This window comes from Zalophus californianus, chromosome 2 (assembly GCF_009762305.2).
Source record: "Zalophus californianus isolate mZalCal1 chromosome 2, mZalCal1.pri.v2, whole genome shotgun sequence".
Lineage (NCBI taxonomy): Eukaryota > Metazoa > Chordata > Mammalia > Carnivora > Otariidae > Zalophus > Zalophus californianus.
The window spans coordinates 636,547-777,295 of record NC_045596.1 but is presented as its reverse complement, the minus strand read 5'-3'; the positions used below and the strand labels follow the sequence as shown (position 1 = coordinate 777,295).

Below are 140,749 nucleotides of genomic sequence, written 5' to 3'. Positions count from 1 at the left end.
CAGACCTCTGGAGGAGCAAGGATTTGTGTGGCAGGTGGACAACAGGCCGCGCCCCCATGGCTGCCCACAGCTGGTGACCACAGGTCACTCAGCCTCGGTGAATGTCCGTTTCCCTCACTCAGGGCATGAAGGTGAGTCACAGAGGCGAGCTCCCTGAGACCACTGGGGGCTGTGGACCAGCAAGTAGGGGTGGGTAATGTCGTCCCAGCGCCCAGCCATCCTGGTCAGTGGGGAGGGTGTCCACCAGGCCGGCGACCACGACAGACGGGAAGGCCTTGCACAGATCCTGCCACACATCCCGTGAGGCACCCGCTGGCTGCGTGCCCCTGGCGCTCTCTACGTGGCTGGACGGGGACTTGCCCTGGCCACTAAGGGGAGGGCCCCAGGCTCCCTGGTGGTGGTTGGCAGGGGAGCCCCCAGGCTGACCCCCCACGACAGCCGCAGGCAATTCGCTGGGAGCCACACCGTCCAGACCCCAGCTCGGGTACCCGCGTGCCGGGAGTGAGTAAGTTCATTACCTTCTACAGCATGATAAGCCCCGTTCTGATTGCTGCATTAAGGGACAGAACTGTAAGATCATAAATTACAGGGATGTGCTCACGTGTCTGTCTCTCCAGGGCCAGGCAGGAGAAGTTAATTATTTTTATAGGTCCAGATAGGGCCCAGCTGATCAGGATGCCCGGTCCAGGGTCCGAGGCAGCAGGACGCAGGGCCCTGCCCACCCCTGTCAGGGGCGCCCTGTGCCCAGCCCCCCCTTGCGGCCTCCCAGGCCCTCGGCCTCCCGTGGAGGAACAGGTTAATGGGTGTCTGCAGTTTCTTATTATTCCTGCCCGTGGAGAGGAGTGAGCCGGGCCCAGCTCTGTGAGTGGCCGGCGGGACCATCAGTATCCCTGAAGGATACTCAGCAATCTTTTTTTTCTCCCAATTGCCCACCACAGCCTATATTACAAATACATAAATCATAATGTTTCAACAAAAGCAAAATTTAATTTTCTCCTTTCAGCCGTTATCTGGGCCGGGTGGTATATGGCAGGCTGCGCCTGGCTCATTTATTACACCCACTGAATGGATAATGGCAGGCCCGGTCGATTGTCGCCCGCTTTGTTAGGGCTCTGAATGTGCCGCGCGGCCTGTGGTGGCCCAATCTCTCCACATCTGTAATAGATACACAGGACTCTATTATTCCTTGCCAGAGCAAAATTAAATAGTTGTGTGTGTGTGCCGGGGCGGGGGCCAGGCTCCTGGGAGGCGGAGGGAGCGCTCCGTAAGCAGGCATGTTGGCCCACCCGGCACCCACCCCCCACCCCTCACCATCCCAGCCCTGAGCCCAGGCAGGAGCCGCCGGGTTTCTGGGGAAACCTGCCACAGCCAGGTGGGAGTAGGCTTGGGGTGGGGGTGGCAGGAGCTGCCCCTCTTGAACGACAGATGCAGCTTGGAGAGGCTGGGGCTCAGCCGTCAGGAACTGCCTCCCCAACCTCCATGGCCTTATGATCTACCCACACCCATCATTTGTACGACGGACCCATTTCACGGGCCCAGGAAACTGAGGCCCTTGAGGCTGAGACCAGCCTGGGCTAGGGCAGCATCCAGCCCTGATCCTGTCGGCGACCCCTCCTCAGGCTCTGGTTTTCCTGGAAGAGTTGTCTGCTGGGACTGGGGTGTCAGAGGCTCCAAGGCCTCAGCCCATGGTGAAGCCCTGCAGATCCCAGGGCTCAGATCCCAGGAGCCTCACCTTGGGCTTGCAGAGCGAGGGAGCTCATGCCCCCACCACTCATGATCAGCCCTCGCCCCTTCCTGTCCAGCGGAGCCCCCTCCACCACACAGGTGGCAAGCACAGGCACGCCCCCTGCAGGCACATACCCCCTTGCTGACATCCATCGGGTCGCTGAGTGCCAGGGGTCAGGAACGTGCTCACTTCCCAGGTGAGCAGAGCAGGGCCCCTGGCCCCATTCCCTAGTGAGGAGACTGGGGCTGGCACCTTGCTCCATGAGCCAGTACGGCCAGGGTCCAGGGCCCCCTGCAACCCTGGGGCCCAACTCCTCCCTGCAAGTCCCTGGGGCCCTCAGAGGGGAGGGATTCCCAGGACCCTCTCCCTGAACAGACTGCTGTGGCCCTGGGACCCGGGGCTGCTGGGACCCAGTGGGGCCACGGGAGGAGAGCCCTGCAGCTGGACAGCCGCCCCATTCAGCTCCTGGGGATCTGTCCTGGGGTGGTGGGAGGCGGGAGGGAAGTGTGGACGCTCTGATGCGCGTGCCGAAGGTTACTTCCTGCCGTGTTTCTTCGTGTGTATCTGCAAACACGCTCTGACAAAACGGAGATGAAGCGTCAGTGAGGCCGCAGCCCATCCTTCATTTAACCTTTTCAAGCACCTTCCTCCTGTCGTCAGAAGCTTTCTGAGGAGGCTGCCCAGCCCTCCACCCACGGAGGCGCCCGGCTTGTGTCTCCAGCTCCCCACAGAAACGGGAGCCCGACGACCCCGGGCTCCCGGGGCACAGCCAACTTGACCTGGTACCCGGGACTCCACGGCTGAGGGCCCCCCACGCCACGCGAGGTCTTGGCCTCTGCTGTCACGGTGCTGCCCTCACTGTGACACCCAGCTGACCACCAGCTCTGGCCAAGGCCACATGGAGAGCAAGGCAGCCAGGGGTCCTCACGTGCCAGGGGGCCCACCCATCCCAGGAGCCTCCATTCGTGGCGGCTGCCCCATGCCCAGGCCCGGCAGGTGCTGAGGGTCCACGGCCAAGTCCCAGGTTGAAAGGTAATGATGTGGGGCCCCCGTGGTTGCAGTTGGAGCTGCTGCGGCCCCAAGGTCAGGCAGAGGAAGGTGTGCTTGTGGGTGTGGGGGGCGGGGACATAGGGCAAATGTGCTTTTTTCCTGGTCACTGCCCAAAACTGGTCTGTCCCTTAATGACTCTCCAGTGGATTTCTTAAGTTTCCGGTCACATTTGGCTGTTTAAAAGTCTGGTCTACAACTTTAATCACAAACCCGATTCTGGTTGGTCTCCCCCACCCCACAAGAGCAGACTTGGAAAAGGCTGAGGTTGCTCAGACCAGCGCTCGGACGCTCCACTTTGTCTCTCCTCAGCACCCAGCGAACATTCCCTGAGCACCTACCGCAGGCCAGGCCCCGTGCTGGACGCAGAGGACACGGCAGGGAGGCCGAGGTGAGGGCCCCTGCCCTCGGGCTGGCGTCCCGGGGACAGAGACCCCCAGCAAACACGCTGACCCAGTGTTGGAGCTGCTATGGGAGTTAAAGGCTGGCAGGGGTGGTGGAGGGGCACTGGCTGCTTTCAGCAGGGCGTCAGGGTGAGTGATGGTGAAGGAGGAGGTGAGGGAGGGATGGTCCTGCCAAGGACCTGAGGCCAGACCTTTCTGACCTGCTCAGGGCAGCAAGGAGGCCGCAGTGGCCAGCAGGGGGCGGAAGGGGCGAGGCCCAAGCACAGGGAGCAGTGCACAACTCACTCCTCCAGGAAGGAAGGCATGACAAGGCTTGAGAGGACGCATGTTTTAAATGACACGCCCAGCAGCGGGTGGAGAAGACCCCAGGTCACAGCTGCACAGGGACATGGGCGGAAGCCCCTCACCCGGCTGAGAGGTGGTGGGGGGCTGGCCTGGGAGCGGCAGGAGGGCCAGACTCAGGAGGTATTTCGAAAGTAGGGCCAATGGGACTTGTGAGGGGACTGTCCGGTGGGCGAGTGAAAGCGGGGAGTCAGAGGCGAGCCAAGGTTTTGACCTGAGCAGCCGCCCTCACCTGAGACAGGGGACAGAAGGGGGCTGGCACTGGACACGTCGAGGCTGACGTCTGTCCAAGCGGAGATGCTGAGTAGTGGTCGGATTGTGGCTGGCCAGCTGGAAGTAGAACATGGGCGTCGCTGTGGACCGATGGGCATGTGACCCAGCAAGACGGTGTCAGAGGAGAGGGACGGGGCTCAGCCTGAGCCCTGGGCACGCCGTCCCTAAGGGGTCGGGGGGGGCAGAGGCAGCAGAGGGGATGGAGAAGAAATGATGGGAGAGACAGGAGGGAAGCCAGGGTGAGAATCATCCGGAAGCCAAGCCACAGGACGGAAGCGTCCCCGGGAAGAGGGAGGAGCGGTGGGGGGCAGGGCGCATAGGGTGGGACCAGAACAGTCCACCCGGTTTTAACACGCGGAGGCCTCTGGTGACCCTAATGAGAGCAAAAAAGCCTGACCAAGTAGATTTAAAAAGAACGAGGGAGCTCCATTTATGGGCAAGATGGAGTAAGACCTGTGTTTACCCTCCCACATGAAACAACTAGAAACCTCGAAAAGATATGCGGCTTCACGGCTTTGAAGACACTGGACACGAGGCAAAGACAGGCAGTGACGGTGGAGACCCAGAGCACAAAGCAGGTGAGCCCTGGATCCCCCGTGTTGCCGCCTTAGGAAGCGTCCAGGCCATGGTGCAGGGGGAGGTTCAGAGGAGCAGTGCGGCATCAAGCAAATACGCTGACTGGAGCTCCCAAACGGGGAGGCAAAGACAGGAAGAATACTTCAACAGTGATTGAAACCTCCAGTTTTGACGAAAACTATAAATCCACAGGTCCAAGAAGCTCAACAAACCCCAAGCACAATTCATTAAAACCAGTGATAACGGAAAAGTCTTCCAAGTAGCCACAGAGAGAAGGCACATTATGTGCGAGGACACAAGCACAGGGTGACAACAGATTTCTCACCGGAAAAAGTGTGAGCCGGGAGATGACAGAGCATCTGTGAAGGAAGAGGGATATACAAGTGCCAGCCTAGAATTCTCCACACGATGAAAGTATCTTTCAAACTCAAAGGCAGAATAAAGACTTTTTCAGACATTAAAAAAAGCTGAAAGAATTCATCACTGGGAGAACCACATGATACAGAATGTTAAAGGACATTCTTCAAGCAGAAGGAAAATAATGCCAGATGGAAACCTGTATTTACACAAAAGAATAAAGAGCACCAGAAACGGTAACTGTAGTAATTGTCTGGAGCAAAAAAATAAAACATAATGTGTTGCGACATTTATAACGTGTGTAGAAGCAAAATGGACGACAACAGCTTCCCAGAGACCAAAAGAGAAGGCAACAGGGGAGGGTTCTGGGTAAGGTCCACACCAACACCCCAGTCGCCGGCACCACGCGACGGCAGACCGAGACAAATTAAAGAGGCAAGCTACAAACCGAAAAGCAGCCCTCAAAATAACAAACCGAAAAATTATAGCTCATAAGCCAACAAAAGAGATAAAGTCATAAGAAATACTCAATCCAAAAGAACACCAAAAAAGAGGGGAAAGGGGACAAAGGACAGATGGGACAATGACAGACATATAGCCCACATGGTAATGTCACGGTCCATGCGGCTGCCCAGATACACCATCTAAAGGCGGAGGTTGTCTGATTGGGTGAAAGCATCAAGACCCGTCTTGCTACCTGCAAGAAACCCACTGTAAATATAAAAACAAAATAGAGGAAAAGTAAAAGGGTGGGGAAAAAGATAAATTATGCTAACACTCATTAGAAGAGAGCTGGAGTGTCTATAATACAACAAAATAGATTTCGGGGCCAAAGTATTACCAGGAATAAAGAGGGTCATTTCATGATGACCGAGGGTTAATTCATCAAGAGGGTACGACAATCCTGAAGGGCGCCCGGGTGGCTCAGACGGTTAAGCGTCTGACTCTTGATCTCAGCTCAGGTCTTGATCTCAGGGTCCTAAGTACAAGCCCCGTGTTGGGCTCCATACTAGGCATGGAGCCTACTTGAAAAAAAGAAAAGAAGACACAAAAATTCTAAATGTTTGTGTACCTAACAACAGAACTTCAAAATACAGGAAGCAAAAACTGAGAAAAACACAAGAAAGCAGAGACAAATCCACCGTTATAATCGGAGATTGCGACACCCCACTCTCAATGCTGATGGGCTAAGTAGAGAAGACATCAGCAAGACTGCAGAAGACCACCAACCAAGCCGACCTACCTGATGCATAGAACTCTGCCCAGAACAGCATACTTCGTATTCTCAAGTGCACAAGGAACACCTACCAAGAAAGTGCACATATTGGTCCAGAAAGCAGGTCTCAGGGAATCTGAAAGTATTTAAGTCATACAAAGTATGTTCTCTGACCACATTAAACTAGAAATCAGTGACAGAAAAGTAGCTGGAAAATCCCTAAATATTTGGAAGCTAAAAAACACACCTCTAGGGCGCCTGGGTGGCTCAGTTGTTTGCGCGACTGCGTTCGGCTCAGGTCGTGGTCCTGGAGTCCTGGGATCGAGTCCCGCATCGGGCTCCCTGCTCGGCGGGGAGTCTGCTTCTCCCTCTGACCCTCTTCCCTCTTGTGCTCTCTGTCTCTCATTCTCTCTTTCTCAAATAAATAAATAAAATCTTTAAAAATAAAAACACACCTCTAAATAACCTGGAGGTCAAAGAAATCAAAAGGGAAATGAGAGAATATTTTGAATTGAATGAAAATGAAAATACAGTGTATCAAAAAATCTGAGATGCAGCTAACACAGAACAGTACTGGGAGGGACATCACAGCACTAAGCATCTACATTGGAAAAAAAAACAATGAAGACCCTAAATCAATGGCTTCAACTTCCACCTTAAGAAATTAGGAAACAAGAGCAAATAAAACACAAACTAAACAAAAGAAAGAAAATAAAAAGCATCAGAGTGAAAACCGATGAACTAGAAAATAGGAAAACAATAGAGAAAATCAATGAAACCAAAAGCTCGTTCTGTGAGAAGATGAGTAAGACTGAGAAGCCACGTCAACCAGGAAAAAAAGAAAGAAGATATAAATTACTCATTCCAACAATGGGAAAGCTGACAACTCTACAGACTCCGCAGAGGTTGAAGGGATAATACGGGAATACCGAACACAGTTTATGCCCGTGCATTGGACAAAAGACACGAACTATCAGAACCCATTCAGGAAGAAATAGAAAACCTGCACAATCCTATAACTACTAAAGATTAAATGTGTAGTTAAAAGTCTTCTCAAAAAGAAAACTCAAAGCCTAAATAGGTTGTAAAGAAAAAAATAATATCAATTCTACATAAACCCTTCCAGAAAACTGAAGAGAAGGGGCACTTTCCAACTCATCCTATGAGCCAAACATTATTACCCTGACACCAAAACCAGGCAATGAGATTAAATACAAGCACAGACCAATATCCATTATGACCCTACATGCAAAAATTCTTCACATCTAGCAAATAGAGTCCAACAATATTTTGAAAAGATTATGACCAAGTGATTTATCTAAGGAATGCAAGTTTGGTTTAACTTTCAAAAATAAAAAAAAAAATGTAACTTACTACAGTAACAGATTAGAAAAGAAAAATCTTATGATTATTTTAAATAGATACAGAAAAATCATTTGACAAAATCCAACAGTTGTTTCCGATTAAACACCCTCAGCAAACTAGAAAAGAACTTCTTCATCACGAGAAAGGACATGTCTGGAAAACCGGCACCTGGCGTCACAATTAATGGTGGAGGGGACTGAGTACTTTCCCTCTAAGATTAGGTGTCTGTTCCCAACCTTCGTGTTCAACATTGCACCGGGCATTCTAGCCAGTGCAATCAGGCAAAACTTAAAAGCACCCAGCATGGAAAGAAAGAAGTAAAACTTTATTCCTAGACGGTATGATTATGAAATCCACAAAAAGGCTAACAGAGCATCTACTTCCAAGCAACTTTAGCAAGGTTGCAGGATACAAGATCCGACTACAAAAGTCAGTTCTATTTCTGGATACTAGCAACAAACGATTAAAAATTTAAAACGGTATTTGCAATGCCATAAAAATATAAATACACAGGGATAAATCTGCAAAATATGTGCAAGACTTGTACACTGAAGAATACAAAACATCACTGAGAAATTAAAGCAGCACTAAATAGGGAGAGATACACCATATCCATGGCCAGAAGATGAGACATTGTTACAGTGTCTGTATTAGAGCCCACCGAGTGTCCTACCTGCCTGGGTCCATCCAGGAACAAGACTGAGAGGTCCAGCCCAGAGAGTGGGGGCCACCAGGGAAGACATGTGATGAGCAGATGTGACATAAATAACTCTGAAGGTGAAGAGATCGCTAACAAGGGAAAACATGGTGGTCAAAGAAAGCCTCCGACCAGGATGCCAACTTGTCCAAGGGTCAGAGAGGACCCTGCCTTTGCCTCCCTGGGCTGACACCATCACTCGCTGACCAGATGGACCGGCTGTAGCCCCGAGTCCCCGCGTGGTGGGCTGTCACTATGTCTGAAGCTGGCCCGAACTCCCAGGCCCAGGAAAACCCCTATTCAGGGCGCTTCTGAGCTGCCCACTGCAGGAGGAGCGACCCCCCCCAGTAGCTCCAGGCTGGAAGCTGGCTGGGACACTTTCCAACTCATCCTATGAGCCAGATGGAGCACTGCTTTGGGAGAGGACGGACCCTATCCTTTGGGGATGTGGGAAATTTGCTGTTTGCAGCCTGTTGACTCACCTCTGCTGTCTAGCACACGGACGGTGATCACCTCTGCAGATGCTGGTGGGGAGAAGAGAAGGAAGGCTGTGCCTAGCTCCGGGTCTGACGGTACAAGCCACATGAGCAGTCATGAGTTAGCCTACCCCTGCCCACTTGGAGGGAGCCAGAAGTGGGGCTGGTGCCAGGGCCTCACCTGTGGACAGGGAGTCGCAGCCTGGAAAGTCAGGGCAGAGAGGCCTCGGGGTGGACCGGCCAGCAGGCTGGGTCAGAACCAGTCCCCAGCACCACCTCTGCTTTGGGCCCCTCTAGGGTTCTCTGCATCCCCTGCTATTTAGGGGTGGTCTCTGCCTGTCTGCACTGCCCTCTCCGGGCCTGGTAGCTGAGCTCACTGGGCGGTCTTTGGTGCCAGGTATAGAACAGGTGCCCATGGGTACAGGAGGCAGGATTTACGGTGGGAGGGCATCAGAACGGGGTAGAAGAGAGGGACAAGCCCCCAGCTCAGCTGTCCCCACCCACGGGAACCTGCAGTGTATGCACTCCCTCCTCAGGGTGCCCCCATGTTATGTGTCACCCACACACATCTTTGGTCCCCTGCCGCCCCCCCCGCCCCCGCATTGAACCTCCCTACCTGTCTCTTGAGAAGAGTTCCTTAGACTCTGGCTAAGCCCCGCCCTACACTCTCCTCAGAACCAGCTGGAGCTTGAGGGAAGGTGAGCAGACCTGTTTGCCCCTGGGCACACGCCAAGATGCCTGAGTGCGGCAGGGGCCTCCCTCTGTGGCCTGGAAGCCCCTGGAAGAGTGGGCGAATGGCGGGGGTGGGTCCTGGTGTCATGGATGTTACCTTGCCTTCGTGGTGCTCATTCCCCCTCAGACCCTTCCCCTTGTTGCACCATTTCCCTTCTTCCGGGAGACTGAGGGCACGGCACCCAGGGATTTGAATTCATACTATTGTGTAAAGGACTACCCTCCCAGCCTTCCCTGGAGAAGCAATCAGAAGAGGAAGGCAGGTGGCCAAGATCAGTGCAAAGTGCTCACACAGCTTCTGCACGGCGTGGGCTGTCTCCCAGCTTGGAGGGTGGGCGCTCCCTGTGGCCGCGAGCCCATAGACTTACATCAAATGGGGCAAGGGATTTTGGAGAGCACAGAGCCCAGCCCCTTGAGCCTTGTTGGCTGCACTTGGCAAAGAAGGGGGGGAGGAAGTGGGAAATGGGGGTGGAGTGGAAAGGGTATCTAGAGGGAGGGTAGGCCCTCTGTGTTTCCCAGCCAATCAAGGTGCTTGGCTTTGAGGTGGGGAGTCCACTGCACTGTCGTCCCATTTGTGCCCTAGTTCTGGGTCGTGGCCGTGCCCTCAACATGCATGCAGCAGTGGGGCGCCTGGGTGGCTCAGTCGTTAAGCGTCTGCCTTCAGCTCAGGTCATGATCCCAGGGTCTTGGGATCGAGCCCCGCATCGGGCTCCCTGCTCAGCGGGAAGCCTGCTTCTCCCTCTCCCACTCCTCCTGCTTGTGTTCCCTCTCTCACTGTGTCTCTCTCTGTCAAATAAATAAATAAAATCTTAAAAAAACAAACAAACAAACATGCATGCAGCAGTGATGAGCTTCCTAGTGCAAAGGCAGAGTGCCATGAGTCCCTAGCTTAGACCCCGGGGCCAGGGCACCCCTGGCCACTGTGTGACTGCATCCAACAGCAACCACCGTCCAGCACCCCCCGGTGCCTGCTCGGCGCAGGGCGCTTGGCCTCGTAGCTGTCCTGACACTTTGGCGCCAGGTACAGAGCAGGTGCCCGTGAGTGAATGAAATGCACAGATAGATGTAGACCCACAGCCATAGGCACCTTCAGGGGACACAGGAGGCAGGGGGACCCATCTGAAACCGAAGGATCCCTGGAGTTCACTCAGCCATGAGCCACAGGAACAGCATCTGTGTGGAGGGAACAGCATGAACAAAAGCAGTGTGCTAAGAGGTTGCTGTGAAAACCTGGATTGGACAGGGCCAGCTTGGCTGGGAGGCAGAGAGTCGGGGGCCCTGGTTCAGGGGGTCAGGCAGTGGCAACCCAGACTCTGAGGACCCTGGTGAGATGAGGCTGTGACTTCATCCTAGGGGCACAGACGGTGTCTGAGTCCAGGCTGAGACGGTGTGACAGTGGATGGGGAAGAGAAGGGGAGCTGAGACCCTTAGGAGGCCTGGAGGGCAGTGAGGACACCCAGGTGGCAGGTCCATGCCCCAGTCAGGTGCCCCAGAGGAGAAAGGGCACTCAGTGTCGGATGACTTATGTTGCTGTCTCCGCGCTTCTGGCAGGAGCCAGGTCCTTCTGTGGCCTTGGGGCCAAGTTGGGCTCCCCAAAGTGGGTAACCTGAGAAGGCATCCCTTTCCCTGCCTGGACATCCTGCCGGCCCCCAGGGATGGAGGAGGCCGCTGGTCCCCCCCCCACCCCCACCCCCTGGCCTGGCAGGGAAAACAAAGGCCGGGAGCAGGATCATCCTAAAGCAATAAGGAAAGGTAGCATGGAGCCGCACTTTTAATTTGTGACTAATTTGTTGCACAGTGAGGTTGCAATTTTCTAATTGTGATTGCCAGTTTAATTTTACTCATGGCTGTGCAACCAACAGTGTATAGTCTAGTAATTAAAATTAATTGTACCTCCACCTGCATATTTCTATTAGGCTGTTAGATTTAGTCTGCAAGCTCAATGATTTTGTTCCCTGAAAGAGGCCGAATTCAATTCTGCCACACTTGGTGACTCCCTCCGCTCACGACGGCCTTGCCCTCCGAGGGGGCGGGGGCCTGCCTCTGCCCCAGCTCCTCAGGGCCGCAGGGCTAGGAGAGCAGAGCCCCCAGGGGCTTTCATGGAGCTTATGAGCCTATTATTTAATGAATTACTGAGGAGTTATTAGACTCCCAAATTGTATGTGGGGATTTCATGAATAATCTTGGAAAACCCAAATGGGCTTTCTCCACCAAATTAAGTCCATGAATGGCTCCCACAGTGCATGCTGGACATGGTTTTCCCAGCCTGCGCGCCCTGTTGGCCTTGGGCGGGAGGAGAGGAGGCCTGCCTCTGAATTCCAGGTTCCAGACCTCGGAAGAAGGCATCGAACATCAGGTCCAGAGAGCCCTCAGACCTGGCCTGGGTCACTGCCTTCCCAGAAACCCTCCAGGGTGCCTGGGAAAGCTCTTCTCCCGTGCTGGGGGAGAGCGATTCCAGGAGGCCTTGAGGACAGGCCCTGAAGCCCCTCCCAGGACCTCAAGCCCACATGTCACCTTGAAACATGGAAGACATGGGTCCCACGGCATCAGCAGCTGGGCAGTGGGGTTGGCAGGACAGACGGCCCCTGAGGGGGCGCCAGGGGCTCCAGCCCATCCAAGCCCACTGCCCACCACTAAAGTTAGCTGGAGTTGGTTTCCGTGGTTTGTGACCAGGAACCCTCTGGATTTGGTCATGATCTGGTTTACAGAGGGGCAAGCTAAGGCCTAGGCAGGGGTGTGGGGGGCTTGGCTCGGGGTCCTGGTTCCATGTCCTCCCCACCAAGCTATGGACAGGGCAGTTGTGACAGAGTTGAAGGCTTTGAATCTAACTGAGCCAGGAGACTCCCACCTCACTGTCACCTCTTCCCTGAGGCCAGCCTACAGTGTGTCCAGAGAGGGGTTAGCTGTGATTGTCCTTCCTCTTCACTGAGGAAAAGCTGGCTCCCGATTGGGCAGGAAGCATGACCACTGGCACCTGCTCAGAGCTCAGGGAGCCTAGGAGCAGGTGCACCTCCACATACTCATCCATTCACCCAACCATCCAACCGTCTGTCCGTCCATTATCCAACCCCCATCCCCCAAGCATCCTCCATCGCCCCATCCATGCATCATCTCTCCTCCATCCCCCATCCCCTGAGCCCCCATTCCCTCACCCATCCACCATCCATTCCCCCATCCAGCGTCCATCCATCCCCCTAGCCACTTAGTAAGGTGCACTGGGTGCCTGCCATGGGTCAGCCCTGGACACAGACCAGGAGCAGTTTGAATAGGACTGCTTGAACCCTCAGGTTTTTCACAACCTCAGGTGTGATTAGCACACAAGACAGATAATAAACAATAAATTTGGAAAACAGAATGTTCTGCTGATACGCATGAGGTGAAAACTTGTACAAGGAAGGGGGTGGGGTGCTGGGAGTCAGTGGGAGGCAGGAGGGCTCCCCAGGGAGGAGCATGTGAGCAAAGGCCAGAGGAGGCATGACTCTCCATTCGGCGGATTTCTCCAGTAGGGGGTGCCCCTGGCTGACCCCCACCCCCTCTCCCTCCACCCACCACTCGGGGACCCTAAACGGTCAGTGAGACCAGTCACCCTGCTCGACGGCAGAGGGCTCTTATCACCCACAGGAGCAAGGCCAGCCTCTTAGCGTGGGCTTTGGGGCCCCAACAGCCCCGGCCTTGTCGTTCACGCCCTGCACCCCACCACCGCCATTTGGCTCTCCTCGAACCCGCCTTTACCCGCCCTGTCCTTGCCCCAGACACCCTCCCCGCAGGCCCTGCCCTTGTGGGCCTCGACCCCCAGGAAGCCCTCTCTGAGCACTCAGGCAGGGGTAGGAGACCTCCAGCCAGTGAGCACAAGCCCCGTGTGCGCTCACCTCGGTGGGAAACCCTGCCCGTCTCTCCCCCACAGGATGCAGCCCCAAGGCTCTGTCCCGGGCCCCAGGGGGCCCATTTCAGCTCTTCAGCCTCTCCGGCCTCCCCTGCCTGCCCCACTCCCCCACCTGCTCAGACCAGAGTGCCTGTACTGCTCCTCGGGCTCAGGCCACAAGCTGGGGGTCCTCCTGGACCCCTCCCTCATCCTGGCCCCATTCGGGCCACAGCCAGTGTCACGGCTCTCCTGTTAAACAGCCCTTTGACCTGCACACCCTGCCAGGCCCCCAGCTCTGGCTTGGATCCATGTCCTCCCCGCCTTCCCAGCCCACAGATGGGCGGTCCAGCCCCTTCCCCTCGGCACCGCGGGCTCCAGGGCCCTCCTGTCCCACCCCCACCCACCCCCGTGCTGGCAGGCGAAGCACCCTCTGCCCCCCCCCCACTGCCTCCCTGTTCAGTGTTGCACAGGGCTCCCAGGCAGTGGCGGGGGGGGGGGGTCTTTGCTGCTCCCACTGGACTCCCAGCAGCCAGAATTCAGAGCCAGCCGCCGAATGAATGAAGAACCAACATCTGTCCAGCAGCTGATCCCTGAGACCGGCAGTTCCCTAGCTTTCACGTCCTCAAGTTTGTAACAGCAGAGGCCAAATGCAACCACACATTCTAAGCCCCGTTAGAGCCGACACCGCAGTGCCGGTGAAGGTGGACGGAGGGGTTCAGCCTCAGCAGTCAAGCCCTGTGCAGCCCACGGCCCCCACCTGCCCCTGCAGCTTGCTTAGGCCCAGAGTGGCCGGTGAGCAGGCGAGGAAGGGCCAGGCCACGAAAGGGGGTCACGGGGAGGGATGGAGGTTGGCAAGAGCATGAGTGTGGCGATCCGGGGCAAGGGTGAGGTGGGCTGCAGGGCTGGCGAAGCACGTCAGGGAGCCCAGAGTCCAGGCCCCAGGAGCAGCCATTTAGAGACCAGTATCCCATCCTCACCTGGCCTAGGAGCCCCTTGAGGGTGGGCCCAGAACCCCCAGCAGAGTATTTGGGTCAGAGGGCATCCTCCCTGACCTGGGTCTGTCAGAGGCTCCCTCCCCAGCACCCCCGGCTGGTCAGGGTGGCTCCTGGCCTTCTTCTGGGCCTGCGTGCCTCAGGTCCAGGACCTCTGGGTGGGTTCCTATTCAGGGGCCAGTGCTCCTGGGGGGTGGTGGGGGGACCCGGGGCATAAGCAGAGCTCAAGTGTCAGTGCTTACTGAGCACCTACTACGTCCTGACCCAGCTCTGGTAGTGAGGACCAAAACAGACTAGAGGGGGGACTGATGAAGGGCCCCCTCCGCAGGCATACCAGTGGCTGCCGGCACAGAGAGAGAGCTGCTGGGGGAGCGTCCCACGTGCCAACAGCGGTGGGAAGGCCTCCTTGCCCAGGGAGGAGAGGAAGGGCTTTGAGCTGGGATACCTGGCGAAGGTCACAGGGGCACAAGCAAGGACAGCACCAGGGGGCCTGGGGTCAGGAGAGAGGGTTAGAGGAGAGGGCGTGGGGCAGCTAGGGCTGGGGATGCGCCTGACTCAGGGGGAGGGGAGTCCTTGTTGCTGCTCAGCAGATGAGGGCGCACGCTGAGCAGGCCCTTTGGCTTTTTTGCAGAGAATAGAGTGTGAGGTCAAGGGCAAAGGGGGCATCGTAACAGGCCACTGCCCAGAGAGCAAGAGTCTGTCTGGGCGGTGGAGGGTCAGCTCTGGAGAGATTCTGGAGAAGGAGCCAACACTGTGGGCAAGAGGTGAGTGGCCAGGGGTGGCCCCCAGGTTCACCTGTTGGGAGTGATGAGGGGTGAAGCCCAGAGCTAGCTAAAGCTCGGTGGAGTAGAGATGCCCCAGGACTTGGGGAAGTCCCGGCCATTGGATTTAGGAGTCCGGAGTTCAAGGAGACGTTCAAAAGGTCAGGAGCATTCGCCCCTGCCCTGGGCTCAGAGCGGGGTGTGAGGTCCTGAGGCAAGGGACGGGGGGGGGGACCGGCGGTGGGGGGGGGTCCCCGGCACTGCGGGGCGGGGGCAGGTGAGCGGCTGGAGGGCGGGGGGCCTGCTGCTCAGCAGAGGAAGCTCTATCCCACCCCCCGCCCCTCAACCCCCGCAGGCCCCGCCCCCTCCAGCCCCGCCCCCTCCCCCCCAGCGCACGGCGTGCGGCGGCCGGGCCGGACACGGGGACACGCGCGGGCGCCGCTGACACCCGTCAGGCCCGATAACGGGTACGGCGGCGCTGACGCCGCGAGCGCATTAATCTTCCCCAAATTAAAATCTGCAGCGCGGCGTTTAAGATTGAGGCCACCACGGTTCAGCGCGGTGTGACCGCCAATTTTGATAAAAGTGTTTTAAGAGAGGGGAGACGGAGATAAATTGCCCGCGCTGCGGCGCCGCCGGGTGAGAGCGCGCGGACAGCGGTCGCCCCCGCCGGCCCTTCGGCGCGTGGTGACATCCGGCCCGCGCCTGGGGGGGGGCCCGTGCGTCACGGCGCCTCAAGCTCGCTCCCCCGCCCGGCTACCTGGCAGCGGCCCCGGGGCGGCATGCGGGGTGGAGGAACGCGCGCAGACGCCGTGCGGCCGCTGGACATGCCCCGGTTCGGCAGACATTTCTCCAGCGCTTGCCAGGCCCCCCGGGGCGCGCCCGGGGTGGGGGGGGCCCTGGGGGATCGCCCCACCCTGTGCGAAGCTGGTGGCTGCGCTCAGCAGCCTCGGTCCAGGCCCAGGACCACGCCGGGCTTTGCAGCCCCCACGAGGTCTGGGGGATGGTGGGCTGGGGGCCCGGTCGAGTGGGGGCAGAGGCCTGGGGGAGGGGCACAGTGAGCAGGCTTTCCCTGACCACTTTTCCGCCTCGCCCCCAAGCTGGCTTTGCCCTCACCTCAAGGTCAGGGTCAAAGACCCTCCTCATGGCATCCCTCCTCAAGCCCATCACCTACTGTCTGACCTTATTGCCACCCCCATCACTGCCCCTCACCGTCCTGCATCTGTTTGGGGGGCAGGGCCCCCTCTGACCCCTACCCACCCCAGCACTGGTCCCGGCCCCACCCCATTCCACAGACCCTCCCAGACACCACCACACCCCCTCCAGCTTCTCAGCGCCAAGACCTGGCTGGCTAGAGCTGCTTCAAGTACAGGAGGGGCCTGGGAGAGGGACCTGGGGGGTGAGGGACAGGTGGAAGGTGGGCAGACCCAGTCTCTGGAAGAAGGTAGAAGCCCTGGTCTGGAGCCCTAGACAGAACCAGGCCAATGGTCTGAGAAGGAGCTCTCCTGAGGGCTTCCTGGAGGAGGGGGCTTCTCAGTCAGCCTGAGGAAGGAGCAGGAGGGACTGGCAAGGACAAGGTACAGGACTCCCAAGTAGGGATTGGGGGAGAGAGGGAGGGGCTGACTGCACTGCGGTCATGGGGACAGGGCGGGCCCAGGATGGGACCGCAGGACCCTGGTGCACATCTTGGAAGAGCCCAGAGGAGGTAGGCTGGCATCTGCTCAGCTGCACGCATCCCTGACGGCTTCCTCTTTTCCTTACAAAGTTCGAGCCAGCAAGAAACACACAGTTTGCAGTGGGCATCACCTGCCTATTTCTCTCCCGCCCTGAGCAGCCATGAAATTGATATTTAAAACTAATTGTACAGCACCCTCGGGGCAGCCGGCCAAACCCCGGCCGGCAGCGCAGTGCTCATTCCATCTCGCCTCCGGCTCTGTCCATGACCCCAGCCTGGGGATTAGGGGGCTGAGGATGAGGGCCTTATCTCCAGCAGACAGTAGCTGCTCCACCCCCACCTGCCAGGCGCAGCCCCCTCCCCCACCTGCCTGGCGGCCACCGAGCCACCCCCTCCTCACAGAGTGGCCCTCCGGTCTCATAACATCCAATTACTGCCCCGACTGCTGTCTGGGGCTCAGATCAAATCGCTCAGCTGCAGTGAGCCCCAAACAGGTCAATCTCAGCCGGTTAGACACGGTGTCCAACGCCAGGCCGCGTGCAGCCCCCCTCAGAAACCAGAGGCAGCAGGCAGGACCTGGGGGGATCGAAGTGGCCACCAGCTCCTCGTGGAGGCTGGCTCTCACTGTGGTTCAAGGCCGGGTCAGAGAACACCATTGGAGAGTGCGGGGCCCGGGCAGGGGTGCATGGGAGGGCAGTGGCCTCTAAAAGGTCACCAGTAACTGACCGCCAGGCTTCCTGGCGTGGATGCGGTCCGTGCAGTAGCAGACCTCCCTCCAAAATCTCTCTCCACCCAGACTGAGTGTGGCTGACTCATGCATGTAGGGTCTTTGCAAATGTAATTAGTTCGGAGGAGCTCACGCTGGAGGTGGCTGGGCCCTTAATAGGAGGGTAAGTGCAATTAGAAGAAGAAACACACACAGGCGGGAGCCAGCCAGAAGGCCCAGGCAGAGACGGAAGGAGCCGCAAGGACCGCCCAGGAGTTGGGAGAGGCAGGAAGGACACTTTCCCAGAGCCTCCAGAGGGAGCACAGCCCTGCCCGCACCTCAGGCCAGGCATCGGGCCTCCAGACTAAATGTTCTTTAACCCACCCAGCTTGTGGTATTTGTTGTGGCGAGCAAGAAACGAATACACCCAGTACGCTGGTGGAAACCCCTGGCCTCCAGCCCCAGCTTCTGCCTCTCCCCCCGCCCACCTTCCCCTCCCAAGGCCCCCATTTGTCCTGTAGCCTCTCACCTCCCTCACCTGCTGTCCCAGGGCCCCATCTACACCCGCCTCCCGGCATGGCCACCCTCAGAATGCACCCAGAACCCTTAGCAGCTGCTGTCAGTCCCAACCAAGTCTCCAAATGGGGGCCTGCCAGTCTCCTGTGACCCCACCCCACCCCAGTGGCCTCCACAAAGCTCACTTAACACAGCCATTCACCCCCAGCAGGTCCTCAGCAGACACTCTCCTATGCCCCTTGGGGTTGGCGCCCATGCAGGGACCCCTCCAGAACGCCAACCTTCAGCCTGTACTGGAAGGTGCCACCAGTGCATGTGGCCTGCTCTCCCCCTGCAGCCTGGCCTCAAACGTTGGTCGTTCACTGCCCTCCTGCCACAGGCTCTGATGTTCACCCATGGCCTTCCAGAAATCATTGGCTCCCATGTGATAAACAGTCTCTTGACTTGTGTGCTCCACCAAGTTGTTAAAAACCCAGTATCCCATTCAATGTAATGGCAATAGTGTGAAGTCCGCAAAGAAGGTTCATTCTCATAATCACCCAAACATTATTGCCTATATTCACCAATAATCACCACTATCACCGTCATCATTTGTCACCACCATCATCATCATCACCACCATCACTACCATCATCACCACCATCACCATCATCCTTCGTCACCACCACCATCACCACCGTCATCACCACCATCACCACCATCACCATCATCATTCATCACCACCACCACCACCACCACCATTGTCAACACCATCACCATCACCATCTTCATCATCACGATCACCATCACCACCATCACCACCATCACCATCAACAGCATCACCACCATCATCACCACCATCACCGTCATCATTCATCACCACCACCACCACCGTTGTCAATACCATCACCATCGTCATCACCACCATCACCACCATCATCACCACCATCACCACCATCACCATCATCATTCATCACCACCACCACCACCACCATTGTCAACACCATCACCATCTTCATCATCACCATCACCATAACCACCATCACCACCATCAGCATCACCACCATCATCACCACCATCACCATCATCATTCATCACCACCACCACCACCGTTGTCAATACCATCACCATCGTCATCACCACCATCACCACCATCACCACCATCACCATCATCATTCATCACCACCACCACCACCACCATTGTCAACACCATCACCATCACCATCTTCATCATCACCATCACCATCACCACCATCACCACCATCACCATCATCAGCATCACCACCATCATCACCACCATCACCGTCATCATTCATCACCACCACCACCACCGTTGTCAATACCATCACTATCATCATCCAAAATCAATTTTCAGCTGTAGTCAAAGACCAGAACATTGGACAACTCGCCCAAGGCCACATAACCAGTTATAGAAGAGCAAGGACTCAAACATTCAAACACCTTCCATCCTAGTCCCAAGAGAAATGCTACCTAAGCAGCCGCCATGTTGGCCCCACCCTCTTGCCTCTGGAAGACTTGCTGATTTTCTGGCCTGTGCCACAATCAGTTTTGCTTGAGGCACCTGTACCCTGCTCACTCCCTCAGTCATGCTCTGTCTCTATAAGACTAGGGAATCCTTTTCCATAATACCCAATAAATAACCAGGATTTAATTGAATTAATATCGACAGCATGTAATTGCTCCTTGTTGCTCAAGCCTGCCTAGGAGGGGCGGTGAGGGGGCGGAGCAGCGAGGTTATTGCTTTTAAAAAATGCCCTCAGCCCTGAGCAGCGTTTTGGCCTTATTATTATAGTAATAATGAGGGCAGCTGATTTGATCTCTCCTTCCACAATAGCGCAGCACAGCCAGCTACATAAACAGCCAAAGTCCTTTGTCCCTGTGGGCTGTTTGTGGGTAATTAAAATCAATAGGGTCTTCCTCACAGATCTCCTTAGCCTCCTCAAAGCTCTGCGCTCAGGGCTGCCAGGTGTCAGACAAGCAAATGAACTCGGCCCAGCAGAGGGCCCTCCTGTGCCCTTCCCCGCCCCGCTCCAGGGCCCTTCCCCGTCCTGGGACTTCAGGTAGCAGTTACAGTCCCCGAGGGGGTGGGTATTATGGGGCATTGGCTGTGAGGTCAGGGTCTGAGGGCACAGCCCCAGAGCCAACAAGGAGGAGCCCCAGTGACATTCGCTGTCAGGACACCCAAGTGGGGGGCTTCCCCAGGCTTGGGGTCTATGAGAAGGAGGATCAGAAAGGGCTCTCTCTGCCCCCGTCTGGGGACCTCTCACTCTCCCTACAATTTTATGGACCCATGAGCTCCCTTGCAGGCTGCTGCGTTCTGGGGCCAGAGCTCAGGGGTGCACACATAGACACACAGCTGTGCACGCACCCTCACACTCATGCTCACACCACCCTCCCCAAGGCTGCTCCCAGAGCCCCCACTGGCCAAGCATCACAGCACGAGTCTCTGGTCTGAGGTTGAAGGAGCCACACATCCAAAGAGGCCTCGCATGGAAGCAGCCTCCCCCACGCCCCGCTCTCCTGCGGCAGTGGCCTGATTGTCCGCTGGAGACAGGACCCGCTCCTGGTGCAGGTGTCACAAGAGTCTCTGTCTCCTGAGTGGACCTCAGCTCTCTCTGTAGCAAGTCAGGAGAAACCACTCCCTGGTCCAGCTTTAGTTAGGCCCCTTGGACTGGGCAGAAATGAGGCTTTCACTGTCAGTGAACCGCCTGGCCGCTCCCTCTCTGGGCTGAGAGGAGGCTACCACCTCATTCTGGAGGTAGAGGAGGGGCGCATGTGCTGGGAGCTCCAACAGGGATGGCCGGGGCAGCCCCTGGGCAAGGATGGGCGGATGCCCCGGGGGGTTCAGACTGCCTGGTTTGGGGAAGAGCTGTCTTCATACTGTCCACCTCACCTCCCCAGCCCTGGGAAGCCTTCAGGTCAGGCGGGCTCAAGGGTACCATCCTGCCTGTGAGCGCGCTGTGGTTGGGCTCCTTGGCCCCAACTCAAAACCTTCTGTCCACCAAGTGTGGCTCTTGTGGGAGGAGGGGATTGGACATGCAGGGAGCACAGATGAAGACCCTCGGAGGAGAGTCGATCTGGACAGCGAGTATGGGAGCCCTGGTAGGCAGCTGCTGTGGGAGGCACCCAGGAAGGACCCCAGCCTGGCCTCCAGACATTTGCCTTAGGGCTAGACCCCGTCCCCCCAACTCTCTTCAGACTCTGTCCTGCCTTCCACCTCTCTGCCCGTCTGCTTACCCTACAACAGGGGAGAAGGGCGGTGAGCACCTCCCAGGGCCTCCAGGGCAGGTGGTCAGCCAGGTGGTCTCCTTATCCTCACTTCCACCACAGCTATAAGGGGCTGTTCGTCCCAAGGCCCTAGCTCTGCCCCTGCCCATGCTGGGCTCAGCAGAGATTTATCCAGGTCCCCTGGAGCCTGAACACCTGACCAGGTGACCATTTCCCCACGTGGCCTAAAGGTTCACGCAGAGCCCATAGACGTCTGCCTTTGAGGCTCACTGATCAGCTGGCTGAGGGCCGGGGAAGAGCTTAACTCTGTACTAAAAGGGGGTGTCAGCCGGACAATCTGTGAGCCCTCCTCCTTCACCAAACGTACGCTGAAAGAGCCGGCTTTCGGTGAGTGTGGGGGAGGCAGTACTGAGCGGCCGCAGGGCCCCTCTTCCTGCTGGGCAAGGCGGGCAGCCCGCACAGGATGGTCCGTGGGCCAGTGTCTCCCCAGCCCCAGCCTGGTGCCTGCCTGCCTTGGAGCGCTCAGTAGCGGTCCCTCCCCAGCCGTGAGCACCCAGAAGGGGGCGCGTGTGTCCTTTCCCTCTGAAGCTCTGGGGCCCACCCGAATCCCGGGTCCCCTCCAGCCCCTTGACAGTAATTTCCGCGGATCTCACGAGGAGTCTGGCCTGCTGCCAAGGCTGCCACAGGAGTCAAGGGGCGTTGCGGGAGGAGGGCAGGGGCTGGGGCCACCGTGCTAGTGTGAGCCAAGGTCCTGCTGCCCGAAGCCCTGCCTGCCCCCAGGGGTATCACCGGCAAGGACACCTCCCGCTTAGGGACACAGGGTGGTGAACCATACCCCCAACCCGCCCTCAGTCCAGGGGCTACCCGTCTGGGTGAGGGGCCTGGAGGCCACCCCGCTGGATCAGTTACACAGTGAATGTGTCCTGCGCTTCCAGAAACTTCCTCCCGCAAAGCCCGCCTGGATTTGAACGCAGGCCCAGACGAGGCTGGTAGCCCCACCGCTTTATCCATTCCGCAAAGTTGTTCTGAGCAGCTCCCCAGGACAGCTGTGTGCAGAAGTCTGGTGGGGAGAGAGAAGTGCTAACAAGCAGCGGCAGTCTCTGTCAGGCAGGACTGGTCAGCAGGCCTGGGCCGGTGGGGGGGCGCTGAGCTGAGGCTGAGGCAGGGAGCTTCATGCCGTGTGGGGGGCTCCTGCAAAGGCCCTGAGGCAGAGGACCAGTGGAGGTGAGCACGTGACACAAGGTGGGAGGAGAAAGGGCAGACGGGTCGGGGGAGTGGGAGATGCTATGAATGTGGAGAGAGGGGGTCCAGTCTGGGGGAGGCTCTGCAAGGCCAGACAACCGCCTGCGCCCTGTGGCCTCTCTGAGGCCAGGGGAACCGGCCACACTGGGCAGGCCTGACCAACGGCCCCCCGAGGGGTGATCTCAGAGCCCTACCAGCAGTCACTGCCCCGAGATCCAGCTTGCTCCTGGGACCCCCATGCGTAAGCAGGTGTGGGCCCCACACAAGGGCTTTTGTGACTAGAAGGGAGACAAGGGTGGGCAGTCCCCCACAACACACGTGCTCCTGACCAGCAGTGTACATTCGTCAAGACCCACAGAGACACACCCACCCCCACACACTCACCTCCACACGACCTACACCAACAAAGCGCAGGTCACCAGCCACGAACCGCCACCCCTGAAGTGCTCAGAGGCTTCCTCGTGCGTGCACACACACGCGCACACGCACGTGCACACTCACGCATACACGTGCACGCACACCGCTCACACTCAGCCCACCACCACCCTGTGGTTGGCGTGCAGGGCCCACACTTGGGCCACCTGGCCACCCAGCAGATGCGTGCTTCCTTGCTGACCCTCCAGCAGCAACGGGAGGCTGGGCGCACACCCGAAAGGCGGGGCGGCTCCGCGGGCTGGGAACGTGGGTTGTGCGGGAGATGCTGGGTGGCCACAGTGAGCCATGGGGGATCAGCTGCCTCGCTGAGCCCCTCTCTGGAAGCTGTCTCCCACACTGCCCTCTCTAAAGCTGAAAATGTAGGCCTTGTCCTGGGCAAACAGTGGGGTAATTCTGCACGTTCCGGCAAAATGCCGCCGCTGCCCCTCACTGAGGAGGCTGGGCTGGGCTGCTTCTATCTGCAGGGGCCACTCTGGGCTCAAGGGATGGCCCCCGGGAAGGCTGGGACCAGGGCTGCTCCCCAGTCTGCCCAGCACAGCCGAGCCGCCGTCCCAGGGGCTGTCCTAAGATGCTTTTGGAGCAGGTTCCACGTGCCAGGCGCTGGGCCAGGTGGTCTTCAGGCATCTGCCCTCTGGGTGAGGGGCACCCTCCCCCCTCCCAGCCATCCCCCGCCCCCAGCACCCCATCCAGCCACTGCTCTGTGGGGACGCTTTCCCAAGCCCCCTCCTCTTCTCCTCCACCCCCCCCCCAGGGCTGAAACAATGGGCCCTCTAGCCCCCTTGCTCCATTTATGGTGCTCTCCAGCGCTTCCTGTCCTCCTGACCGAAGCCCTTTCCCGCCTCCCCCTGAGGGAGGCTTTCCCAGGAAGGAGGGGGCGTGGGCATCTGTGGCCCCCAGAGCCGGCTGTGTGGGGCCCCCTGAGTGCGGCCTCCCTAGAGGGCAAATCTCACTGTTGCTTAATCCGCGCGCAGCGTCTCAGCCCCCTTCTCTGCAGCTCAGGGTGGGGGGTGGAGGGGGCAGCCTCCACCGTCGACCCTGGAGCCCCTCAGGCACATAACCAAGGCCAGTCACCCTGCCTGTGCTCCAGGAGACGCCGGCGGAAAGCAGGCGGCCCCAGAGCCTACGGCTCAGCCGCCAGGTTTGGTCTGCAGGGCGGGGAGGCAGGGAGGGAGGCCTGGGGAGAAGCTGACCACCCGGAGCCGAGCCGTCGGAGCCCCCGCCGAGGTTCAGGAGCCCAGGGGACAGATGCGTCCTCTTGCTCAGCACAGCAGCAAGAGGGGGAGGCCACCGCCTTCATGCTTTATTCTCTGACAGTATCCATCTTTCCAAATTGATTTTTGATATCCATAGTGACCTGGAAGGGAGACGCGGCGATAACTCTCGGAAAGTGGAAAACAATATTATCGCCACAAATATGAATTACTGGCCGCCAGGTTAAATCTACTGTGCAATGAATTATGTGACCCTGGCGCTCCTATAATTCTTGGGAATTTTATAGAGTCAGGAGAGGCCTGTGGGCGCTGACAAGCACTTAACAGCCAGAACCGGTCCCAACAACTCTCGGGGCCATTTGATTTAGCCGCCCGGGCGCCGCGGGCCACTCCGTTCTGCCTTGGGAGCGAGAGATGATGGGCCGTCACTTCTGGAGTTACGGACCTCATTTGTCGACTCGACTCTCGTTGTCATTCCCGGGCTTTCTCCCGCCAGGAGCCAAGAACCGCAGAGCAGCCCGAAAGCAGGGGCCGCCCCCCAGGGGCCGTGGGCTCCGGGGAGCTCCGGGGCCTCAGTGCGCACCTGCCCTTTGGACCCTGGAGACCCATGTGGTGCTTGCGGAGCGACTTGTCATCGTCCTGGGAGAGGGCCCCTGGGGCGCACCTCATCCCACCAGAGAGGGTCGCACAGCGGGAGGCCAGGAGTCAGGGCCAGCAGGAGCGTCCTTCTCCCAGCTCCTCCCAACCCCCCACGGCCAGGACCCTGGGCCTCACTTGGGGTCAACTGGGCAGGAGGCTAGATGACCCTGTGGAGAGGCAGGTGTTCCTGGAGGCTAGGCTCCCCCTCAAGGCAGGCAGCACGGTGGGGGTGGGTGCAGGTGCTTTAAGCCCTGTGAGCAGCTACCACCCTCTGGTTGAGCAAAGGCAGAAAGCAGAGAATGACTGAAGGGTGGGTGGATGCTTAGTGAGAGAGGGACAGAGCAGAGCCCATGCTGCCCCTGGGAGCCCAGTGTCCAAGCCAGGGAGCGCCCTGGGGTGCAGAGGAGGGGCAGGCCTGAGCCCCATTCTGCATGCTCCCAAACCCCACCTCATCAGAAGGGAACATGGGGGGTTGGGGAAGAGGGATGGTCAGTCTGGGCCCTGGCTTGAGCTAAACTCCTCGAGGGTACCCCCACTGCCCCCAGTAGGGACGTTGGGGCCGCTGCTGGGTGCTCTGGGGCCGGGCACAGGGATGCCTGAGGAGGGGCCAGGGGAAGTAATGGGCAGTGCATGGGAGGGGGCAGCAGGCTGGGAGGGGCGGGGGTTGCTGGATGCAGGGCTGAGGGAGGTCTCCCTTGGGCCTGTACTCAGGGTCCTATGCTCTAGGGGCTGCCAGAGGACAGCAGGAGGACAGCTCAGCAGGGACAGTGAGGTGAAGCCATCTGGTGTTGCCTTCTCCCAGGCACAGGGCCCTAGCAGGACGCTGAGCAGGGGGTCCTGGCTGGGGGTTGAGGGAGAAGCCCCTTGACCTATGCAGCCCAGCCCTTGTCCAGTCAGGTCCCTCGTGAGGGGGAATAGGCCCCCAGCTCCAGGCCAAATGCCCTTGGATCCCCGCCCCCAACAAGGGGAGGGTGACTTCCAGGACTGTCAGAGAGGACTTGGTGAGGAGGACCCCCAGGCTGGGGCTGCCAGAATCCCCGGCCAGGGGGAGGTGCCTCTCCAAGGTCTGGCTTGGCCAGGAGAAGGTCACTGCCATCCTGAGGGGATGTCTCAGTGCATTTCCCCAGGGAAGGGCAGGGAGACAGGACACTGGCCCTGCAGGGAACAGAGCTCACGGGTGGCTCCATTAGAGAGGGGCTTAGATGTCGGGTGCCAGCATTTGTCGGGGGTGGGGCTCTCCAGGCTCCACTGATCCCAGGGAACTTGTGGAAGCTGAGAGCAGGGCTAAGGTCACCTCTGCAGACCCTGGAACTGTCAGTCCCTGTTCTCAGGATGCCTAGAGGTCTCCCCCAGTCCTGGGCTTGGGACCCTTGCTGCCCAACGGTGGTGGGAAATCCTACCACCCTTCCCACACCAGCTGTCCTGGGCTGCCATACGGCGCGGGGACCCAGCCCAGGGAGGTCTTCGGTTGGGCGATCGGCCTAGGGCTCTGCTCCCCTCCCCCTACAGTTCCCACTCCACCAGCCACTGCCAGGCTCAGGAAAGGACTTCCAACCTGGGCTCAACTAACTCCCACAGAGCTGAGGCTGAAGCAACACAAATGTCATTTAATTTACATGACAAAGTGGTGCCATTATTGCAAGCTGACAGAATGCCGCTCAGGGCAATTTCCGAAAATTATTTAAACAATGTAATGAGTTAAATGTCAGAGCTGGCTAATTATGTTTATGCTAATTGTTAATTAGCCCTATAATGGAGACAGTCTTAATTAACAATAGTTATGAGTGTGGGAGGTGGGCTCACTGTGGGTGACACCGGCCGGCCTAGGCTGTCAGCTGTCTTTGGCTGCAGCCCAGCTGTCCCTTGGGCCCAGGTCAGGGGTCCTGCCAGCCAGCCCAGGGGTGCGAGCCCACCCCTGCTCCTGCCGCTGCCGCCCTGCCCCTGCCCCACTCTGTCGGACGTAGCCCGCGCCCACCCTTGGTCTGTCCACGCAGGTGGTCAAGAGGGCCCGGCATCCTCCCTCCCTCCCCCCTTCCTTCCCCCATCCCTCTGAGCCACCACATCCAGAGCACTAATGGGTCCCAGGGGTCACACATGGCAGCAGGGGGTGCTGCGGCCAACAGGGGTCCTGCATGAGCCCCTCCTGTGGGACAGAGAACGGGATGCACCTGCACCCTTGACCAGGCACGTTGGGGTGGGTAGTGCCCAGCTCCATTCGTTCTCTACTTCCCAAGGCCCTAGGCAGGGGCAGCCTTGAAAGGAAGTCCTGCCCGAGGGCACCCCCTTTTCTCCAAACTCCCTTCTGCTTGGGAAAGGGGTTCTACCACACAGTCTGTTACTCTGGGGGGAGCCTCTCCCCAGGCAGGAACTGGGCCCTGGGCTGCGGGATCGGCAGGGCTGTCCCAAGAACAGAGCCAACTGTGCATCCACAGGCTGGCCCAGGGCCCGGGTCAGGGATGTGGAGAGAACAGCCCGGGTGTGCTCCTGGAGGGGCCAAGGCTGAGACTGGACCTGAAGCAGAGAGGGTAGAGGAGCCGGCTGAAGGCCTGGGCCTTCAGGATGGGCAGGATCTGCTCAGCTGGGGTCCAGGCCACCGGCTGCCAGGCACGGGTGGGGGGGCGGGAGGAGGGCCGAGGGGAAGGTGGGGGTGTAGGCGAGGACAAGCTCGGGGGGAATGAGGAGGGGAGACTCAGGGACTGTGAGGGCAGTGGGGGGGGCCGGAGAGGGCAGACAGGGTGGGAGAGGGACGGGGGGCTGGGGTTGCCGAGGGGGGGCGCGAGGACAGACGGGTTGGAGGGCGAAGGGAGATAAGCGCGCAGGGGGGGCGACGAGGGCAGACGGGGCAGGGAGACGGCGGGGGTTACCGGGGCGCGGAGGCCGTAGACTGGGGGCGGGGAGAAGGGGGGCGGGTCGCGGGGCGGGGGCGAAGAGGGCAGATGGGGGGGTACGGAGAGGGCGGAGAGGGTTGGAGGGTGGGGGGCAGAAAGGGCAGATGGCCGGGGGCGGGAGCCGCGGAGAGAGCGGCGGGGGGTAGGGCGGAGAGGGCAGACGGGCGGGGCGAGGAGAGGGCAGAGGGGGAGACGATGGGAGGGGTGGAGAGGGCGCGGGCGGGGCAGACGCGGGGACACTGAGAGCGAACTCTGGGAGCAGCCCTCGTCCCGGGAGATGCAGGCTCTGACGGCATGAAGAAGCCGGTTCGGCGAGTGTGGGCAGCAATGGCTTCAGCTGCCCCCAGAAGGGTTACCCCCTGAAGAGCTCCCCCCTGGGTTTGGAGGTAATGTTTTCATCTTGGGGGAACTGCGGGCTTGAACTTCTGACCCGCGAGCGACAAGGAACCGCGGACGCCGGAGTGGCCGGCGCAGGGGGTCAGCCGGGCAGGTGGCCATCCAGTGCGGCGGGTCGGAAAGGTGCCGCACCTCCCGCGGACCCCTGCCCGGCGACAGGCTCGGCGCGCACGCGGCCCCTGGTGGCCTCTGGCTCCCGCGCGTCGCCAACGTCTTTCCCACCCGAGGGTCCTCACTCGGCAACTCAGAGGTGGTCCGGGTCGGGGTCTCCGCTCCAGTCCGCCGCGTGTCCCTCTGCAAGGTCCCTTTGGACCTAGTCACCTCCCTGTGACTCTAGGCCCTTCTCGCTGCTGCTCAGGCCACAGGCTCCCCAGAAGCAAGACCCCACCTCCTCGGTGCGCAGACCTCCACCCGTCTGCGAAGCCTCTTCTCCCTGCCGCTTCCTGAGCCCGGTGCTTCGTGGGGCAGCGCGCAGGATCGTCGCCAGAACTGGCCCCAAACTCTACTTCCTGGCCTTCCCCCACCGCCACCGCCACCGCCACCCCCATCCCCACCCCCAGGAGAGACCTCCGTGGGGGCGGGGCCTTCGTGCGGAGCGGTCTCCGCAGGGGTGGGGCCTTTGTGGGGGAGGAGTCTCTGCGGGGGGAGCAGGGGCAGCGGCAGGGGGCCTGGCACTTCCTCCTTGGAGCCTTGTAGGTCTGGAGCCTCAGCCCAAGTGTTCAATTCCTTGGGAGACCCCAGCCCAGCATTCTCACTGGCGTCCTGTGACCTGCACTGTGTTCATCTGTCCCTGAGCCTGGGAATGCCGATGTCCATGTGGAAGGACACGGCTCAGGCCACAGGCTGGGGGGCCAGGGGCCTTGGACACAGCTTCCCGGAGCCTGAGGAACTCCGCAGTCAGCAGCGGTATCTGCACCAGACGGGCCCGCACGGCGGCCGCCAAGGGTCACTGGCCTCCTCCTGGAGAGCGCTGGGGTCCGTGGTGGCTGTGCGCTCCGGTGAGGGCGAAATGGCAGGTAAGCAGCGTCTGCTGGCCCCATAAGGGTCCACACTTACTTCGCACACACACACATGCGTTTCCTTGCATGCCCTGCTTCAGGTCCCTAACCCCTTATACACCCTGCAGCATGTGTGTGCGCACACACACACACACATACACACACACCATCACCCCAGCCTCACTTGGGGTCACGCCAGAGGAAGGGCTTCTTGGAGGCTCCTCCCTCCCATGGCGGACCTCCAGCCTCAGCCCCCAGGCCCACTGCCTCCAGATCTGGGGAGTCCCCCCACTCAGAGCTGAGTGGCAGTAACCAGGGTGCCTGAGACTCTAGCCCCAAACGCAGGCCAGCATGAGACAGAGACAGAGAGAGAAGGGGAGAAGAAAGAAAAGTAAAAGAATACTTACAGGAACATTTTGCTGCAGAAGAGATAAAAATTTGACCAAACACAGACGACACGGCCTTCCTGAGATGGATGAATGGAGAGTTCAAAACAGAAAAACAAAACCCCAAGAAAGAAAGAAGACAATGCGAGGAAATGACAATGAGCTCACAGATCTCAGGAAAGAAGAGAAGGATGAAAGCTCAACTTTCACATGCGCCAGCCCTGAACCTGTTCATTCCAAGGAGGGCTCAGGGGAAGGGGCAGGAAGGGGCAGGCAGGGGCAGGAAGGGGCAGGCAGGGGCGGGAAGGGGCGGGCAGGGGCAGGCAGGGGCAGGCAGGGGCAGGCCCGGCCAGGCAGGATGCACACCAGCTCCCGGAAAACCACATGAAACGCAATGGAAGAAAGCAAAGGGATTCTTGGGGTGGCTGGGGGGGTGGGGATGGGCAGCTAGGGAAGGCAGGCAAAGCACACCCAACATGTACCCAACCGGTGCTGCTGAGAGCGTGAACAAAACACAACAAAATTTAAATTCCAATATATATACATTTTTAAAGATTTTATTTATTTATTTGAGGGAGAGAGAATACTAGCAGTGGAAGCGGCAGAGGGAGAGGGAGAAGCAGGCTCCCCGCGGAGCAGGGAGCCCGATGCAGGGCTTGATCCCAGGGTTCCCAAGTCATGACCTGAGCCGAAGGCACACGCTTAACCGACTGAGCCACCCAGGTGCCCCTCCAATATATTTTTTAAATGAGAGAAAATGTTACTGGATGAGGAAAGGTTTGAAAGGACATACTGTTTTCCCAGGGGGGAACTGACACAGTTCAATCAACAGTGAAACTTGAAAAATCAAGGTCCTGTGGACATCCAAGCCAAGAAGGGAAAAAAAGTGATCAAGTCACAGAAGGGAAGAGGCCGGCATCAGAGAAGCAATCCAGTGGCTCAGACGATGGAGGAACTGTCTAAAGATGCTTCAGGGAAAAAAGTATACGCAGAAATGACCCAGATCAGACAGACACTTTCCCATGTGTGGTTCGGAGCTCCTGGGGCGTGGTCCCTGGGAGTCGTCCTTGATGGGACCACTAAACCCAAACTGGAACCACGGGGAAAGGAGTGGTGGTACACTAGTTTCATCAAGCAGAAAATAGTAAAACCAGCTCAACACGATGGTTGCAGAACAGAACAGATGGTATAAATCACAGCAGCATGGAGCGCAGTGACTCAGGGGCCCGAGGGAGCAGAGGAGAGAAGTAGGCGGGTGGCCTGCCATCACCTGTGGCGCGGTTGGGGGCGGAGAGGGTCCGGTGACTGCAGGCCTGTGGCCCCCTCACCCAGACCGCTGCCACACGGGGAAGGCAGGAGAAGAGAGAGCACCCATCCATACTCATAACTTTCCAATCACAACAACCCCACCCTCCAGTAAACAAGGCCCAGCTGACACCTTACATCTCAGTCTGACCAATCAGGTTACCTAGAGTCCCCCATGGGGAAGGGTCAGAGGTACAGGACTTCTCTCCCCTTTCTGTCTGTCCCCAGGGAGTCACTCACCCCTGCCGGATCCCTGAAAGGGGCCCCTACCTCTGCATCCCCCACTGCTCTCCGCACATTGGCGTCCCCCACTCCAGCCTCTCCGTAGTCTGGGGAGGGTGACATAGGCCATGGCACATGATGATGACTGCAGGATGGAGGGTTGGGAAGGGTACAGTGGGGGCACCTGCCCCAGACTGGGACAGAAGGCCAAAGAAGCTATGCCCTTTGGTCATGGGAAAATGTTCCAAAATCAGACAGATATGAATGCAAATTCTAATTCCTCCACTTAAAAACTCTGTGACCTTGAATAATCTTTTTTATCTACCTAAAGACAGTGGGGGGGGGCGCCTGGGTGGCTCAGTCATTAAACGTCTGCCTTCGGCTCAGGTCATGATCCCAGAGTCCTAGGATTGAGTCCCACATCGGGCTCCCTGCTCCGCGGGAAGCCTGCTTCTCCCTCTGCCTCTGCCGCTCCCCCTGCTTGTGTTCCCTCTCTCTCTCTCTCTTGCTCTCTGACAAATAAAATCTTTTAAAGACAGTGCAGATAGTTTCAAGTGGGAATAGTAACACCTCTTTGGCTGGGTTGTTTTACAGTGAGGAATAAAATGTGCAAAGCATCTAGCATGCAGTAGACATGAGAAAAAACATAACAGAAATACAGAAAGTGATGGTGGTGATGGTGGTGATGGTAATGATGGTGGTGATGATGGTGATGATGATGGTGACAATGATGATGGTGGTGGTGATGGTGATGGTGGTGATGATAATGATGGTGGTGATGGTGGTGATGATGGTGGTGATGGTGATGATGATGGTGGTGGTGATGATGATGGTGGTGATGGTGATGGTGGTGATGGTGGTGGTGATGATGGTGATGATGGTGGTGATGATAATGATGGTGGTGATGGTGGTGATAATGATGGTGGTGATGGTGGTGATGATGATGGTGGTGATGGTGATGATGATGGTGACAATGATGGTGGTGGTGATGGTGATGGTGGTGATGATAATGATGGTGGTGGTGGTGGTGATGGTGATGATGGTGGCTCAGTGCAGAGCCACAGGGACGGTGGGTCTAGCACCAGCAATGGTGTGTGCCATTGGACACACAATTCCGAGCTATGGATCAAACTTGCACCCAGTGCCAGATAAGCCATGGTCAAATGTGGGCAAGGGTGTAAAGGAAATGTGAGATAATGAACTGCAGATGCTCAGAGCCAAAACAGTGACATTTGATTAAGCACCACTTACACTGAAACAGTAACTTTTCATTCATGCATTCAGCGAATATTTCTTGAGCAGCTACTGTGCTGGCATGTCCCCATCACTGCCTAAGCAGTGGAAACAAGATGCACCCAAAACTCGTGGAGAAAACAAAGCAGCCCTGGTTTCCTGAGCACCCACACTTCCACTGCACTTCACACCCACCCTGTGCTCACACCTGTCCTGTGTTCACCCTCACCTGTGTTCACCGCCACCCTGTGTTCACACCTGTCCTGTATTCACCCCTGCCTGTGTTCTTACCTGTCCTGTATTCACCCCCACCTCTGCTCACACCTGCCCTGTGTTCACCCTCACCTGTGTTCACCTCCGCCCTGTGTTCACACCCGTCCTGTATTCACCCCTGCCTGTGCTCATACTTGTCCTGTGTTCACATCTGTCCTGTATTCACGCCCGCCTGTGTTCACACCTGCTGCTTCATCTGGTCCTCCTGGCAATTGCTGTCTGCTAGGAGCCTCTCTCTCCCCACCCTGAGCTTTGAGGAGGAATCCAGGGCAACAGTCATTTTGTGACCTGCCCACTTTTGGCCAGCACCTCCTTTTCCAATGAGGAGGCATGTGGGGGTGTTGCATGTGCCCAGGTCTCAGAGCGAGGGGCAGGTGGGGTTCGAGCCATGCCATTCAGGCTCCTAACCAGTACCTTGCCCTCATGCCTGTCAGCTGCAGGGAGCCCACAAAGCTTGAACTGTCTCAAGAGCCCAAACCAGGTAGTCAGTGATGCCCAGAAACTCCTTTCTGTCCCCACCTCAAGCCAGTGGAAGCCTGGTCCACACCCAGGCTCACCTGCAGTATGGGCACAGGACAGCTTGATGGAGAAAGAAATGGTCCCAGGAGATCAGCTGAGCCCAGGTCCACACCTAGAGGCATACAGGGCTACCTTCACAAAGGGCATCTGGAGAGTCGAGGGGAGGCCACACCAGCATAAGGCCTCTGGATCCCTGGGACAGAAATGTAACTCAGGCTGGTGAGGCCAACAGGAATGCTGGGGTGAGGCTGGGCTTAGGGAGACCAGGTCCCCTGCTCTCTGATGTCTCCACTCCCTGCTCCCTCCCTTTTTCTCTCCCCACCCCACCCCATCCCTGCCTCTCTCTGCAGTTTGGCTGTTTCTCCATCTGTTGTCAACCCAGTCAGCAAATCACAGAGAATCTGCCACCATGAGAGATGACCTCTCCCATGGGTGCCACTGGGGCAGGTCTAGCCAGGACTCAAACCGCGACCACCCAAACTCTAGAGCCCCCTCTCTGGCTTCGCCCTCCTGTCTCCTTCCATATGATCCAGGCACTCTGGCGGGGGGTGGGGGGTTGCACGGAGCTGTGCCTGCCCTAGGACAATGGCAGGGACATTCCTCCCCAGGGGTGGCCTGCCCCAGTCACACCCGAAGTCCCTGCCGTCCTGGGATCAGAACCCCACACCAAGATGCTATGGTCCCAAAACCCCCTCTGTGGCCCCATCCTAGGATTTCAGCTCAGAGACCCGACTATAGCCCAGAAAGTGAGAGGTCATGAGACTCCCCCTTCCTGGGGGCATAGAGGCTAAGTCTCCATGGACCCCCACTCCCTGCTCTCAGGGGTGAGCTCAGGGTCCCGGGCTCCGATCCTGCCCCTGGACAGCTGGGCTACCTGTCTGTGGGCCAGTCTGTCACATTGAGTGGCAGTTTATGAATATGTAAAGCACATCACAGCACCCAGCCCCGGGGTCAGGGGGGGAGATGGAGCCTAGAGCAGGTGGAGAGCAGCAGGTGGGACCCCTGCTCAGCCTAGGTGCTCCTGACCGCCCCCACCCACCCACCTTTCCAGGCCGGAAGCTCGGGCACAGCTTGGGGCCACCCCCACCCCACCCCCCACCGCCCTGGCAGGAGGGAGGGAGGCCTAAGACAGGCTCAGAGGTCTGGGATGCTGAGGCCTGCCCAGCTCAGCCTGCAAGAGGTAGCAGCAGGCTGTATTTTTCCCTTAATGTGACAGACACTTAAAGCAGAGAAGGGGACTCACAGCCCCTATAAAACAGTGGCCCCGTCTCCCAGGCCCTATTTTATTCATGGCAACAGAAATAAAAGTGCCCTTTATGGGGCCTCCTGTTCCTGGCTTCCCAACTGCACAAAGACATCATTTACAAGGAAGCTAACTAATGCCCTTATTAGGCTCCCATGGGGGGATGCCCACATGGGCCCTGGCTCCACCCCAACCACGGTGTGGGGCTTCTACAGGTAAGCAGAGCAGGCTCTCATGACCCCAAACAACCCAAGGATGGTGGTAAAGGTCCCAGCAGCCACCCCCTGGCCAGGGCATTCCCAGGCACCTCGGTCATACCCACCAAGCAGAGATGACCTTCGTCCTGCCCCAGCCATGGTGGAGGGTGTGGGGGCGCACTGGCCACAGTGAGCGAGGCCATCTCGTTGGACCCCCCCAGGTCGCATTCCCAGGCAGGCAGAACAGGGGTGCCAGTGGGCTCTCCTCATCTGACCTGGACATAGAATGGCCGAGTTGTTCCGTCATTCGTTAGCCCATCTACTGTGCACGGTTACTGACCCGGGTGCTGGGGCACCTGCTGCTGGGACAGACCCGCCCCACCCCCAACACACGGCACCTGATCCTGAGTGTCCTTGCAGGGGGAGGTGCCATGGAGAGGAGGCGGCCTCTACCAGGGGGAGTGTCAGGGACTGCAGAACTTCACACCGTCCCTTTGGGGGGTGCAGGTGACCATGGGGACAGGTTGGGGGCTGCGCTAGGCATGGAGACCACAGCAGGGCAGCGTGGACGCCGGAAGGGGCATGACTTAAGCACAGGGTGAAGAGGACTGGATCAGAGCTTGGGGTCTTCAGGGGGCCGGGATGGCATGGTGGGGGGCACCCAGGGAAGGGTCTTTGCAGGCAGTATCCGGAAGCTTGAGAGCACGAGTGCTGGTCAGACATGGAGGTGAGGAGGGAAAGGTGATGCCCATCCAGGGGCAGGCAGGGGCCACAGGAGGCCCAGGAGACGTGTGGTCGGAAAAGGGGTTCTGAGCTGCAGGAAGGACACCCGGAGGGGCCTGTCCAGTGGGCGGTGGGTGGACAGGAGCCCAGGAGAAAGACTTGCCCTGCAAAGGATGCAGGTGGAGGCCAGAGACTAGGAAGGGGTGTGGGGCCCGGGGGCTCTGAGGCAAAAGTACAAAAGCCAAACAGCCAGCAGTCAGTGCGCAGGGGGCGGGCGGTGTCCCGAGGCAGGAGGAGAGCCCACAGAGCGAGGTGTCAGTGAGGGAGGGGCCTCGTGCCAGCCCGTCGACTGGGAGTCCGAGCGTGGGCCTGTTGAGTGTGAGTCAGTGTGAGCCCGTCTAGTGTGCAGGCCCATCTGAGTGGGCACATTCAGGCCTGGCCTGCTGCCGGACAGCAGGTTAGGGCCCGATGACCTTGGCTTTGACATGGAGCCCGCATTTTGCTACAAAAGGAAGGAAATGCGGTCTACAGGCTGTGGTCTACTCACTGCAGAGAACTGATGAATCGGAATCGACTCATGGTAGCTTATCCATCAACGGGAGGCTTTGCCCTCACTCTCCTGTCCCACTTACTGTCCTTCCTGTAACTTCAGCGTCAGTGTGGACACAAGCCCCTCCCCTGTCACACACCTCTCACCAGTTCCCAGGACAAGGCCCGTGTGCTCTTTGAAACACCAGCGACAGGCTCTCCAGATGGCAGGCTTCTGCCGGGGATGGAGGCTGTTGCCCGGGAGGACTCTGTGGTCACTTGGCCTGTTGACCCTCGGGCCCCTGTCCGGTCTGGGGCAGACCCTCCAGCACCCGCTGGTGTTACCGCCATGTGCCCTGGACCAGGTGTCAGCCAGGCTCTCCAGAAACAGAGACCAGTGGAATATATCTGTGGACCCAGAGGTTCATTCCACAGAATTGGCTTGCATGCCGCGGGGTCAGCTGGATAGCTGGGGATCCACAGGGCAGGTGGCAGGCTGGGGTCTCCAAGGGGAGCCCCCTCCTCCTGAGGGGCCTCCGTTTTGCTCTGCAGACCTTTTACTGCTTAGAGGAAGCCCTACTTTGCTGGGGGCCACCTCCTTTATTTCAGGTCCACTGATGGTAGACATGACCTGCACCTGCTAAAGACCCACCCGGCAAAACCTGAGCAGGTGTGTGATCACACCTGTGCTTCACCAAGGCCGACTGCCATCGCTGTCAGAGCCTATGCAGGGCAGGGTCTGGCCTACCTGCTCCGTGCGGCCCAGAGGGTCACTGCAGAGATCGGGTCCGACAGGGAGTCCCCAGGCCCAGTGCAGACTGCAAAGAGCAGCCACCAACGGAAGCCACAAGGGCCCAGGGCAGGGAGCAGGTGAGTGTCCAAGGCCATCGGGCCTCCTCCCCAGCACAGCCCCCAAGCCATCAGCAGGCTTTGGTGTCCCCTACCACCCACCAGGACCTTCCAGGGTCATCAGTGACTCTCCTCCCCAGACCCAGCCCCAGGCACCTTCTTCCCTGGGTTCCAGAACCTTCCCTTCCTGGGAGCCCTGCAAGCTCAGCAGCTGCCGCCTCAAATCTGGGTCTGCAGCAGAAAGACAGTGAGGAAGCATTTGGTATGCCACCGGGCCCCCTGGATGCTGCACGGATGCACGTGGCGAGCTCACAGTGAGTGTGTCACGGGAGCAGTCAGGCCTGGCCCAGCAGCCGGCAGGACCCGCCCTTCCTTGGCCCCCTGCGCCTGCCACCTCAGGGTTCACTCCTCCCATAGCCCTGTGACACCCCACTGCTATCTCAGCCTGCACCCTCCCCCAGTCCAGGCCCCTAAATCCAACAGCTTGCTCAGTGAGGCCTCTGGCCGTGGAAGGAAGCACATGTGACAGAATCCAACTGTCCATCCACCCTTGTCCCCTCCCCACTTCCCTATCCCAGGAAGAGGCCTGGGCCACCATGGGTTCTCACCCAGGCTCAGACAGGGACCGTCCCCTAGGCCAAGCCCTGTAGGGGGCTTTGCAAACAACTGAAAGCGAGACATGAGGAGAGGCCAGACACAGCCTTGCCTCCTGCACTCCCACCCGGCAGGCCCGCCCTGCCCCAGGCCACCGGCTGCACCAGCCCTACCACCCATGGCCATCCAGACTGCCTGCCTCCCCAGGCATGTCCCCCTGGTCCACACAGGCTCAGGCCACTGGCTCCAAGGCCAGTCAATGGACACTGAGGTCCCGCCCCATGTGTGCACATGGGACCCCACAGATGGACAGCCTGGGACTTGCCAGACCCCTGACTACCCAGCAGGACGGCAAGCCCCCCAGTCACAGCCATTAACACCTGCTCTGTAGCCAGGTCCACACCCTCCTCCTGCAACTGTCTGCTAGGTCTCCAGCCCAATGCCCGTGGGCACCCTGGTCTTGACCTCACTGGAATGTGCTCCTTGCCTTCCAAAGCACTGTGGTTAGCCTGATGGAGCGGAGAAGAGGCTACCAGGCCCATCAGAAATGAAGGTCATAAGCACTTCCAGAAAACCCGCCAGAGCTGCCCTTTAATTCTGCAACAGCCCAGCAAAGGGGTTGCATCATCCCGATTTTCAGATTGGCAAATTGATTATCACAGGTCCCACTCATTAGAAACCTAGCTGGTTCCAGCCAACTCCACAAGAAGAAACACTTCAAAGACCAGGCAGAAACATCCAAATGGATCCAGAACCCTGACCCCACCCTGCGGGTAGCCAAGCATCCTGCAGCCAAGCGGCTTGGTCAGAGCGGAACTGCCCAGAGATGGAAGCTCCTTGTTTTCCAGGCCTCTACCCACCCTCTACCCACCTCTATCCTCCAGAAATCCTGCACAGCCTCAAGGCCCCAGGGCCACGAGAGGAGACACCGGAGGAGGGAGAGGTGGGCTGTCAGACTACCCATCCCATGCCCCCCTCCCCGTGTCCCCCTCTGCTGCCTTCCTTTGAGCCCCCCAGAGTCTGCTTTCCAGCTGAAGCCTGACCTGCTGAGATTGAACACAAGGACAGCTAGTCATTTCTGTGCACCCAGAGTTCAGAACGTTTGTCAAGTGAATGAATGAGTGGCCTGAAACACTGCCTTGAAGATAAATCTCTGATGCAGGAAACTTCCCAAGAGCTGTAGAGTGATGTGCATGGAGGGAGTCAGCCCTGCCCAGTGCCAAGTGTCAGCCCTGCACACCAGGTGGTGGTGGTGGTTACTACGGTAGTATTATCATCACTATTATTATTTTCTAGTGGCTCACCTATTTTAAGGACCCAGACAGTAGCCTTCAAATGTGGGCCTATTACAGGAGGAATGAGCCTGAGGGGTCATTTAAAAGCCAAACATGGGGTCACTCTCCCATTGACCCTGGGGGAGCCTGTTAAGCAGGTGCCAGGCCCAGGAAGGGAAGCTGTGGGGAGAGAGAGGGTGTGAGGGTGAACAACTGCATGTGACACAGGTCGATGCAGAATAGGGCAGAGGGGCTGAGATAAAAGGAAGACGTCTGTGAAGGTACTTTGTCATATAATTGCGGCACTGGAGCTATGGAAAGGCTTTACACAATAAAAAAATTTATATAAAAAAGGGAAAATCAACCCACAAAAGTTTAAAGCAAACTGGAACTAATGAACTTACCACACAGAAAAAAGAATTACATTAAGTGACTGTAATGCACAGTATTTCTTATATGTATGCCCAGTGAGACTTATTCTAAAGACAAACAAAAAAACTGTATAGAGAAATCTTAAACTGCACTTGGAGATCCTCTTGCTAATAGAAACATTGGCACCGGGGCGCCTGGGTGGCTCAGTCGTTAAGCGTCTCCTTCAGCTCAGGTCATGATCCCAGGGTCCTGGGATCGAGCCCCACATCGGGCTCCCTGCTCAGCGGGAAGCCTGCTTCTCCCTCTCCCACTCCCCCTGCTTGTGTTCCCTCTCTTGCTGTTTCTCTCTGTCAAATAAATAAAATCTTAAAAGAAAACATTGGCATTACTATTCTGAAATTATTATAGATATATCATAGGATGAAGCATGTAAGTAATTATAGTAAGGTCATTAGGAAACAAGATTTTTAGCATTAGAGAAAAAAAAGAGATGAAATTGCAAATCAAAGAAATGAAGTTTAAAACTGTAATCTGAATAAACCATCTGAAAATAAAATTAAGAAAACAATTCCATTTACAATGGCATCAAAAAGAATAAAATACTTAGGAATAAATTTAACCAAAGAGGTGAAACACTGGTACACTGAACACTACAAAATATTTGCTGAAATTAAAGGAGACCTAAATAAATGGTAAAATATCCTGTATTCATGGAGTCAAAGACCAAATATTGTTTTAAGATGATAATACTCCCCAAATTGATCTTCAGCTTCAATGCAATCCTTCTCAGAATCCAAGCTGGCTTCTTTTTACAAATTGACAAGCTGATTCTAAATTTCTTATGGAATTGCAAGAGACCCAGAATAGCCAAAACAATCCTGAAAAAGAATAATAAAATTTCAAAACTTACTACAAAGCAATGGTGATCAAGACTGTGCAGTCGTTTCACAAGGATAGACAGAGATCAACAGACTGAGACAGAGTCCAGAAATAGAACATGTGTCCATGGTCAACTGACTTTTTTTTTTTTTTAAGATTTTATTTATTTATTTGACAGAGAGAGACAGCGAGAGCAGGAACACAAGCAGGGGGAGTGGGAGAGGGAGAAGCAGGCCTCCCGCCGAGCAGGGAGCCCGATGTGGGACTCGATCCCGGGACCCTGGGATCATGACCTGAGCCGAAGGCAGACGCTTAACGACTGAGCCACCCAGGCGCCCTAACTTTTGACAAGCGTACCAAGACCATTCAGTGGGTGAAAGACAGTCATTTGAACAAATGATGCTGGGAAAACAGGATATCCACATGTAAAAGAATGAAGAACGAACCTCACTCCACACCACATACAAAAATTAACTCAAAATGGATCAAAGACCACGTAAGAACCAAAACTATAAAACTCTTAGAAAAAAAACACAGGAGTAAATTTTCATGGCCTCAGGTTTGGCAGTGGTTTCTTAGTATGATACCAAAAACAACAGCAATAAAAAAAAAAAAAAAAAACCCAGACATATTTGCCTTCATCAAAGCTAACAACATTTGTGCTTCAAAGGACCCCATTAAATAAGTGAAAAGACAACCCAGAGAATGGAAGAAGATATTTTCAAGTCCTAAACTGATTAGGACTTTGTATCTCAAATATATAAAGAACCCTTAAAATTCAATAATAAAAGACCAAACAACTTTATTTAAAAATGGGCAGATGATCTGAATAGACTTTCTCTAAGGAGCATATACAAATGGCCAGTAAACACATGAAAAGATGCTCAACATCATTAGTCATCAGGGAAATAAAATCAAAGCCACAATGAGATATTGCACACCCACTAGGATGGCTAAATCAAAAAGCCAGATAACAAGTCTTTACAAGGATGTGGAGCAGTTGAAACTCTTAAACAGTGCTGGTGGAAATGTAAAATGATGCTGTCATTTTCATAAACAATTTGGTAGTTCCTCAAATTATTAAACATAGTTACTGCATGATCCAGCACTTCTTCACTTCTAAATATATATCCAAGGGAAATGAAAACATCTGTCCACATAAAACTTGTACACAGATGTTCATCGTAGCATTATTTATAATATCAAAAGATGGAAACAACTCAAATGTCTGCCAACAGATGAATGGATAAACAAAGTGTGGTGTATCCACACAATGGAATATTATCGGGCAATAAAAAGGAACGAAGTCCTGAGATGTGCCACTACATGGAGACCCAGAAAGAAAGGAGGAAGTGCAGAAAAAAATACTTGAAGAAATCGTGGTCCCAAACTTCCAAAATCTGATAAAAGACGTAAATTTATAGATTCAAGCAGCTCAGTGAACTCTAAAAAGGATAAACTCAAAGAAATCCATGCCCAGAAATATAATCAAACTATTGAAAACCAAAGACAGTGAAAAAAACCTTTAAAGCAGCCATTAAAAAAATGATAAATTACATACAAGGGAAACAATGACTGGAAAGACTATGGATTTCTCATCAGAGACCATGAAAACAAGAAGCCGGTGGAACAACATTTTTTTTTCATGCATTGTTTTTGTTTTTGTTTTTAAGTAAGCTCCATGCTGGGTGTGGAGCCCAATGTGGGGTTTAAACTCATGTCCCTGAGATCAAGATCTGAGCTGAGACCAAGAGGCCAGTGCTCAACTGACTGAGCCCCCAGGTGCCCCAGGAACAACATTTTTAAAGTACTGACAGAAACGAACTGTCAATCAAAACTTCTATATCTATCAAAAATCCTTCAGAAATTAAGGCAAAATAAAGACACTCTCCAATGAAGGGAAACAAAGAGAATTTGTCACCAGCAGACCTGCTCTAAAAGAAATTCTAAAAGGGGTTCTCCAGGCAAAATGAAAATGGCACCAGAAAAGAACTTTAGGGACAAAGTGAAAGAAATCATAAATCTCTACATGAAATGCTGGTTTTAGTTCTTACTTCTTTAACATATACATGAAAGCTGAAACAGAAGTTATAACAGGGTCTGGGGAATTTTCCATGTATGCAGATGTAATAATGAGACAACCCCAACTATAAAAGGGAGGATAAAGGTGGTTTGATGACCAAGTTTTCTGCATTCCACTGGAAGTGGCAAAATATTCACTTGAAACAGACTGTGACAAGCTCAGTGTCTGTACTATAATCCCCAGAGCAATTGCTAAAAACATAATTATACAAGGAAACATAGTAAAAAAAAAAAAAAAACCCACCCAGTAAAGTGAAATACTAGAAAGAAAGAGAGAGAGAGGGAAAGAAAGAAAAGAAAGAACGAAAGAAAGAAAGAAAGAAAGAAAGAAAGAAAGAAAGAAAGAAAGAAAGAAAGAAAGAAAAAGAGGGGAAGAATCATAAAGAAGGCATGGAAGAGAAAAGAGAAGAGGTATGAGATGAACTGGCAAAAACAGTACAGTATTAGACCTGAATCCAAACACATAAATAATTATATTAAATGTCAATGGTCAAAACCACCAATTAAAGGACAGAGATCGTTACACTGGACTGAGAAAAACCCAACGTGCTGTCTATACAAATCCACTTTAAATATAACTATATAGGTAAATTAAAAGTTAAAGGGTGCAAAAGGATAGATTGTGGAAACACTAATCAAAAGAGAGCTCTATTCATATACTCTATGGGCACATATATACTAATACCAGATGAAGGAAAATTGCCAGGAGTAAATGGAGACATCACATAATCATAAAAGGATCAATTTCAAGTAGATATAAAATCCTAAGTGTGCATTCAGCAAACAGACTTTCACAATACATGAAGCAAAAACTGATAGAACTGCAAGTTGAAATAACAAATTCACATTGATGGCTCTGTGACCTCAACCGGTCTCCCTCTGTGTCAGCAGAACACGCCGCTAATCAGCAAGGAGGTAGAACTGAGCACCACAACCACCTGCTCCTAAAGGGCATTACCGAACACTCCATCCAACAACAGCAGAATACACATCTTTTTCAAGTGCGCATGGAACATTCTCCAGAAAGATCAGATCCTGGGTTATAAAACCAACCTAACAGATTTAAAAGAATTCAACATACACCAAGTATATGCTTGACTACAATGGAATTAAAGTAGAAATCAATATAGAAAGGTGTTTTGAAAACCCCAGAGGCTCAGAAGTTAAGGCACTTGTAAATAATTCATGGATCAAGAACACGCCTCAGGGGAAACTGGAAAACATTTGAACTAAAGGAAAAGAAAGTTTTCAGTATCAAAATTATTTGTGGGATGCAGTTAAAACAGGGCTTAGAGGGAAATTTACAGTATTAAATGTTTATATGGAAAAAGAAGAATCCAAGCTTCCTCCTTAGTAAACCAGAGAAAGAAGAGCAGAAGAAAACCAAAACAACCAGAAGAAAGGAAATAAGAAAGATGAAACCTAAATCGGTAAAATTAAAAACAGAAAAATTTTAGGTAAGATCAATGAAGTAAGAACTGGTTCTTTGGAAAAGACTATTGCATGATAAACCTCCAGCCAGACTGACAAAGAAGTGAGACGAGACACAAATAACCAATAGCAGGAGTAAAGAAGAGGTCATTGCTAGGGGACCCACGAACATGAGAAGGAAGAATAGGGTCTGCTCCACGGACACAGACTCCGATTCAGCAATCTGGATGGATGGACCAAGTTCCTGAAATCCACAAACTATTAAAACTTAGCCAAGAAGAACTCACAACTCGAATACCCTCTGTCTACTAAAACAAGTGAGTTCATAGTTCATAGCCTTTCAAAGAAGAAAACTCCAAACTCAGGCGATTTCACTAGCAAATTCTACAAAATAGTTAAAAATTAAAATAAAAGGGGGGGGCGCCTGGGTGGCTCAGTCGTTAAGCGTCTGCCTTCAGCTCAGGTCATGATCCCAAGGTCCTGGGATCCAGCCCCACGTCCGGCTCTCTGCTCTGCGGGAAGCCTGCTTCTCCCTCCCCCACTCCCCCTGCTTGTGCTCCCTCTCTCGCTGTGTCTCTCTCTGCCAGATAAATAAATAAAATCTTTTTAAAAAATAATAAATAAAAATAAAATAATAAAGCTCTTCATAATCTCTTCAAGAGAATAGAGGAGATAATTCTCGCCCATTTTATGAGGGCTGCATCCCCCAGTCCCAACAGGAGACAGGAGAAGACAAGATAAGAAGCTACAGAACCATGAACATCTCTGCAAAATCTTCAGTAAAATATTAGCAAGTTGAATCCAGCAACATACAGAAAGAATAAAAACATTGTGACCAAGTGGGGTTCATCCCCAGAATGCAAGAGTGGATCAGCCCCAATCACCAATCACCACAGTGACAGACAAAACCACAGGGCACTCTGTACATGCAGAGAAAACATTTGATAAAACCATGTGTTCATGATAAAAACTCTCAGAAAACTAGGATCAGGAAGGAAGTTCCTGAACCTGGAGATATTGTAAAAAAAAAAAAAATTAATTTCAGTTTCAAGTTATTGGTTGCTAGTACGTAGGAATTTGGCCTTTTATAGGTCGCATCCTCTTACCTCCCCAACTGGTCCTGGGAATGCACTGCAGGTCCGCCCAGGTCTCCAGGTGGAATCTCATGTTGTCTGCACATAGCAGGGACAGTCTGAGCTTTTCCTTTCCACTCTAGATGCCTTTTACCTCCTTTTCTCCACTGAAATATTCGCAGGTGAAGGGACCTGGTGTGTGGAGATGTGCTTAAAAACATCACAGAAAGAGAAGTGTGGCCGTGAGGACATGGGCTCATGGGACGCGCTGATGCCCGCTGAGCCCGAGTGGCAGGGCTCCTCTCTGCATTTCTGCCTGTGTTGGACATGTTTTATAATAAAGGGTTTTTAAAAACCTAGTACAACAACGCCAACAGTTGAACAAATGGAAAAGGGACAAAGGCAGTTCACAAAAAATTAGAAACACACATGACCAATATTCACTGAGGAAAACTCGCATCCTTACCAGTAAGTTCCAGCGAGAGAGGACCTGCCCACCTTGTGCGTGGATCTGCGGGCCCCAGATGATGTGTTGCTGGGGTCACTTATCCAGTGCCTTCCCATTAACCCAGGGACTCGCGTCTGTTTCCTCCTAAAGAGGGGATGGAAATCTAAACAATCCACACGACAACGTGTTTAGAGTAACCTGAAGCTAACTGAGTGATAATTAGCTCAGGTCTCTGGACGAGGTACCAGGGACGTACCGTGGGGTGGAGAAGCGGAGACCCAAGGGCACACACAGTGCCAACGTGCACATCTTTAAAAAGCAGAAAACACGGTAAAAGGAAACAGGCAAGATGTGCACTGAGCTCTTGCTGTGGGGCGGGATTACAGAGGCTTCAGCTTCAGCCTCCTTGCTCGTCTCCATGGGTGCACGTTACCTTTATCATCAGAAAAGATATAGATTGTCTAAGAACACGGAGATAGCAGGATCCTTCCCACGGCCCCACAGCAGGGCTGGGTCAGGTAAGCAGGAGCCACGTGGCTTCCCGCCCCCTCCCAGTCCACACACCAGGCTCCTGCCCATTTCAGCCCCAGTGACCGCCCCCCCGGACCGCCTCCCCACCCCCCGCCTCCCCCCACCCCCACTGGCCGCCTGGGCTTCTCTGCTGACAATGCCCGGGGCTGTCTGTCTCCAGGGAGCGGGGATCTCTACATTTTCTGCAGACAGTGCACCTCCACCCCACGCCCAGTACAGTGGGCAGCCACTTGATGAGGGATTGGGGGTAGGAACAGGGCCATCCAGGCAGAGGCCTAGGGGCCAATGACCAGCTCCAAGCCACTGCCGACCCTGCTTCCAGGACATTTCTGGGCACCAGGCCCCACGTTTCCCAGGGCCCACCGTGTCAGGGCCTGCCTCCTGAGAACCAGCTCTTTCTGAGGTTTTGGTGGCGCACCCCGGTGAGGGAAGGGGCTGCCCTGCTCAGGGCTGACTGCCAAGAGCAAGGCTTCCTGCAGCCCACGAAGGACGAGGGGAAGCGGCGGATTGCTGAGCAGATCGCAGCCCGCCGGCACCTACCGAGCTCACTCCGGACTACGGTTCACCGAAGGTCACTCTCAGGAGCAGCAGAACGGCATCTGTCAGTCCTCTGTTCCACCAGCAAATAAATAAAGCAAGCCTTTTGGGGGAAGAGTTGAGCCAGGGCCTTTAGGGGGTGCTGCTGGAGCAGAGAACGGAGTGTCAGCGAGAAGCCGGCCTTCAGAGCCAGGGAATGGCCAGTGCAGAGGCCCGGGGGCCGGAGTGAGCTTGGCGCAGGGCATAGAGCAGGGAGTCTGCTGGCAGGGGTGTGGTGAGCCCAGCGAGAAGGGGGGACGCAGGTGGAAGCCTCTCTGACCGCGGCCACAGGCTTGGGTTTTGTTCTCTGTGTATCATCCAGAAGACACTGGAGGGGCATGAGGTGAGCCCTGCACCGGTGCCCTGAACATCGTGACTCGGGGAACCCTCTGCTCCAGGCCCCTGCTGCAGAGAAGATGGGAAAGCAGCTGCCGGGACCAGGGCACCCCACTGGCCATTCAGAGACCCACTCTACAGCAGCCCCACTGCCTGGGACCCCAAAGACTCCTGGCTCAGAGGGAGCCGTCAGCGGGGACAAGGCCAACAGGGCAGGCGGCAGCGCCCGGAGCCTGCAGCCGAGGCCTCCCAGCACCTGGCCCCAGATTAGATTTCTCCTTTCTCATTACCACCGTAATAGGTCCTTCAGACCTCATTCCAGCCCTAGATATTATCTGACCCGTATAATTAATTAATTATAGCCCAAATATTATAGATTATTAAAAATAGCATAACTAATAGTGTAATATCTCAAGCTGTCGACTTTAATAGTCAACATTGTCTTGGCCGCGCTTATCAGCCCGGGACACCCGGTGAGAATATTGATTCCGGGGTAATTTTAGCCGTCATCTGCCATCCTGACGGGGATTGTCAGGTCCTCACCCAAGCCGGGGCTCATTTGAAATCGTTAAACCGCCGCGCGGCTCACAGTGGATCTTAATGTTCCCTTTTTCTCCCCTTCAATATGTTTCAGCAACAGAGAGGAAAATAAATAGAGAAGACGAAGGGGAAAGCGAGAGAGAAAGAAAGGGAGGGCGGGAGGGCGAGAGTCCGCTCTCAAGGGGAGGGGAGGGGCGACTGATTTGTCTCTCTCCCCGGGGACCCTGGACTCCCCGCCCGCTTCGCCCCCCAGCCCATCTTTCCCGGAGACTCCGCTGCTGGCGGAGCTGTGCAGGGGGAGGCTGTGGGGGGGCAGGGCGGAGCGGCTGAGAATCAGGCTCCCACAGGACACACGTGCGCTGCAGCCCCGCCGGACTCCGACGACCTGACCCGCTGGAGAGCCTCAGCTCCCGCCCGCAGCACCCCGGCGACCCCTGGGGCCCGCTCGCAGGCACAGGGCACTCGGGCTGCAGAGATGGAGTCAGACCCACGCTGGGCACAGGGCGCATACAGCCACGCGCACGAACGGACACACACACACGGAGTCACGTGGACACACACGCACGGAGCAGGCACATGCAGAGCCACACGTGTGCATGGACACACTGCCACATGCGTGTGGAGGACGCGGACACACATCTCAACCAGCATGTATTCATGCACTGAGGGCCTCCTGGCTGGGTGCCGGCAGGTCCAGAGGCTCAGAATAGTGAGGGGTACCCCGGGAAGTGACCTTGGGGAGGGGGCCCCCGGGGTGTTGCAGTTCCAAAAGGCGTCAGCAGGGCGGCCTCGGGAGAAGAGGGAAAGTACAACCCTGAGCCCCTCTGGCCCTGAGCCCTCAACCGCAGCGCCGTCGCCACGTCGCGTCTTGCGGGGAAGGGACGGCAGCTGACAGCAGGCAGGCTGCGGGGGACCCTCAGCACACACAAATGACCCCCCAACGGGAAGGGCTTTGGTAGTGGGGGGCCAGTGCGGGCCGGGCCCCTCGAGGGGGGGGTCGGGCCGGAGTCTCCCCCAATCCTGCCCATCCGGGTCCGGGCCCGCGCTCACGCCGCCCCCCGCCCGGCGCACAAGCCCCATCCCGCGCACGCGCATACTCCCGCGGGCACGCGCTCACCCCACCCTCACCCCACCCCCACCTGCCCCTCCCCCACTCCTCCGCATCCCCTCGGGAGGCCCGGGACAGCGGTATTCCAGAATCGCTCCTCCAAGTCTTCCCTTGGAGTGTTACTCAAACTTCTAATTATGATTCACGCGTGTGATAATTTAATAATCAGGGAGATGTGCAAGAGGCATTAACCTCAATTAAGCTCATTACGCGACCTAACGCCCCCCACCACTTGCCCTCCCGACCCTGAGTGAACACCGCGGGTGTGACTGTGGCACGTGCATGCTGGGCAGGAACAGTTTCACTGAATGCATTTGTTGAACACCTTCTGTGTACCTGGCCTGGACCCCTCCTCGCACCCTGATCGGGTTCCCCGTGCCGCCTCCCCTCTTCCTCCTTGGACGCTGTCCACTCTTCCGACTAGGGAAGGCCCATGTCCTCCATGCCTAACCTTCCCACCCGTCCTCATGACTGCCCTCCCTCCCTCAGGGCGCCTTAGGGGGAAACTGAAGGACCGCCGGTGACGGCCAGCTCTCCCTGCTAACTGGGTAGCTGCCCAGCCTCCCTGATGGCAGACCTGCCCATCTGGCTCATTTCTGCCCCCACGCCCACCACAGGGTCCACCCCGTCAGAGGTGTGCCATGGAGAGTAGCTGAATGTGTGGTGGATGAAGGAATGAGCCCCCCGTGGGATGTGGGGTGGGGGAGAAACATGGTACCTGAGACTGGGTGACTGTGGAGATGTCCAGGAAAGAGTCCTGTGACTGTGGGTCGGGTGAGCAGAGAATAGGTCAGCTGTGGGACACATAGAAGACAGCCAGGTAACATGGTACGTGAACAGACAATGGGTGGGGACTGCTGAGGCCACGTCTTCTCAACTCTAGCATGTCATGGATGATAAGGTGCCCCACTTGTATCAGTCAGGTTTCTGCTACAACACTGCTGTGTAACAAACAGCCCCAAAGCTCTCAGTGGTCCACGGCCATTGTCACCCATTACCTGCTTGTGGATCATGATCAGCTGCCATTGGCTGCCCCCGACTGGGCTCACCAGGTGGGGTTCGGGTGGGCTCCAGACCTTTATTCCTAGTCCCAGCTGAGTGTCCGGAGCATGTTCTCTTCACAGAGGACAGCGGAAGCTGCAAGGGGCAGAAACACAGATGCTCTTAAGGCCTGAGCTCAGAGCTGGCTCCTTGGTCACTTCTGCCCAGTGCAGGTCATGTGTGGCCAAAGTATACTTTCAGTGGGTGGGAAGTACACTTTCCCCATTGGAAGGCCATGGCTGAGTAAGGGGATGAAGGGAAAGAAAAACTGTGGTTAAGTTATCCAATCCATGACATTTCTGCTCTAATCAGAGTTTTTCCAGTTGGGTGGGGCTGGGGGGGGCAGGGGTGTGAGGGATAAGAAGCATTCCCGTAAATGTCCACAGACACACCCTGAACTAAGCTGTGCGCAGAGACACACAGCACCACAGGGGTAACAAGTCCTCCCTTGGTCAGGGACTTCCTGGGCCAGTCTCTACCCCATCCCAACCTGCCACACCTAGTGAGACCCAGGCAGAGTGAGAGGCACAGATTCGGGCGCCTGGGATTTACCGAGGCAGGAGAAATCCAGGAGGCACGGACAGGACAGAGCAAGGATGCCTTCTGCTGAAGTCCTGCCTCGGCCTGATCCACGGGGAGCCCAGGAGTATCCATCCTGACCGCTGTCTGCCCCTGAAGGAGGGCAGGGTCCTCCCAGGTGTCTCTGGGAATGAGTCTCCTATCAGCCAAGGACAGTTCTCCTGAGTAGCTCATGGGTGTGACCTTGAGCCCCTCCACTCTTAGCAGCAGGGGCTGGGGTCTGGACAAGGATCTGGGTGGGGGGCTAGTAAAGGATCTAAGCAGGGATCTGAGTGGGGATCTGGGCAGGATCTGGACGGGACACCATCTGCATCCACTACACCAAGGAGAAAATTGATCAGTGCCAGACCCCTCTGTGGTGGAAGACAGAGCCAAGGTGGCCAGGGCCCTGACTCTCCAGCCAGGGCCATTTCCCTATTCAAAGGGGCCAGAGAGCTAGAGCAGGAAGTCAGACCACTACTGGGATGAAAGGAGAGTGGGTGGGCTGAAATGCTTGCCCCACCCCCTCTGCACTTGGCCTTCCAATTTCCCTTGTCAGTGTAAACATGCTTTTGCATTTTGGATTCTGCCTTTACTTTGATGGGGGACAGAGAGCTAAGTGAGACACATGCACAACGTCCAAGAGCCCACAGTCTGGAACCAGAGCCACAAGTGGATGGATAAATGTCCCATGATGTGCGAAAACAGGACAGAGTGAAGCTCAGGGTGTGGAGGGATACTCAGGGTGGCACCTCCCTTTTCCCCGGGGAAATCAGATGGCTTCCAGGTGGTGCTCCCACTAAGATAAGTAGGAATGATGCATGTGGACAAGTGGCCAAGGGCACGGCTGAATGAGGGAACTGCAGGTGCAGGCACATGGCAGATCGACCATCGGGCTCAGGAGCTCTGGACACAGGGTGCAGGTTTAGGGACTGTGCAGGACAGCCTATAGGAGCCAGTCAGGAAGTCCTTCATATCAGGCTGCAGAGCCCAGATGCCAGCCCTGGATCGTGGCAGCCTTCAGGTGTTTCTGGAAGAGGAGTGTGATCTGATTTATGCTTTAGAATGATGGAGGATAGACCAGAGGGGGCTAGGCTGTGGCAGGGGCAGCGAGAAGTGGAGGAGGTCATCAGCAGGAAACTCTGACACCCTGTGCCCAGAGAATCCCCATATGCCCCACTCACAAGGGGTCTTCAGGCCTTTCACCTCCAAACAGAGGGGCTTAGAGCATTCCACTGGGTAAAAAATCCATAGAAACCCAGACTACGGTGGTGATTACTGATGGGAGAATGACTGTCCTTCAAACCCTGGGTACTGACAGGACTTTGTGGAGGGGGGAGGGATGGAAGGTTGCCATCCTGGGCACGATTGAACCAGGACATCCTTGTTACCCCTGTGAGATGGACCAGTGGCAGGTAAAGCAGCTGGAAAGACCAAGGGCCGCAAGGGGCATCCTGAAGAGAGAGGACCCCTCTGGGCACCCCACATGGACTGCCTTCTCTTTGGCACCTGGTTGTTGATTATCTGTCACTTTGCACATTAAGAATGCTGGCATCAGTAAGACCCAACATTCACATCAGAGTTCCACCACATACTGGCTGGATGACCTTGAGCACGTGATCAATCCTCTTCATCCTCAGTTCACCCATCTGTGAGGCGGTAATCCTCACACCTGCCCTACCCTCTGGTCAGAAAACCCTTTGGAGCTAGGATGTCCTCCGAGGCCAAGAGAGGAAGCTGGACAACACCTCTCCCGTGCTGCCGTGGGAGTTGGGTGCCCTGCTCTCCACACACAGCCCGAGAGCCACTCCCAGTTTTGATGATCTGGGATTTTGTTTTTGTCTTAAGTTTAAAGGGTTTAAACCTCACCTTTGCATTTGACCGACCCCTTGCCATGAACCAGACCCAGTGCTACGTGCTTTTCATTTTGAACTCAACGCAGCTTACAAAGAGAAGCATTCAAACCCAGGCAGTGAAAACCTTGTAAAACTCCCTGGCCTTTTGGATGGTTCTGGCTTGGCCATGGTTAATGGGCTGGAGCGCAGCATATACTGTGCCAGGACGCCACACAATACACAACCTGCCGCCCTCTTCCTCCTCTGGGGTATCCCGGAGTCTGGGGGAGAAGCCAAGGACGGGGCACAGAAGCTCTCCCTGATTATCAGGGAGAGCAAAGGCGCCTGGAGGTTGTTTGCGCTGTCCGCGGTGCTGAACGCGGGCGCAAGCGCAGCCCGGGGAGGGCCGTCGGGAGCGCTGTCCATGGTGCTGACGTGCTTCGGCGCCGTCCGTGGATCTGAAGATGCCCCTGGTGCCGCGGCTATTTCCTCTCTTCTCTGGTGTTCTGAGTGTGCGGTACCCTTGCTCGAGAAGTTAGGAGACCCCAGAAGAAGCATATCTTAAAAGATGAGTAAAGAAGCCGAAAACTGGAAAGTTCCCCTCTTGTTTTCCAAACTCTGGGTGAGCAAAAGGGTTTACCACGGAGTGGAGCGGGTGGAGAGGCAAAAGGAAGGAGAGTAGAAGCCTTCTGTTCTCCATCTCCGCCTCTACCTCCTGCATCCTTCCCACAGGTGTTCAGGAGGATAGCCTGATCAGAGACAGCATTATGTCATCAGCAGGACCCAGGATGGACTCAAAGACTCAGAACACTAATTTGTAGATGGGGGTGATAATTTCTTCCCTGCATATTTCACAGTGATGTTGGGGGGGCGCTGGAAAGTCTGGGGTGGGGTGTGCTTTGCATGAAGCAGACATTATGCAAAGTGGGGGTTATCCATCCATGCCCTGTAAACCCCAGAACATTGCTGCCCCTCCATCGTGTCCAATAAAGCTCTCCAGGTGCAAGAGAAAGGAGGCCCCCCACCCCCATGTACAATGAAGGCTGTGATCACGTTGTTATTCAACTCACAAGGGGAGGTATAGGGACCTTAAAGATCACATAGAATCCAACCCCCATTACTGACAGAAGAAAACATTGAGGAGGGAGTTCATAAACACGTGATAAGTTAGTGGCAGGGTGGAATGCCCCTCCTGCTCTTGTGCACCCCAAACTTCCCAAAACTCTGATGTTGGGGAGAGGCTATGGCCATGGATTGAAAGGGCTGGGTGCTTAACTCTCCCCAATCCCTCTCCCTCAAAAACCTCCCCTTCCTCTTCTGCATAATCTCAGCCCTCACCCACCACTTTTCCCGGGGCCACCTCTTAGATCTTTTACCACCAGTCCCTCCCCCAGATTTCTACACTTGTTCCATGTTGGTTCCTGCTTTGGTGCAGCCCCTCCCCCAGCCTGCCAATGACTCCATCTGGTCCTGCTGATGTGCAGTGAGTGGAGGCTTAGCAATGAAGGAGTGTCTCCTGTCCACTGGGTAGGCAGAGGCATCCCTATCTCAGGCACTGATTTCACCTGTCAGTGCCCACCTGGGGCCCCGCAAGTGAAGCTGGTGGCTTGGAGATAACCCGATATGGCAGATGGGCAGAGATTGCACAAATGAGGGCCTAATTGACAATCAATTGTGATTAGGAGTGAAAGGACGTCTTTATAGCCCTGGACGCTCTGAGTTGAAGTTGGGGGGAGGGGAGGGTTCTTCCCGGGTATCTGAGAGAGTAGGAAGGGTGCCGTGCATCCCCATGACTTGGGTTGTTTTTTAAAGATGGGGGAGGAGTGGGGCAGGAGCGGATGCCATGATCTCCCTGACCCCTGTCCTCACATAGCACCCCCTCTTCGATGGGAACATGACCCAAGGTCCCCTATGTAGCACTGGAGGCCTCCCCTCACACCCCATTTCCCTGCCTCTGCTCCCCTGGGTCAGACTCCGCAGTTCATTACTCTGACTGCTGCAGCTCCCATTAGACAGATCAGGGCAGGGAACACAGGGCAGAGGAGAACCAAGGAGGAGAATCTTGGCACCTCCAAATTCCTGGACAGTCACAGCATTTTTTGTCCAAGTAGCACTCAGCCCTGAGCCAACCCCCACCTCTCAGCAGGGAGCACATCCTGCTATGCTGAGTGTGTGAATACGTTTGGTTGTATATTACAATAGGTTATTTCATTATGCTTATTACGTATCATATTTAACATACTGTATTCTATTTAATATGCTTTAGTGATGCCATACATTATACTACATCTACATTATATAAAATGTTATGTGTGTTTGTGTTGAATGAAAGTTGTACATATTTCTCTTCCTCACCTGCAGGTGTCTGGTGTGCATAATGGAGGTGAGAGCAGACCCACATCCAGCCCCTGCCCACCCAGCAGGTGACCTGTGGAAGACAGGTAGACCCTGTGGGGCATGGAGTGTGAGCATGCACATGAGGGGGTTGTGATGCTCTAGCTCACACTGAAACTCAACCACCCAGAGCCAAGTCAAAGGTTTGCACTTGGGACCTGCCCTAGGACACCTCATCCTGTGCCTCAGGGGAGCAGAGTGGCAGTTCAGGGACTGGGTAGGTAGGGGCTCTGTGTGCCCTCCTCATGGAAAGACTTAAAGAGGGGACCAAGAGTAGCGCAGAGCTGGTGGGCGCAGGTGAGAATGACTGCAGGGTAGTGAATGCATTTGTGGATCATGGGCCTGAGATGGTGTTCCTAGGTGCTCATGAATGAATCTGAGATTGTATGTGGTGCCTGCTGCTGAATGAGTGTGTGTGTGTGTGTGTGTGTGTGTTTGTGCGCGCGCGCGTGTGAATGGGGTGTGCACATCTATATTCAAACTTAGCTGGGGGAGGGGTAGAGAGAGCCTAAGAGTCCCACCAGGAAGGTGGGGGCGGGAAGGAGATAATTACCTCCCTGTGATGAGAGATTATCCACCCTCCTTCCCCCAGAGGTGATTTATAATTTAAAGATAAAGAATAATCAAGTCCTGGCAAGGAAGGACACAGTGTTGTGGGTCTGATTAGAATCTCGGGATGGACCAGCATGCGGGGGAGGGGAGGGGATGGGAGCGGGAAGGCCTTGCCTCCCCCCCCCCCCCCCGCCCCAGCCCCAGTCTCCCTGAGGCTCAGCATGTCCGAGCTTGGCCCAAATTACAGCCGATTGGTCCCCCATTATTTCTCCCAACTTTTAATTTCTGCTTCCAAAGGATCATTGCCCGCGGTAATTGCAAAGGACCCGTCCTTGTGTGCGAAGCAGGCTCCGGGGACCGCAGTGTGAGGTGGCGCGCACACCGCTCGTGCACACGCCCGCGCGCACACTCACACCCATCACATTCAGCCTCACGTCCTGAAGACCCTCGCACGCGCGCTCCCACCGCCGGCCCCACCTGGGTCCCACCAGCGGCCCAAGCGCTCGCTGGCTCTGCGGCGGGAAGAGGGGAGGGCGCTGCCGAGGAGCAGTGGCCGTCTTACCCTCGGACGCCGGACGCCGGCCGGTACTTCCGAGGGCCGCAGGGCCCTGCGGTGCAAACATCGCAGCTGTAGATAAATATGCGCAAATAAAGACCCGGCCCGAGGGGCTTCTTATTTCTCCGGGCGTGGGGATGGAAGAGTTTGCCGGTGTGTCCCCTTACTTGAAGGGTATTGATTTTTATGTAGGCCGCCTGCTGTTTGTAGGATTCTTCGGTCCCCATTTTGGGGGGCGGGGGCGGGAGGGCCGTCCAGCCTCCCTCATTTTCGATCCCACTTCTAATGATTGACCCAGGGGCTGCCGGCCCCGCCCCTCGCGGGGACACAAGGCCCTAGTTTGACGACGCGAAGGGGGCGGGAGCAGAAAGGACTGGAGGGACAGAGACCCTGAGCAAGGGAGACCCAGAGACGCTAGAGGAGACCCCGAGAGGAGCGACCGGGAGAGGCGGGACCGACGCCCACGGAACGCGTGGGAGGGGGGCTGAAGACGCGAGAAAGACACCCAGAGTCTGCCCTCGAGGACCCACCCCCGCCCCAGCCGCTGAGAGACGCCGGAGCCTCGGGGACCGCCAGAGTGGCAGGACTGCGCGCCCCGGAGCCAGCGGAGAGGCCGCCTGGGCGCCGCGTCCCGCGCCGGGATGTCCCCGCCAAGTCTTAGCGCTCGCCCGCCCGCGCGCCCCGGGGCCTCCGCGGCCCCTGCGCCGATTGATCCCGCAATTATTTAAAAGCCAGGGCTGTCTCCTCCCCCTTCGCCCGGGAGGCAGGCGCACCGTTTCTGGACCAGCGGAGGCGCAGCGACGCGCCGCTGACCGCGACAGCGGCTTGCGGCCCGCACTCGGGCTCCGGGCTGCGCGTCTGTCGGTCGGGCCCGGGGCTCGGTCCGTGTGTCCCGCGCGGGGCCCGCCTCCTCCGCCCGGGACCGTTCGCAGCCAATTAGGCGCGCGCGCTAACGAGGGCGGCGGAGCCCCGCGGCCGCCTGCGGGCGCACGTGTGTGCGGCGTGTGGGCGCGTGGGCGCCGCCGGCGGGGCCGCCATAAATGCGCGGGCCGGGCGCGGCGGGCGCCTGAGGCGGCGGCGGAGGCAGCGCTGGGCAGCAGCGGCGGAGCGCGGGGCACGGCGCCGAGAGCCAGCCGAGCCGCGGCCGCCTGCGCGAGACCGTGCGGCCGCGCCAGGGCCGCCGGGGATGGGAGCCCAGTAGCCAGCGGGGCCCGAGCGGCCGGAGCGGCGGGAGGCCGGCATGAGCGCGAGCGGCCCGGCGGCTCCCGGGGACAGCCCGGCGCTGCAGCCGCCGCCGCCCGGGCCCGCCTCGGGGCCCGCACCGCCCACGCCCGCCGCCACCGCCGCCGCCGCCACCGCCCGGGACGCCATGGACGGGCGCGCCGAGCTGCCCGCCTTCCCCCGGGCCGGACCCCCGCCGCTCGCAGCCAGCGACACGGTGCCCGCGGCGCCCGAAGGGGCCGGGGCTGCCCGGCCTGGCCCGCCGCCGCGCCCCACCTCCTTCTCGGTGCTGGACATTCTGGACCCCAACAAGTTCAACAGCAGAAGACGCCGCTGTGTGCTTCTGGGCCCCGTGCCGCCCGCCGCGTGCGCGCCGTGCGCCCCGGCCCCGTGCGCCCCGGCCCCCGCCGCCCCGGGACGCCCGCCGCGCGCAGAGGAGCTGGAGCGCCGCGCCCTCGCCGCCGCCGGAGGAGCTGGAGCCGCCACCGGAGCTGAGCCGCCGCGTGAGTAGGACGCGGCCCGCTCCGGTCGCGGGAGCCGGGCGACGGGCCGCATCTATGCGTTTACGCTCCCGGGCCCCTCGGCGAGCGGGGCCAGCCGAGTGCCAGGGCTCAGTGCAAAGTTCGCAGCGCGCGGGGCTCCGTCCGACCCGGACTCCGGGGCCGCTGCCGCTGCCGCCCCGCGCCTCCCGGGATGGCTCCGCCGGGCGGGTCCCAGGGCTGCGGGGCTGCAGGGCCGGCCTTGGAAGGTAGTTGGTGCGGAGGAGGAGGGGACCTGCGAGGCGGCGGGCCCGTGACCTCCCCGCCCCCACCGCCGCCCGAGGCCTCCCTCCCCCTTTCCTCCTTCTCCTCCTTTTTTTTTTTTTTTTTTTTTGGACAAATCAGACTAATTGTGACAAAACGCTGGTTATCTCTGGAAAAACAATTAAATCCCTTCGATTACAGTTAAGGGGAAATGTGCTTAGCGGCGGAAAGCGGCCGGTAATGGGGCGGCCCGCGCCCCCGGCCCGGTCGATATCCCATTACGGCAGCATGCATATCTCTTTCAAGCACCTTGCAAACTCCCCCCGAACATCTAAATTATAGGGTCAAAATTCGGATAATTACTCGATTAAAACCTATTACACTTATTAGGGGCCGCTATTGATCGAGAATTGCATTCGACCGGCTCCTGATTGCTTTTGGTGCCCCCCTCTCCGGCCCTTCCTCCCTCCAACTTCCCAGCCCCTCTGCAGAGCAGGGACGGGAGCTCAGGGTGGACAGGGCTGGGGCCGCTGTCTTGGGGCCTAGGGGCCTCTGGGTACCTGAGCTCGCCTGATCCAGGTGTGGTCTAGATGAAGAGCAAACCCAGGTTGGCTGGAGGGGAACCCTTCGGGCTCTCGGCCTAGCCGGGGTTCTGGAAGTCTCCACCCAGAGCCTCCACCCGCATGGGGAGCCCATCCCAGCGAAAGGCCCTGTCTCTTGGTTTGGGGGGGGGAGCCTGGTCAGGTCCTCTTCCTCCTCAGACTACCCTGACAAGGTAAAACTAGATGGCCAGGTGCTCTCAGGGTCCCCTAGGGGACAGCCTGCTCCTGCTAAGGGGTGTGGGTGGGGCCCCCCTGCCACCACCACCCCCCCCCCCGCGCCCCCACACCTGCCCTCCTGACTTCCATGCAACCTCTGCAGTTGCCCTGGGGAAGTCTGCTAGCGCCCAGTTTGACATTTATTCTCCGGGTTCTTGATGCCAACCTGACTCAGCAGCGGGGTCTTGGTGCCCGACTGGGTAGCGCTGCGTACAGCACCTGCCCTGGCTTTTCCTCATGGCTGCACCACCACCTGTGGGGTTCAGTCTGCATAGATGCCCTCCCAGGCCCTGCCCAGGACAGACTCTTGTCTTCCAAATTTTCCACACTCGAAATGCAGCCACCTCAGGGGCCTCTGCTTGGAGGACTGGAGCTTCTGCGCCGACTGGACCTAGCGGGGACACCACCCCCACCCCCCGAGTTAGGACTGCTCAGGACCCCCACCGCCCAGGCCAGGACCCCCTGGTCAGGACCCGGACCGGCCGGGCTTTCAGCGGAGGGGCGGAGGGCTGCCCAGTTCCAGGGCCCGGAGGCTTGAGGTGGAAATGGGCGGCCGGGTTTGGTCCCCAGAAGTTCCCTCCCGGCGGCCGGCTCCCTCCCCACCCCTGGCCTCTGGCTCGTCGGCTCTAAAATGCCCAGTAATTGTCTGGCCCACGCCTTTCCGTAATTGGAGGGTAATATACGCCGAAATAAATTAAATGGCCGTTAACTAGTTTGAACATTACACAAAATGAGTTTAATTAAGTTCGTATCTGCCCCGCGGATCGATCGGAGCTTTCCCTCCGCCGTAAGCCCCGCGCGCGGCCCCGGCCGGCCCGGCTCGGGCAGAGGCACCGAGGCAGGGACGGAGAGCAGACGCGGGCGGGCGCGGAGGGAAGCGGGGAGGGGACGAAACGCCAAGAGAAAGGGCAGGAGGGCAGTCCCGCGGAGAAGCGACGGCGCGGGGGAGGGGGCGCTTCCCGGGGCGGGGCGGCCCGAGAGCAGGAGCGCGCGGAGGGCAGGGCGCCGCGTCCTAACGTCGTGTCCTCCCCGCCCGCCCGCCCGCAGACGCCGGCGACCCCTACAAGGCGGACGAGGCCGAGGCCAGCGGCTACAGCGGCGGCGGCGGCCGCAGCCCGAGCGCGGACGAGGCTCCCGACGCCGACTACGACGACGAGGCGCCCGACGCGGGGACTGCGCGCGGCGCGGAGGAGGTGCGGGGCGGCGGCGGCGGCCTCGCGGCCCGCGGGTCGGGCTGCCCGGGCGCGGCCGAGGCCGAGGCGGCCCCCGGCGCGGCGGATGAGGCTGCGGCCCCCGGCCCCCGCGGGAACTCGCCTGGAGCCCCGGGCCCGCCTGGGGCCTCGGCGGCGGCGGCGCCGGGGGCCGCGGGGACGACCCCACAGGGCGCGGCGGCGGCGACGAAGCCCAAGCGGAAGCGCACGGGCTCGGACTCCAAGTCCGGGAAGCCGCGGCGCGCGCGCACCGCCTTCACCTACGAGCAGCTCGTGGCGCTGGAGAACAAGTTCAAGGCGACGCGCTACCTGTCGGTGTGCGAGCGCCTCAACCTGGCGCTGTCGCTGAGCCTCACCGAGACGCAGGTGAAGATCTGGTTCCAGAACCGCCGCACCAAGTGGAAGAAGCAGAACCCTGGTGCCGACACGAGCGCGCCGACCGGCGGCGGCGGGGCAGCGGGGCCGGGCGCGGGGCCGGGCGCTGGGCTGCCCGGCGGCCTCAGCCCGCTCAGTCCGTCGCCGCCCATGGGCGCGCCGCTCGCCATGCACGGCCCCGCCGGGTATCCGGCGCACGGCCCCGGCGGCCTGGTGTGCGCCGCGCAGCTGCCCTTCCTGTCGAGCCCGGCAGTGCTGTCGCCCTTCGTGCTGGGCTCGCAGACCTACGGCGCGCCCGCCTTCTACGCGCCGCACCTCTGAGCGCGGCGGCGGACTGGGACCCGAAGGCGCCTGCCGCCCGGGCTTTTGTAAGGCCTCGGTCGTGGACTCTGTATATAGCCGGTTGCTACAGAAGAGTTTTAAATTTATAAATGACTGTACGCGTCAGGGCCGGGCTCGGCCCGCTCGGAAGCACTTTGCTGAACTTTACTCAATCAATAAACCGCAGGAGGCTGCACCCGCGTCCCTCAGGCTCCCGCGCTGCCCTCGCCAGTCGGTGGGGACTTACTTCATCACTACCGAGGCGCCTCGGGCTGTTGGACCGGGCGCTGGGTTCAGGCCCCAGTTTCCCCGCTGGCCGGGTGTCCCATGGCCAAACTCTGCGGTGCGGTGGCGCCTGGGCTCCCCCCCCCCCCCAACACACACGCACTTGGGGCTGAGCGACTGTCTGCTGTCCAAGAGTCTCCGGTCCCCACGTCTCCCCTTCCCCCACCGGGGGACCCCATGGCTTCAGGGACATCCCCCTTCCTCCTCTGTGTAGCCTTAGGGGGCTCTTAGGGGGGAGGAAGCCCGGCGGAGCAGAGCCGGGCACAGGGTCGGGGCTGGGAGCAGCACTGTCCCCTGGGCACCTACCCCTGTAACCCGCACCCAGAGCACCAGGCCGGGGCAGGTCGGTTGGGCACATGCGCCCCCCAGGCCCGGCAGGGATGAGCTCCCATCGATTCCCAGAGGAGGGAAGCTGGGGCTCCCCAGGCTCCAGCGGCTTGTCCAAGGGCGCCGGAGCTGGAAGGCAAGCCCGGCCCGCACGAGTCCAGCGCTCCAGCCCAGCGCGGCCACCTCTTCTCCAACGACTCGCGGGTCCCGCTCTGGGCGCGGTCTCCACACGGGTTCCTGGAGCCCTGGGAACATCGGGAAGGGAGAGGTGGCGGCGCTGAGCTGGTGGCTGCCCGACATGAGAGCCAAGGCTGTGGGGACACAGGCCCGGGGACACGGTGAGGGAGGGGTCCCCACAGCAGCACCGCCTGGACTTGGGAAGAGCTCAGAGGGGTAGCAGGATGCCGGGCGCTGTGGGGCCCGTGCTCCCACCCAGCCCTGCGGCTGGTGTGCGCCGAGCCCTGCGCCGCAGAAGGAGCTGGCTGCACTTGGGAACACGTCTTCTCTAGGCGTGCATCCCCCCCATGTGTGAGGAGCCGGCTGAGATCTCAGACCTTGTCCCGGGCACTAGGTAGCCCGCCAGCATCCACTCCGGGGAGGGCTGAGGCTAGGTTGGGGAGCGAGAGGGCCTGCGAGGGTGGGGGGCTGCACTGGCCTGGGCAGGAGTGGAGAGAGCCACCCCGCTTGCCTTCCCCATCACCAGTGGGTAAAGGGCCGCTGAGGGGCAGCCCCCAGCCCATCGGGCAGCTGGGGTGGGGCTGGGGGTAAAGGCCGCTGGGACCACCCTGCCCACTGCTGTGGCTGGCCTCCTGCAGGCTGCTCTGCTTCAGAACATCCGGTCCTCCCCGCCCCGCTGCTCTCCATCTGCACGGCACTGGCACCAGGACATTTTCTGCTAAGTAACCCTGCTGACGTTGTCAGCCCCACGAGGGGGGCTCTCCCGCTGGCAGAACTCAAGTCTGCTGAATCTAACAGGGGAGGGTGGAGGGATGGGGACACCCCTGGTCCCACCACCGAGGCCTGGGCATCCAGGCTATAGGCAGCTGACAGAAGACCCAGGGCTCCAGAAAGTTCCAGAGGGCTCTTGGCCTAAAGTCAAATCACCAGCATTATTGCGCACTTAGCCCAACCGGGCTCGAGGGGCTGCCAAGCAAGAAGCTAGAGCCTCCACCTCCTGGGAGCAGGGACGGCAGCTCCAAAGGTGCTGGGGTCTCCCCTAAGCCCACCTTGCTTGAGCTCAGCGGGGCCTGCTGCATCACAGCCCTCAGAGGGAGAGGATGAGGTAGACCAGGTACAGCCACCCTGGGAGTCTGCCCAGTGCCTCCGTGGTGCCCAGGCCCCCGCGAGCCGGCACTCCCAGCCTGAGCTGGAGGCAGAGGCGAGTGGTGGCTTTCCTGGCCCCTTATCACTGTCCCCCACCACGGGGGCCCCACCTTGGTGTTAGTGCCACAAAGGGCTGTCTCCGATCCAGGATCTGAATGCACTCTGGGACGGTCCCTCCTCAAGCTCCTAGGACCAGTCCTGGCTGCGGTCTGCATCCACCGGCATCCCAGAACACACCCAGGTCATCTCTGTCTCCTGTCGAGCAAGGCCCAGGCCCTGCGGGTGTGAGCCAGGACACATACAGGCCTACCTGAAGGCCTCGCCTCTCCTGCCCAGGGACTGCTGAGCCCAGACAGAGGCAGAGCTCGCTCCCCGTGAGGCCACTCCCCACACCACTCGGCCCTCCTCTCTTCCCTCCATGCCCACCCACAGCTGCCTTGCTATTAGGATTGGCTTTGGCTGCATGAAAGAGAAAATCCAAACGAACACAAGTTGAAAGGAGATTATTCATTTTCTCTTGTGTGAGGGACATCTGGTTACTGGCAGCCCCAGGCAGCTATGACACCTACACAGAGTCCTTGGAAACCCTCCTCCATCCCACTGTCTGCTACAGCATCCCTGGGCTGGGCCCTCGTCATCCTCAGGGACCCAGATGAAGGGCGACGCTCCGGCCATCACATCCCCATTCCAGGCAGCGGACAGGAAGGAAAGGAGAAGAGGGGGAACACCCCTTTTCCTTTTAAGGCGCTTTCCCAGAAGCCCACGTAACACAGCTGCTCACAACTCATTGGCCAGAGCTTGGTCACATGACCACTCCTAGCCAAGGGAGGCTGGGAAATGTAGTTTTTAAAGCTGGTGGCGACTTACTCTTCGTAAAGAGGGGAGAATGGGTATGGGGGCTGCCAGCGGACCTGCCACCCTCACAGCTTGGCCCGCTTTCCCGCCTACCTGCCCCGCTCCAGTCTCGTCAGCTTTGCTCCGTCCCTCCTCCCCGGCAGCTGGGCCTCACCCTGGAGAGGGCACTCACCCGGCCGGCAGCCGGCCGCCCCGCCCCGCCGTGTCCACCTCCCTCTCTCCACGGCCGCCCACCTCCCCTCCCACTGCCCGCCCAGGCCACCTGCCCGCGCGCAGGGCGCCCTCGCTTCTCACCCACTCTTCCCCGCTGGGCCGTGTCCACACCCTCCTTCCGCTCCACCCTGGGGAGCGTCCCGCCGACGCCTTCCAAGCCAGTTACCCAAGGAGCTGTCTACACTCGCTGTCTACACCGGCCTCTTCACCAGCTTCTCCACTTGAGCCCGCGCGGCCCCTGCCCCGCCGCCTGGCCAGTTCCGCTGCTGCCCCTTCGCTCCGCCGCCCCCGCTGGACCCCGGGCTCCGCGGACCCCTCGCGCCGCGCCTGCCGCCCCGCGGGGGTGAGGATGAGCGCAGCTCCGCCGCCGTCGGGGAACGCGGCCCCAGTCCACCTCACTCCCCAACCCCAGGACCCGCTGCTGTCCTCGCTCCCCCGCCTGCCCTCCCCTCCCCGGCCGTCACGCCCTGGTCCACGTGGTGCCCTCCCCACATGGCGGCAGAAGGCCCTTCTGTGGCCGCCTCTTCAGGCCCGCGGCCCTCCGACGACCAGTCACTGCCTGTGCCCTCCCGCTCCTCCTCCCTTACCGGCAGAGTCGCTTGTGACCACTCGCCCCTGCTCCCAGCAAGCCAGCCCGGCCGTCACATCCCCCATCCCCAAGTGGCACCCAGGGCCCAATGTGGGGTCCCCAGGTCTCTGCCCCGGGCCACTTGAGGTTCGCATGGCTCTCTGAAGTGTCACTCAGCTCAGAGGGCCCTTCCTAGGCTACTGGAGGGATCAGGTGAGGCTTCCTGGAGGGGGTGGTATTTCCATGGGGAGGGTAAGGGGGCATACAGCCTGGGGCACCCAGGGGCAGCAGGTGGTCACAGCTGGGGGGAAATGGGGGTCAAGCAGGTCATTCTCAGGGACGTAGGGACTGTCACACATAGGTCCATGAGGGAAGGGGGTTCTCCTCCATTCCGGGGCCCCATTCCCCACAGGCAGGTGACAACTCCAGGACGCCACATCCCACTCCACCCCAGACAGCCCTGTGCGATGGCCCTTTCAGAGCAGCCGGCTGAGGGCTGATCTATTCACCCTCTTGCCTGGACATAGGGGCTGCTGGTAGCTGGATGCATATCCCCAGCATAAAAGACTGCATTTTTTGCTTCCTGGGCAGCTGGACACTGCCATGTGACTAAGTCTGGCTAAAGCAGCAGGACACCTTTGAAAAGGCTCTTCACAGGAAATGGAGGTATACCCCCTCCCCTCCTTCTGTCCCCATACCCTGTGATGGCTGGAGCCCCAGCAGCCAGCTTGGGGATGGAGGCCCTATGCATTGATGCCAGGAAGAGAACAGCCCCAACGATACCAGGGGTGTCTTCTCACCGGCTTGGGGCACCCACCTTAGGGTTTTCCGTGCAGAAGCACACATAAATCCTGTGTTGGAGTTAGCTAATTCTGTGACACCGTTTCTGTAGTAGTCCATCCAACCCCAGTCCTGAGGTCATGACTCTGGAATGATGCTCCCTGGGCCCTGCCCATCCTCCCTCCTGCCGTCTGCTCTGGACGGGGACAGCAGGGCCCGTCCAGCCCATGCTCCACCAGCAGCCCCTATGGCCCCTGAGTTGTTTCACAAAATGCCCCCCTCCCCCGCACCTCTTGCTGTCTAAGTACCTCAAAGTGAACAGAAAGCAGTCTCTGACGTAAAAACACAGCACAAGGCTAGTCGTCACAACGGCGTGGTAGCGCGCGCACAGGCGAGTCGGTGGGGCAGAAGCACTGTCCCTCGGTATCGACAGGGGAGAAGGTGGTGCCCCACATCCGCTAAAGAAATACTGGTTTGTCAAGAAATGGAGGATGCAGCTGGGCAGCTATTTGAAATAGAAAACTGGATTTCCTGGGTCATGTTTTATATTAAAATAAATGATAAATAGATTAGTGAGATTTAAATGTAGAAATGCAACCCATAAAAGTACCAGAGGAAACACAGAAAAAATTTTTAATATAATCTTTGGGGAAGGGACACAGAGACTCAGATACACGAACATCCTCGCGGCAAAACATTAGCAAAGTCAGCAGACAGGAAGTATTTGCAACTTGTCACATGGAGCTAGTTTTCTTAATGAACAAAGAACTCCTACACTTAAATAAGCCAACAAACCAACAGGAAAATGAGCAAAGGCTATGGATGCACAACTCAGAAAAGGAGCAACAATGAGCACTTTACCGTACGAAAAAATGCTCAACAGCTCACTCGTAAGAGACAGGGCGGTTATAACCCCGAGGTGCCAGTGTTCCACAGGGCTTGGCAAAGATCAAGATGCTCACCACCACACTGAGGGAGGGAGGGTTCCGGAAGTCAGTGTTCGTGCAGGTCGCTTCTGGGAAAGCGAGCTAGAATCCCGGGGACTCGGCCCACACACACACACGGCTGTGCGCTGGAGACGCGTGCACACAAGCGCATCTGCGGCAGGACCGCTAGGAACAGTAAAGGGCTAGGAAGGGCCTTCCTGCCCAGTAATCGGGACTGCTCAAAATGCCACAGAACCCGGGGGAAAACTGACAAAATTAACTTTTTCAAAACTCTGGAAATTAACCAAACACCCGTAACAATCCAAGGAGGGTTTACCCTAGAAAAATGGCTCAGTCTTGGTGGGAAGGGCAAACCTGGTGGCATTTTCAGTTACTCTTCTCATTCCCTCTCTCCAGCTCTGCAGTGGCTTTACACACCCAGCAGCCTTGGGGCCACAGGAGCCTGGAGATCAACAGCCTGGCAGCCACTGGGAGGGGAAGACTGGGTCCCAAAGCCCCTCCCTCAGAGACTCGTCACTACTGGAATCGTCAGGCTGCTATCCGGAAAAAACCCATTCTCCAGGCTTGTCTTTTTTTCTGGCCTGACTCAACCGGCTCAGTGCAGGTCTGTCGAGAACAATCAGGGATACTGTTTAATAACGAGCAGCCTGCAGTGGCAACTTCCACTTGGCCAAAGAAGAGGCTGGTGAAAAATCTCAAAAGGCCTGAAAAGTACATAGCTCTCACCACTGGCTGAACTTGAGGCCCCGAAAAAGCAGGAAGTGTGAGCTAAGGCAGAGGTGGCAACTACCTGGCTGAGCGTTCAAGGTGTGCCCAACACACACACAGCTTTCTGCCAAAACCCACAAGACTTCTTGGATCAAAGCATTTAAGGAAGTCTCTGTCCAATCATTAGCTGATCACTAAGCTGACCAAACAGAGACTTCAGTGGCCAAGCACGACAAAGAATATACATTTTTACATAGTTAGTCCAGAAAAGACACTAAACAAATAGCAACAACAAATTGTGGGGAGGGGGGGATCTGATTTCCAGAGTTGCCACCTTATATCATCTAAAATGTCTAATTTCAACAAAAAAATTATGACACACAAGGAAACAGGTAAGTATGGCCCATACATAAGGAGAAGAGTAGTCAGTGGAAACTGTCCCTGAACAAGCCCAAGGCTGAACTTATTAGACAAATACTATAAACCAGTTCTTATAAACATGTTCAAAGAAGTAAAGGAAGCCATGTCTAAAGAATTAAAATATGAGATAATGTTTCACCAAATAGAAAACATTGGTAAAAAGAAAGAAATTATAGAAGAGAACCAAATAGAAAATTCTGGACTTGGAAAATACAAGTGAAATGAGAAATTCATTAGAGCAACGAAATATTAGATTTTAGTTGGTAAAAGAAAGAACCTGGGACCCTGAAGATAGATCAATAGGTCTATTGTGAGGAACAGAAAAAAGAAAGAAAAAAATGAACAGGGCCTCAGGGATCAGAGAGACACCACCAACCACCTGATATACACATAATGGGAGTCCAGTGACAGGAAGAGAGAGAGAGGGGGAGAGAGAGGGAGAGAGAGGGAGGGAGAGAGAGAGAGGCAGAAAGAACCTTTGAAGAAATAATGGACCCAAACCTCCCAAATTTGATGAACGACAACCTCTACATCCAAGAAGCCCAACAAATTCTAAGGAGGACACATGCAAAGAGATCCGTAACTAGACACATAGTTAAAACTGTTAAAAGTCAAAGACAAAGAGCATTTTAGAAGCAGCAAGGAAAAAACCCAACTTATTGTATACAAAGCATTTTCCAAAATCCCAACTTAATGACACTGGCTTCTCATCAGAAACTGTGGACACCAGAAGGCAGTGGGATGATACATTCAAAGTGTTAGAAGACAAAGACTATTAACAACATACTGAAATCTAGCAAAGCTATTCTTCAAAAGTGAAGAAGTTAAGACATTCCACATAAACAAGAATGGGGACAATTCGCTGCTAGCAGACCTATCCCCTCAAGAAACACTGCAGGGAGCCCTTCAGACCAAAGTGAAAGACACTAGTCAAATCCACGGAAGAGACAGACAGTGCAGGTAAAGGAACCACACAGCCAGAGAGCAGACACTATACACGTATTTTTGTTTGTTAAACCTTTTGTTTTCCTATCTGACTTTAAAGAGCTATATAAAGCAATAATCACAAAACTATGCTGATGGGCTCACAATCTATAAAGGTGTAATTTGTATGACAAAAATCACACAAAGGCGCTAGGAGGGACACACCTTTATTAGAGCTTTTGTACACTCCTGAAACTAAGCTGGTATGAAGCCAAACTAGACTGTATTTACTTGTTCACTGGAATCTGCAGAGCAACCACTAAGGAATTCCCCCCAAAACAAAAATTCAGTGAAAGACACAGGGGAATTCAGCGAACATCCATCTAACACACACACACACGGCAATGGGGAAAAGAGGAAAAAGACATGTAGAAAAACTGAAAAATGACAGACATAAATCTTCCCTTATCAGTAAGTACATTAAAGGTAAATGGACTAAATATCACACTTGGAGGCAGAGATCAGCAGAACAGATTAAAAGCCACAATCAGCTGTTTTCAAGGAGCACGTCAGACTCAGACACCAAAACTACAAGGGTGGAAGAGGATGTGCCACACAGTTTCCACAAGGCATATGGACATCATACAAAAGAGACTTTAAGACAAAAGCTGTTACTAGACACAGAGAAGACCCCATTACAAAAGGGTCCCTCCATCAGGAAAAATAACAGTATATGGAGAACAACTGGGTTGAAGGTCAGTGGGGAAAGAGAAGACAAAAATGACACTGTGAACCACGTTGACTTAACACGTATCTACAGAACACTCAACAACAGAACAGTTTCTCAAGTGTACATGGAACATTCTCCAGGATACAGATATAAAATACATTTCAAAGCACTGAAATCATACACAATATATTCTTTGGCCACATGGAATAAAATTAGAAATCAAATAACAAAAGAAAATTTGGGAAATTAACAAGTATGTGGAAAATTAAACCAACTCCTGAATAATCAATGGGTAAAAGAAATTCAAGAGAAATTAGAAAATACTTGGAGATAAAGATGAAAGACAACATACCAAAACTTATGCAATGAAGCTAAAGCAGTGCTTAGATGAAACTTACAGTTGTAAACACCTACCTGAAAAAGAAGCTAGACCTCAAATCAATAAGCTAATCTTCTATCTTAAGAAACTAGAAAGGCAACCCAAAGTAAACAATAAAGATCAGAGCGGAAATTAACAAAACAAAAAATGAAAAAAATGAGAGAAAAATCAACAAAACCAGAAGTTGGGTTTTGAATCAATCAATAAAATTGATAAGCCTTTAGTTAGACAGGCCAAGCACATTTTAAAAAGTGAGAAAACACTCAGATTTTTAAAACCAGGAATGAAAGAAGAGACATTGCCAGCAACCTTAAAGAAATAAAAAGAATTACAAAGGAATACTGTAAACAACTGTATGTCAACAAATTACAACCAAAGACCTATATGAAATAGACAAATTCCTAAAAATATAGAAACTACTAAGACTGATTCAAGGAAAAACAGGAAATCTAAACAGATCTATAATAAATAAAGATAATAAATTAATTTTTTAAAGATTTCATTTATTTGTCAGGGCAAGAGAGAGAGAGAGAGAGAGAGCACCAGCAGAAGGAGCGGCAGAGGGAGAGGGAGAAGCAGAATTCCCGCTGAGCAGGGAGCATTTGGGACTTGATCCCAGGACCCTGGGATCATGATCTGAGCCGAAGGCAGAAGCTTAACCAACTGAGCCACCCAGGCACCCAAGATAATAAATTAAAAACAAAAAAACAACAACAAAAGAACTTCTCACAAGGAAAAGCCCAGGACCAAATGACTTCACTGGTGAATTCCACCAAATGTTTAAAGGATTAACACAAATCCTTCATAAACTCTTCCAAAAAACAGACGAGGAAGGAACATTTCCCAACTCAATCTATGAGGCCAGTACTACTTTGATACCAAAGCCAGACAAGGACATCATAAGAAGAAAAGTGTATGGTAATATCTCTTATGAGCAAAGACACAAAATTCCTTAACAAAATACTAGCAAACCAGGTCATTGGAATCGCAGAATATTAGCAAACCAAGTGCAATAACATAAAAAGAATTATATATCAGACCAAGTGGGATTTATCCCATGAACGCAAGGGTGGTTCAGCATATGAAAAACAATTCATGTAGTATACCATCGCAACAGAATAATGAACAAAAACCACACGACCATTTTAATAGATATAGAAAGACATCTGACAGAATTCAACATCAAGACAAAAACACTCAACAAACTAGAATTAGAAGGAACTTTCTCAGCTGGCAAAAAGCATCTACAAAAACCCACAGCCAACACCATTCTCAATGGTGAAAGACTGAAAGCTTTCTCCCCAAAACCAGGAACAAGATGAAGATATCTGCTCTCACCACTGCTATTTGACATTGTACTGGAGGTTCCTAATTTGCCAAGGCAATTAGGCAAAAGAAAGAAAGGCATCCAAATTGTAAAGGAAGCATTCTATTTGCAGATGACATGATTGTGCATAGAGAAAATCCCAAGGAATCTACACACACACACACACACACACAATTAGAACTAACCGAGCTCAGCACGGTTTCAGGCTACAAGACCAACATACAACAATCAGTTGTATTTCTATACATTAGCAATGAACAATCCAAAAATGAAATTCAGAAAACAATTATATTTACAATAGCATCAAAAAGAATAAAATATTTAAGAATAAATTTAACAAAGTAAGTACAAAACTTGTACACTGAAAACAACAAAAAACTGTTGAAATAAGCTAAAAAACAGCCAAATAGTAAGAATATCCCAAGTTCATGAGTCATAAAACTTAATATGAAGATGACAATACTTTCCAAAGTGATCCCTAGATTCAACAAAATCTCTATCAAAATCTCAGCTGCCCTTTTTTGGTAGAAATTAACAAGCCGATCCTAAAATTCATTTGGAAATGCAAGGGACCCAGAAGAGCCAAGATAATCTTGAAACAGAACAAAGCTGGAGGACTTCCTTTCAGGGTTCAGAACTTACCGCAAAGCAAGATGAACCAAGACACTGCAGCACCGGCATAAGGATATGTAATAGGTCAGTGGAAGAGAACGGAGAAACCAGAAATAAACTCTTAGATTCATGGCCAACGGATGGTCAGCAAAGGTGTCACGGTAACTTGGTGGGGAAAGAATCATCTTCTCAACACACGGCGCTGGGACAACCGGAATCCACACACAGAGGAATGAAGTCGGATCCCTACCTCACACCGTATACAGAAATTAACTCAAAACGGATCAAAGACCTAAATTTAAGAGCTAAAAGTATAAAACTCTTAGAAGAAAATGTAGGAGTAAATCATAATCTTGGATCAGGCCAGGTGCTCAGGACACCAGAAGCACACAAAACGAAAGAAAAAGTAGATATTGGATGTCATTAAAATTAACGACTTAGTGCTTCAAAGGGCATCACTGAGAAAGTGAAAAGAGAATGGGAGAAAATACTTACAAACAATACAAGGGTCTAGAATATATAAAGAATTTTTTTTTTTAAGGTTTTATTTATTTCAGAGAGAGAAAGAGAGAGAGAGCACAAGCAGAGCAGCAGAGGGAGAGGGAGAAGCAGACTCCCCGCTGAGCAGGGAGCCTGATGCAGGACTCGATCCCAGGACCCTGAGATCATGACCTGAGTTGAAGGCAGATGTTCAACCAACTGAGCCACCCAGATGCCCCTAGAATATATAAAGAATTCTTACAACTCAAACAATGCAATTGAAAATGGGCAAAGGATCTGAATAGATATTTCTCCAAAAAAATACACAAATGGCCAATAAGCACATGAAAAGGTAGTATAAGTAGTCATTATGAAAATACAAATTAAAATGCAAATCAAGATACCACCTCAGGGGCATCTGGGTGGCTCAGTTGGTTAAGTGTCTGCCTTCGGCTCAGGTCATGATCCCAGGGTCCTGGGATCAAGCCCCGCATCAGGCTCTCTGCTCAGAGGGGAGTCTGCTTCTCCATCTGCCTCTGCTCCTCCCCCCTCTCATGTTCTCTCAAATAAATAACATTTAAAAAAAAAATAAAAGATACCATTTCATACCAAGATGGCTAAGATGAAACACAGATAACGTGTTGGCAAAAACACAGAGGAACTGGAACCCTCACGCACTGTGGTGTGAATGTAAGTCAAATGGTGCAACTGCTGTGCAAGTCTGGTGGTTCACCAACAAGTTAAACACAGAGTTGCCAAGAGAGCTAGCGATTCCACTTCTGGGCATAAACCTCAAAGAAATGAAAATCTATGTCCACACAAGACTTGCACACACGTTCACAGAAGCATCGCTCATCATAGCCAAACAGTGTGAGAACAACCCAAATGTCTGTGATAAACAGATAAACAGCGTGCTGTGCCCACACTTCGGTGTCATCAGTGGGCAGTAAAAGGGCCCAGGGCTCTGACACATTCCACAACATGGAAGAACCCAGGAGACACTGTGCTAAGTGGACTAACCAGACACGAAAGGCCACGTGTTGCTAGGATGCTGTCCACCCAGAAAGGACAAAGCCACAAACAAATCAGGAAGGGCCAGGGGCTGGAGGAAGGAATAGGGGAGTGACTGCTAACAGGGACAGGCTTTCTTCTGGGGTGATGGAAAGTTCTGGAACCAGGTGGTCCAGGTTGTACAACGCACTTCATGCCACACTTAAGTGGTACACTTTGAAAGGGTGAATCCTAGGGTGTGGGAGTATAAAGCTATTTTTTGAAAAACACAAAAGCAGAGAGGTAGTTGTTGACATTCTAATGCAGAACCATCACCAAAACGCTCTGTGAGCTGGAAATGCAAGCTGCGACGCTGAACGGTTCACTTCCCAGCTTGTCTTAAAAAAAAAGTGTTTACATAAAAGTGTGAGGGTTCCTAGAGTCTCCCCCGAGTCCCTCCTACTGCCCAGGGAAAAGGCGGGGAAGTGGGGCTTGGGGTGACATGGGTACAGGCTTTGCAAGATGCCCCACTGAGCCACGCTGCCCATGTCACCTCCAGGCTCTCAGGCGGGCCAGACCCATAACCCGGATGGCTGTGGCTCCCCAGGGCAGGGGGAGTCCATACCTCTGGGGCACTGTGACTAGAATACACACTCTTTCCTCACACGAAACACACATATAACAACAGTGGCTGTGGTTACAGCTCAGTCCTGTGTCTGCGCTCCGATCCTGGTGCCCTGGCCGAGGGAAGAGCAGACAACCAGAGGGGACCACACACACCCAGGCTGGCCCTCTAAGTCAGTGCATAGTTAAACTGGTTTGCAAACTTCTCATGCTTCTTCCGGTCCATCTGATTCATGGCTGTGACCACCCTCTGCACAGCGGCCCTGTGGGGAAAGCAAAGCAAGACGTGATCAGGGAAGCCCAGCCAGGTCTCCGGGCTCCGACCGTCGTCTGGCTGGGATCAGGCCATGGTCCCCAGCGGCTGCCACACACAGACCACTGACTCCCTGCAGATGGGTGACACAGCTCAGAAATAAAAGCAACTGTGACACGAACGTTCCCTGAGCCGTGAAGGCAGCTCCCAGGATCCCTAATCTCGCCAGCACCCAGAATGAAGGCAGAGCCTGCCCAGCAGGCTGGTGGGGGGCAGCTTCAGGGCAGATGCAACAAGGCAGCGTCAGATCCAGACCCTGCCCAGCTTGCCCAGCCACATGCATAGCGCCCCAGGACAGAGCCACGGGGCAGCACTCCAGTCCTGTAGCAAAAACATACAGACAGGCAATCAAGTCCGTCTCACTACCTGGCCTGGTTGCTGTGCTTGCTGTGCTGCCGAGTGCCTGGGCTCAGCAGGACTCTGTACCCAGGAGAAAGCCTCTGAGGCCGCCAAGCAGGGATGCCCCGCTGCCCCCCAAGTGCCCGTGTGACCGCTGGGTGCAACCCCGGGGCTCAGTCACCCGTGGCCCTTCAACAGGACAAGCTCATGGGGGCTCCGTGCGGGCACTGAGAAAGCCGCCCTCCTGTGCGACCCCACTCAGGCCAAGCACATGGTGACGCTGGCTGGGAGGATAGGAAGAGCCCCCTTCGCCCGCCACACGGAGCTGAACGCCTCCCAGGTGTCTGCTTGAGAAGCCTGGCCCATGAGGACGGCCTGATGACACCCACAACCTGAGCTTAAATCCGACCAGGGAGGCCATGGCTTCATGGGGCTTCCTACACAAGCACCCAAAATGCCTTTGTCTGCCCAGCCCCAGTGGCAGGCAGGCAGTGAGAGTGCTGGCTGGTGGCCTTCCTGCCCTGGCCCTGCCGAATTCCCAACCACCAGGCACGTCCAGCTGGGCTGCGGAGATGCCCCGTCCCTGACCCACCTCCCTGGCAGCACTGGCCAAGCTCTGCTGGAGCGGAGACCTGTGTGGTACCTCCCATCCCACCAGCCTTGGAAGGTACTCCCCTGCCGGCCATTACCAGGTGGACACCACTGGGCGCTGACCACGAGAGCACCCTTCTGGGTCATCTGGGCAAGGGAGGGCCATGGAGCTGGCTCCGTACCCGCAGTCCCCATGGAGGCCTCACCCCACCACCAGGAAATGAGGGTGTGCTGGCTGGTCAGTTGAAGCCCCTCCGCTAGAGAAGATGCTCATCCATCCCTTTGGGGTGGCCAGCTCCAGGCTCTGCTCCTGAATGGCCCACCCATGGCCCTCCTGGCTAGAAGCGCCCATCCCGCCCGGGGGGCCTGGTAGTCACAGGGAGAAATATGTAGGCGAGAGGAGCTAGGGGCCCCAGGCCTTGACAGTGTTTTGGAGCTCAGTCAGCCCACCTCCGGCATCCCCAAATCCAGGGGGGAGGGGGCAGGCATGCCGCAGGAGCTCTTACTTAGCAAACACCTTCTTGGCGATGCGTGCACGGGCGGTGTTGGCCTGCTGCTTCAGGTCGGTGAGGCCAGGGTGCCTCCTCCTCTTGCCCTTGCCTCTCCCGCTGGACCTAGATGAGCCAAGGTCCACTCCCGTGGCAGCCTCCACATCTCTCATAAACTCGGGGTCCTGCCAACCTGCAAAGAGACCCCGAGATTTCAAGACACTTCTGTCACCAACCAGAGAGCCTCTCACTCAAGCCCTGACCCCTCCTTGCCTCAAGGGTCGGCGCAGCTTGCCCACTGCCGGCCAGTGACAAAGGGGGCAGACGGCAAGGCAGAGCTCCCCACCCCCGTCTCAGGGGCCCACAGGGGTCCTGGGATAGGACCCAGAGGCCTCATCTGGTGCATCCACTGACCCCCTGCCCCGCGCAGGAAGGCAGCTGAGACGGGTGCCCGTGGCAGGCTATTTCCCTGCCTCCAGCTGGACTGGGCCCCAGCAGGCCCCCAATTACGGTGGCCAGACCCATCTGCTGACTGGTGTTTGTGCACACCAGGGGCAGCCACGGCCAACGGGTCAGGACTGGGCCGAGCTTTTTTACTGGTCCAAAGAGAACTTGGCAACAGGCTTCAGCAACAAGGGGGCAGCTCTGCTCTTCTTGCCACGTGTGGTCGGCCACGGCCCAGGCCAGGCAAGGCGGCAGGAGAAGGCGCACCAGGTCCCACAGAGCCCGGCCTCACCAGTGCGCTCATCCACCGGGGCTGAGGGAAGCTTCCACTGTCCAGGGTGCCCAAGGCCCTGCTACTGCCCTGGCTGCTCCTTCCCATCCTGGCCTCGGCTTCCTGGCCCCAGTGAGGGCTGCTCTGCCTCTGAAAGGTGGAGGCGGGCTCCATGAGCCAGGGTGCCATCCAGCCTGGCCACCTCCAGAAGGCCATCCCGGTCAGGAGTGCAACAGCACAGCCCCCTTCATGTGCCCAGACCTACGGACACCGAGCCTGGCTCACCAAAGTGTGCCAGGCGCCCCACACTCTGATGGCACCCACCATGCCCACGGGAACCCCACGGAATGTGCACCCCAGACAGATGGTTAGGCCTCCCCAAGTTGATTTTTTGAAGTGAAGGAGTACAGGGCTGCACAATTCAGATCCAGGAACGATTAATCCGAGATTAAGGAAAACTGTCTAAACAGTTTATCTCCCGTAATAAGAAGGCGCCACAGTTTAGGAGCCCAGTGAATGGAGCAATTGTTTAAACACCACGGAAAAATACCGGCGCCCGGGAGAGATGGAATGAGCATCTCAGTAAAATGAAGGAGCAATTTAAAAGCCTTTGAAGAAAATCAATAGATGCCGGGGCCACGCGGCCTTCCTGTGCGCTGGCGGGCCCTGGAGCTTGGCGTGCATTGTCACCAAGGTTAGCGCCAGGGAAAAGAAAATTGCCCCGCGTGCGAGGGAGGCGGGGATCAATAGTGTAGTTAGTAAAGAGATGCTATTTCACATCTGACTGGCCAGTGCCGGCCCGCGGCCACAGCCCGGTACCTGTTGTTAACAAGTCACCGAAGCCTGGAGAACCAGATACTCTTCAGGGCTGACACAAAAAATACGCACTTAATTTGCTCCTGAGTGTGAGCCACCAGGGAAGGCCTCGCCCTGCGGATTAGCAGGTCAGGGGCCCCCCTTGCCGCCGTCCAGGGCCCAGGGTGGCTCAGACACAGTGTCAGCCTGAAATCTCACATCTGTCAAAGGGAAAAACCCCACTAATGACGACAAACACAGCCAGGCTGGGACCCTCACGTGCAGGCCAGTGCTGCACCCACGCACATGGCCGCCTTCCCTTCATCGGGGCTCTGGGTCGGCGATGTGGCTTTCTTGGGACAGCGAGAGCCCCAGGCAGCCAGGACCTCCAGCCCAGAGCCCAGGCTTGACAAACCACAGGGACACTGAGACAGATCAGGGATCTGGGGGGTACCCCCCAATTCTGAGAGTGCCCACATGCTGCCCAGACAGTGACGGCCACTTCTGGGGGACACCACGTGGCCCTGCTGTTCAGGGATCCTTGGGAGTCATGTGGTGGCCAGCATGTGCCATGTGCCCAGCACAAGGCGCCAACACACGTACCGTGTTGAGACAAGTTCCCCAAGTTGTCCTGCGAACAACACTTACATGGTTCAAGGCCTGAAGCTAGCCTGTAAGCTAGAACCCTGAACCAGCCTCTGTGGAGACCTGGCTCCCGAGCCTTGGGGCTCAGGGCCTGCCTGGCACCTCCTTGCGTCCGCCTGGACATGCACACAGGCATGTGCGCACACATGCCCGGAACCTGCTGTGCTGCAGAGGAGAGGGTGTGGGCAAGACAACGGGTCAAGTGTCCACCTCGTGAGAATGTGCTGCTCTCCTCTCTGGAGAATGGGCTTCAGCCAGTAATTTTTCTTACCTCCATTCCCCCATTTCCTTAAAAACGTGACTCAGAACCCAGAACCCGAACCACCAAACAACATGCTGGTGGTTTCTGACCATGAGTCCGTGACCCCAGTGACAGCGACACGAATACGTGGCCCAACTAGAAGCCTGTGTCTCTTGCGGCACTGCTGTGAGTTACGACCATGCTGGAAGCGGCAGGTGGCCGCCAGGGTCCCGGGCCGTCCCCCCACACAGTGCCCACCGTCTGCTCCAGCCCCCAGACCTACCTGCATGCCCTGCTTGTCTCTGCAGCTGCTGCCTCTGTTCCCAGGCCCTATCCTCCGGGTGGAGGGGCCGGCCCGCCTCATCTCTGGGGATGATCTTCCCATGGAAAGGGCACTGTGACAAAGAGGAGAACTGTCTGGGGAGGCTGGGGCCTCCATCGGCCTGGCCAAAGCCACCTCCCTTCACATTGGCCGCCCGGCACTCAGCACATCTCGGGCTTAGGAGGTGCTGTGGAGAGCAGGGACGCGGGAACCAGTGCAGAGCCCCCCAAGTCCCAGATGTCAGACTCCCGACCCCGGCACAAGGCCTGCCAGCCACGGACAAGCCCTCCCTGGGGAGGGGGCCCAGATGAAGGCCACGGCAGGCTTCACACAGGCTGGCTGGAGCCCAGCACTCCATCTGGCCACCCTGTCTGTGGCCCGGCGGAGTCCTGCGACAACCATCCCCACGTGCGCGGCCCTCCCCGGCCCTGGCTGCCGCCTCACCTTCAGCCGGTCCTGACGCTCGCAGAGCCGGCCATCGGGCCTTGGGGCGCGGCACCGGTGCTGCACGGGCTCGAACTTCCCCGCAAAGGTGATGCAGCGGTTCTGCAGCATCTCTGAGACGGTGGTGCTGAGCACTTCCGTGTCCACCTCACTGGGCTTCCAGAAGCGGTGCTCAGAGTCACACCTGCAACACCAGACTCTCGTAGCTGCCCCAGGGATGCTGCCGACAGCGTGGCTCCAGGCCAGGCAGCCCAAGGAGAGCAGGTCACAAAGACTTCTGGACCCCATCGCAGGTGCCACAAGCCAAACCTCGAGTCGTCCCGTCCACGGCCTCCATGGCTGCCCGAAGCCTGGCAGGACAGGCAGCGCTAGCGGGCGGGGGCTCACCTGGGGGAGGCACTTGTGCCCCCTACTTGTCTGCGGCCCCACAGAGAGTGTCGGCAAGCACTGCGAGGGGACAGCTCCCCGAAAGTCCTTGCAGACCCCAGGCCTGGCCTGTGTGGAGGTCTGAGTCAGAGCGCCGGAGGGGCAAGGACGGATCAGGAAGGGCCTCGAGCCAGGCAGCCACCCTTCAGACCTCACGATGGCACACTATGTAGGAGAACGGTGCAGGACGTCTCCCCAGGGAGCCACAGGAAGGTTCAGAAGGGGTCCAGCCGCCCCCCACCCGCCCCGGCCACAGTTCTATGGTCCCAGTAGAGCCTGCGTGTGGTGAGCGCACCGCAGGGACCTAAGGCAGAGCCAGGCCCTGGGCCTGGTAGTACGCCCGCCGGCCGGGAAAAGGCAGGACCAGACACACCCACACTCACTTGAGGATCTTCCCAGCCATCGGCTGCTCCTGGCCCCAGTAGCACAGGTCCGCCCCAAAGGGCACGACAGGCGCCCGGGCCCACTCTGCTGCCAGCTTCCCAGCCTCCTCCGGTCCCACAGGTGCCCTGGCGAGGCCACAAACAAGACACCCTGACTGTGCATGCAGGAGCCGGCCACAGCCACCTGCCTCCTTCTGTCCTCCCTTCCTCCCCGAGCACAGACACAGAGGCCCCGGGTCAAAACACTGGAGCAGCGACCTCTGCCACCTTGGGACCGAGCTCCAGGGCAGCCTCTGGGGCCCGTGAGAAGCCCAGCACCAAGCCCCAGCGGGCTCCAGGGAGCTGTGCAGGGAGCTGGTCTGGGATCTCTGGTCTTCATCCTGGGCCTGGGGGTGCCCTGACATCCGCCCCCGTGCCCCGGCTGACATGGCAGCTCTCTGAGGACCCTCCCATCCCGTGCAAGCCCTGCCCTAGGCACAGATAGTGGCAGGTGCTCTCCCGGCCAGGGGCGCACCCAGGGCTGCCCCCGCACAGCCAGAGGGGTCTCGGCAGCTTGAGGAGGCAGGTCAACACCCTGAGCAGAGGCAGAGTATCTGGAAGTCACCTGGGGCTCGGGGGAGGGGGCAAGCGTCCACGCAGCTGATGCAGCTGGGCAGCAGCAGAGGTGGGGTCACGTGCCTCCTCATCCCTCCTCGCCTTCTTCCTTGCCTGCAAGCCCCGTGCAGCTGGGTCTTTCTCCAGCCCTGGAACAGAGATGTGCTGTTGTTCCCAGCCACCGTTTCCACGAGCCCAGACCGACCCGCGGGGGCACTGTGCTCCATCCCATGGGGACAGCACAGCAGTGATGCACGCACTAGCCCACAGCCAAGCTCCACGCAGCACCTGCTCGGCCGTCAGCCAGACGAGCCCACCACGCTGGTGTCTCCCAACACCACAGACGAGGCCACCAGGCCGCTGACCTCTGCAGGCCAGCGTCCATCCCCAAGTCCTGAGAACAGGGTGAAAGCAGATTCCTCAACACTATCAGGGCCCTCCCTGACCCCTGCTGGCCCCTCTGTGGGGCGCACAGCTCCCCTGCCCCGTGCAAGCCACGGTCCCAGGGCGGCACAGGGTGTGGATGATGTCACCAGAGGCAAGGCACCCCGTGGGAATCGCCCCCTCCCCACACTCGCTGTGGGGGCCAAGGGCCTGCACTGAGCACTCTCCCCGCTGACAGCCTGCAGGCTGAGTGCGCTCACACCTTGAGAACTGTGATCTGCCAGGAAGGAAGGAAACAGGCTGAGCAGCATGTCCCAGAGGACGAGACGTCAAGAGGTCAAGTGTGCTGCACGCTCCCCAAGGGCCTAGGGGCCCGGAGCTTGGGAAGAGGAGGGGAGAGTGGAGACCACCCCCACAGAATGCGGTAACGACTTGCCAGGCAGGTGGAGGCGCACGTGAGCGGCACGCACCCCAGGCAGCAGGTGGGGGACGAAGCCGGGGGCAGCTTTCACAGCTCAGGTGGGGAGACCAGATGCGCAGCACACAGGTGTCAGCATCGCCATTACCGGACCCCAGAAGCACAGAAAATATAACTGGAGTTTGGAAACAGCTGAAGAAGTAAGACACCCAATTTTCCTGGAATTTGGGAAAGACCAAAAGGGCCTGCTGAGTGCCAAGAAAGAGATGGAGAAAACTTGGCTAATGCAGTTACGAGGAGATTTAGAGACGTTGAAGATGAAAAGAAAGATCCAAAAGGCTTCCAAAGAGAAAAGGCGGACACCTTGAAAGACAAGCATCCTACCAATGCCAGCATTTTTAACAGTGACGGTGAAGGTGAAGTATCTGGAGACCATCCTGAGGAGGTTGAAGCAAAAGACGTTCACACTTAGAACTTTCTCTCTAGCTCACTAGCATCTCACGGTGCCCGTGATGGACGGTCCCGTGCACACGAGACCCCCTCTGGAGCCACTGGAAGGCCTGCTTCGAAAACACTCCCCGAGAAAGTAATCGATCTGTCCGGGAGGAAAGTGAGTTTGGGGCAAGGCATGCGAATGTAAGTGCAAAGTGACGGCCATGCCTCTCGCTGCACACCCAGCACCAGAGCTGAGCCAGCACCGGGGTGAGCACAGTGCGGGGCTGGGGAGGGCTGCGGGGGGAGGGGGGTGCAGACATCGTTACGCTGTGACCGGAACTGCGCACAGGAAACATGGGGATGAAGCTTTCAAAAATGCGGGATAACCCTCAGAAAAATCAGTGATCTTACAATTGTATTAATATTTAATGAATGTTTTAAAAACGAACAGAAAAAACATTAACCTACCAAACCAAAGGTGGGAAAAAGAAAAAAACAAGTGGGCAGTGAAGTGCCTGGGACACTGAACAACAATTCATTAAATGGATTAAAATCAGCTAAAAGGCAGATTAGTCCTAAAACTTTTAGCAACTTGCGGTCCACACAAGACCCACTTAAAGCAAATGGTCAGCAAAACGATGAAGCTGAAGAGGGCCATGTGGACTTACCCTGCAAGTGGGACAGAGAAAGCAGAGACAGCAGCTTCGCCAGGACAACCGGGGTTCAGGCTCAGAATGGACATATGAGCAGAGACACGGCGCACGTGGTAAGCAGCTCAGGGGCTTGCCGTGCCCGGCTCTGCAGACCCTCATAAAACAGACCAAAAAGGTCAAATTCACAGCCACAAGGGGTGCTGTAACCGCGAAGCCTTTCAGAACACACGCACACCTGACCGGACCACCAGGCAGGAGGACCGGGGGACCTCAGCGTCCCCAGACCACGGTCCCTGGGTCACGGAGCGGTCAGGAGGAGCCGAGCAAAGGGCAGTGGAGACCCAGATGTCAGAGACTGACACACACACCCTTCCTGAGCACGCAGACGCGCGGGGCTGAGGGTCCTGCTGAACACAGCTCCACCCAGCACTCTCCAACACCGAAGCACCAATACCGGATTTAGAGGGAAAATCGGAAAGGACATGGCAGCACCGAGGACTGGACACCAGGGAAGGCTTCCCGGCCATTCGGGACTTGAGGAAGAGACTCGCTGGGCCGGTGCCGCTGGGAGGGGCCGCGTCTGCTTCAGGCGTGGGCTCTCTGCAGCAGGGGTAGCCTGACTCGACCTGGAGACGGCCAGCCCAATCCTTCGTGGGCGTCAGCGGACAAGCCACTTTCTGCGCATGGTTTTCCCCGCACGTGGCTGCGCATAGCTGGTTTCGCGGGGGCTCCAGAAGCCCACGGGCCCTTCGCAGGAAACACCTGCCGGCGCCTACTCCAGACGCCCAGCAAGCCTGCCTGCTGCCCTTTCTCAGGTTCCCGCGGCTGAGAGTGGAAGACCGCTCGGGCGTGACGGGTCCCCCAGCGTGGGGACGACAGACCAGGCTCCATCATCACCATGACACCCTAGCCCCAGCTCCCAAAACCCCCCAACACCCCTACTCGGGATACTGACAAGAGCCTGTCACGGTTAGTCAGCCCCACGAGTGTGCATGCGTGCCACACGCACGCGCCCAATGCAGAGCGGGGGCGGGAGGGAGGCTGATAAGTGGGCATTGTGGCATTTAGATGGATACAATCACAGCCTAAGGATCAATATGAGAATTCCTAGGAGTTACAAGAATGAAATATATTTTTCATTGATTTGTTGTTTTAAACCATTAAAAAGATGGGTAAGCGTGTTAAAGCAGAGTAAATACTCAGGGCGCTAAAAAAACACTACCATTTTCACATTGTTGTAGAAAATCAATCTCACTGACATACACTTTCAAAGTAAAACCCCAAAAAGCAAACAGCATGCCTCAGGCCCAGGAGTGAGCATTCTCCGGCAGAGCTGGAGGCCACATGCCACGGCCACACTGCCTGGCCAGCCGCGCCCAGCCACCAGAGGGGCGTGGGCCTCCTGTACAGGAGCCTGGCTCAAATTTACCCCCACATTTGCTTTTCGAAAGAATCCTACAAATGCCCAAATCCCCTTTTTTGTTTAAATTGACCAAGTGGCACCCATTTGCCTGGAGCACTAAGGCAGACAGGGTGGGAGCGATGAATCGATAGCGGGAAATGGAGAGGCTGCGGCTTCCACACGGAGTTAGGCCGCCGAGCTTGACATTATTGATTTTACCTAGTTCAGCTGGCCTTGTAATTAAAATGTAAATTTGAGAAAGAGATTATGTCCTGACAGAAATGGTAGGATTAAGGGGAAGATAAAAGCCCCTCGGTGAAAATTCAGAGAAAGAAATAAGAAAAGCACCAGCTTCCGCAGCTGTGTGGATTTAGACGAATCTACTGCAGGTTCACCTGCGTTTAACTGAAAAAACAGCGGCGGAATATAAACTACGTTATGAACTGACTCTCCCGGCACATTTCCAGGGCCCTGGGGCCACCGGGGCTCACAGTGGGATTTAGGGTGGTGGCCAGGGCAGACCCCACCCGGGGGCATGGCTGTCTCGGGCATGCAGTCGACCCTGGGTCATGGGCCGTCCCGACCCCTGGGACCCTCCGCAGTCCACCTGTCTGCAAACACAGATGGGCAGCACCTGGCCCAGATCCATGTCGGCCACTAGCATGACCTTCCAGGGTACAGACAGGATGCTGTGAACCTTCCAGAGAAAAGGGGTGAGCCGGTGGCAGCGAGAACAACAGGGTCTCTGCCTCCCTCCCTGGGCTCCCGAGGAGCCCTCCAGGGGCCAGGCCACGGGCACCAGGGACTCGGGCCCTGCTGGCCTCAGGTGTACAGGGGCACAGAGGAGGAGGCATCCCGCCTGCCGGACAAACACTGCAGAGCTCAGTGGGGCAGGCACACACACTACCAGGCTTGCAGACTGTCAGGATCAGGAGTATCTCTGTGTGGAAGCTGCTCTGCTCCAGCGTGGCTGGGCCCCAGCTGGCAACACCTGGAGGCAGGGTCACCCACTGTGGCGTCACGGCCGGGCTGAGTCCACGCGCGTGTCCTGTGAGCACGGTGGGCCCACACAGCCTGTCGCCCAGTCCCCTCTGCCACTCCTGCTTAGCACCTTGCCAGTGGGACTGGCGGCAGCCCCACCGTCCCTGCTGAGGGCCACGGCCTGCGTGGCAGAGTGGACGTGGCACAGACAAAGCGCTCCGTGGACTGCAGGCAGCTGTGCTCACCGCGGTCATCAGAACTGGCTACCAAGCACGGCCCCAGGCCAGAGACAAGCTCTCCCTCCTGCGGAAAGGGCTCAATGCCCTCCGAGCAGGACGTGCTGAGGGCCAGGGCAAGTGTCTGCAGCTGGAAAGCCTCGGAGAGGGGACTAGCTAGGGTCAGCATGGGGCTCCCAGGCCCCAGAGGCAGGCCCAGCGCCTCAAAGCCGGACCTCTGCTGGGCGCGCTGCCGGCCGCAGGAGGCGCTCAGGCAGGGGCTGCCCATCACCAGACTCCTCCGTTGCAGAAACTTGGAGAAGTGACCACACTGAGTGGGCTGTTCCCTGGCAGTCCTGCCCCCACTACCTACTGTCCCAGCCTGGAGCACAGGCAGCCTCGGGTATGGCCAGGCTTCTGCTGGGCTCCGGCCTGGGCACGGGAGGGCAGTCACTGGTCCCGACAGATGCCTTAGGCAGCCCCCAGGTACCTCATGGGTTCAGGTGGCGCCTCTGGCCACAGGGAGCCCCTGCTCTGGGGGCTGGGGGGGGACAGCAGCATAAACCAAGGATGGCAGGCCATTTCAGGTGCAGAAGAACACGGAAGAACAAAGGGCAGGAGCGTTGCCTATCGGTCAGAGGAAGACCCAAAAGCTAAGAACTGAAGGCCCGTATGGCTGGAGCAGAGGGCGAGGCAGGCACACGGGCCCTGGCGGGCTGGGAGCCGGGGCGGGTCGCTGCTGCTCCCGTGTCCAGGCTGGTGCCCGGGGAGAACCGGGGCTGTGCGAGCGGCAGGCGTCTGGCCTGGATGTGCTACTTTGGCACGATGCCCCTACTGGGCCCCAGCGCCACACCTGAGCTCCAAACATCTACACTCTGGTTAACAAACTCACATTTTGCCTTATAGACTCAGAGAGAAATCGACTGGTCTGTTTTTCCAGAAAAGCTGCGGGTCTTGTTTTTATTTGCCTCCTCTGTGTGCGCTGGGTAGATCCTGCGGACCCACACCCCTGCTCGCTAGATGGCCACCATGCTGGGGTGCAGATGCGGGAAAGAAGGGAACCCCAGACAGCAACCACTAGTCAGAGCTGGGGCTGCACTTCCCAGGAACAACCCTCCTCCGCCATGAGCTACGGAGGTGTCCTGGGCCAGAGGGGGAGTCCATGACTCCACAGATGGCAAGTGGGGAAGCCCCAGCCAACAGGGCCCGGGGACTAAGGAGCCCAGCAAACAGTCACCAGTCTCCTGCCACCTCGGGAGTCACCCACAGCACTGTCCCCGGGGCACAGGAGCTGTGCGGGCTCTCTGCTCTGGGGTGCCTGCCCCACTCCTGGACTCGCTCCCCAGCGCTGAGACTTGTGTGTCCCCAGCAGGGCTGCCCCTCGTGTGGCGCCGGCCTGGCTGTGCCCACAGAATGGGTGCTGGGGCCTGCGCACCACAGGGACAGTGGGAGCCCACTGCAGGGAGGCCTTGGGGAGGAGCCCGACCCGAGAGTACCTGGGGAACAAAAGGAGAGTTTCAAGATTTTCAGTGACAGATCTGCAGTGTCAGCAGGCGGGGCGCCCCCCATGGCTGGCTTCCCTGCTCAGTGGGCCCCAGACCCCAGATGTGAGGTCACGCCCTGAGGGTCAGCATCTTTAGCAGGACCCTGCCCAGCGCCCCCCACCCCCCGCACTCACCACACTCCGGCCACAGGTGGTCGGGGATGCAGGCCTCATACCCCTCCTTCTCTGGGACCTCGATGAAGTCCCCATCATCCTCGTCCTCAGCCTCAGCCCTGTTCCCTGGGGCTGCCACCTGTGGAAACACCCCCAGACCTATGTATGAGCATAGCGCAGGGGCCTGGAGGTCCCTGGTCCTGCCACAGCACTGGAGACCCAAGATCATCTCTGGGCTTGGTCCCGCTCCTGAGCTCATGCCAGATCCGCAGCTCGCGTCCAAACCACATACAAACCTGTCCCACCACCTGCTGCCCTTGGAAATGCAGGGGAGAGGCGCAGGAGTAGGTGCGTTTCCAGAGCCTCAGGAGACCGACTTCACCCAGGGAGAGGCAGGGCCACCCCTCCCTCCAGGTCAAAGCACCACAGCCACCCCACGTCCACCCTTGTCGGAGGCAGCTCTGGGGATGCTGGTGTGACTACGACACTTCTGGAACATTCTGTTCTTAAGAATGACTTGTTAAAAAGCCACCGAGAAAATAGTTTCCTTTGGATGAGACCCCTTTTCCCACCCAGGTCAGTGTGGTGAGGGGCCCAGAGCCACCAGAGGGGCTGGGGGCCACTTCCACCATAGCCTGCCCAGAGTGCCTGAAGAACTGCACGAGGCTGGCTTCCTTTCTATGAGACCCGGACCCTCTGCCCCCACCCCGCTGGCTGGGCAGCACCCGGCCTCTCCACGGGGGTCCTCCATGGAACAGGAGTCGGGCTTCTGCAGCTGACCCCACATTCTCAGTGACCCCCCCACAGCCCTAGGACCAGACTTGAGGCAAGCAGCCCCCACGGGATCGGTCCTTCCCAAGAGGGTCACAGCAGGGAGGAACCAGGAGTGCCCGCCCCACTGCCAGCCGGCCCTGGAGTACTCGGGAGCCAGTTCAGCCAGACCAGGGCGCAGACCCTGCACCAGTCTCAATCCCACTGAAGGAAACATCCAGGATGGAGGCCCCTGTCAGATAAATACCAACTACTGGGGCAAACTCTGGAGAACCTCGTGACACACACCTTCACTTCTGAAATCTTTCTCCACAGTACACCTCAGGGCCACTGTCGAGGCGGAGGACAGAGAGCCTGGGTGACAATGGGGGCAGGAGGCCCCCCCCCCAGGCTCAGCTGAGTCACAGACACCGGCAGCCCCCCACAGCCCCCCACAGCCCCCCGTCGCTGCAGAGCTGGGCCTGGTGGTGGCCACCGCGACCGGGAACATCAGCAACCACATCTGCCGTTACCTGCGGGCCTGGGGACGCCTGCGGGGGAGCCACCGCCAGCCCCCAAGAGGCACAATCAGATGCAAATGCACTTTGTTTGGGTACAACCCACGGCGGTGCATCTGGGAAGCATGGGAGACATTAATCATCGGAAACTGTAATTTTTTGTTATCAGTCTAACACTGATCAAAAGGGAAGCCTGTCTCCACCACTGACCTGTGAAACGTCCCAATTATACTCTTTGGAAATGACAGGGGCACTTAACTCCCGAGCTGGGCAAATGATGGCGATCAATCACGTTTGAATAACAATGAGCCACGGACCTGAAAATTATTTTTGTATAGAATCTACCCAGAAATTTATGAAAGGTGGAAAGCAGCCCAAGGTTTTAGGGCATTACGGTTCTCGGCTAGTGCAGTGCGTATCAAACACTAAACAGAATTTATGTGTTTTAATTTTCTAAAAGGTAGATGTGGACTGGGTGCTACAATGCATAACACTGAGCGCCGCATTTTAAATATGGGGGTCATTTTCATAAAATATTATGCTTACCGCTCACACCCTTCAATTTCACCAGGGACTTTTACTAAATTTTCATTTCCTAAAAAATATTTAGCTGCTTAGCTATTAGGAATTATACCCTTTCTCCCCAACTAAAACTGTTTATTCCTGTGATGAAATATGGAGCCCGGGGCTGCTCTTTGTCCTTAAATTAACACTGCTCACAGCGGGCTAGGCCGCACCCACCTCCAGGAGGACCCACGGGGCAAGAACTGCCCTCTCAGGGTCCCCGCAGCCAGGGCGCTGGCCTCTGCAGCAACACACTTGTGTGCGTGAGCCATGAGCTCTCTAGCCGCGGGCGGCCCCCTGCAACCACAGCGACACCGGGCCAGAGATGGACTTTGCCGCTAACAGCGAATCTGCGAATCCGCGCTCCAAAGCCTCCAAGTTCAACATGGAGTTCCCGGGGCGGCGTTGGCTCTCTGAAACGCCCCAGCACCTGGGGGAGGGCAGTGACACCCACTGTCCAGAGGAAGCCCCACGACCAGGCAGTCGCACTGCTGTGACACACGTGTGACCTGCTCCAGGGCCTCACACCAAACACCGGCTCAGAGAACAGGAACACCGCCACCAGCCAGGCCAGGAAGCCCTCTCTGAAAGCCAGGCAAAACAGCACGGCCTGGGGAAACTGAGGCCGGCAGGAAGGAGCCTGGCTGGAGCCAGTCCTGGGGGAGGGGCAGGGAGGTGGCCACCTCCCCTCAAGGTCAAAGGTCACAGACTGGCCACGGGGCGGGGCACGGGTGTGTGGATGCCCTGAGGTGGCAACCGGTTGAAGGTGGGTGGTCCTCAAAATGGGATCAACTCATGAACTGTTCTCATTCTGTAGCCCCCCCCCCCCCACCCCCGCTGCGTCTGGGGTGTGCACCCACCTCCTCCAACAGGTGGAGTCCCTGGGCATGCAGCCTGGGAGGCCCGGGCAGGCGGTCAGAGCCCTGTGGCCCACGGACACCTCCCATACCGGGGTGGCCCTTCAGGAGACGCCGCCAGCCGCCACTGCAGGGAGGCACAGAGGAGGGCCATGGGCCTTCTGGCGGTTTCATACAGATGGAGTCGCACCCACAGTTAAAAGGATTTAGAAAAATGAGCCTCTGGGATCATAATTAAACAAGCAATAAAATGGCTAAAATATACAACACAATCAGTGTACAGCAGCGGGGGTATCGGGGTTACCGATTATTTGAGGAGGAAGAGGAAGAGCGACCTGGCTCTGGGAGCGGGTCTGCCCGCCAAACGCATGCCCAGATGCAGCTGGGACCGTTAAATAAATTTTGTACGATCTAATTAACTCGGTGCGCAATCTCAATTACTTTTCACCCAAGAAATCACTTTTGTTCAGTTTTATGTGTGTCTGTTTCCCTTTTTAAAAAAAAAAATGATGTAAGGCCTCGTCAGACAAGTGAGCTCCAAACTGCATTTGTCTTTCAGCGGCTTGATGGCCATGCATTTAAAACCCCATTCTATCTTATAAACTAAAAATTAAACGTGCTCAGCTGTGATGGTCGTCACTGCATCTGCTATTTATATGCTAATGCCCTCCCTGGAAGGCCGTGCAAATTGCCCAGCCAGGCCAATATCTCATGTGCATCTCCAGCTGCTGGGGACGCGCCTTCAGAGGGCAGAGGGCGGTGGGGCGCGCGGGGCTGACCAGGGCAAGTACGAGGGAACAGGGACCCCCGGCCAACACCACCCGGGGCACTCCGAGCCCGCCTGGACGCAGACAAGGCCACAGTGCACGTGGTCCCCTGCTCTGCAGGAACGGAGCTGGTGCAGACGAGCATCACCGTGTTCCAGAGTGACTGTGGCCCCCTTTCCTGTCTGATACAAATCCGCGCAGGATGAGGTGCTCGACAGACAGGCCTCGCCTTGGAAACTGCCTGCTGGCGGTGCAAGCAACCAGGCTGTGGGTCAACGGGACACCTGGAGGTCCATTTCCAGGGCGAGGCTGGGGCCAAGAGCCCTGCTGGGTCTGGGCACGTCCGTCCCCCAACACAGGTGGTGACCCAGGAACCACAGGCGGGTAACTCGAGTCTGCGCTACGGTGCAGATGGGCACCCTCTCCTCCGCGGCGGTTACCCCGGGGAGCCCATGTGAGTGGCTGAGCTGCGGGACAGCACATCCCATGGAGTGCACAGTGCTTCCCCAGTTCTCACCACCCAAGGAAGCGGCATCCACACAAGAACAGGGAAACCTGCTGCGCACGCTCTCCTTCCTCAGGCCAACCTTCACAGGCAAAATGCAGGCGGCCAGTGCCCTCCGTGGCCAAGGCTCACACAACCTCCCCACAAGACTGAGTCTTACCACCTGTGTACTGGGGTAGTGACGTGACCCACCTCACAGGGCTGCTTGTGGAATCAAAGGGACGATGCGTGAAGGTGTTCAGGAGCAAGGGGTGCGCAGCAGTGCAGGGGGAGAGCTGGACGCGGCGGGGCTGTGCTCTGGGGCCCCAGGGCGCAGGGGAGAGGGCCGGCCCTGAGCAGTGGGGCACCTGTGTGCGCTGCCAGCCCTGGTGAGAAGGGCGGAAGGCGTGCGGACCCCTCCCCCGGTTCGCAGCCCTGCAGCCTCGTGGCCTTCAGCGTGATGGAGGGAGCCGCGTCTCCAGGAAGGTTGTTTACTGGCCCTGCCGCGCACAAGGTCCTGGCTGCTGGCTGATTTAGTTCCCCTGCCTCCCTGGGGTGCCTGACTCGTTCAACATTTCATTCCCCGGCTTCCTGCTCTGTCCTTTTCACCTACAGGAAGCCGGCACTCACGTGGCTCCCACGGCACAGAAAACTTGTCGGACACAATGGCAGCAGGAGCGTCCAGGGCCCCTGCCTGAGGCGGGAGGTACTTCCTCCAGCAGAAGGCCCGTCCCATCTGCTGGGGAGGCCGCGCGGGCAGGCAGCGGGCGGCCGGCACAGAAGGAAAGCCTCCCAGAGCCACATGGGGTGATGTCTGCTTTGGGAACGAGTGAGGATGTGCCCGCGGTCCAGACCCTGTGGCTGCATCAGACTGGTGTTCGGTGAGGACGGAAACACCCACATGAGTATTCTACCCGTTTATACAACCCAGCCATTAAAAAAAAAATCCTGCTGATAGTTTATATAAACTGATGCTTGAAATTATTTTTTTCATAGTAGTTGGTAGGGAAATAAATATTTTGTTAATTATTACAAACACACAATAATTAGTGATCGTGGCCACATAATTAAACTGTAGACAATTTAAAAGTTTACACAGGATTTTTATCAGTTTCACGAATGTAGCAGGCACGGATTATTACACCTCTCCCACAGCAGAGGACTGGAAACTAAATCTACCAAATGATGCTCCACATTGATCTATTTGAGATTTATACACAGCTGCTTCCAAACAGAACAGAGACACACTCTATAAAACAAACAGTTACACATATTTAAACGGACTTAAATATTTCTCAGAGATGGAACCTCTAAGTCAAAAGGAAAACAGTATGTAGAAACCAGCAACAACACAAAACCCCGAAACAGGACACCTTCCGACACCCCCACCCCCGAACGGCTTGTTCCCAGCTGGGCTCCCGGCTCCTCCCCAGCATCTGAGCTGCCAGCCAGGAGCCCTGTGTTTGTGCTCATCTCTGACACATTTGTCAGAGGTCCTAAAATCCTCAAATCCCACGTTCCCGAATCAGCGTCCCAGCTCGGCCAGCTGTGCACGCGTGTTGCCACACCGACCCGCCAGGGTGGGAAACGCTATGGCAAATGATTTAAAGCCCTGTCCGTTTTACCTCGAAAATGAGCAGGAGAGCAACTTGTTGGTAACTTCTAATTACCGCAGTGGCTCCCGTGCCGCCCGCCCGGCGCGGAGTGGGAGCAGATGTGCAGATACGTGGCGCGTCTGTTCTGGGAGCGGCGCTCACCTGAGCGCGGTGCTGCCACTCAGCCACTCGAGCCCCAATCGCTTCATCTCCAGGTGCCGCCACCCGCCAGCGCGGGTGAGCACAATCTCCAAGGTGTTTCACTTCTCCACCAAACTGATTTAAAAAACACGAACTCTTCCAAGGCACAATCTCCGAAATCCTTTGGAGATTGTGCCTTTTTTAAATCAGTAGCTGAGAAGTGTCTGGAAAGTGTCCGTTCGGGCTGACAAGAGGCAGTGATGCGCCCTTCCCGCTGAAGCCGCTGCCACCTCCCACAGGCGGCTTCAGCCTACAGGGCCCCAGTGACCCGCGAGTCTGAGTCTTGGCCGGCCCTCCTATCCATGCAGGAGGGGCAGGGCCCCTTCAGCCACAGCCGTCCTCCAGGTTGGCCCCCCCCCTCGCCGCGCTCCCCCGAGCCTCCCTGACCAGCCCGCCCAGAGCAGCATGGAGCTGCCCCCACCAGACGCTCCCTCGGATGCCTGGGGGGCAGTGCCGGGGGCTCCCAAACAGTCCAGGCACAGGCCGGGCACTGGCTGGGGCTGGGGCTGGGGCCGGCCCTGCAGAACACCTTGTGCCTCCTGCACTGGGAGGCCCCGGCCTCACTGGGCCCGTTAGGAGAACTGCCCTTCCCCTGGGGGCCCTAGAGCTGTGAGGCGAGAAGGTTCTGCTGCCAGCTCTGGGCTCCGAGTCCTGCCCACCCCAGCAGTGCTGCGGACCCCAGGCCTGGCGGGGAAGGTCATGCTGTCCAACCAGTCCTCACGGCTTCCGGGGCTCTCCCCAAAGCCCCAGCTGCCCTGAGGGTGCTTCCCCGGGTTCCTTCAGACACAGCGCGAGCCCCTGCTAGGCAGGGGGGCCGGTCGTCAGGGCGCCATGAATCCCCACACCCCTCCCTGCTATGAGGCCAGCCGCTGCCCTGATGCCAAGACCCTGGCTCGTCCAGCATTCAGAGATAAGTCCCTCCCGACGTCCTAGACAAGCCAACTGGATCACCTCCCTCCTGAGACCAGAGAACAGCGCTCCTCGGGTGTTAAAAAAAAAAAAAAAAAAAAAAAAGCACCTTGGTCAAAATTCACACAGCTATCTTCTTGGTGAGCTCACAGCCCCCAAGCAAGGCTCTACGAAAAGCCTCGCGCCCAAAGAAACCCCGCTAGGACATCAGCCGGCAAACGCCAGGCAGCCTGCAGGCCCTGCTCCCAGCCCAGAACTTTCTTCAGACACCACAGCTTTGCTGTAGAAAGACAAGACCGCCCTCTGCCGGTCCCTGGGGCCCCCACACCCTGCACCTGGAAGACAGCCGGTGGGGCCATCCCTCAGAAGCGCACGCCAGGGTAGCGGCCCTGCGCCAGGTGTCCGGGGGCTCTGGAGGAGTCAAGGTCGCTGGGTGCCAAGACCCACGGTGTCAGCCGCCGCCCGTCCCGGGTCCGAGGGGCTCCGAACCTGCTCTTTTCCCTCTCCCCGCACCCCAGGGCTCCTGCTCTAAGCGGTACGTCCAACCAGAGCAGAGGTGCAAATACGCCACTCAGGGGGCCAGGTGCGGGGTCCCAGCACCCTCGCAGAGAGGTGCACGCTGGAGTCCGCTTCCCGGCCTCTAAGAGGGCAGCGGCTGTGCTGACCCCCACTGTAGTCCAGCTCTGAGCGCCCTGCCCTGCTGGCAGGCCCCCGAGGACACCTGCGGAGGGACGTGGCTCTCATGTCCATCTCAGCATCAAGGTCTAGGCCTGGCACAGGTCACGGGAGGGGGGCCCCCAAAGTCACCTAGTGTCCCAAGAGCTGATGGACCTCACCCATGCCCCATCAGCTAAGTGTGGGCCTGTCCCTGCTCCACAACCTTGCCTGGGGATGCAGCACTCAAGAGGACTAGCCTCCCCCTCCCAAACCTGTGCCTGTGAGGTGCCACACGACCAGAAGATGCCCAGCCTTGACCAGCCTCCCCGCTGCATGTTCACCCCACCTCGCCACCCGGGAGCTCCTCTGTAGGGCCCTGCTTGGGACCATGGCGTCCACCTCCCCAGGCCAGGGACACGGCCTTCTGCAGAAGTCCGAGGACAAGTCCTGATTCTGTGTCTACCTCAGACACCCCAACACCAAGTGTCCTTGGCCACGATGCAGGTGGACAAGAAGAAATGCTGAAGCCCCGAAGGCCCTCACCAGCTCACGGGAGGCTCTGCTGGGCACTCGGGAGGCTCAGGGTATAGCAGTGCGGCAGGGCTGGCCTGGATCTCAGCTCAGCCCATGGCCGCCTCCTCCAGGGCCCTGGGATCTTCCTCCCAACTAGAACCTTCTGCCTCCTCCTGCAGCTCTCCCATGCCCTCCTGCCCTGGACCCTGGACCCACCCTCCATCCACAGGGAGGCTTGCACTGTGCTCTCTGGCCCCCCAGACCAAAACTTCCATTTCAGGAAAGGAGCTCCCAGCAGGGCAGGAACCAGAATACTTCCAAGCCCCAGTGACTCCTGCTGACTCAGAAAACAGCTCAAAGAGGACATCCTGCAGTCACCCCTCCCCAGGCTGCTGGCGGCACTCACCTCCCTCCAGCGCCCTTCCTCAGGCTGGATGTCCAGCTCTCCCAATTGCCTCAGGGCCCTTTCCAGTTCCATCTTCAGGTCGATGGCAGCTTCCAGGTGCCCACCGTGGATCCCTGCGCGGGTGAATATCTGCCAACAAGGGGGCGCATCATTCAGGCAGGCCGGGGCACCCTCCCCACCCCCCCGGCGTACACCCCCGCACACCCCGTGGCCCCGACTCTGCCCCAGCACCCTGGCACACGGGGACCTCACCTGGACCCAGGAGCACACAGCTGGCAGGAAGGTGTTTTGGATAAGCTTGAGCGCGTCCCGGGCGGAGTGGATGACAGCGTGATTGTCTTCGTCCTCACGCACCCTCAGGTTGTCTGTAACAAAGCAGCAGGGTCACTAGAGGCACCAGGGCGGTCACCCAGCACACGGAGGGTGCCCCAGCCACGTTCCTGCCCAGGACCCCCATACCTCGTGCCGAGAAACAGATTCAGTCCCTTTAAGATTCTGATTTTGGTGCAGACCCATTTTAGCCTGAGCCCGATGCCTCCCTCCACACCAGACCTCGAGACCCCACACAGCATTCTCACGGACAGACAAGACCCCAGTCCATCCGCCGAGCCCCCGGAGCCCTGGAGCCCCTTCCCACTGCTGCCCACACGCCCTCCCCTCTGCGTCCCGCCACCCCCACCTCCTGCACATGGCCTGCTCACCCACCCCGCCAGACGGCTGTTAGTTCCCTGGGGCTGGTGGGACCCAAGATGCCTGGGGGTGGCAAGTCTTCCACACAGCTAGGCAGCCTGATGCCCTTCCTCTGTGAACACCCTCAAAGGGCTCCCAACCACACCTGCATCATCACGGTGCAGAACGTGGTGAGAAGCTGCTGTCCAACCACGTTTTCCTCCGAAGCCAGAGCGGGGGGGCGCCTGATCCCTGACAGTCACCCTCCGATCCCGATGGGCCTGGGACCAGGCCCCTGCAGCCTCCCCAGTCCCTTGGAGGATCAGGCCTGCCCATCACACGGAGGACCTTGGGGTGGAGCCACGGGCCCCCCAAGCCTCAAGTCACCCCTCACCCCGACCTTGAGTCCCTGCCCTGCTCAGAGTCCCAAGAAGTCTGGGGCTCTCGCCAGCGTCCCTAGGGCCCACGGCTGAGGGAAAGAGAGCCCTGGCCAGCCGGCAGGAGCGGCGCTTACCTGAGGAGAGCTCCACGTCTAGTGTGTACTTGTGGGAACCCAGCCCGTGGCGCCGCCACAAACCCTTCCTCATCGCTGTCGCTGTCTTCCTCCTCCTCGGCCCCTGTGGCCCCCCGGGGCGGCCCCTCCCCACTGCCGGCCTCCGGGATGGCCGGCACAGGCGAGCAGGGTCTTGCTACAGCAGGGCTGCCTCCTCGTCCCCATGATTCCTAGCGCCGGCCTGGCAAGGGGCACTCTGCTCAGACACACTGGAGACCCCCATGGGCAACGAGGCGCTCAGGTCTGCGGCAAAGTCCAGTGGCACCAGCAGCCTGAAGCAGCTCTCCACCTCCGTGAGGCAGCACCGGATGTCCGCGGACATTTCTGCAGACACAGGTACTGCCTGTTGGGGCCCGCCAGCAAACGGCACCACCTCCCCCAGGGCAGCGCCCATGATCAAAGGGAGGGCCACGTCCCAGTAGCCGGTGGGCCCCAGCGGCAGGCGGGCTGTGTTACACGGGAGCGCAGGCTGCCCCGAACTTGCGCCTCCCCCTTCCTCCCCCAACAGAGGCCGGTGCCCTGGGCGTGCGGAGGCTTGGCAATCACTGAGAAGCCCACCAGCTCAGCAGCACAAGGCCACCCTCTGGGATGTCCTTGGAAACACCCTCAGGTCTGGACTTCTGCTGCGAGTTTCACTGGTGCCCTGGGAATGCCAAGTGGGCTGTGCCGCCATGAACAGAGCTTCCGGAGGCCAGAGGCCAGTGGGGGAGCCATCAGCACACACACCACTCCCCAGTCCTCCATTTGGAGCAGATCTCGACCGTTCTACTCTGGCCAGCCACTTCCTGACAGGGATCTCCCTGGGGCTGGCCAACACCCTCCTCGGGGGACAGAGGACTGCTTCCAGCCTCTTCTGGGGCCAGGCACCCCAGAAGTGCCTTCAGCTGGGGCCTGCCCCCTCGGGTTCCTCTCCCCTGGCTGCCCCCTCACGGAATGGGCCAGCTGCTCAGAAGCGTCAGGTTTTGGAGGTGGGGGCGCTGGCAAGAGCAAAGAGGGGCCATGAGATGAGTAGGCACATCTCCCCCGCTTCCCCCAGCCGAGACCTTCACCGAAGCACGGTGCCCACGCAGGCTCCGCCAGGGGGCGCGGGAGAGCAGTGGCCACCCAGACGTCCCTGGGGACAAGGCTGGGTCTGCCCCCGCTCCCCGCTGCTGCGGCAGCAGGGTGGGCAGGCTGCACAAGGCCCTGGGCGGTGCGGCAGGTGCCCTCAGGCCTGAGAACTCACTCACCCTCCATGTCCCTGATGGCCTGCTCAGACCTCTCCCTGTAGATTCTATCCAAGCGCTTCTGCTTCTCCTCCTCCCGCTTTCTTTCTGCCAGAGTCCGCGCGCTCACGTCCTGAAAATCCACCTGGGAAATTGAAGTGGACGTGAGACCTGACTGCACAGAACACAAAGAAAATGGGTCAAACACAGGCCTAGGAGAAGACGTGCCGGCACCAGCACAGAGCCAGACCCTCTGGGTCCCTGGGGTCCAGTTCTTCCAAACACCAGGAAACACACTTGACAGCAATGATTGGTCCCGACAGAGGCACCGACCAGCCCCATCCTCCAGAAAAAGCAGCATGCTGCCTGCGAGGTGTACGGGGGGAGGCCGCTCGCCCCACCCAGGGGCCTGGAAACACCCTGGGAGGGGACCCCGGATGTGCAGTGCCAGGCAGTATGCTCAGGCCAACAGTGGGGACCGGCCAGCCACCTGGACAGGAGGGCGGGCGGTGGCAGCAGCCAGTCCTGGTGGGTCTCATGCACTCAAGGCCACCAGAGCCCACAGCAGCCCACAAGAGGGACTCAACTCCTGGACACAGAGCAAGGCCGCGTCTGAGAAGCCGACCCCTTTTCCCTCGTTTCGGCTTTCTGTGGAAGTCAAGACCAGAGGCCCAGCTCCTCCACACATCCTCCTCCCAGAGCTGCTGCCCTGCTCCTGGGAGCACCCCCACTGCCCCCGAACACTGGCTGGCCACCGAGGCCAGACAAGTCTGTCCACCAACACAGCACAAAGTGTGGCCTGCCCACCTGTTTGCTGTGTCTTAAGAAGTGGTAGCCCAAGGAGAGCTTCTTGTAGGCCGCACCGTACTTCTCATGCCACCCTTGGATGGCCCGGGTGGCAGCCTGCCGCAGCCTCTGAGCCACCTCCCTGGGAGGCGGCAGGGGCTGCTCGTGGTCAGTGCCCCAGTGTGAGCTCCAGAAACTCCTGAAAGTTGGAAACAACAGCATCCTGAACTGATGGGACCGGGCGAAGAGCTCGTCTATGGCCTGGAATGCGGAGAGGCGGATCTCGGCGTGGTCCTGGCTCAGCTGGGGCCCCGTGAGCAGGTGGTAGGCATGGCTGAGCTGCTCCTCTGAAGACCTAAGGACACCAGTCATCCTCACTGAGTGCCTGATACTCTGTGCGCACAGCATGCAAAGCAGCAGGGCCCTCTCCCCTTTGTCCAGAGAAGTTTGGGACAACGGACTGCCTTCGGGTCCCTGCCTGTTTCTGTACGACCCACAAGCAAGAATGGTTTTTACAGGGGCGCCTGGGGTGGCTCAGTCGTTAAGCGTCTGCCTTCGGCTCAGGTCATGATCCCAGGATCCTGGGATCGGGCCCCGCATGGGGCTCCCTGCTCCACAGGGAGTCTGCTTCTCCCTCTCCCACTCCCCCTGCTTGTGTTCCCTCTCTCGCTGTATCTCTCTCTGTCAACTAAATAAATAAAACATTTTAAAAAAATGGTTTTTACATTTTTTAATGGCTGAAACAAACCAAAATAATACTTCATGACATGTGAAAATCTTGACAGCCAGCGTCAGTGCCCATCAAGTTTTATCAGGACACAAGCACGGCCGCTCCTTCACATCGTTCCCACTACTGTCCACAGCTGAGCCATCACTGCAGAAACTTTATGGCCTGCAAAGCCTTGAGGAGTCACCATCTGGCCCGTCAGAGAACATCAGAGCAGATTCCATCCCAAGCGGAAAACCCCAGCCCCAGCCTCCCCTGCAGACGCAGCGACGGGACTGAAGCAAAAGTGAAAGGACCTGCCCTCCGAGGAGCCTGCACACACCCTGCCCCTCCTGTTGCCCCTTCCCAGCTACCTTCCCTGCAAAAGAAGCTGCTACTGTTCTGCGGTGTTCTGGGTCTACACTGAAACCTAATCTGAGCTGAAATTTTTTTTGTCAAAAGCTGAAGACTTCCTTAAAGCCACTTAAATTCTCCTGTTTTGTAAATACAGGATAAGGACCATCAGCAAATCTCGACTTATGCTCAACAGGTCCCAGCTGACATGGCCTTTAGAAAGCGCTCATGCCGCACACACCGCCCCCCCACCCAGGACCACTGCCCCACAAGGTGACCACCTGCCAGAGCTGGGCCCTGCAGGGTCCTGGGGAAACATCCTGGACCGCTCCTTCCCTGCGCAGAGAGACGACAGTGGGGACACAGGCAGGCCAGGGCTGAGATAGATGCAGGTGGTAGAAGGCCTGACCCCGAGGGTGTGGCGGACTTGCTGAGCCAGCCAACTGGTGTGAAATGCTGAACCTTAAGACATACTTGCAAATTTTCTTCAGTTCCTTCATTTTCTCAGGATTCAGCTGGGGTTCCCCCGAAGTTGTGAGCTCTTCTACCAGCTGGGACAGTTTCTGATCCATATCTAGAAACGTGCACGGCAGAGATGTGATATGACCACCTAGCCTTCATGATCTGTTACACATTTCCCGAGCTGTGTCCTGGGCCTTCCAGGGGGCTGCAAGGCTGGCCCCTCCAGCCCTTGCCTCTGAGGCGACCTGGACGCGGAAATACAACAATTCAGATGATGTTCTGGACACAGCCCTTTTGGTGGTAAATTAGGAAAAGCGCAACAACAAAATATTAACTCTGGAGCTCTACAACCCCACACACGGGAGATACCTCAGCAACACAAGAAGGAATGCAACTGCCTAAACAAAATTTAAACGAGCTTTTCCCAAATGTGACTGTGGCACTTCCTCCTTCACGATACCGTTCATTCACAGTCCACGAGGCAGCCTCTGCAGACGGCGAAGAGCGAGTGACTGCACTCTTGTAACTTGCACCCAGAGACCCAAAGGCAGATCGGAGTGGAGCACACAGCAGATGTGCAGTAAGGAAAAGGAAGGGTGATGTCCAGGGCCCCAGAAGTCAGTCGTTCGGCTCGAACTGAGACTGGGGGCAGGCAGCATGGGTGCCAGGCCGGCTGCAGGGCTGTTTTCTTCGGGAGAAGGAGGGGCCAGGCCCAGCAGGTGTACACGGCCTCTCCAGGAGGTGCTCTCCGAGCAGTGAACTTTGTCACTGACACCAACTCAATACACACTTGGCAGGGGCAGGGGGCTGCTCACCTGAGCACCCTCCCAGCATCCCCCACTGCCCGGGTGGAACTGCCAGAGTTCCTAAACCCAGGGCACCATGGCCACACCAGACAGAAGAGGGGTGTCCCGGGGAAGGGGGAGGGGACGGAGTCCTGGGGAGGGCGAGGAGGAGCACGGTGTGGGCGGGAGGACGGGGAGGGACAGGGTCCTGGGAGGGGAGGGGGAGGAGGAGCGGGGGGGGGAGGAGGAGGAGGGGGACAGGTCCTGGGAGGGAGGGGGAGGGGGAGCAGGGGGAGGAGGAGGAGGGGAGGGACAGGGTCCTGGGAGGGGGGGAGGAGGGGGAGGAGGAGCGGGAGGGGGGGGTAGAGACGGGGGGGGGGGAGGGACGGTGTCCCGAAGAGGACAAGGAGGGGTTGGAGGGGGAGAGACAGGGTCCTGGGAGGGGAGGAGGAGGGGGAGGGGGAGGAGAAGCGGGGGGGGGGGGAGGAGGAGCGGGGGGGAGGAGGAGCGGGGGGAGGAGAGATGGTGGGGGGAGGAGGAGGAGGGACAGGTCCTGGGAGGGGAGGGGGAGGGGGGAGCGGGGGGGGGAGGAGGAGGGGGAGGGGGAGGAGAAGCGGGGGGGGGAGGAGGAACGGGGGGGGAGGAGGAGCGGGGGGAGGAGAGATGGTGGGGGGAGGGGGAGGAGGAGGAGGGACAGGTCCTGGGAGGGGAGGGGGAGGGGGAGCGGGGGGGGGAGGAGGAGGGGGAGGGACAGGGTCCTGGCAGGGGGGGAGGAGGGGGAGGAGGAGCGGGGGGGGGGTAGAGACGGGGGGGGGGCGGAGGAGGGACGGTGTCCCGAAGAGGACAAGGAGGGGTTGGAGGGGGAGAGACAGGGTCCTGGGAGGGGGAGAAAGAAGAGGAGGAGCGGGGGAGGAGGGACGGCCGTCCCAGGAAGAAAGCGGGGGAGGCGCGGAGCGTCCTGGGGAGAAGGAGGGAAACAGTCCCGCGGACGAGGCCGGCCCTCGGAGGGGACCAGCCCGGCCGCAGCCCCTGCCGGGTATCGCGACGACCGCGACACCTACCGCGCACCAGGCCGCTCGCCTCGCCCCTCCCCTTCCGGCGGAGAACCCGCCCCTATCACGTGCCCCAACTCGCCACAGTCATTGGCTCGCCCTCGCACGGGCTGCGCGGGGACGAAGGTCAGCGCTGCGACGACCGCACCTAGGCGCTACGCGACCGCTGTCACCTTAGCCCGCCCTTTCCGGCGGGGGCCCCGCCCTCCTCCTGTCACGTGGCCCCGAGCTCGGCAGCCAGTGGCTCGCCCTGACCCTGGAGACGGGAGCGCCGGGGCGGGGCCGAGGTCTGCGCGGTGACGCAGGCGCGCTCCCGGAGGGTCGGGACGGCCGAGGCGGGCGAAAAAAGGAAGCGGGAGGGCGCAGCAAGTCCTTAAAGGAGCCGCGTGCCCGGGTGCCGGGGCGAGGCGGGGCGGACCCGAGGGGGGTGAGCCGGGTCTCCACGCCGCGGTCGCCCAGGAGTGTGGGATCCCCGGGCCCTGCCACCGCAACAGGCGGGCCGGGAAGGCCCGGGTGGGAGCCGGTGCGCGCTTCTCCCGCGGGCGCCGGAGACCCCGCCTCCACGCGCCGCCCCGCGCTGCCCGCTGCCCAGAGGGGCCGGGGAGGAGGCGGCCGGGGGGTTCCCCCAGGGCCGGGGCCCGCACGACGTTCGGGGTTGGGTGACGTGAAAAGGGGCGGCTTGCGTGGCGGCCCCCAGCCCCTGCCGGCACGCGGGGCCCTGGCCGTCCCTGACCCGCCGTCGGACGCCCGCGGGTGTGTCCGCGCCGCTCCCGGAGGCGGTCAGCTCGGGAGCCCTCGCCGTGCAGGCGGACACGCCTCCGGGCGCTGGCGGGGCGCCTGCCAGGCTTCGTCATTCCCCAGGACGCCCCTCGCCCCTGCCCGCTGCGCAGTGCAGGCCCGGCTGGCCTCGCCGGGGCCCCGCAGTCGCTCGCTCCTCGTGCAGCCCGGGCCCCCGGCCCGCGCCGTCCAGCCGCCCGTGCGCACCCATGGGTCCTGGGCAACCCCCCCCGGGGAAGCGGGCCCTGGGGGGGATCCCCTCACCTCTCTGGCCTGCTGCACCTGAGGGTCCTCTCGGGGCCAGGCGGTGGCCTCACCCATCCCCTGCGCCCTGTGTGCCCCCCTCCCACAGGCTGTGTGGCCACCGCCCCGTTTGGGTTTTGTCTCTGCCTTTTCCTCGGGAACGCCTGCCTCACCCGTAGGTACTGAGGCCCCCGGTGCTTGAGGCTCTTTGAGGGGGTCTCAACAGGTGCTCAGAAAGCAGTGCAGATGGATGCACAACCGGATGAAAGCACCGCAGACCGAGGCGCACTAGGCTGTTAACTATCAGCACAAGAGCATGCTGTTCCTGGAAAGAGCTGTGCACTTGCCCTGCACTCCCTTCTCCTCCTTTGACACCTGTGTCCCCCCAGGCGGCCTGTGATGTTTGTGTGGCCCAGTCCGTCTCCTGCCTACCACCCTTGGCACAGCTGATGGGGTGTCTGTCCTTCCACTTACTCAGGCCAGTGACCTGGGGGCTCATGGGCCCCTGTGTCCAACCGACTGGGGGACCCCCCCATAGGCCCAGCAGCTGCCTGTCCCCCCATATCTGCCCTCACACCCCTGGAGGCCACTCACCTCACGGCAGCCAGGATGAAACTGTCAGCGCTGCCCACCGCCCGCCTCTCCAGCCCTGCTGCTTCCGTCCGTGGAGCCCACTCTCCGGCCCGGAAGGCTGCTCCCAGCCCACCCTCGCCGGCCTTGGAATTAGCCCCCTCCCTCCCTCTTAGGCAACTCCACTTCATCCTGTGGTGCTGACTCCCTATCACACAAGGTCCATAATCTTATTTTTTTGTTTTCTCTTTGCTCCCAGAACCTATGCTCCATGAGAACAGGGATCTTTATTTTGTTCCATGAGGTCAGATACACAGTAGGTGCTCGGTATTGAATGTTAAGTAAATAGATTTAGCCCCGATGAATGTGTTGAGACCTAGAGGATATTGCAGAAGAAGCAACTGGGACTTTCAGAGATGAGGAAACCCAGTGGGACGCACAAAACCCTTCCGAGGCGCGTCAGAACCAGAGCGTGGACAAGCAGCGATGAAAAGCAGGGGAAGAGAAAGCGCAACGTATAGTTAACAGAGGTAAGAACACCAGACTTCTTGGTCAGAACGTCACAAGCTCGAAGATAGTGGCATGAAATCGTTAACGTACTAAAAGAAAAAACACCTGTCAACCTGGATTGTATATGCAGTGAACTATCCTTCCCAACCTGAATTAGATCGAAATAGAACACTTTCAGACCAAGAAAAGCTGAGTGAATTCATCGCCAGCAGGTCTGCATGGAAGCATGCAGTAAATTCTTCAGATGAGGAAAATGCTAGCAGATGCAAACTTAGATCTATAAAAGCAGTGAAGACTGCTGTAATTGGCAAATGTGGGTAAATACAAGATCCATTTTGTTTCTGTTCCCAGGGTCCTGGGATCAAGTCCTGCATCGGGCTCCCTGCTCGGCGGGAAGCCTGCTTCTCTCTCTCCCACTCCCCCTGCTTGTGTTCCCTCTCTCAATCTGTCAAATAAATGGGTAAAATCTTTAAAAAAAAAAAAAGATCTATTTTGTTTCAAATTTCTTTTCTAAATCATTGCTTACTGAAAGCCTAACAAGGAATTGCAGGGTACAGAACACAGAACATCTGTAGAAGTAAATAGATGGAAACAGTCGGGTGCAAAGGGCAGGAGGGAGAGAGGCCATAAGTTTCTCAGATTCCTATGTTTACGTCAAGTGGTATCATATTTGAAGGCAGCCGTGGTAGTTAAAGAGGTACACGACCCGAGTAGCCTCAGGTACAACAGCTAAGAAGTCAACAGAAAGAACAACCTTTGGTCTGAAGATGGCTGGTAAAGACAGAGAACAGAAGAGGACAGGCAGGACAAATGGAAAGAGTGAAAAGACCAGATTAGATCCAGCAGTAATCATCACATGAACTATCAGTCTAGACACTCGCTCAGCTGAAAGGCAGTGATTGTCCAACTGGACTAAAAAGACCCAAGGGTATGCTGTCTACAAGAAACAGACCTCAAATTTAAGACTTGGGTTAGAAGCAAGAGGATCAAGAAAGAGCTAACGTACGAACACTAAGCAGATGAGGGCCAGAGTGGCTGGGCCGAGATGAAGTGGACTTTATAACAAGATGTTACCGGGGAGGGTGCTTGTGCCAAATAACAGAGATTCCAAATACACGAAGCAGAAGCGCACGGACCCAAAGGGGACACAGACAAATTCACCTGTAAACTTCCGAGAGCAAGTAGTGAGAAGATCAGTAAGGACAGGAGAGACTAGCTGCCCACCACAAACTTGACCTGGCTTGCACTTGCAGGGCACGCCCCCGACAGCAGGCAGATGTTCACTTGCAGTGCATGCGGAACACTTAACCAAGGCTGACATAAAACAAACCTCCGTAAATTTGAAAGGATTAAAACCATATGGAGTAGATTTTCTAACAGAATTAAATTAGAACTTAATAACAAAAAATGTCTGGAAAGTCTCCAAGTATTTGAAAATTAGCTAACAGGCTTCTATAATCTGTGGGTCAAAGGGGGAAAAATCACAATGGAAATTATTTTGAACTGCATGAAAATGAAAACATTAAAATGTATGGGATGTTTATATTAGAAAGGAAAGGCCCCAAAGCAGTAATCTAATCTTCCCTTTAAGAAGCTAGAAAAAGGACAATTAAACCTAAAATAAGCAGGAGGAAGAAAACAAGAAAGAAAGAAATTACATAGAAAACAGGCAAACAATAGGGAAAAATCAAAGACTGAAAGGTGGTTCTTTGAAATAATCCATAAAATTGATAAGCCTCTAGGTAGATATCAAGAGAAAAGAAGAAACAAACGACCAATATCAGGAATGAGAGGGGACATCACTACAGATCCTACAGATGTTAAAAAATTAAATAGAGTATGTTGTGAACAACTAGCTCAGCAAAGTACGAGCAAGTCAGATCCAGCAATACATTAAGACCTACACCATGACCACTGGAGGCTCATCTCAGGAACGGAAGGTCTGTTCAACTGCTCAAAGCCAATCGCCAGTTGTGTAGTTCTCTGTGTCACCCATATCAGAACAAAGGAGAAGAGCCTTATGGTAATCTCATTAGACGAAGAAAAGGATATTTGACAAAATTCAACATGTCCTCATGATGGTAACTCAGGAAGGAGGAATGAACTTCCTCAACCTGATAATTGCGCCTATGAAAACCCAGAGCAGACATGGTCCTTCATTGTGCGAGAGGACGCTTTCCCTGGAGATCAGAAACAAGACCAGGACTCCATTCTTACCCTCCTAGTTCACACTCTGCTGGAGACTTTAGCCACACAATAAGGGGAGAAAAAGAAATGAAAGGCATAGAGATTAGACAGGAACAGGCAAAATGGTCTTTATTTGCAGATGTTACAACCGTGTACATAGAAAAGTCTTTGTAACATACCAAAAAGCTACCAGAACAAAGGAGCTTAGAAAGGTCACAGGATACAAGATCAATACACAAAATCAATGATATGTCTATATGTTACCACACTGGAACAATTGAGAAGTTAAATTTAAAAATCACACTGACAATAGCAGTAAAATGATGAGATATTTAGGATAAACAAAGTGCGTTGAGAATCGTAATGCAGGTGAGGTCTGGATACAGAGAACACCCTATTCACAGGCTGGTGGCCTCAATGTGGTCACGATTTTTAAGTCTCTGTTGTGGGCTGGACTGTCCCCCTCACCCAAACTCATGTTGAGGCCCTGACCCCCATGCTGACTGTATTTGGAGGTGACTAAGTTCACATGAAGTTATGAGATGAGTCCTCATCCGACAGGACTGGTGTCCTCATAGTAAGGCTGTTCTTCCACACCTACAAAGGGAAGGCCGTCCGCGAGCCAGTGAGAGGCTAGCAACCAATCTACTTACTTCTGGCTTCCAAAACTGTGAGAAAATGTTTTTCTGTTGTTCAAGCACCCCAGTCTGTGGTGGTGTTACGGCAGCCTGAACAGACTAAGACAGTACCCAGATTGATCTATAGATTCAATGCGATTCCAATTAAAATCTCAGCAAGCTGAGATTTACAAGCTGATTCCAAAACTTACGTGGAAATGCAGTCAAAACAATTTTTAAAAAGTAGAAACTACATAGAACAAAAGGGGCTCATTTGTACTTTAAAGTTGCAGTGACCCAGATGCTGGGGTGTTGGGGTGAGGACAACCCTAGGGCAGCTATGCAGAGGAGAGTATCCAGAAATAGACCGAGAGAACTACAGCCTGGGGATTTAGCATTATTTGATGGAGACAAAAAAGCCTTCAACAAATGATGTTGGAACGACAGGAAGAACACATGGGGGGAAATGGCCCTCAGCCTGTTCCTCACACCACACACGTTCATTGCAATGGGTTACAAACCTAAACAAAAGCTAAAACTAAGTCTTCTAGAAGACAGAGAATATGATTGGGACCTTGGAATGGGCAAATATTCTCGGAACACACAAAGTCATGAGCCATAAAAGAAAAAGTTAACTGAACTTTACTAAAAATAAAACCTCTGGTCAAGTAATAGGCAATAAAGTGCAAATACACGTAACAAAGGATCTCTGCCCCAGATATATAAAGCATTCCTACAAGGAAAATAAAAAGGTCATCCAATAAAAAATGGGCAGAAGACTTGAACAGATACGGGACTAACTACTCAACACATCGGAAGGAGCTCAGCATCCTTGGCCAACAGGGAAACACACAGTAAGCCCGCAGAGAGGTGCCGGCACGTACCCACCTGAGCAGCTAATGTGAAGAATGACTCCACCAGGTGCTGGCAAAGATGCGGACAAACTGGAACGCTCACACACTGCCGACGGGCACGCTCACCGTTACCAGCACTTTGGGAAAAGCCTTGGCAGTTGGAAGGTAAATGACTCAGTTATTCTACTACTCAAGAGAAATGAAAATAATGTCCACGAAGAACTGTTCCAGCAGTGTTCAGAGCAGCTTGATTTATAGGAACTAGAAACTGGACACAAACCCAATGTCCACCGAGGGGAGAACAGACAGCCTGTGGTGCATGTGGCGTGGATTACTCCTCAGCGATGCAGGACCACTGACACACGTAGCCATGGGGATGCACCTGAGGCATCTGCTGAACCACGTCAGGAACAAAGGAGCACGTCTGTGTTTTGATATACACGAGGGCAAGGCTAACAACCTGTGCTGATAAAAGTCCCAGTGATGACTGTAGAGCGGGGTGTAGATCGTCTGGGAGGACAGAAGGTACAGCCTCCTGGGGTCTGGGAATGCTGTACACCTGGGCTTGGTGCTTATACCTGGTACATTTATCAAAACTCATCACACTGTTTCTTGAGGGCCAGTGTATTCCAGTGGGTGCAACTGCTACGTCAGTTAAGACCCACAGGGAGCCAATAGCCAACAGAATGTCTCAAGTCCAAGATGTCCGCCCAGTGCTAAGAGCTGGTGGGGACACAGAAGCAGGTGGAGCTGCGTCCAAGGTGGGTGGGTGTGGGCTGGTACAAGCACTTTGGCCAACTGGCCGTCAGTGTCTACTGAAGTTAACATGGGACCCAGCAGCTCCACTCTGAACATGGGTGTCCAGCAAGTCCCACGTGAGCATGTTTGTGGCAGCTTCATCTGCAAACAGCCCAAACCTCCCCAGTATAGCCGGAACCAATTGCTATGCTCAGCTCACCCTGTGGCTGCCCACAGCTGCCCCACAGCTGAGCGGCTCTCACCATGGACGAGGTCCCCAGAATGGACCAGGAGGGACCTGAGGGCAGGAGTGGTGTGTGTGGCTACACGCATGTGCACACATGCAAGTGTCCTCACGACATTGGGAAGGAGAAGGGGAGGCGGCACAGGTGACAGAGTGAGGCCAGGGGGCCAGGGCAGCATGGCTGGAGGGCATGGTGGGACGGAGCCGCTGCCTCCCTGCATCCACCCTGTGCTCTGAGTGGGGGCTCAGCGTGTGGGCCAGGTGCTCACTGGCCGCGGGAGGCCATATGCACTGGCGCGTCAGGGGAGACCCCACTCGGAGGGCCCAGCCACACTGGCTTCCCCTAAAGCACAGCGCCCATGCGGATGCTGGAGCAGGACTCTGGGATGGGGCACATGTGGGGGCCCCAGGACCCACCCTGCTGCGTGGCCGCAGCCTGGGGGGCCTGGGGGGCCTGGGGTGAGCAGACACCAGCGAGGGCCTTAGAATGCACAGCAGCTTCTACCTCACACAGACATAAGAAATAGAAAACCCTTTTATTAACAGGTTTTACATTTACAGTTTATTAGCTAATCAACATCAACATGCAAAAATAAGCACTAAATACAAACCTCTACAGGATGGTTTTGTGTAAACTACAATGGTTCATTTGATTTGAAAAGTCATCGGTGGTTACTTGGACTGAACTACTAGTTTCTGTAACGAACAGCATTAGATCTACAGTTACGGAGCCATCGGCAAGGCCTCTGCAGAACTCGGTCCAGTGGATTTCCACGTGAATACATTCTCAAGCAGGAAATAAGGCGCACGAATGACGTGACATTGAACCTAGCACACCCTAAGCCCCCCCTACGGCGGTGCAGGTGCAGCCCGCAGGTGCAGCCCGTGGGCCGGCCGAGGACAGCTGCCGGGCGGGACGGGCGGGAGGAGGCGGGGTCAGGGGCGCGGGAAATAACCGACTCCTGTTTCCAAAGCGGCCGAAGCTCCCTCAGCGGCAGCGGGAAGGTCTCTCTGAAAGGGGAAGGCGGCAGGTAGCTCACGCGCGCTTTGGAGTCCTACCAGCGGAAAGGCTGTCCCCAAGCACAGACGTGCGGATCCGACTCCTCCCTTCCTAGGAGTACCCATCGGCGCTCACTGATCTTTGGTCGCAAGAAACAGAAACGCAGGCAGGCAGGGGCGCGCAGGGCGGCCCGGCCTACATGATGTACACCTTCTCGGCTTGGGAGAAGTGGAACACTTCTTTGGTCCTCGGGCAAACGACTTTGTCATCTTGACGGATAGACAACAGAGACTGAAAAACAACGGGGGGAAGGGTGCAGCGCATGAGCACACGGACCGCACACGGAACCTCTCCGAATACTGCCTCTGCGAGGCCTGCCTGCCTGTGCGCCCTGACCCTGTGGCTTCTTGACCGCCGGCCCGGCTCTCCAGAGGCAGCGCGGGGCCGAGCCACCCGCACCCGGGGACCGCGCCCAGGGACCACACCCGGCGCCCCGCACCCGGCGCCCCGCACGCAGCACAGCTGGCAGGCAACTGGCGCAGACCCTTAGGACTGCCAGGCCCACCACCAGCCGCACTCCTCTTCCGGCTCCCGCCCCCGCCCCCCACCCCCACGGCCCCCCCAGCCCCTCACGTTGTAGCCGTAGACGTAGCCGTTGGGCAGCATCATGGGCGGGTTGTTCTCGTTCATCACGTCGCCTGAGATCTTGCAGACCAGGCGGGAGTTGGCGCAGTGGGCCATGGGCAGGGGCTGCGCCAGCTTGTTCAGAGAGCGGCTGCACACGGGGCAGTCGGGGCTCTTGGAGCTGCCGTCCTCCTTGTAGCACTGTCTGTGCTCCGGTTAAGGAAGGGTCGGGGGGTGGGAGGGGTGGGGGACACCGTGCAGGCTGAGGCCACCCAGGCTGCAAGGCAGAAATCAAGCCCCAGCAAACACTGCACCCAGAAGGAAAATGGCCTGAGGCCACTGCCCTCCCAGCCCGGGGACTCCGCCACCCCCGCCCCTGTGCACCTGCCACGTTCTCGGCACCTGAGCCCACGTTGGGTCCCATCACACAGATGGCCACGAAAGCCAACAGCCCAGGGTCCCACGGGGCCCACGTGCCGCACTCGAGAGGGACCCTCGGGTGCTGGGGTCCCAACCCCACAGCTCTCTGGCGGCAGGGGAATGGCCGCTGTGCCACACAAGTTTTCAAAGACACTGGACCGGGGGCGGCCAGGGCTCAGAGCAAGAGAAGTTTGAGGTGACTCTCAGGAGTCACACAGGGAAACTTCCAAAAGGTGCCCAGTCCCAGCTGCCAGAAGGTACGCCAACACCAGCCTCCGACCCACGAGCAGTGTGCCGGGCAGCGTCTGGGGCTGCGCGAACACTCAGTGAGGCCGCATGCTAAGGTTTCCACAGACCAAGGGGAGAGGCTCGGCCCCAACGCCACCCCGAGGGCCTGAGACGGAGACCCCACAACACAAGCTAAGAGCACAGGTCTCAAGTCGGGAGGGGCGCAGCACCTGCTTGCTCGCTGGAGGGCAGAGGGCCCCGACACGGACCCTGGCTAAGGAGGGCGGAGCACGCGGGTGCCCTTGCCCGCCAGAAGGATACGGTGTCTTTATCGCCGAGAGGCCGGCCTGCAGCGTGAGGGTGAACACAGAGTTGTTCCCCAGCTGGTGTAGCCGGTAGTTGTCGTACCGGAACTGCTGGATCAGCATCCGCCACCGGGCGGGGTCCAGCAGGTCCTGGAAGAGAGAGGGCAGAGCGGTGCTGGGGACGGCACAGTGCCGTCCCTGAGAACAGCACACAACAAACCCTTCCCACACCGGCGGAAGAAACAGCAGGCCCGGGCCCCACAAACCCACGCCCACCGGCCACAGGGCTGTGCGGGGCGCCTGCAGCCTGGACTTCCGAGTCCATGTAAGGACCACCGCCACGTGGTCTGCGTGGACACGGATGCTCAAGGGTGGGGGGGCCTGTGGCCTCACAGCAGGAAGGGGATGCAGTGGGCCGAAGAACAGCACTGAGGTCTCGGGGGGAAAAGTCTCACTCCAGAACCTCAGGCCTGGTTAATGTGTGTCCCTGGGCTTCCCAGGTTGAGTCAACAAGAGGAGGGAGGGGAGGGCACACGCCAGCAAGAGGGAAACTCTGCACATCAAGCACTGGGGTCAGGGCCCCATGTCGAGGGAGGAAGCGTGGGCACCCCCACTCAGCGGGGCTCCACGGGCAGATATCACGCTTAACTCCAACATTACAAAAACACATCTTTAATGTCGTTTTTATCGAAGCAAAGTCCACAGAGGACCAAGCCGAGTCCAGAGGCTCTGCATCCCCCCTCCCTGAGACCCCGGCCTTGGGCCTCTGGAGCGGCCACCTCTCCCTGACCAGAGGACGTCGTCCTGCTTCTCGTGTGACCCACTGAGACACACCTGCCACAGGGGGTGAGGGCTCTGTCCCCTCAGCATGGCAGGGCGTGGCCCTGCCCCAGCACTGCCCTTTGGGGCCCCGTGCCCCCACCCTGCGCCATCCCCTGTGTGTGCACCCTGGCCTTCCTCTGGCGTGCTGTCCATGTCCAGGTACGAGGCTGTGCGTCGGTGGGCTGTGCCTGTCCCCTGCCGGCCTTGGCTCCACAATGGCTGCACGGCTTCTCTTCACACTGCCTCGGTGCCTCCGAGGGCCGGCCCTCCGGCTGTGACGGCAACACTGGCCTCACTCTTTGCGAGCGGGACACCTCACTCTCCAGGGCAGGTCCTGTCTGCACTTCTCACAAACCTTCTCCAGAGCAGGGAAGAGAGACCAAAGAGGCTGCCAACCAAAGTTCAGTCTCACTCCTGCAAGATCCCTGTGGCCTGAGGGCTGATCACAGGACATTCCAACACCACAGAGCTGTGAGTCCAGTCTCAGGGGACACGCTTCCAGCCGCCCAGCAGACGGCCTGCGGCCGAGCACTCCAGCCAGTGGGGGCTGTGTCTGCCCAGCGGGCTCCGCGGTGCCCCTGGGCAGAGCCTGCCGTCACGGCTCAGGGAACAAGCCCGGTTCAGCCCACAGGGAAGGCAGTTTACTTCAGTCCTTCTGGGGGACAGGCTGGCAGCCGGGGGAGGACACTGTGGCTGAGCGTCTTATGTGCCCCACTGTTGATGGTGTCGGCGGGTGGATCTCCAGGCCCAAAGGGTCCTGAGGTGGAGTCTTCAGGAACTAGTTTCCTCGTAAGAACATACAGGAGGAAGAGCCCCCCACAACCTTGCCAGTGCCCTGATCTCGGGCTTCCCGACCCGAGACTGGGATTCTGTCACAGCACCCCAGACAGACGACAGAAAACTGAGGGAGGGACTGAGCAACAAACCCCTACAAACGTGGGCAGGGCTGGGAGGGCCCAAGTCTCCACAGAGAGCGGCTACGGGGTCCCGAGCAGGCCTGTCACAGGTGGCAGAGAGCCCAGCCGCATTGGGGGAAGGCAGCGCCTGTGCACGAGGACGCTGGACGTGGGGCTGCAGCGTCCCAGGCAAGCTGCTGAAGGTGCACCTAGCTTCTCTACAAGCCTTTTCACTAAACGTGTGGACAGAAAAACGGACCTTGCGGTGGGACTGCTCATCTAAAGAAAAGAAAACTTGATGATCTGGAAACTTCCATCTGTGTTGCGAAAAATGAGAAAGCTGCTCAGAGAGAACACCAAGGTCACAGCCAAGCAAGCCTTTCTAAGGACACCAGGGCAGGCGTGACCAAGGGCTGATGGCCAAGGGGCCCCCAAGGGGGAGGAGCCAGGAGGAGTGGGGGAAGGCTGTCCGAATTCCTAGGTTCTCCAGGATGGCACCGTGAGCAGTTCAGCTGCAAACATCTGAGTTTTCAAGACAAGGGAAGAAGGACCCCCAAGGCGGATCAGAGATTACCAGGGCTGCCCCGAGGTTTCCAAAGGGGTGCCAGACATGCCGCCCTAGCAACGCCGAGCGGGCTGGCCAGTGATGCTGCGTGACCACGCCCGCCCAGACCCCACGTGGACCCCCAAGGCCAAGGGGAGCAGGGGAGAGAGGACGGAGGTCAGGAAGAACACTGGCAGCGAGGGGGACAGGGGGGCCGATAGGTGAGGCACTCAGAGCTGAAGTCCCTCCTAGGCCGAAACCTCTCGTGTGCAGTTCTGCTCCAAACTTCTTACCGGCAAGAGGGAGCAAGAAGATGGCAAAAGCTCACACTGTGTGCTGGTCACACACCCAGGTTCTCCGCAGGCCCGGGGGCCCACAGGCATGACTTACCTTGTAGGGCGAGATGTGCGTGTCCGGTGGGAAGGCCAGCATGCCCATGACCTGGCGGACCTCGTCCAGCTGGCTCCCTTCGGCCTGACTGAAGTGCTTTCTCGCATGTCTAGAAAACATTTCGGGTCATCTGAGTTTGCCTTTTTACCTTCAAGAATCTATGCGCAGCACATGCCAGAGCCTCAGTACCAAGTAAGCCCCACCTCATGTGACCTGGCCCAGGGTCTGCCACAGCTCAGCTCAGCCAGGGCCCCCCTCCTCAAGGGGAACAGGGAGGGGGACGAGGCATGAGGCACCAAGCACAGAACCCCATGCAGAAAACACCCAGAGGCAGTGGCCCAAGCCCTTCCAAGTGACCCTGGTGGCCGTGAACCCAAACCCCAACGACACAGCCCTGGGAGGACCCAGAGACAGTCTGGTTCTCCCAGTGCCGCAATAAGTCCCCATCCAACTCTCAGAGACATAGAGCCCACCCCCTGCCCCTGGGGTGCACAGATCAGGCCTTCCTGCACTGCCTGCACCTGAGGGGGAACCCATGCTCCCATACCCGCATACCAGCCTCCTTCCCAAAGGCTCCCCCTGCCCACCCCAGGGCCAGCACCGTTCTGGGGCGGGTGGAGACAGCCGTAGAACCAGGGGCCCTGAGTCCACATGTTCAGTTGGCCTCATGCTCTGTCCAGTCAGGGCAGACCTGCTGGACACTCCACACTTCATCCCCCAGAGCCCAGAAGGCCTGCCCCATGAAGTCAAGGAGGCCGTGTGCCCCTCTCCACATACCTCACGGCGTCTAGTCTCTTGTTCTGCCGGATGAGCTCAATGAACTCCTGAATCCTCAGGCTGAACTCCAGGCAACTCTGGGGGTAAAGACAAGACCAGGCTTGGGGAGGGTCGCCACAGAGCCATGCCCATAGGCTGACCCCTCCAGACCAGCTGGACACTGCACACTCCGCCAAGGAAGCTTAGAGCCACCGGGGGAGGTGGGTCTGATACCCAAACCCTAACTTCAGCCTGCAGCCAACGCTCTCCTGGCTCTGACGGCACGTGGGCCCAGCGCTCCTCCCGCAGCAGGCCCTGAGCGCGTACCCACCAGCCAGGCTTGGGAACGAGTCACCGGGAGGAGGCTGCAGGCCGTCAGCAGCTTGGAGGGCGTGAGACATGACTTCCCATGTGAAGCAAGGGAGCCCAAGAAGACAAGCTTCCACCCCCTTTACGAGGACCAAGCAGCTCTCTGGATTCTGTCTCAGGGTTGTAAAGGCATAAAAACATGGGGATGTGCCCTCAGAGCCTCAGATGGCCTGAGAACCCCGTGTGGCACATTCCACCCCGACCTGCTCTGGGAGAGGGAGGCCAGCCCCGGCGTGAGGCCAACGCTGGTGGGAGGAGAGGCTGCTGGGAGGTGGCGCCTCACAGAGGAGCGGGAGCGGGAGCAACGCACGCGGAGCCGGTGAGAGAACCCAGGTCCCTGAGCAGGGACGCGGGGTGGGGATGAGGAGGGGACAGTCTGCAGGGACGCCTGGGGAGAATGTTCCAGGCAGAGGAAGAGCCAGTTCAAAGGCCCTGGGGAGGGTGGGCAGGACCAGGAGGAGCGCAGTGCTGCTGAGAGCCGTCCGAGCACACGGCGGAAGCCCCAGGATTTGCAGAGGTCGCGAGAGTCTGGGGCAGCGGCTGCTGGAGGACGCACTGCTGTGCCAGTCAGCTGCGTGTCTGACAGGCACCTGTGCAAACATGGCACGTGCGGTTCTGAGGGGCGCTAGCAGGGTGTGCCACCAGCAGGGTCATTTGTATGGAAGTCCAAATGCTAACTCTGCAACCGTAGCAATGTCAGTCCAACTTGGGTTCAAACTCTTGTGGCTGGGGATGGGGGAAGGCAGGCAAAGTTAACCTTTGTAACCTAAGATGAAAAACTGGATTATTTTACAAAGATGATAATTTAGAAAACACTAGGTATTTCCCACCAGAAACGGATATGTGGAATTAAGAGAACAAGAGAAAAATCTCTGCGTTTTCCACCTCATTTGCCACTTTGCTTTCCACAGTACCTGGATCACAAGATGACGTGGACACATAGTCCACGAGGCAAGTCCGTCAGTCAACCCCAAACGTCTAACCCTTACGCTCAAGTTTACCAGTCATGTGGACTGTTCCCACCCGAGCCTCCAAGCGTGTGCACGGGCATTCTGATGAAGCAGCTCAGCCAGGCCCCTGGGAGGGCGCCCTCCACCAAGCCCCAGCCCTGTTCCACGGACACGAGGGTGCAGCACTGGCCGATGGGACCTACCTTGGGGCCCACCCGGCTGTCAGAGGCAAAGCTGCAGGGAGCCACCTACCTGGTGCCCAACACGTCCACACCATAGGTGCTCAGAGCAAAGCGTGTTTCCCTGCCCCAGCCCCCTCCTCCCCTGCCCTCTGTACCAAGGCGGCAGTCTGTCCTGACCCCCAACTGGATGGAGCCGGTGCCATGTGCTGAGCGGCAGCACAAACCAGCCCCAGTGATGAGTTTCCTTCCAAGGCCAGACCAGCAGGAGGCGAGGGGCAGAGAGCAGTGGGGAGATGCCCTGCCTGCCTCCCCAGGGCACCAGATGATTGCCGCTTCTGTATTCAGGGGACGCCAGGGGCTCTACCGGCAACAGGAAGCCACCAGGTGGGCATTCCAGACGGACGTCATGGTAAACTCCCCACGACTGACATGTTTAAACACGTTCCACTATTGTAACAGCTCTGCTCTAGCAGGTTACCTTCCAGACAGTCCGCTAACAGACAAATACATGTGTACCAAAACCTAGGTACTCAGACTCAAACATAAAATACCACGATTCCAGGTGATCACGCCAAGCACAGAGGGCTGAACACACCCTTCCCGTGCTAGCTGGGAGGGCCTGGAGCAGTCACGTTTGTGACTTCATTCGGCTGTCCCGACACGCAGCACGCGTGTTCTTGCTTCGGCTGTCCTTAAGCATCTGGAGACAGGAATCAACTCAACAGATATTCACCCATCACCTTACAAGTTTTTTCCAGCTACGGAAGACTTGGTCTGAAAGTTTCTTTTCTTGCCTAGAGTCTCACGACAGATGCGAGGGATCCATGGTCGTCGGGCATGGCCCCCCCCCCCCCCGCCCCGGCGTCTGTCCCCTCCCTGGCCTGCGTGTGTGAGCTCATGCATGTATGCACACATGAAGCACGCTGTCTGGGCACTCTAGGGCCCCACTCTGTTCAGTTGACATTTTATAACAAGCACGTTCTCAGGTCATTAGCTGGTCTTCCCAACGCATTTTGGGATGGCTAGTTACGCTCTCTCCAGTTAAACGGCCAGGTGACGTGGATCCGGCCGCCCGCCCTCCCGCTCCCACAGCGGCTGCGCGGCCCCGCCTGGACCCGGCTGTGCGGCTGTGCCCTCGCCAAGCAGCAGTGTTGACTGGAGGTAGCAGGGCTTGCAGAAACCACCTGTCAGGATGGGGGCCTGCTTTCCTTCTGACCTGGTTCCCACCGTGCGGCACAGCTGTGGGGGCTGGAGCAGGAGAGCAGGGTGAGTGTTACATACCAATTCTGGCTTTCCTTTTATGGTTTCCATACCAAGATCCTCACTCTCTTTAGGGGAGCCACTGGCCACTCTACTTTTCCGTCCCGTCTTCGCGTCGTGCTCGCTTTGGCGGCCCTGAGTGGCAGAGAGCGTCACCCTTGGCTGGTGACTATGTGCACACAACAAGCTCAACCGGGGAGAGGTTAAAGGCGCTCGGTTTAGAAAACAGAAAACAAACAGTTTTTCTAATGGAGGCAGGGGAAGGTTAATAGAAGTTAAACATTTCTGCAAGCCCCAGGTGACAACACCTTTCAGTAAGCATGTTTAGATTCTCTAAGTCATGATTAAGTATCTGTTCTGAAAGCTGCTGTGGGTCTCAAGAAAAGCTGTACTGGAGAGGATCCCAGCCTAGAACTCTGCACCGTTGCAGGTGGACAGCACTTCCGGACCGGGCTTTCCTGCATCGGTGACTGGGGGGTCGGGGGGCAGGACGGACCCAGCAGCGGGTGGCTAACAAGCTGAGCACACGCGGGCAGTCGGCACCTCGCTCCTTCAGAACCCCATGCTCAGAACACTTGTCCAAACCATAATGCAGAAGTGGGTGCACTTTTTAGGGATTTTTACCTCAAACCCAAACACCATGACCAAAAAATAACCCCGAACTCACACCAAACCCAACAACCCCCCCATCTCAACCAGAAGCACAGAACTCTGAACCAACAGGTGCAGGCGCGTTGGTTGTGGGCAGGTGCTTGCCCCGCCCAGAGCACCCCCCACCCCACCCCGGGCACCTCCACCACAGCCCCATCCCGGGTGCCCGCACACCTTCATCTTGCGCAGCCGGGACTTGTTGTCGTGACACCAGGCCAGGCAGGTGGCCGTCTCCCGCCTCTCCAGGGACTCCTCCACTTCTTTGGCCGTCAGGAACATCTCAATGTTCACTAAGTCCTTCGGGGAAAGAAGCGGTGCGCGCTCAGAGCACTGGATACCTGGAACCCAGCCCCAAGTCCACTGATGCCCCCCCTGCCCCAGCACACCGCACCCGGCCAGCTCCGGGGCTCCCTCCCTGAGCGCCCTGCCCTGCCCCAGCACACCCCACCCGGCCAGTTCTGGGGCTCCTCCCTGAGTGCTGCCCCCAGCACACCCCACCTGGCCAGCTCCGGGGCTCCCTCCCTGAGCGCCCCCCCACCCCAGCCAGTTCTGGGGCTCCCTCCCTGAGCGCCCCCCGCCCCAGCACACTGCACCTGGCCAGCTCCGGGGCACCTCCCTGAGTGCCCCTCCACCCCCACCCCAGCACACCCCACCCAGCCAGCTCCAGGATGAGGGGCAGGCCCGCAGCGGGGAGGTGCGCAAAGCATTCGGATACAGTCTCGAAGCCAAAACCCCAATCCAGAACCTTACCCCCCACCCCAGCAGTGGCCGTTCCACCCCTTCACAATCAGGCCTGGGAACCCTGGCAACCAGAACCCTCGTTTTTATTTTGTGTTTTTTCCTCTGAAGATGTATTTGAGATTCTGAGAAGGAGCAGAGAGGGCCAGTGGGGGGGCAGGGCCGTGTCTTTGCTGCCGTTTGCTCTTCTCCCCCGTTTCTCTGATGCCTGCCTGTGGAGCTGCATCTACTGAGCTCTGGAGGGTCCAGGCAGGGCCAGGGACCCGGGGTCACGACACCCACATGGTGCTCAGGGCCTGCCAGTCGCCAGCAAGCGGCTGGCCGTGGAGGCAGGAAGAGATGGTAGACGCCTGTGCACCACCCAAGGGGGGAAGCTGTTGGAAAACAAATTTCAGATGGTGTCTCTCCCATCCGAAACTAAAGACTAGCTTCTCAGTGACGGAGGGGAAGCATCCAACACAAAGATCCCTTGAATTCTCTGCGGCCAGTGGGCAAGCGCGGTGCGGCTGGCGAGTTCCTGCAACCCTGTTCCTGCGACCCTCGGGCAGCCCCACTCGGGGCCCCTCCCCACGGCAAAGCACAAGGCAGCCTTCCTGCAGTGCTGTCTCCACCTCAGGTCGCCCTGGGCCAACCGAGTCAGGAGCCCACCACAGGACTTGCAGTGTCTGTAGGAGGGCCACCGTCCCTCTGCTGAGTGCAGCATAAGGCAGGAGGTCAAGGAAAAGGACGCCCCGCGAAAGCCAGCAACGCGTCTATGCCCGCGGTAAGCAGCACATGAGGGCTAACGACGCCACCGATAAAACCAGACGTTTAGGGCGCCTGGGCGGCTCAGTTGGTTAAGCCACTGCCTTCGGCTCAGGTCATGATCCCGGAGTCCCGGGATCGAGTCCCGCATCGGGCTCTCTGCTCAGCGAGGAGCCTGCTTCTCCCTCTGACCCTCTTCCCTCTCGTGCTCTCTAATAAACAAAATCTTAAAAACAAACAAAAAAACCACAGACGTTTATACAAAATTCACAAGGAGAAATACTCATCAGAGCACCATCCTGTGCGACCAGGGACCAGCCCCAGCTGATCCCTGACCTGAAGGGCAAGGGGTGTGCCGCCGTCAGGGTTGGCGCCAGCAGACGACCTGTGAGCTCGCCGGCTCTGCACGGCAGCTCAGCGGCAGGCAGTCTGGGCTGGGCCACACAAGGGTCTCTCCACCCAAGTCTTCTGGAGCCACCAGACGGATCCCCAACCTCACTCGGCCTGGCCCTCATGCAGGGGTGGGCCTCCTGTCTTCCTGGGCCCCCCACCCCCACCCCCCTGACATGAGCTCTGACAGTAAGTGCTGGGCACTGCGGCGCCAAGTCATCTTAGAGGTAAGCTGGCTGTTCTTGTGAACCACATTTTTGGCCATCTCTCTGGCATTTTCTTCTCTTTTCTAGAACGCTCCTGCAGGGAAACGCTGGGTCTCCTATATGAGGGTCATCTTTCTCTCCTATTTCCCATTTCTGGTTTTCAGTTTTGGTCTGAATTCTGAGAGGCAGCCTCTCCTGCCCGCACCTCAGGGTCCATCTGTCCTGGGTCTGCGCGGCCTCAGGGTTTGGGTCTTTGCCATCTTTTTCTTTTCCGCTGATGGTGTCTCAGATGTCCATGGACCCTGGGGTGTGGGAGTCACACCAGAGGTGTTAAACCAGATGACGGGAGGCGGGTTGGAAATCACACCCATCAGGGGTCACCCCACGTGAGATGACAGCACTGTGATTTCTAATGCAGACAGACACGAAGACACCACCAGCGACAGGCCTCTCCTCCAGGACCAAGGCTCTGAGTGGGGCACACAGCCCCCATCTGGGCTGACCCGGTGTGCTCTCTCTCCATGGCGTTTGACGAACATAAGTTTTAAATGTGAATGAACCCTGATACATCAGCCTCTTCATTGGTGACAGCACCCCATCCTGTCAGGAGCCCTCGCCCCACCCCAAGGGCCTGAGGCTCCCCCTACGCTTGCTGCTAGAAGCAACCTTAATTTCTACCCATAGCTGTGAAGCTGGGGGTCCACAGGGAAATCTTGCAGTGCCCCCTTCACAGGATGTCCAAGGTCACACCACCACCATCACACAGTACAGCTTCCCACAGGCCTCCTGGCTCCCCCATGCCCCCTATACTCTGTTCTTCACAGAGCAACCAGAGTGAGCCCATTAAAGCAATGCTTCCAACTCAACCCCCCTACCGCACACCCATCTCAGTTGAGGGGAAACTCTATGAGTTCTGCACATGCTCAGATCCCCACACCCCAGTACAGGGCAGCTCCCAGGCCTGTCGTGGGACCCTCCCCTCATCTCTGCAAGCCCACTCCAACCAACCTTCTGAAAATCACCAGCCCTCCTGCCCTTTTGCCCTGTGCACCCCTGGAAACAGTCCTGTTTGACCTCCTGCCTCTCTCCCCTTCAAAGCACACGTTCCTCAAGGCTAGGAGCATCTGGCCACACCCTCACAGGGGCAGGAAGAGAGAAGTGTGGGCTATCTGTGGGCACCCACATGACCCCTGCAGATGCACGGCTGTGCCAGGGAAAACACAACGACTAGGAAGCCCATCAATCAGGTACACGCTGGCCATGCTGGGCAGGGCAGGGGGGTGGGAGGAGCAGGGCGAGGGACCAATGGTGCAGAGTGGAGACCGGTGGGCCGGGGAGGTGGATGCTGCCCGAAAGCAGAGGGGCAGCCCGAAGGCTAGAGAAAGGTGCACACGGGTCTGTGAAGCCCTGGTAAGGGGAGGGAGAGCACTGGATGCCTTCACCACTGCCGAGCAGCCTTCCTCCCGAAGCTCCACGCTTAACCGCTTGCCCACACACCGAAGGCCAGAGGATCGTCTGTTTCTACAGAGGGGTGGAAAACGCACCCTCCCCTGGACACCAGTAAAAACAGTCATGGGAGGGCAGGTACTGAGTGGGAACGACCCCTTCCACGGGCTTCCCCGTTAGAACATGCTGGCAAGAGAGAAGCACCCAGAGCTGTCGCCGCGGTTCAAACACACTAAACCTCGGGCACGCGTGCGTGAAGGGTTTGGGCCGCGCTACCTGATCAGGGAGGCTGCTCAGCGAGCACCCGGGACGGCCCGCCCCCGGAGGCAGCAAGAAGCCCCGCGCACGTGCCCACCTCGATGCCGCTCTGACGGGCCAGCTTCACCGCCGTGTTGTAGTAGCCACAGCGCAGCAGGTGCTCCACCATCATGCGGTCCATGCGCTTCTTCTTCCACAGGCTGGCCGCCGCCGGCTGGTCGCTGCTGTGCTCCTTGAGGTGCTCGATCCTGCGCTTGCACAGCTTGGCACTCTCGTCCTCAGCCTGGATGGACTCCACCGCCTGAGACGCAAGCACACAGGGGTTCAGGGTGGGACAGTGACCAGGCTGCGCCTACCCCCACCCTCACACACAGGGGGACACGGGGGGATGTCCCCTTGCTGGGTGATGGAAGCAAAAGGGAGTTATCCCCCCCCCCCGCCCACCGCCACGAGGCCGGTTTGGCTGCACCTGTCATTACCCAGAGGCAAGTCAACACCTACCACTCTGGGTCTGCACCTTCTTTTCAGCGACACCACCTTTTACTTTATGGAGTCTGGAGCTATGCGGCCACATACGCATAATTTTAAATTTGTTACAGCTTCCTGGTTAATTAAGCCATCTGTTATTATTTTGCGACTTTCGTTTATAATACTTTTTCCCTCAAAGTCAAGTTTGTTCAAAATTAACACAGCTCCGTAGACGTGTTCTGTATCGGTGCTGGCTGGACAGCAGCCAACCGTCCAGCACCTGACGTGTGGTCAGTGCCGCCGCCAAGGGGCCAGATTTGCAGGCTGATTCACTGCGGCGCCCACCTGGCTGGCGGTGCACAGGCTCAACTGCTGCCCTGGCTGGTCCGCCTTTCCCTCGAGCACACGCCATGGCTTTCTGGCTTCCAGGGTATTTGCCGCTCCTTTGGAAGTGGTTTTCTTCCTCCAGCTGCTTTTAAGATTTTTCTCTCTCTTCAGTTTCATGATATGAAATCCTAGGTTTATTTTTATTTATCCAACAGTTCTGAGACTCTTGGCCACTCTTCCCACGCCCTCTTGACTTTGGTTGAACACGGCCTCCACTCTAGTCTCCGAGGCTTCCCACCCTCTTACGTAGTTCTGTGTTTTTAGCTTTGTGTGCAACTAGAATTTCTAGGAATTATCTAGAAAAACATGCCTACCTTCTAGCTCACAAATTCTCTCTTGAGCTTTGTCTGATTGTTACATGTTAAAAAGTGTGTTATAAGCAAACATTTGAGTTTTTCATTTCAGTTATTATACTTTTAATTTCTTGAAGTTTTATTTGGTTTATTTTAAACTCTCAATCGTGCTTTATACTTTATGTCCCCTGCAACAATTCTCAGCTGTCTGCTTAATCTTCAGACGCAGTCAAGTCTGGTCCCTGATAATCTCTACGTCTGAAATCTGGGCGGTGTTCATTGTCTCTGCCACAGCATCCTGTGCACCTGGCGATCCTCCGTCAGACCCCTGACGCTCGGACGGACGGTGTCCTCCCCGAGAAGTGCACTCAGTGAGGCGCCACCAGCTGGGACCACTTACACCAGGCTGAAGAGGAGGGTCCTGGCTCCCCCGGGTGTTCTGAAACAGGCCGTGATGCTCTGCCACAGCACGTCCACTCCTGGGGCAGCCCCCCGACACGTACTACCACCAGGTCCCACCACCAGCCCTGGCCTCCCCCCGCCCCCGGCACTGGCCGCAGCCGTGGGTGCTGCCCCGCTGTTGGCCCTGCCGAACAGCTCTGGTGATAAACGCTCGTCTCATGAGCCCTCTGATACGTTCAGTAAGACGTTGTAAAGCATCTTGCTGCGTCCTCTGGGTTATTCAGTGGGCACAGTAGTGCACCCTACCTCCGTCTCCCAGAAATGAGAAATTTCCTCCATGAAGCTTTGAGGGGAAATTCTAAAAGTACTAAATCATCTGCCTCCTGTCTGTGCTTGGGACACTCTGGAGTGAGGACAACCCAGCCCTGCAGGAACAGGAGCACGGGACTGGAAGCAAGCCGCCAGCCCCACAGGGGCTGCAGACCACAGACAGCATGGAGGGACTCGCCTTGCCCACACTCTAGCCGTAGGAGCCCACCTCCCCATCGCAGGGCTGCCTGGTCTCCACTGTGTCCCGGCTCCCACAGAAGACAGCCCCTTTTTGGGACTGCCTGGGTACATGGGAAGGCTGGGCCGCTGGACCTACGCTACAGCCCACGCGTAGGCAGGCAGGCAGGATGGTCCAGAAGCCACACCGACCTTCCTCTTGAGGACGCTGAGCTTCTCCACCACACCATCCAGAAGGCTGACCACAGAGTCCACAGCGGGGCAGCTGCTCAAGGTCTTCTCCAGCTCAGCCACCACCATGGTGACGTGGCTCGTCTCTCGGTCAATGTTTTTCTGAGCAGCCCGAAAGCGTTTATTCAGTGTTTCGTAGGGCACCTGGAGAAGGGAGGTAATTGGTGTGTGAGCATCAGCAGTCCTATGTGTGGGATGCCCAGACCCCCTTCATGGCGTTTTGTCAGGCACAAGTCCTAGGCTTCTAGCACTCTAAAGACACATCTACTCTAACACCTGACTGAGGCCCACAAAAGCTCTGTGTGAATGGAGGGTCATTTGTGTTCCTCGATGAGGACACTAATGAGAAGACGCGTACTGTCCCCAAATCCATAGAGGCAGAAAACTGTTAAGGGCACACCAACAAAATAATCCCAAAGTTCATCCAGAATAACAAACAGTTTAAGGAGATGACCAAAATGAGATCCATCAGATGTGAAAGCCTGCAGGGGCCTGCGATGGGCCCGGGGGGGTGCTGTAGACTTGGGACGCCAGGAAGGGGGTGCAGAAGACAGGTCAGGGCGTTAGCACATCAGCAGAAACCATAGGTGCACATCTAATGCCTCTCAATCAGACAGTGCTCATCTGCCCCCAGTGACAAAACCACCTTTCCCTACAGAACACCTGACAAAAGACCCAGGAAGGATAATGTGTCACTGTTACGCTTCTGTCCTTCCAAAGAGAGTGGCTGCCAACACTCCTCCCAGCCCTTGTTCTGGCTGTGGGTCTAGCACTTTGCGCTCATCAGATGCTGCTCACGCAGCATGGACACCCCAGTGACCAGTGGTTCACTGTGGATGTCCTCACTGCCGGCTCCAACAGGTGCCAGGCACCAATGTGTGCCAGGCAGGAGCCTGGGATTCCCAGAAGCAGAGATGCCAAGGGGACCTAGACACCAGCAAGGGGACCCTGCAGCAGGACTTCCCCATGACCTGGCCAGGGGTCCAGTACTGTCCGTGCCCCAGCTGCCACCCCCCTCAGGCTGCCCTGGGGACACAGTGGCAGTGGGTAAACAGTCCTGTCCACACCTTGGGTCTTACCAGCTCAAGAGGCAGGATGCCATTAGATAAACCGTGTATGCCACCCGGGGAGGGCTCATCATCCCCAGCAGCCGGGTCTAGTAGTCTTTCCTGCAACCATGCCACAGTCTAGCACAAGCAAGACAGGAGAGTCTTTAGACAAAGCCAAAGGGCCATCCTTAACGTGGAGTGGCACAGAGCACCCCAACGCCCACAAAATGGTATCTGCCCCGAGGTCCATGACCTAACCAGGCCTGCCCTGGCTTCAATCCCTGAAAAGCCTCCCACTGTGGCACGTGGACAAGGGTGAAGCTGCGAGCAGGTGGCTGGGCTCAGACACGAGCCCCGTCCTCCATGTCCAAAGGAAAGGGCACCCTGCCCTGAGCCTCAGTTTTGGCAAACGTACCTCATAACATAACAACAGCACAGCACAGAGACCTAGGTGCGTGCATCCGCTAGACCCCTCCTGGACAAGAGGCCGGGCGGTGGTGGGCTGCTGACGTGTGCAACCTCCCTTCCGGAATCTGGGACTGTTCTCAGAGCCCCCACCCACCCCAGGGGCCCTGCAAACCGTCTGCTCCAGGATAGGTGTGTGCTTCCAATCTGACCCAGCGGACACTTTCATAAAACACAATAAACAGTTACTGAAAAGTGAACTGAAATCCCATGATACCCGCTAACAAAAGCTTCCAAGTTTTATTCTGATTCAGACAAAATTATATTTCAATAAATACAATCAAAGCAACCATAACACAGGAAAAGAGAAAAAGCCATACACCGCACACACTGTCAGCCCAAGCACACGCAGGTGACGGGAACGTCCCCGGCTCTAGGCAGCTGAAGTCCAGGTGAGCAGCAGGTGAGTGCCGTTACACACACAGCAGGTCTCCCTGTGGTCAACATATGCAAGGCTCAGTGGACACCAGCACGGGACTCCCTGGACTCTCAGGTCCTGCCTTCTGCTCATGACACCGGCCTGAGGCTCATCCCTTAGCCAAAGGGAAGGCAAAGGGAGACTCGGAAGCAAGCGCTACAGGCTTGGTCTCCATTTTTAACTTTTATCCAAAAAGGAAGCAGGCAACACTCTAACATTCATCTTCAGTCCATCATCGATATCCAGGCCCAGTAATTTATACTGTAAGGTAACAGTCCATGTTAATTCCTCTATCTTTTGATAAAAGAAACTAAGTCAGGATTTTGTATACTTCTTGGGGGCTGTGAGCCCCACTGTGCTCTTCATCACGTGGCCTCGTCTTCCCCTGGACCTGAGTCAGCCCCTCAGCCTCCACTCCTGAGTCTGACCTCCAAATGGCCCGGACAGGCGCTTTCCATGGCTACTCTTCCCACCCAAAAGGACTCACGAGCTGCCCTCGGTGCTCCAGCCCCACACCCAGTCACAAGCTCCACAGGGCTGAGCTCTCAGGACCTCACCTTTTGCTGCCCACACCCCCACCTGTCCTGTGCCCCCCACCAGCCTGGCCCAGAGCAGCACCCCCACCCCCGGAGCTCCCAGAATTTACATCCCGGGAGCACTAAGCAGCCTCCTGTGCCAGCTTCTGTCCCATGGACACCAGGCAGCTGGCCCCGGAAAGCTGCTCAGTGTTCTGCCCACAGGGCACCCTGCCTGGGGTCCTGCCTCCCCTGCCTTTCCCCAACTATCCCCCGCTGCTCAGTCACCAGCAGCTCCTTCACAGGCTCCTCCCAAAAGGGCTTTTGCCAAATGAAGGAATGGAATTTCAGAAATGCTGAAGATCCTGAATGAAGCCAAACTATCATTCCAGAAGAAGGGCAAGATTAATACACTTCTGGACATGCAGGGACTGCCAAGGTTAGTGCCCACAACCCTTTTCTGGGAGGAAAATTACTCAGAGAGCCCTCGGTGAAACAAACAACAAAATCAATGAGAGGAAATAAGATAACAGCAAAGAGCAGTGAGGAAAAGCACCAGTAAATGATACAGTCAAACTAGAGAGCAAGAAACCAATCCACAGCCTAAGAAACGTGGACGAGGTGACGCTAAGTCCAAGGGATTCTGAAAGAATTCCAAAATAAAAAGCAAATATTGAAATGTAGCCTTAAGGGCGCCTGGGTGGCTCAGATGGTTAAGCATCTGCCTTCGGCTCAGGTCATGATCCCAGGGTCCTGGGATCGAGTCCCGCATCGGGCTCCCTGCTCCTTGGGAGCCTGCTTCTCCCTCTGCCTCTCTCTCTCTCTCTCTGTCTGTCTCTCATGAATAAATAAATAAAATCTTTAAAAAAAAAAAAAAAAGAAATGTAGCCTTAAATGCACAGACAACAAAACCAAAAACAGACACATGGGATTACGTCACACTTAAACTTGTGCGAAGCGAAGGAAGCGATCTGCAGTGCGCAGCCCAGGATCAGGAGGGCACCCAGTGGAACGCGCTCTGGTACCCGGGGCAGGCGGAAAACTTCACCTCCACAGCAAAGACACAACACCCAACCCAAAGTGGGCAGAGGCCCTGAGCAGACAATTCTCCGAAGAAGATACATACACGGTGGCCGACCCGCACAGGGAAAGGTGCTGAGCATCACCAACCATCGGGGAAATGCAGGTCAAAACCACGGGCAGACCCCACCCCACACCCCACAGGACGGCTGCTCTCAAAGGAGCGGAGACCGACAAGCCTTGGCGAGGACGTGGGGCAACCGGAACCCCGTGCACCGTGGGGTGCAGCCGCCATGGAGAACACCGTGGAGGGTCCTCAAAACACTAAGCACAGAATGAGCCCGCGGCCCAGCCATTCCACGTCTGGGTGTGCTCCCCGGAGAACGGAGAGCAGGGTCTGCATGAGAGGCCGGCACCCCCGTGTTCACGGCAGCATCATGCACAGCAGCTGAGACAGGGAAGCACCCCAGTGTCCGTGGACGGGTGGACAGGCTACCAAAATGTGTTGTATACACCCAATGGAATGTTATTCAGCCTTACAAAGAAGGAAATCTTACCATATGCTGCAACATGGATGAACCTGCAGGATATTATGCCAAGTGAAATAGCCAGTCACAGAAAGACTAAACTGTATGATTCTTCTCCCGTGAGATACAGAGGGCAGCCAAACGATCAGAAAGAGAAGGAAGGAGGGCGGTGCCGGGGTCTGGGGAAAGGGGAGGGGTTTAATGGTGTAACAGACTAAATGTGTCCCTACCCTTATAACACAGACACAAATACTACCCCCAACGGGATGGCATATGGGGATGGAGCTTCGGGAGGTGACCGGGTTACAAGGATGCGGCCCTCGTGACTGGGATCAGCATCCTTCTAAAAGGACCACTGGCTGTCTTCACCACATGGGATGCAGGGAAGAGGCCCTCACCAGAGCCAGACCACCCCGGCACTCTTGTCTTGGACTTCCAGCCTCCAGAACTTGGGAGAAGAACCTTCTGTTGTTCATAAGCACCCGGTCAACCTCACTTTTAACTGGTTAACACAAATGGGTACATAGTCTCCGTTGTGCACACTGAGCAGTTGTGGCGACCTTACATGCATATAGCTGATACTGCTTAAAGATGACGAAGATGGTTAGTTTCGTGTTATGTTTCACCACAGTAAAAACATGGCAATGGTACCTGATTTCAACAACCACCATGAAGCTATAGTGAACAAGACAGTGGGGCCCTGGTGCAGCTGTGCACCAGCACCGGTGGAGGGCGGAGAGCCCAGAAATGGACCCCCAACCCAGGAGCCCAGCAAGCCAGGGCAGGGAGGACCTGCTCTGCAACAACGGTACAGAACTGGAGAGCCACATCGGAGAGGGAGGACTTCAGCCCGGACCTCACTCGGTCCGAAAGAGTTCTTAAATGGCCACGGACCCAAACATCAAAGCTAAAACTACAGAATTCTAGATGGGAACACAGGAGAAAACCTTCACAACCTTAAGTAGGCAAAAATTTCTCACAGGGATACAGAATGCACTAACTATAAAAGAAAAATTAATTAATTAAACCTTATCAAACTAAAACTTCTACTCTTTGAAAGACAATTATTTAAGAAAAGCCACAGACGAGGAGAAAACATTCAGTGTATGTAAACCTAACAAAGAACTTCTAAAACACGTTTAAAACTCTTATAACTCAAGACCAAGAAGACAATCCCATTTTTAAAACGGGCAAAAAGTTTTAACAAAAAGTCACAAAAGAAGATATACAAAAGGCTAATAATGAAGACACATAACATCATTAGTCAGAAAGATGCAAATTCAAGCCACAAGGGGACACATGAGGGTCAGCTGCATGTGTTTTCAAGCTGACCGGGCCACAAGGTGCAGACACAGGGTCAGATGCAGCTCTGGGTGTGTCTGGAGAGTCTCATTTGGATGCTGGGCCGAGTGAAGCAGACTCTGTCAGCTCTCCTGGGGCTCCCGGTTGCCCACTGCAGACCTTTTCAGCCCCCATAATCCTGTAAAGCCAATTCTGTAAGGTCAGGCTCAACCTCACTCCCCCTCCCCCGTTCCCTCTCCCTGTGTCTCCCTCCCTTACTGGATGGTTCTGTTTCTCCGGAGAGCCCTAAGACAGGACGCTCCTGCACGCTAGGAAGACTTTGCCCCACCTGCCGGCCAGGCTGGGGACACCTGGAAGCTATCACTGGCAGTGGGGTGGGTGATCCTCAACAACAGAGTCTGGCTGTTTCTTACGACAGTAAATATACACCTATCACATCATTCAGCAATTCCAATCCTGAGAGAAACAAACCCAGAGTATCCACAAAGAGACTGTGTACAAATGCTCATAGCAGTTTTATTCCTAAGCCCAAGACTGGAACTATCTCAAACATACATCCATGGGGATGGTAAACTGCCCACTGACGTGGGGTGCCGCACAATCAAGCTCAGACATGGGCAGGGGAGAAAGCAAGACACACAGTGCAGCTGTGGGTTCCCTTTATGGGACATTCCAACACCAGCAGACCAGTGGGAGGAGTGGTTCTCCACCAGGGAGACTACTCCCCAGGGGACCCTTGGAAACAATGTCTGGAGACCGATCGGATCTGTCACAACCTGGGTGTGTTTGTGAGCTCGCCAAACCACAAGAGGAAATTAAATGAAACAAAGAAAACCTTATCAATCTACCAAGAAGGAAACGAAAAAAAGACACACAAAAGCACCAGAGACAGAGAACAAAGATGGAGAGGGTAAGTCCACAACATTGGTACTCACTATAAACCTGGATGGCTGCAGAAAGATAACTAGAGCGTAAGTGGACAAAAAACCAGAAAGGACAAAGCCACAGAGCAGCGCTGTCCAAGAGAACTGTGAGCTGCATATGCACATAATTTTAAGTTTTCTAGCAACCACATTAAAAAGAATGGGATGAAACTGGTTTTAGTTTATTTTACTTAATCCAATGCACCCCAAATATTTCATTTATTAGACATTTTACATTATTTTTTCTCTTCATGCTAAATCTTTAAAAGCCAGTACACATTTTTACACTTAGAGCACATACTTGGACCAGCAAAATTTCAAGTACCCAACAGCCACACGGGGCTCAGAGCTGCTGTACTGGAGAGTGTAGCTACAGAAAACCTATGGTGAGGTCTGAGGTCAATGGGACCCCACATATGGCTGGCAGGGAGCGTGTGGGGGGAGGGAAATTTGACAGCAGTTACCAAACTGTGCCTAACCTTTGACCTGGCTACTCCAATACTGTGGACTGATCCTAAAAGCCAATTGCACATGTGTGCAGAGTCGTAGGTCATGGGTACCCTCCCAAGGTCGGCCAGCACCGCACAGGAATGTTTTTTTTCTTCTTCTTATGTAGGCTCCATGCGGGGCTTGAACTCACAACCGAGATCAAGACCTGAGCTGACATCAACAGTCAGACGCTTAGCCGACTGAGCCACCCAGGTACCCCTGCATGAGTGCTATTAAGTTGAATGATACAAAAATAACTTATAGGCCATCATTATGTTACCAATTTTTAATTGAAATATAACTCAGATACCATAAAACTCACCCTAAGTGTACAATTTAGTTTTTAATATAAACACAAGGTTGTACAACTTTCACCACAAAATACTTCCAGAACATTTCATCAACCCAAAGAGAAATCCCGTACCTATGGAAGTCCTCCTCACGGGCAGGCACCAACCACTAATAATCTACTCCCTGCCTATACGGATCTGCCCATCGTGGACATTTCGTACACATGGAATCATACATTCGACGGCCTTTTGTGTGGCTTTTTTAACTTCGCGTAATGTTTTCACGGTTCAGTCATTATGTAACATGTATTTCATTCCTTTTTATGGCTGAAGAATAGTGTTCCGTCCCACAGGCATACCACATTTGCTTACACATTCATACGTTTTTGGCTATTATGAGTAATAAGGCCGCAAAGACTCCTGCACAGGCTTTTGTGGGGACACCTTCTCACTTCTTCGGGGGCTCTACCTAGGAGTGGAATTGCCGGCCGCTCTGTGTTGAACTTTTTAAAGAACTGCCAGCCTGCCTTGCAGCGTCTTTACCATTTTATGCACCCCAGCACTGTAGGAGGGCTTCAGTCTCTCCACCACACCCTCATCCAACACTTACTACCGTCCATCTTTCTGATTAGTCGTTCGAGGGGGCATGAAGTGGCAGCTCATTGTGGTTTTCAATTTGAATTTCATAAATGCCTAATAATGTTGAATATCTTCTCAACGCTTATTAGCTGTTGGTATATCTTCTCTGGAAAAGTCTATTCAAACCATTTGCTCATTTTAAAATTGGGTTGTCTTGGGTGCCTGGGTGGCTCAGTCGTTAAGCATTTGCCTTCGGCTCAGGTCATGATCCCAGGGTCCTGGGATCGAGTCCCACATTGGGCTCCCTGCTCAGCAGGAAGCCTGCTTCTCCCTCTCCCACTCCCCCTGCTTGTGTTCCTGCTCTCGCTGTCTCTCTCTGTCCAATAAATAAATAAAATCTTTAAAAAAAAAAATAAATAAAATTGGGTTGTCTTTACATTACTGAATTCTAAGAACTCTTAGGAGATTCTGGACACTACTAGATCACAGAGGTGACATGCAAAACATTTCCCTCCATTCTGTCCTCGGAAGCACAAGGTTTTCACTTCTGAAGTCCAACCAACATTCTGTTTTGGTTTCCTGTACTTTAGGTGTTATATCTAAGACTCTTAGCTCTTGTATTTAACCTTTGATCCATTTTGACTTAATGCTCATATACGGTGTGAGGAAAGGACTCAACTTCTTTTGCATGTTGCTATCCAGTTGTCTGTTGAAAAGCCTCTCCCTTCCTTATGTAACTGTCCTAGCACCGTACTGAGAATTACTATGTATGGGCTTACGCCTGGATTCAGTTCTAGCCCACTGATCTATCTTTAGCCTTTTAACCAGTAATCAAGAAGTGTAGTTTGTAGTAAGTTTTGAAACTAGGAAATGTGAGTCCTACAACTTTGTTCTTTTTCAAGATTGTTATTGGCTGAATGTTTGGGTTCCCCCCCCACAAAATTCCCGTCTGTGGAAGCCTTAGTCCCCAGTGTGATGGTTATCTGGAATTGGGCACTTGAAACACAATTAGGTTCAGATGAGGTAACAAGTGTGGGGGACTCCCTAATGGGATCAATGCTAGCACATGGTGGGAAGGCAGCCATCTGCAAACCAAAACGAGGGTCACCAGGAACCAAATCTGACGGCCCCTTGCTCTTGGACCTCCCGGCCTCCAGAACGGTTAAGAAATAAATATCCGTTGTTTCAGTCACTCCAGTCTGTGGTATTTTGTTAGTGCAGCCTGAGCGGTCTCAGACGACTGTCTTGGCTGTTCTGGACCCTCTGCATTTCCGTATGAATTTTAGGATTGGCTTCTCGATTTCTGCAAAAGTGCCAGTTAGAGTTTTGATATGGATTGGATTGAATCTATAGATCAATTTACTGCTATCTTAAGAGTGAAGTCTTACTTTATTATTTTTCATGCTGTTATAACTAAAATTGTTTTCCTCATTCCTTTTTGATTGTCCATTATCTGGAATACAGAAGTACAACTTATTTTTACATACTCACCTTGTATCCTGCAACATGGCTGAACTAGTTTATGAGTTCTGATAAGTTTTGTGTGTGTGTTGTGTGTGTGTGTGCGTGCGTGTATATTCCTTAGGGCTTTTCATCTACAAGATCGTTTCATCTGCAAATAGAGTTTTGTTTCTTCCTTTCCAATCTGAATGCCTGTTATTTCTTTTTCTTGCCTAACTGCCCTGATTATAATCTCCAGCACAATGCTGAATCAGAAGTGGCCAGAATGGACATCCTTGCTTCTTTGTCCTAGGGGAAAAAGTTTTCAGTCTTTTACCACTAAGCATGATGTTAGCTGTGGTTTTTGCATAGATGCTCTTTATCGGGTTGAGGAAGTTCTCTCCTTTTCCTAGTCTGTTAAGTGTTTTTACCATGAATAAGCGTTGGATTCTGTCAAGTGCTTTTTTTCTGTGTCTATTGAGATGATCATGTGGCTTATGTCCTTTATACTGTTGTGGTATGTTACACTGCTTTTTGCATGTTGAACCAACCTTGCAGTCCTGTGGTAAATCCCGTTTACTCCTGGTACATAATCCTTTTCATATGTTGTCCGATACAGTTTGCTAGCGTGTTGTGGAGGATCTTAACACCTATATTCATTCATAGGGAATACTGGTCTGTAGTTTTCTTGGATATGTGTCTGGTTTTGGTATTAGGGTAATACTGACAGCACAGAGTGAGTTGGGAAATGTTCCTTTCTCTTCTATTATTCTGAAGAGCTTGTTAAGGATCAGTGTTAATTCTTCTTTAAACATTTAACAGAGTTCACTAGTGAAGCCACTTCATCCTGGGCTTTTCTTTATGGAAAGTTTTTGTTTTGTTTTTTTTTTAATCTCTTTACATGTTATAAGCCTATTCAACCACTGTCTTTTAACCCACAAAATAGCAATTTTACATGGTTCAATCCAACACATTTTCCCTTTGTGCTCCTTGTCTAAAACTCAATAAGGAAAAGAGGTCTTGGATCTTTCTCATCAATGTGAATCAGCTCTTTATGGTTCATATTTGGTGGCTTTTTAAAATCGTTATTTGCTTTTAAATTCTGGTTCTATTTTATCTGAGTATACCAAAGATTTAAATATGTATTAATCAAATCCACTCAATTTTTCCTTGGTAATTTGTTGCATTGTAGCTTTTAAGATCACAGGATTTCTCTGTTTAGTTAGCTGATGTTAAATTATATTTCCTTCAGTACATCTTTCCCCTTCAGTGACTCATAAAAAGTAATCCTTCCTGTTTTCATAATTGAAACAGAATGTGGCAAACACCATAAGTTAAGATTTGTAGAAAACATCTGTACCTTCACCCAGCTCTATGGCAATCCTCCTACACTGTGTCATTCGCTTTAGTTTCTTCAAACCTTCTCCAACGTTTGCTGTGGGTTTTCTGACAGTATTTGCTGACAAAGAAATGCATCTTAGTTTGTCATCATGTTTTCAGCCATTTCTACCAGCACTGGAAGGAAGTACTTCCCCAATGTCATGGGACTTTTTATCTTTCACAATGAAGAAGCCTCAGAAGAGGTTTCTCACTATTCATCACAAAGCTAGGAACATCTTCTGAAGTGTTAGATGGAGCTCTGCCTCATGTTCTTGTATGGCATGGGTCAGTCTCCCAAATCCCAATGGCTTCCTACTTCCCCGGGCTCGTCTCCCAAGCACAGCACACACCCTGAGGGAGGCGCATCCAGTTTCAGATAGGCTTCTTAAAGAAAATGACACTTCTGGTCAGCTTCGAGGGGGCTCTGGGGGGAAAGACCGTTCACAGTGCGGCTGACAGAGCTCAAGGCGGGAAGAGCGCTGCCAGCACCTCCATGCTCTCTCCTCTCAGTGCAGGACCGTCTCACCAGCCGGCCGCCGGGTACCTGCAGAAATCTTCTTGTGCCACTGGTCCGTTTTAGGAAGGTAGATATGAGCAAAGCAATATGAGCTGCAATGCAGCGGAGTACCAGCCACCGACACCTGCTCAAGTGCCCTCCATCTCCCGGGACGGGCTCACTGACCAACCACAAATGGCACCATACAGACGTGTGTTCGTAACACTAGCCAAGCAGGCTCCCTTGCTGTTTAGCTATGAGGTGTGACTGTAAGCAGAAGTCGTGCAACAAGGTTCACACCTGCCTCTGGCATCAGGTCCCACCCTGCTGGGTACTTCCCTGATTACAAGTAAGAAATATGGGATCCAGCACAAAAAGGTGAGATGGTACCTTCAATCATCAGTCTGTTCAAACAGACGCAACACTCTCTGCTGTGACTGGTCTTCCCTAGGCCTCTACTAAGAAACCACGTTGTGTCTCCTTCAGTATCCATCACCAGAGCCAGTAAAGCACACCCTGACATTTTATTTCTGTTGCTGTTAGGTTATTGCGAATGGGGATTTTCCCATGAGGTGCTTTAACTGGTTATTGCTGACACAGACTTTCTCGTTAACTGTAGTAATTTTCCAATTAGCTTGTTTGTGTTCTCTGGGTACATAACATATTACGTCTCATCCATTTGAAGTTACGTTTACTTCTGTTTCAATTTTTACTTCTTTGGATAGAATTGCCAAAATAATATTTAATAGTTCATTCGTTAACTGAAGAAATACTTCTTCTCTGCCCTCCACAAAACTTACAATCCCAGGGGTTAGAAACAAAGAAGCAAAATGCAGTATGACAGTAACAGCTGGGGAGGAAAACCGAGAAGAGGGAGATGGTGGGGCTCCCAGTTTAAAGGTGATTTCGCTAAGAAGGAGACACCTGAGCAGAGATCCAAGAAGGTGAGGGAATAAGATGGGTAACTGAAGGAAGAGGGTTCCAGGCAAAGTAAACAAGCACCAAGGCCCGGAGGCCCCCATGCCAGCACATCTTCTAGCAGCAGGGAGACCAACGGCTGAGTGCCCAAGGGGAGCAGAGCTGGAGGAGGAGGGTGGGGAGGAGAAGGCAGAGGTGAAGGCACAGGGCCTGCAGAGCTACTCTAACAACCTCGCTCTGTACCCCAAGTCGCACAGGAAGCTACCAGAACAGGAGAATGGCGTTGTCTGGTACAGCAGTGTGGCGGCTCTGCTGGGCATGGGTAGAGCCGCAACTAGGTAGGAGGCTACTTCAACCCAGAGATGGTTTCGGCCATGGTGGCAGGAGGAAAGAAGGTAAGATGCAGTCAAATCCCGAATCCATGTTGGAGCCAGAGCAGAAGGACATATGGACACAAGCTGCGAGGACAGAGTGCTCAAGGCTTTAACCTGAGCCAAGGAAGATGGGGAGTAGGTCTGGGGAGGAGACAGGTAAGTTAAGAAGTTCAGGTCTACATACGCTGAGCTACCTACAGAGATCCAAGTACAGCCACTGGATCCTGGGCTCTGGGACTGGGGACTAACCCTCTGGGAGTCACTGGTACCCTCAGAGCATAGGAGACCACGTGAGGTCACCAGCATGGTGGGTGGTCACACAGAGGTGGAGGGGCGGCTGTGAGCTGGGGAGGAACCCGGCCAGGGTGGCGAGCCTGGGGGCCAAACAGGGAGGAGGGGCCGTCAGTGGGTGCTCACTGCAAGACACCGTCAGGATCCCTGGAGGCCTGGCCAAAGCCAGGGAGTGATGGAGCAAAACACACCCTCTTGCCCTGAGAAGCGCATATTGTAATGAGGGCCTCTGACAGAAAAGCAGGCAGACTGGAGGCAGTTCTGTCAGACTGTGATCAAAGCTGTAAAGAAAAGAAACCAGAGAAAGGGACACAGAACAGGAGCCACAAACCCCAACTTCATTCAGGGCTAGGGCAGCAATAAGCCCACCACCAGGCTGTTTTTGTCTTCGGGTCCCTTTGAAGCTAGAGACAGCCAACCGCAAGTTCTGGCCTCTGAGCTCAAGCATAAATGCTGAACAGCACTTCTGGGAGGCCCCATGAGGGAGCCGGCACCTTCCCCTCCCGTGCCAGCTGCCCGCAAGCAGACTGGAGCCCTGCAGTCAATGCAGACCAACAAGGGGATCACGGACCCCAGAAAGATTGCAGCAAACACAGGCATCAGGAACAGCCCCCGGGTTTTTGTTTTTTTTTACCAAACCCTGCACAAGGGGCAGGAGGACACTGTCTTCACCTGGGATGGGCTGGCTGCATGCCAAGGAGCATGAGTCTAGGGCAGGGAGGCCAAGATCAGGCACTGCTGGGTTTTGCACGTGGTACCTTCCGAGCCCCACTCAGATGAGTGAGGAGACCGAGCAGGAGGCCGATGATCCACGGGGGAGTTTAGGGTGGGGCCTGGCTGGAGGCAGGAGTTGGAGACAGAGCACAGAGACCTCTCTCGAGGGCTGCCTGCTGCCAGATGACTCAACGACCCCCAGGCTGGAGGATGCACAGTAACGGCAAAGGCATCTGCAGAAGACGAGCCACGAGGAAGCAAGAGAACGGCACCGGGGCGGGGAGCAGGAGGGGGGTAAGTGAAGGAGGCGACTGCCCGGCAACTGGCCACGTAGCGGCGTCAAGTCAACTGTGACAAAAACATTTTCATGGAATGTTAGGGGCAAAACTTCTGACCTGAACCTGGAGAGATACACGGGAGGAGGGGCAGGAAAAGGGGGCAGCAGCTGGAGGAGGACATGGGGCGATGAGGGCCATGTGCGTGCTGATGGGACCCAGTGAAAAGGGGAAACTGAGATAGGAGGGGAGAGATGCAAGTGCTGGAGCCACAGGCCAGACGGGCAGGCTCGGGGCATAGCTGGCCCCTGGTGGGGCAGCTCCCCCACAAGGTACAAGCAGACCCAAGCAGGGCGGTACCTGCCACGAGTGAAAAGGGGGTGACGAGGCCAGGCTGGGGCCACGTGGGCAGGAGCCGCGTACAGGAAGTGGGGGCCGTGCAGCACTCAGGGTTCACAGGCAGGAGGCGACGGTCAGTGAGACTGTCAGCACAGGTGGGTGTTTTTCTCCATTAGCCGCATTCAGCTGAAGAGTTAGTTGGGTTGTTAAACTATTTAATAATACCTAGTTTCTATCACTTAGTTATTACTGAAACAGTGAATAAATCTTTTTTTCAGAAAGCTTTCAAACTACTGTCCCCAGGGATAAATATTCTAAAACAACGTACTCCTAAAAAGACCAACAGGCGCCCCTGACAGACTGCTCTGCCGTGTTTCGGTCCACACCGAGCGGCCCCCCTGAGGGGGGCACATGCCGCACACAGCAGCCGGCCTCCTCCCAGCTTGCTCTCCACTCCTGCTGGCCTGCATACACAGTCCATGGCGAGGTCCAGGCCCTCGGGGCCCCACTGTCATGGCCTCTGTGTGGCTCTGGGAACACCCTGAGCCCTATTGCTCCAATGGGACCATGTGCTGACGGTGCTAGGGTCTGCCAAGACTTCAACACAGCCCACAGAGCTTTCCCCCAACGTGCAAGTGCCCTGGCTGCCCACTGAAGACCACTGCACCCCCCGTGGGCCACTGCCCCACCCGTGCCTGACTCTACTCGTTCAAGGATTGGAAACGTTTGCATCCACTTGTTTAACGGCCTCCCTCCTGCCAAGCCTAGCGGCACCAGGACGCGGACCTCACTTGTCTTTTTCTCTGTGACACCCCAGTGTCACCAGCAGTGCCCAGTGAGCGTGCAGAGGTTCTTCGAGAGCAGCAAGGAGCACAAGGCCTTCAGGGTCTGGCACCTCAGCTCCGGGGTGCCTCACGGTGGCTCTGTGAGGGAGAAGCAACAGCAAGCCCCACCTTCAGACCTAAAGCTGAGCATCTGTTGCACAGCTGCCCCTGCCTATTGCTGAAGCTGCTTGGCTGGGGTTCGAATTGGCTCTAGCACACCCCACCGCTACGGAGAATGGGGCACTGGGAAGCCCTTCCTCTCCTGGCATGAAGCTTGTTTAAAGTAACACAAACAGCCTGCAGTGAGCAGGGCACTCACCCCGACGTGGACCTGCACCTGTCCCCGAAGGCCCACACCACCCCAGTGTCTCGTCTGTGGCCAAGTGTCCGAGCAGAGGCGCGAGAGACGGGAGGAGCTCAGGAGTATGCATAGGGTAAGAAGACAGCACTGCAGCCGTGCTCTGGCTTTGGCGGGACTCCGGAAGGCAGAGGCAGCCTGGGGCTCTCTCGGGTACGAGCAGACGGTGCTCTGGAGGTCTGACAAGGTTGGAGCCTGAGAGGAGGAAGGGTGTCACACAGATGCCTGCCCCAAGCCAGAGAGAGTCAGCGTCCTTCCAGCGACACAACCACCTCTGAGACAGGAAACGGCTCACTCTCTAAACCAAAAAATCTAAAGTAAAAAAAAGTGAGGACCCAGCCTACTGCCACCCTCCGGACGCAGCTTACCTAGGATTTTGTCTCTTAAGACCAAACGCTCACGCTTACCACTGTTTCTCAAACTTGAGAACACACGATCCCCTAAATCCAGCCAAGACCAAGCTGGAAAAGTCCTAACTTTAGGCACATAACTGGCACCCAGACTCTACAACAGGCACAAACCCAGGCTCAGAAACTGCAGAGCAGGGTTTGGTCAGGACTGTCACCAAACTAAAAGCAGAGCATTTCAACAGCCCTCTAGAGAACTCAGAGACAGAAGACGCCCACAGACCCAGCCGGGAGCAGTGCCCCACGCCCACCCCTCCCCCCAGCCCGTCCTGTGTGAAGGAGAGAGAGCAGCTGGGACCAGGCTGAGCCGGGTCAGGCAAGGACACCGAGACGCACAGGTGAGACTCAAGGTGAGGGGCCAGGGGGTCCAGAGCCAGGTAGCCCAGGGACCCGTGCCACAGCCTTTCTCCTGGGCTGTGAAGACCCCCACTTGATTTGGGTAGTGGTAAAGAAGGCCTCTAAAATACTATTTTACTTCAGTTCTCTGAGGGGAAAAAACAGAAGTCAACACACCAAAATATTAACAGGATGATTAGCAGAGTAATTTGGAAAGTAAACACAAGTTACTTTTATAAGAGAACCTTTTTTTTTTTTGAAGATTTTATTTGAGAGCGAGTGAGCACGAGCAGGGGGAGCAGGGGAGGGAGAAGCAGACTCCCTGCTGAGCGGGGAGCCCGATGCTGAACTCAATCCCAGGACCCCGAGTTCATGACCTGAGCAGAAGGCAGACGCTTCACTGACTGAGCCACCCAGGCGCCCCCCAAGAGAACACTTTTAAAAGCATAATGAAAATGGGCCTCCAGTTCAAGGAGCTCACAGGAAAAGACTCACAGCCAGGCCCAGAACACAAAAGTGTGTCCCGTGAACCCCACTCTCCCTGCTGTTGTAAAAACATAAAAACAAGTTCCACAAAGCAAAATCCAGTCCAGTGGTTCTCCCTACCAGGGCGATTTTGCCCCCCAGGGGACATCTGGCAATGTCTGGAGACATTTTGGGGATGGACAGAAGCCAAGGGTACCGCTAAACATCCTATAATGCACAACCCCCACTACAAAGAACCACCCACCCCGAAGGTCCACAGGCCATTGAGAGGCCTGTGCTGGCCCAGCTCCCCCCAGGACTGAGGGCTCAGTGAGGAGAGGGTGTCCAGCTCAACGCATGCAGACTGCATATGTCACGGCCACGCCATTCTCTTCCCACTGCACCAGGAGGCAAGACCAGTGTCGACCAGCCCTGGGGCTGTGAGGAACGTGGCTGGATTTGCCAATCCTCTGAATAGCAAGGAATCTCTATTAAGTCTGAGGAGGAACTGCCTGTCAAGAAAGCAAGGAGCACTCGGCTCCTGGTACCCTGCATACACCTTTCAGAACTCCAGCCCCTTGACCCTCACTGCCCTCTCCCTGCTGTCTGCACAGTGCTCCTGCCGCCCTGGGGCACCTGCATCTGGACCGTGCTCAAGACCATGACCAGCACAGCTCCTAAGTGTTCTGGGGAATTCTGTATTTTTTTTTTTAAAGATTTTATTTATTTGAGAGAGAGAATGAGATAGAGAGAGCATGAGAGGGGGTAGGGTCAGAGGGAGAAGCAGACTCCCTGCTGAGCAGGGAGCCCGATGTGGGACTCGATCCCAGGAGCCTGGGATCATGACCTGAGCCGAAGGCAGTCGCTTAACCAACTGAGCCACCCAGGCGCCCTCTGGGGAATTCTGTATTAACTTATGCTCCTCAGTCAAGGGTCCCTAGTTTCCCAGTGAAACTTCCACATTATCCAGTAGGAATCACTCCTGAAAACATCTAGAAAAAAATGTCAACTCTCAACAATGACACATGTTGATGGATTACAGGTGATCCAGACAATCTGTGAGGGAAAATGATGGAAGTAACTTCTCTGATTTCAAAAATTCATTTAAATCATTCTAAAGCAGAAGTAAAACTCCTTTTAACTGGGAAGCTCAGCTGAAATGACACTTTAATATCTCTTTACCTGTATAAGTATCTGCAGAACTATTTTTAATCAAAGGCTATTTAATAAGTCTGGAAATCAATCACAGTCAGGATTATAAAACCACAGAAGAGAACCTGGAGGGGAAATCCCTTCCTGTCTGCTGTTGCCCATGCTCACCAGCCAGTCCCAAACATGATAAACTGCCACAGTTCTGTCAGTTCCAACGGCAGGCCTGGGGGTAGGCTGAGTAAGACAACAGCCCAGCAATTAATGGCTCCCCCACGAAAGCCTCATTTATTTATTTATTTGTTTGGTGGGGGAAGGAGGGATAAACATCAACCCAAATGATGTTTCGTTGGGGGCCTCAGGTGGGGTGATGTCATGGTTTTTCTGAGCCACAGGGTCTTCAAGGAGTTGAATACAAAAACACCCACCACCTAATCCTAAAAGGGCCTGGACAACAGGCATCCGGCACGGGTGGCAGCGCTCCCCTATCCTCCCTGATCAAACAAGGTGCAGGGAAACAGCACTGCTCCACCGCTAGTCAATGAAAAGCAACAAAGCCTCGCTTCTGCTTTCGGGCGAGGACTGCACAGGGCAGTCTGACTCGAGTACTGACGACTACTCCAGGCAGCATGGAGTCCCCCGATTCACCCGGGGTGGCCCTGGAGCTATCATTACCCACGTGTGACAAAAGTCAGCAATCTCAGAGCAGGTAAGTACCCTGCCTGAGGTCTTCCCGTCAGTGATGAACACAGTGGCGCAGTTATTCGAACCCACCACGCTGCACCCACCACCCCCTGTCACCACTGAGGTGGATGGGGATGCAGGGGTCTTCCAGGAGGAGAGAAAAGCTACCTGGCCTCTCAGGGAAGGCGTTCAGAATCACAAATGCCCGGCCACGGTTCTCCTGGGAACGTTATGACCTTGATCTCCTAAGGAACTTGTTTCCAGGTGCTTTGTTCTCGTCACCATCAAATTCTCCGCTAACTAGGTAAAGAGCAAGTGCGGCCCCTCCCACTAGAGACACGGACTTCATGCTCACGGAAGACGACTTGGCTAAGTGGCCATCCAAGGTCACGCAACTGGCAACCGAGTGGCAAGGGCTGTATTTCAGGTTTGGTGACGCCCCACAAGATGGGTGCCCATTAGGTCGTTAGGTCTCTCTTTACAGGTTCCCTAATTAGAGACTGGAAGGCAACACGTCAACACCTTCTGACGTTAGGCTTCCGGGAGGACAGCTGGACACCAACCGTCGGGCACTCTTGCTGGGCGCCCGCGACCCCACACCCTGGAAACCCCGGTCTCCATCCCAGCCCCCAAAGTCACCAGCCTGCCTACCGCAAAATGTCACTGGGGCAGTTCACGGTTTTTTTCCTTCCTTCCTTCCTTTTTATTTTAGCACGAAGGGGCTACAATCGGGCTCCGGAGGGCGAAGCGGGGCGCCAGACAGACGCGCTCCACGCCCTGCCACGAAGTCCTCGAAGGCCGGGCAGGCAATGGACGGCCCCACGCCACACCCGCCCGGCCTGAAGGACCCCAGATCCCAGAAAGCCCGGCCCGCCAGACGCCGCCGCCGCCGGGAAGCCCGGGGGGCCGGCCTCACAGGCCCCCCAGACCCCAGGGAGGCCGGCCCTTCAGACCCCCAGACCTTGGAGAACAAGGCCCTGCAGACCCTCGGATCTTGGGGAGCGCGGCCCTGCCGACCCCCAGACCCCGGGGAACCCGGGAGCCTGGCTCCGCGGAGCCCCCCAGAGCTCCGAAGCCCGGCCCCGCAGACCCCCCCCAGACCCCGCCCGGTGCCCCAGGCCGCGCCCCGGCCCCCACCCTGACCCTCCTCCCTCCCCTCCGACCCCCCGCGGTCCGCGGGCACCAGCCAAGCGCGGCCGCTCGCCCGGCCCTCAGACCCCACCTTGAGGGTCGGGTACTCCTGCACCTTCAGGGTCATGGAGAGCTGAGCAGCTGACTCCTGCACCGCCATCTTGAATCGGCCAAAACATTAGCGGGTGGGGGAAGCGCCGCGCGCGGCACGCCGGGTAGTGACGTCGCGCCCTCCGGCGGGGGCGGGGCGGGGCGGGGCGAGCCGACGCGTCTGCTCCAATCGCGTCCGCCCACCAGACAGTGGCGGCGGAGAAGGCGCGGCCGCGGCGTGCGCGCGGAGAGGCGTCCGGCCCGACCAATCATCTCCGGCCTTTCTCCCGTTCAGCCAATCAGCGGGAAGCCCGGCTGGGCCGTTTCCTCCTTGAACTCGCGGCCGGGAAAGCGGGCGTGGGCGCGCGGGGGTCCGGGTCGCCCCCGGGGGTGGGGAGGCTGAGGACTGGCGAGGGGCGCCGCTGTGGGGGTGCCTGGGCTCCCGGGAGGCGGTCCCCCGA

At 56.4% G+C, this 140,749-nt stretch overlaps 4 protein-coding genes across 11 annotated transcripts; 2 read left to right on the top strand and 2 right to left on the bottom strand.

The window, feature by feature from the left end:
* The first annotated feature begins 55,658 nt into the window (after positions 1-55,658).
* NKX1-1 (NK1 homeobox 1) lies at positions 55,659-59,107 on the top strand. Its single transcript, XM_027599676.1, has 2 exons — positions 55,659-56,142; positions 58,248-59,107. The coding sequence occupies exons 1-2, from the start codon at positions 55,659-55,661 to the stop codon at positions 59,105-59,107; spliced, it is 1,344 nt and encodes a 447-aa protein (XP_027455477.1).
* Positions 59,108-70,480: 11,373 nt separating this feature from the next.
* On the bottom strand, positions 70,481-97,966 carry UVSSA (UV stimulated scaffold protein A). Its single transcript, XM_035726141.1, is given in 17 exon segments — positions 70,481-71,862; positions 73,349-73,523; positions 76,010-76,121; positions 76,493-76,676; positions 77,302-77,427; positions 77,906-78,044; positions 84,062-84,179; positions 92,262-92,390; positions 92,514-92,626; positions 93,445-93,499; positions 93,501-93,590; positions 93,592-93,633; positions 93,635-93,807; positions 94,713-94,833; positions 95,496-95,829; positions 97,009-97,108; positions 97,812-97,966. Coding segments are annotated over 17 exon segments (2,124 nt in total). The 5' UTR covers positions 97,831-97,966; the 3' UTR covers positions 70,481-71,768.
* Positions 97,879-101,345, top strand: LOC118356711 (collagen alpha-1(III) chain-like). Its single transcript, XM_035726077.1, has 3 exons — positions 97,879-97,959; positions 99,012-100,953; positions 101,285-101,345. Exons 1-2 carry the CDS (start codon positions 97,879-97,881, stop codon positions 99,894-99,896), a joined length of 966 nt encoding a protein of 321 aa, XP_035581970.1. The 3' UTR covers positions 99,897-100,953; positions 101,285-101,345.
* Positions 101,346-106,091: 4,746 nt separating this feature from the next.
* Positions 106,092-140,401, bottom strand: MAEA (macrophage erythroblast attacher, E3 ubiquitin ligase). 8 transcript variants are annotated; one of them, XR_003520919.1, is made up of 12 exons: positions 140,290-140,376; positions 135,988-136,221; positions 121,002-121,184; positions 118,850-119,053; positions 115,145-115,267; positions 114,341-114,454; positions 111,580-111,656; positions 110,803-110,911; positions 108,167-108,300; positions 107,207-107,402; positions 106,709-106,864; positions 106,092-106,584 (listed from the first exon to the last, which is right to left on the bottom strand). XR_003520919.1 is itself a non-coding variant. In XM_027599664.1 (11 exons), the coding sequence occupies exons 1-11, from the start codon at positions 140,356-140,358 to the stop codon at positions 106,769-106,771; spliced, it is 1,539 nt and encodes a 512-aa protein (XP_027455465.1). In that variant the 5' UTR covers positions 140,359-140,376; the 3' UTR covers positions 106,092-106,768. The 8 variants fall into 8 exon arrangements, 7 of the variants coding, with proteins under 7 accessions (XP_027455465.1, XP_027455467.1, XP_027455466.1 ...); XM_027599664.1 differs by having other exon boundaries at positions 106,092-106,864; XM_027599666.1 differs by lacking the exon at positions 135,988-136,221 and having other exon boundaries at positions 106,092-106,864; positions 140,290-140,401.
* Positions 140,402-140,749: the final 348 nt, after the last annotated feature.

What these genes read in the sequence shown, in the direction of transcription:
- NKX1-1 (XM_027599676.1), top strand. Translation starts at nt 55,659, where the DNA reads ATGAGCGCGAGCGGCCCGGCGGCTCCCGGGGACAGCCCGGCGCTGCAG. An exon ending in CACCGGAGCTGAGCCGCCGC is followed by an intron (nt 56,143 to 58,247) that starts GTGAGTAGGACG and finishes GCCCGCCCGCAG; the next exon opens with ACGCCGGCGACCCCTACAAG.
- MAEA (XM_027599664.1), bottom strand. Translation starts at nt 140,358, where the DNA reads ATGGCGGTGCAGGAGTCAGCTGCTCAGCTCTCCATGACCCTGAAGGTG. An exon ending in TCAGCGTCCTCAAGAGGAAG is followed by an intron (nt 119,054 to 121,001) that starts GTCGGTGTGGCT and finishes CTTGCGTCTCAG; the next exon opens with GCGGTGGAGTCCATCCAGGC. An exon ending in TAAAAGGAAAGCCAGAATTG is followed by an intron (nt 111,657 to 114,340) that starts GTATGTAACACT and finishes CTTTACCCCCAG; the next exon opens with AGTTGCCTGGAGTTCAGCCT.
- LOC118356711 (XM_035726077.1), top strand. Translation starts at nt 97,879, where the DNA reads ATGGCCACACCAGACAGAAGAGGGGTGTCCCGGGGAAGGGGGAGGGGA. An exon ending in AGGGCGAGGAGGAGCACGGT is followed by an intron (nt 97,960 to 99,011) that starts GTGGGCGGGAGG and finishes CTGTCACCTTAG; the next exon opens with CCCGCCCTTTCCGGCGGGGG.